Consider the following 138,107-nt stretch of genomic DNA (forward strand, 5'->3'; position numbering starts at 1 on the left):
GCCCCCAGTCCGGACAAAGGCCGGCATTGAGGGCCAGGGCTGGCACTCCAGCCAGGCACCAAGGCTACTAAGGCTGAGTCTGGCATTGCAGGGACTGAGCGCCCTGACCCTCCCATGGGGGCTCTGGGGCCTCCCCTGAGCTGTTCACAAGGAGGAGCTCGCTGGCTGACACCACAGGGGTGGGGCCGGCTGTGTGGCTCTCATTTTTCTGGCTGGAGGAAACCCTGTCCCTTTGTCCCCAGATCCTAGGGGGTGTCTCTCTGAGGGTGGGGAGTGGCAGGGAGCCCCCTGGCCAGAACAGCCGGGGTGGGGTGGGGGGAGAGCACCAGATAGTGGGTCCCTGGCCTCTGGACAGAGGGGACATTGTTGAGGTGGAGGCAGGGCTCCCTTGGCCCGGCCACTATTGACAAAGCTGCCAGCTGTGGTGGAGCCTGGCCACTAGGCCCTTGCCCCCCCCCCCCCCCAAACCTCCCGCCTCCCCCAGGGCCAGTGTGAATGGGGCCAAGCCTCAACTGTCTCCCTCCCACTCAGGGCAATGCCCCCCACAGCAGTCTTGTGCCTGTCACCACTGCCCTGGGGCAGTTGAAGTGACGAGATGTGCTTCCCGCTGCTGCTCCCCTTCTCAACGGTGAGTGTCCGGGTCCCCAGTCCCCAGAGATGTCCCGGGGAGGGGTGGGCCAGGTAAAACAGCAGGCTCCCCAGTGCACCTCCTGGCCACAATCCCTAGCCCGTCACCCACATGCCACGGACACTGCCGCTGATATCCCAGGGCGAGAGGAAACGGCCCTGCCTTTCAGCCAGGCCTGACCTTCCTGTCTGTGTTAGCAAGATAAAAAGCTCTGACGCAGCCACATGCCTGCGAGCCCGGGCGTGCGTCTCTGCTGGCGTCTTTGCTGGCGGGCATGGGACACACTGAGCAACTGTGGGCCTGCCCCTGGCGCGCCCACATGCACGGTTATGCGGGTTCCGGGCTCAGCTTGGGAGCCAGCTCTGTCCCCTTCTCTGTGGCTCTGGGCTTGGGGTCAGGAGGAGGGTGGAGCGAGAGTCCGCCAAGGCCCACAGGCTCTGCCCTGTTGGCATCTCTCTCTGTCTCTCTTGCCTGGCCACCGAGGCAGCCGCTAGGGCTGTTGGGCAGGGGCTGCTGCTAATGGCCCCCCACCGGGAGGCAGGGCTCAGGCTCACGCCCCCACCAGGCCCGTGGGAGCTACTTCCAGTCTGGGGTCCAAATGGCTCCAAATGGGTGAGGAGCTGCGCCTATGGCTTCTCGGTGTGGGGCTCCCTTCAAGCTCTTCGGCCTTCCTCCCCACTACCCTCTCCTCACTCAAGCTCTCTTCCTGGCTGTCTTCTTCTCGCTCCCCCCTTTTCTCTGTCCCCCTCCACATCCACACTCGTGGTGCCAGGCCCCAATGGGCCCTGGCCGCTGGGGCCCATGGAGCAGGGGACAGATCTCCTGTACCCATGTTGTCTCTTGGTGACTTCTCCTCACCTCCCCCAGGCCCAGCTCTCCCCAGCCTCTGCCCTGACCACCCCCTAGCCCTCTGTGGCATGACCCTCTTCTCATTGGCCCTGGCTTGCCCCCCCCTCCTTGCCATCTTTGGGGAGATCTGGGGTGGTGTCTCGGCCTGCATCCCTCCAACTGCCTCAGTTTCTCCCTGGCTCGTTCTCCTCTCTACAGCACTCCCTCTCCGTGCTCGTAAAGGTCCCTCTTTGCCACTGACCCAGGGCCAGTTTCCTGTCCCTGACGGGGTCTCCCTGCTCTTGCCAACCCTCCCACCTCTTGCCCCCATGCCACTTCTCTTGTCTGGATGGTGGGCACAGGATCCCCCACGATGTGGCTTCCACCAGTGTTCCTTCGCCCACATCCTCCTGTCTGTGGGCTCCTGCTCCCTTTCCCCCTCTTCTGGGTGCTCCCACACCTCTGCTTCATGCCTCTCTCCCCATCAACACCCCCTCTGCCCTGTCCTCCTCTCCATGGCCTTTCCTTTCTGTGTCACAGCCCCCTCTGTCACTGTGTCCTATTTGTGGTCTTGTGGCTTTTCAGGATCTGTCCCCCTTCAACAATCTAAACACATACATTTAAAGTAGAAGATGAAAGAATTCTTTCCTTGTGCATGTATGTGACCCCCCCCCCATCTCTTGGATATTCTCTTTGTCACTCTTTCTGTCCTCTCTCTGCCCCCTTTCTGACTCCTTCTCTCTCTGTCTCCATGTCTCTCTCTGCTCTCTCTCTTCTTTTAAAATCTTTTATTGATTTCAGAGAGGAACGGAGATGGAGAGAGAGATAGAAACATCAATGATGAGAGAGCATCGTTGATCGGTTGTCTCCTGCACACCCACACTGGGGATCGAGCCCGCAACCCGGGCATGCGCCCTGACCAGGAATCGAACCGTGACCTCCTGGTTCGTAGGTCGATGCTCAACCACTGAGCCATGCCAACCGGCCTGTCTCTTCTCTTTGCTTCTCTCTGTTCTCTTTCTTTGTCCCTGCTTTATGGCTCCTCCTCTCTGCCTCTGGTGCTCTTTCTCTACCCCCTCTTCCTCTGTCCCCCTCACCGCCCTGACTCATGCCGACCAGGGGTGGGGAGGCAGTGCTCCCTTCCCACTGGGCCTCAGGTGCTCGGCTCTCCCCCAGGCCCCGGTGATGGCTCCCTGGTCTCCCTTCGGCCCCCACCTCCTGCTCGTGCTGTTGCTGCTGTGCCCGCCGCTGCCCCCGACTCAGGCCCATCGCTTCTCCGCACTCAACACTACCTTCAACCACTTGGCACTGGCACCCGGCCGGGGCACAGTCTACGTGGGGGCGGTGAACCGCCTCTTCCAGCTCAGCCCGGAATTACAGCTTGAGGCTGTGGCTGTCACCGGCCCCATCTTCGACAGCCCCGACTGCGTGCCTTTCCGTGACCCGGCTGAGTGCCCGCAGGCCCAGCTCGCTGATAACGCCAACCAGCTGCTACTCGTGAGCAGCCGGGCCCAGGAGCTGGTGGCCTGCGGGCAGGTGCGGCAGGGCGTGTGCGAGAAGCGGCGCCTTGAGGACGTGTCCCAGCTTCTGTATCAGGCCGAGGACCCAGGTGATGGGCAGTTTGTGGCCGCCAATGCCCCAGGAGTGGCCACAGTGGGCCTGGTGGTGCCTGCACCAGGCCGGGACCTCCTGCTGGTGGCCAGAGGCCTGGCGGGCAAGCTGTCAGGAGGGGTACCGCCCCTGACTGTCCGCCAACTGGCTGGGCCGCAGCCCTTCTCCAGCGAGGGCCTGGGCCGTCTCGTGGTGGGAGACTTGTCTGACTACAACAACAGCTACGTGGCGGCCTTTGCCAACACCCGCTCCGCCTACTTCGTCTTCCGCCGTCGTGGGGCCCGGGCACAGGCCGACTATCGCTCCTATGTTGCCCGAGTCTGCCTGGGTGATGCCAATCTTTACTCCTATGTGGAGGTGCCCCTCCACTGCCATGGTCAGGGCCTCATCCAGGCTGCCTTCCTCGCCCCGGGCACCTTGCTGGGGGCCTTTGCCGCAGGCCCAAAGGGGACACAGGCGGCCCTGTGCGCCTTCCCCCTGGCAGAGCTGGACGGCAGCATGGAGCAGGCCCGGCGCCTTTGCTACACAGCAGGCGGCCGGGGCCCCAGCGGCACGGAGGAAGCCACCGTGGAGTATGGCGTCACTTCACGCTGCGTCACCCTGCCCCCTGTAAGTGGCTGGGCCTGGGCCCCACACTTGTCCTCTCACCTCAGGCTTTGCCCACTGTCTTTTGGTGGCGGCTCTGGTCTTCTCTCGCTGCCTCATCTGGCCTCGCCTGCCTCTCTGTCCCTGTCCCTCGTGGTCCTGCGGCATCTCTCAGCCCAGGGCAGGGGCTGCTATATGTAGTCCTGAGCCCCAGGCAGCTGGACACTCTCAAGTGACAATGACCCATGGCCTCTTGGTTAGAGGATGTCATAAAGGGGCCGGCTTGGTCTCCAAGTCTCCCAGCTGGTCTGTCTTTCTCCCTCTCTGCAGCGGGTTTGGTCTTACTATGGGGCTCCCTGGCCCTACCTTCTATCCTGCCTTGCTCTCCTCACTGGCCACCTGGCTATCCTCCTCTGACTAGCTCTGGGCCTGGGGAAGTATCTTCTGCCATTTCTGAGAACTGATTTTGCCCTCCCCGCCTGTCCAGGACTCCCCTGAGTCGTACCCCTGTGGTGATGAGCACACCCCCAGCCCCATCGCTGGCCGCCAGCCCCTGGAGGCCAGGCCTCTGCTGCACCTCGGGCAGCCCATCAGCGCCATCGCAGCCCTCCAGGCAGATGGGCACATGGTAGCCTTCCTGGGGGACACCCAGGGCCAGCTGCATAAGGTGAGGGCCTGTCATCGCCAGCCTCCTGGCCCTACGGTCTTAACACTGCCGGGCCAGGCCCTGCAGCGGCTCAGGGCAGCCCCAGGTACCCTCCGCCTCAGCTTGTGTCCTGGCTGGCCGGGTGCCACCTGCTGGCTGCCTGGCGCCCAGAGACATCACCTAGGATGACGTTCCAGGTGTCTCCTAGGCAACCCCAACTTCTCCAGCCAATAGTGGGAGCTAACAGCCAAGGTGGATGAGGGTGGCATGGAGGCAGGGTGGGCAGTGCCTGGCCCTTAGAGCCAGCCTAGCCCCAGAAGTCTCTCCGAGGCAAACTCTTGCCTTCTTGTGACCTGTTTGCCTCCCCACAGCTGTCTTCCGGCCCCTGGTGCCCAAGGGCCTCACCCAGGGTGGGTCTGCCACCCTAGCTGGGTGATGCTGAATGGAGGAGGCAACATGGGCAGAATGGACGCCCATGGGCCTTCCCCACCCTCTGTGGCCTGGGATCCCCAGTCTGGAAAAGAGCACATGCCCTGAACAGTTGGCCTGGGGCCATCTGAGAGGGGGCCTTGGCTCAGCGGTCTGGCCCAGCCCTGTCCTTGTCATCCCCCAGGTCTTTCTCAATGGCTCCCAAAGCCAGGTGTACCACTCCCAGCAAGTGGGGCCTCCAGGCTCAGCGATCAGCCCCGACCTGCTTGTGGACAACAGCAGCAGCCACCTCTACGTCCTGACTGCCCAGCAGGTGAGGGCTGGCCCAGGGGTCTGGGTACATGAGGCCTGAGTGCCCGCACCCACTGTTTCTATCCCTACTGCCCATCCAGGTAGACCGGGTACCCGTGGCGGCCTGCCCCCAGCTCCCCGACTGCACCAGCTGCCTCCAGGCCCGGGACCCGCTGTGTGGCTGGTGCATCCTCCAGGGCAGGTGAGTGCAGCACCTACGCCCAGGTTTGGGCTGACAGGTGGTGCATGCTGGGAGGCCACACCTGGAAGCAGCTCTGGGCATGCCAGGAGGCCAGTTTGGCTCCCTGTGGTAAAAACTCGGGCTGCGCCCGGTGTGGCTCAGTGTTTGAGCATTGACCAAGGAGGTCACTGTTAGATTCCCTGTCAGGGCACATGCCCGGGTTGTGGGCTCGATCCTCAGTGTGGGGCGTGCAGGAGGCAGCTGATTAATGATTCTCTCTCCTCATCGATGTCTCTAGCTCTCTCTCCCTCTCCCTTCCTCTCTGAAATCAATAAAATATATTAAAAAATAAAAAAGACTCAGGTCGCTGCTGAGTTCCTCCATCCTGTCCCATCCTACCAAACCAAGACTTTGCTCGGCAGCCCCTTCCCACCACGGCCAAACCTGCTCACTTCTCATTCCCCCACCTCTACCCTGGGCCAGGCCTCTGTCCCCTCTCCCAGGTGTCCCCTCCAGCCCATGCTCTGCATGGCAGCCCCAGGAATCCCTACGGCACCCCTAAGCCAGATGCGTGCGCCTTCCCTCTGCAGCACGGCCCCCTCTTACTGTCAAGGCCAAAGCCCATGCATTGACCACCGAGCCCTGGTGCTTGGCCCCTTCCTCTGTGAGCACAGTGATGTTCATCTCCCCTGCTTACTGCGCTCCAGCTGGGCCATCCTTTCAACCCCCTTGTGGCCAATCATCCAAATAGCCTGAGACCCACGCGGTGACCCAGTGGGCCCTGGCCTGCAGGTGTACCCGCAAGGGCCAATGTGCGAGGGCAGCCCAGCCCAACCAGTGGCTGTGGAGCTATGAGGAGGACAGTCGCTGCCTGCATGTCCAGAGCTTGCTGCCGGCCCATCACCCCCGCCAGGAGGAGGGCCAGGTGAGGCTCCTGTACCACCTGCCTGTGAGGGATGCCCCCAGGCTGCACCCACCACCACCCCGTCCTCCTCTCTTACTGCCTCTGCTCCCATTCGCTACACTCTGGCTCCATCTCCCTCGGCGAGTTGCCCCCCCCCCCCCCAAGAAGCCCTTGCCTGCTCTGTTTTCCTTGCACATGCCCCAGGTCACCTTGTCTGTCCCCCGGCTGCCCACCCTGGCTATGGATGAATACTTCCATTGTGCCTTTGGAGACTACGACAGCTTGGCTCAAGTGGAAGGGCCCCACGTGGCCTGTGTCACCCCTCCCCAAGACCAGCTGCCACTTAACCCTCCAGGCACAGGTGAGGGGTCCCTGGGCTGGGTGGTCGGGGCAGGAGCTGGAGGGGGCAGAGCCACATGACCTATTCTGCTACCACCATCCCCTCCTAGACCACATCACCTTGTCCCTGGCCTTGATGTTTGAGGATGTGGCCATAGCTGTCACCAACTTCTCCTTCTATGACTGCAGTGCTGTCCATGCCTTGGAGGTGGCTGCCCCGTGAGTGCTAGGCCTGGCTGCCGGGTAAGGGTGGCGACCGAGATAGTGCCCAGCCTGAGCAGCCCCCTGCCTCTCCAGGTGCCGTGCTTGTGTGAGCAGCCTCTGGCGATGCCACTGGTGCCCCCAGAGCAGCCGCTGTGTGTACGGAGAGCACTGCCCAGAGGGCGAGAGGACCATCTATAGCACCCAGGAGGTAGGTGGGCCCTGCCTGTTGGGCTCTCCTTCGCTGCTCAACCTCTCCCTGCAATGGCTGCAGGGCTGCGTGTGTGGGCCTCGGCCTTTACTGCCACTGCAGACCCACCTCAACCTGTGCCCTGCCCAGGCCCCTGAACTTCGGAAGGGCTGATGGATCTTCTTTCCCCAGGTGGATGTCCAGATGCGTGGCCCAGGGGTTTGTCCTCAGGTTGAGGGCCTAGCAAGTCCCCTCCTGGTGCCTGTGGGCTGGGAGAGCCGCTTGGCCCTGCGAGTTCGGAACCTTCAGCATTTCCGAGTAAGCGGCCCGGTGGGCTGGGAATGGGGACAGAGTGGGAGGTGGCTGACCATGTCCAGGGTCCTGACAGTGTCTACCCCCAGGGCCTGCCTGCCTCCTACCACTGCTGGCTGGAGCTGCCCGGAGAACTACGGAGGCTGCCAGCCTCCCTGGAAGAGATGACTGGCGATGCGGGCCTCGTCTACTGCCAGGCCCAGCAGGTGAGCAGCCGTCCGCAGCCTCGCCTGCCATTGGACGCCTCCTGCAGCCCTCAGATGCCCCAAACTCCCTTCCTCCCAGCTCGCCCCAGCCCTTCAGAGGCTCACGCTCTACATCCCTTTGTCACGAGGCCTGCTCTGTGGAGCAGGAACACCGTGCCCACAGCCTCTGCCCCAGGCTTGCTGTCTGGTGGGAGATGTGGGCACTGAACAATGGCACCCATTCTGGGAGGAGTGTCCCGGAGGAGGCAAGGGCCAGGGGTGTCCTGAGTTGGGCTAGGCCTGACCCACCCTCCACCCACAGTTCCACCCCCCCATGGCCCAGCGGGAGCTCCCGGTGCCCATCTACGTCACCCGGGGCGAGGGCCAGCGGCTGGACAATGCCCGTCCTCTTCATGGTGAGTTTGGGGGCGGCAGGGCAGGCCGGGCAGGGTGTGCGGCAGAGGGGAGGCGTCTCAGTGTGCTGCCTGACCTTCCCCAGTGACTCTCTACGACTGTGCCGTGGGCCACCCCGACTGCAGCCACTGCCAGGCAGCCAACGGGAGCCTGGGCTGCCTGTGGTGCAGCCACGGCCAGCCTGCCTGTCTCTATGGGCCACTGTGCCCACCTGGGGCCGTGGAGCTGCTGTGTCCAACACCCACCATCGACATGGTCAGCCCCCCAGCCCCAGCCCTGATCTCCACCCCCAACTCCTCCCCAATGACCCAGTCCCTCTCCTTCTCCCCCACCCCAGCCCCATCTGCCTTGCCGTGCCCCTCACTGTCCTAGCCTCACCCAGGTCAAAGGAGCTGCCTCCGGCTGGCCAGCTGGTCAGGCACGCCCCACTGCAGAGCAGGTGTGGCTTTGGGGATCCCATGGCCACCTTCCTTGCTGCAGATCGAGCCCCTGACTGGCCCCCCTGAGGGCGGCTTGGCCCTCACCATCCTGGGCTCCAACCTGGGCCGGGACTTTGCGGACGTGCAGGATGCCGTGAGCGTGGCCGGCCAGCCCTGCAACCCTGACCCTGCTCTCTACCGCACCTCTGCCCGGTGAGGCCCTCCGGGACTAGCCACCCAGAGATAAGGGTGGCTTGCAGCCAAGAAATGAGGGTCTGGGTCAGATGTGCCAAGGGAGGGGGCAGCTGGCAGTGAGAGGGGTGGAGGGGGTAGGCCTCAGGGAGTGGCTGGTGGGTGGTTCACAGCTCCCGCCAGGGAAGGGCCCAGCGCATAAGGGCCCTGAGCATCTACCGGGCCTCTGCTCCCCAGGATTGTGTGTGTGACATCTCCGGCCCCCAAAGGCACCACAGGGCCAATCCAAGTGGCCATTAAAAGTCGGCCACCAGGCATCTCCACCCAACACTTCACCTACCAGGTCAGTGCCCAGCCTGAGTTGGTCCCCATGCAGAGGAAGTAGGAGGGAGGGACAGAAAGGCAGGGACACCCAGGTGAGGATTTCAAACTTGACCTCAGGGTAGCCGGGAGTGTTGCCACCTGTCCAGTAGGGAAGCTACATGATCTGAGTGGAGGACGGGCTGGGACAGTGGCGCCACAGTGCGGACACTGCTGGCAGCAGCTGTCCAGGAGAAAGGCGGGCAGCAGAAGCAATTAGAACGGAGGGTGGGTGGGCCAGTGTGGGGCTCAGAGCTGTTGGGACTTGCTGCAGGCCTGGCTGCCTCGGACAGGGGGGTAGGGAGGGCAGGGACGCCCTCAGGTGTTAGCCTGAGCCTTGGGCACCTGCGGGGGCCATTTAGTGAGCCAAGAAGCCCAGGGCAGGGGCAGTGAGGGGCAGGGGCAGGGGCAGGTTAGCATTGGGTTAGCACCTGCTTGGCACATGCAGTATCCAAAGGAGGCAATTGGATCTCAGGGTTTACCGCTCAGGGCGGGCCTGGGTGGTGCAAGCATGGCAGAGGAGGCCTTCTGGGAGGAGCAGACACAATGAGAAAAGACCCCTCCCTCCCCATGGGGCAAGGCGGCTGAGATGAGAGCTATGGGGCTACTGAAGCTGAGCGTAGGGCTTTTCAGGTGGGTGCTGTCGGCTGTAGCCCAGGAGACAGAGCTGAAAAATGGGCCAGCACCTCACAGCCCAAGAGCTCTGGGGACTGGAGCTGAGGCAAGGAAGCGCCAGGACGGGCTGCCATGCCTGCTGGTCTACCATGCCTGCCCCAGCCTGCCCTGTCCCCCAGGACCCCATCCTGCTGAGCCTGAGTCCCCAGAGAGGTCCCCAGGCAGGGGGCACCCAGCTCACCATCCATGGGCAACACCTCCAGACAGGAGGCAACGTCAGTGCCTTTGTGGGCAGCCAATCCTGTCCTATGTGAGTATCTCTCTCCTCCCCATTCTGGCCAGGCTGCTGTCAGCTGGGGACATTCCTTGTGGGCCTCAGTGACCCCTTTTGTACAGCACCGGGGGTGGACTCAGGGCTCCCCAAGACCCCCATGAAAGTTCAAGAGAAGCCTGGCCAGTGTGGCTCAGCAGTTGAGTGTCGACCTATGAACCAGGAGGTCATGGCTGGATTCCAGGTCAGGGCACATGCCCGGATGCGGGCTCGATCCCCAGTGTGGGGTGTGCAGGAGGCAGCCGATCCGTGACTTTCTCATCACTGATGTTTCTATCTCTCTCTCCTTCTCTCTTCCTCTCTGAAATCAATTAAAATATATATATTTTAAAAAGGAAAAAAGGCCGAAACCGGTTTGGCTCAGTGGATAGAGTGTCGGCTTGCGGACTGAAGGGTCCCAGGTTCGATTCCGGTCCAGGGCATGTACCTGGGTTGCGGGCATATCCCCAGTAGGAGATGTGCAGGAGGCAGCTGATCGATGTTTCTTTCTCATCAATGTTTCTAACTCTCTATCTCTCTCCCTTCCTCTCTGTAAAAAATCAATAAAATATATTTTTTAAAAAAAAGGAAAAAAGGAAGTCCAAGAGAATGGTCACTGTGACCACCTTGGTGGGCTCTGCCCTAGAGGGAGGCAAAGCGGGGCTTTTGTGGGGTGGCCAGGCTGAAGCTAGAGTCCAAGATGCCAGACCCCTCCCCCCTGCAGCCAGGAGCCAGTGTGTCCTGAGGCCATTGTGTGCCACACCATGCCCCAGGCCGGCCCAGGAGAAGCTGTGGTTCGTGTGGTCTTTGGCCAGGCCCAGCGCACACTGGGAGCCAGCCCTTTCCGCTACACAGCCAACCCCCAGCTCACGGCTGCAGAGCCCAGCGTCAGCTTCCGAGGGTGAGGACCTGGGCCACCAGGGCAAACTGTGTGTCCTTCCCGGGAGGCCCAGAGGTGGGGAGGCAAGGCTGAGCTGGGCTGCCCGCTGCCCCCACCCCTGCTGACTACTATCCTGGCACAGGGGCGGGCGGCTGATCCGAGTCAGGGGCCAGGATCTGGACGTGGTGCGGCGGCCCCTGCTGTCCGTGTGGCTGGAGTCCACGGCAGAGGCGCAGGCTACAGGGACCCAGCCCCAGGACCTCAGGAGGGGCTGTGGGGCCCCTGCTGAACCCCCGCAGGCTTGTGTCCAGCTTGAGGGGGGTTTGCTGCAGGTGAGCCCCCACCAGCAATCATTGGGGCTGCCAGTGGGGCGGTGCCCAGTGAAGGGGAGCAGGGCAGGTCACCCTGTTCCTGGGAGTGAGCGGGGAAGCCCCAGCTCATTCCACCTTTTCCTGGCCCCACAGTGCTCCACCGTCTGCTCCATCAACTCCTCCAGCCTCCTCCTGTGCCAGAGCCCCGCTGTGCCAGACGATGCACGCCCCCAGCGCGTCTTCTTCTCCCTAGACAACGTGCTCGTGGACTTTGCCAACGCCAGTGGGGGCCAGGACTTTCTGTACCAGCCCAACCCCCGGCTGGCCCCCCTCAGCCGCAAAGGGCCTGCCCGCCTCAAGCCAGGCAACGTCCTAGATGTGGAGGTGAGGGCTTCTGCTACCATTGCTGCACAGGGGGCTGTGGGCGGGGCGGGGAAGCCTGGCTCAGGCCCCTGGTCTGTCTCCCAGGGTGAAGGCCTCAACTTGGGGATCAGCAAGGAGGAGGTGCGCGTGCACATTGGCGATGGCGAGTGCCTGGTCAAGACGCTCACCCTCACCCACCTGTACTGTGAGCCACCCCCGCGGGTCCCACAGCCTGCCAATGGCTCCAGTGCGCTGCCGCAGTTTGTGGTAAGGCTGGGCCCCGGGTGCAGGGGCAGATGGCCAGTGGAGCAATAAAGGCCCACGCTCAGGAGCCTGCCCCCCCACCTCACCGCCACCCCAGGTACAGATGGGCAACCTGCGGCTGGCCCTGGGCCCCGTGCAGTATGAGGCTGAGCCTGCACCGCCTGCCTTCCCCGTGGAGGCCCAGATCGGCTTGGGCATAGGCGCTGCTGTGCTGACGGCCGCTGTGCTACTCCTGACTCTCATGTACAGGTGAGGACTCCCCACCCCCCACCCCGCACCCCCGTGCGCACATGCATGAACTTCCCTCTTCACTTTGTTTTAAATATATTTGTATTGATTTCAGAGAGGAAGGGAGAGGGAGAGATAGAAAAAGAGAGAGAAACATCAATGATGAGAGAATCATTGATCGGCTGCCTCCTGCACGCCCCCACTGGGGATCGAGCCCGCAACCCGGGCATGTGCCCTGACCAGGAATTGTACTGCAACCTCCTGGTTCATAGGTCGATGTTCAACCACTGAGCCACACTGGCCGGGCTCCTTCTTCACTTTGGGAAAGGGCGCCCCATGGCAGGCCTCCCAGCAGGCAGCTCTCCTGGCCTGGTGGCCTCTGTGCAGGCAGGCCTGGGTCTGTGGCTAACACCTGGTCCCTGGACTGCAGGCACAAGAGCAAGCAGGCCCTGCGTGACTATCAGAAGGTTCTGGTGCAGCTGGAGAACCTGGAGATTGGTGTGGGCGACCAGTGCCGCAAGGAATTCACAGGTGAGGAGAGGGCGGTGGGGAGGGGGCAGAGGGCCCACTCGGGCCTGAGCCCACACCTTGGTGGCTCCCGGTCTGCAGACCTGATGACCGAGATGACTGACCTCAGCAGCGACCTGGAGACCAGCGGGATCCCCTTCCTGGACTACCGCACCTACACCGAGCGTGTCTTCTTCCCGGGGCACGGCGGCTGCCCGCTGCAGCCCATGTTCGAAGGGCCTGGGGAAGAGGGCCACCGTGTCCCCGTGCGCCAGGGTCTCACGCAGCTCTCCAATCTGCTCAACAGCAAGCTTTTTCTTCTCACAGTGAGGGCCACGTGGACGGGAAGGGGGTCTCATGGGGGGTGGGGGGCAAGGAGGTGGGAGGGCTGGGCACAGGCTGGGCTGGGTGGCAGGTGCAGGCACAACGGTGGGGGTGGGAGGACGCACGGGGTGAGGGGCTTCGCAGAGTGAGCAGCAGCTTCCCTGCCACCACCCAGCTCATCCACACGCTGGAGGAGCAGCCCAGCTTCTCCCAGCGGGACCGCTGCCACGTGGCTTCGCTGCTGTCCCTGGCGCTGCACGGCAAGCTGGAGTACCTGACTGACATCATGAAGACGCTGCTTGGTGACTTAGCCGCCCATTACGTGCACAAGAACCCCAAGCTCATGCTTCGAAGGTTGGCTTTGGCCTGACCTTGATCCTGGCAGCAGGGATGGTGGCTCCCCGTCCCCTTTCCCCTTTGCTCCGTCCTGGGGTGGGCGGGGCCAGGAACACCCAGGCGGTGGGTGGGGCCAGAGCTGGGCTAGGACCAAAGCCACTGGTAGGGAAGGAGACGGACACAGAGGGTGACAGGTGAAAAGCTTTGCGTTGCCTCCGGTGCCGCCTGAGCCCAGGGACATGGCCCTGCAGCACCGTCTCTAACCCGAGGCCTGCTCCCCGCAGGACGGAGACCATGGTGGAGAAGCTGCTCACTAACTGGCTGTCCATCTGTCTCTACACCTTCCTGAGGGTGAGGGGCGCCCTGGACCGCACCTCTCCCCTTGCTCCACTGAGGGACTGTTGCCTCACTAACCTGCACCCAAATTCCCTCAGGGCCCAATGGGGGGATGGAAAGGGAAGGGCTTTGATCTTTCCCCCACCCCTGCACCCCCCGGGGCTGGATGTGAGGCAGAGGCCAGCTGTCATGATCCGCCCTCACTCTGTGCAGCTGGCTACCCCTCCGCACCCCCAAGCCCTCTGCACTTCCCACAACCCACTGATGCTGGCCCGTCCTAACGGTTGCAGGAGGTGGCTGGTGAGCCGCTGTATATGCTCCTGCGGGCCATCCAGTACCAGGTGGATAAGGGTCCTGTGGACGCCGTGACAGGCAAGGCTAAAAGGACCCTGAATGACAGTCGCCTGCTTCGGGAGGACATGGACTTCCGGCCGCTAACATTGATGGTGCTGGTGGGCCCTGGGGCCGGTGGGGCCTCAGGGAGCAGCTCAGCGCAGCACGTGCCAGCCCGGGTGCTCGACACAGACACCATCACGCAGGTCAAGGAGAAGGTGTTGGAGCAAGTCTACAAGGGTACCCCGTTCTCCCAGAGGCCCTCCGTGCACACCCTAGACCTCGGTGAGAGAGCCCAACTGCCCTCCCCTCCTGGGGCACCCATAGAGGCTCAGCTCTGCCTTGCCCTAAATGGCAGACTTGGGGGACGGGCTGCAGGCTAATTGGCTTCCCTGGATCCCCCCAGAGTGGCGCTCGGGCCTGGCTGGTCACCTAACCCTGTCGGATGAGGACCTGACCTCAGTAACCCAGAATCACTGGAAGAGACTCAACACCCTCCAGCACTACAAGGTCCCAGATGGGGCCACAGTGAGGCTCATCCCCCAGCTGCACAATGGAGGCGCCGTCTCCCAGAGCCTGGCCCAGAGCTGCTCCTCCGGGGAGAGTGAGTCCCGAAACCCAGATGTGCACATCTGTCCCCGGGAGCTTGAGGCGGCCAGGCAGGAGTCCCGGCCATGCTGTCACCTGGGGCTCCCCACCCCTTGCCAGCGGGCCAGCCAAAGCTCCAGGCTGAGCAAAGGGCCTGGGGCAGATGAGGGCAGCGGTGTGTCCCGGTCAGGGAGCTCCAGGGCTATGGGGTGTCGGGCTGAACAAGCCCCTGGGCGGCCACCCTCCTTTCCACATCATTACCCACTGCTTCCATGGGCTCCTCCCAGCCTCTACCACCTTGCCAAGTGGGGTGGGGTGGGCAGCAGGGCATAGGACTGAGGCCGGCACATGCATCCCCAGACACCCCCATGCTGGAGGACGGCGAGGAAGGTGGGGTCCGCCTCTGGCACCTGGTGAAAGGCACCGAGGAGCCAGACGGGAACAAAGTTCGGCGCAGCAGCCTGCGGGAGCGGGATCGGGAGCGGGCACGGGCCAAAGCCATCCCGGAAATCTACCTCACCCGCCTGCTCTCCATGAAGGTCAGTGCAGCTGGGAGCTGGGCTCTGGGGGAGCTGGGCTCCGGGGGAGCCAAGTGACAGGAAGGCTCACCCAGGGGCCCCTGACTGAGGTGGGGAGCACGCATGCTCCTGAGAGGCTGAGGGTCGGCCCCACGCCCACTGATGTAGCCTGCTCCCCTGCCTTCCAGGGCACACTGCAGAAGTTCGTGGATGACACCTTCCAGGCCATCCTGAGCGTGAACCGGCCCGTGCCCATCGCTGTCAAGTACCTATTCGACTTCCTGGATGAGCTGGCAGAGAAGCATGGCATCGAGGACCCAGAGACCTTGCACATCTGGAAGACTAACAGGTACCTGGCCTGCTGCCCCCCATTCCGTGCAGATGGGACATGGCATCCCAGAGGGACAAGGACATCGCCATGATGAGGGCAGTGGGACCTGAACAGGAAGCCAGGCTTGGAGGCATGCGGCTCGATTTCTGGCCACCCCCAGCATGGATTCACGGGACCGCTCCCCAGGGAGCCCAGGGCCGGGCCCAGGCTGGTGAGGTGTGCTGGGCTAGCCACGCCTCACACCCACGGCTGGCCTGTGTCTCCAGCCTGCTGCTACGATTCTGGGTGAACACGCTGAAGAACCCACAGCTCATCTTTGACGTACGGGTGTCAGACAACGTGGATGCCATTCTTGCCGTCATCGCCCAGACCTTCATCGACTCCTGTACAGTCTCAGACCACAAAGTGGGCCGGGTGAGAGCAGAGCCCGCCCATGGCGGGTGGGTGCAGAGCCCTGGGTGGGGCTGGGAGGGATGGCGCATAGTGGGGGACCAGGGGGAGGGGCATTGGTGGTGTGGTCAGGGTGACAGGGCCAGAGTTCCCCCACCTCCCCACTCACCCCCCCTCCCCCCAATCTGGAGCAGGATTCCCCGGTGAACAAACTGCTCTACGCCCGGGAGATCCCTCGCTACAAGCAGATGGTGGAGAGGTAGGTGTCAGGGTGCACGGCTGGGGGTGGAAGCTGCCTGCCCCTAACTGTGTCCCCTCCTCCAGATACTACTCTGACATTCGCCAGAGCTCTCCAGCAAGCTACCAGGAGATGAATTCAGCTCTGGCCGAGCTCTCGGGGGTAAGGCATGGCCCAGGGATGCACCTCTCCACGGTTGGGGGACAGGGTTTAGGGGGAGGCTTGGGGCTGGAGGCCCAGGCTGGGGACTCACACCCTCCCCAATGTGCTGCCCCCAGAACTACACCTCTGCTCCCCACTGTCTGGAAGCCCTGCAAGAACTCTATAACCACATCCACAGGTATTATGACCAGGTGAGGTCAGGGTGCTCTAGGGGGGAGGGGCACACCCCTGGGGGTGGAGGAGGTGTCCAGGCCCACCCCTGCAGGCAGATGGGAGGAAGGGCCCAGGTTGGGAAGGGGCTTGGATTCTGTTTATTTATTTAGTTAGTTTTAATATATTTTTATTGATTTCAGAGATAGAGAGAGAAACATCAATGATGAGAGAGAATCATTGATCAGCTGCTTCCTACACACTCCACACTGGGGATTGAGCCCGCAACCCGAACATGTGCCCTGACCAGGAATCGAACCGTGACCTCCTGGTTCATAGGTTGACGCTCAACCACTGAGCCACACTGGCTGGGCTGGTTTCTGTTTAGATTCCCCAGGGAGGCCCAGGGCAGCCCTGCTGAGATATAAGCAGGGCTGGATAGCACTGGGTCAGTGTGCAGAGGGCTGGGGGCTCATGCGGGGTGCCCTCCTCTGCCCCGGCAGATCATCAATGCCCTGGAGGGGGACCCTGTGGGCCAGAAGATGCAGCTGGCCTGCCGCCTGCAGCAGATCGCTGCCCTGGTGGAGAACAAGGTGACTGACCTGTGAGCTCAGGCCACAGTGGGTGCCTGAGGCCCATCAGCTTGGAGGGAAGCCAGCAGGACCCACCACCACAGTGCCTTTTGACTCCTGGACCAAGCAGAAGAGGGGCTGCAGAGAGTGGGGGGGGGGGGCGGGGGGTCCCTGCAACCTCTCCTCCCCCACCCTTCCTCCCTGCCCCAGGCTTTTTTTCTAATTTATAGCAATCCTTCCCCCTCCTCCTCATTATATTTATTTGCTTGCTGGAAAGTTGCATCTGGAAATAAAGTCTTTTTAGGAAAAGCCCAGTCCCCAGCCCCTTCCTTCCTCTGGAGTCTACATAGCCCTCTCCTCGGCGCCATGGCTGTGACTTCTGTTGCCTGAGGAAAAGAGGGGTCATGGGGCATCCCCAGGCCTTGCTCTCCTCCCTCCCTTCGCCTCTACTGCCTCCTGCAGGAAAAGTGCCCCTGCCCCTACCCCCCCATCTATGCCCACCCCACCCTACTGCTCTTTCCTGGCACAGGGACACAGGATACAGGATCAAGTGTCTCCCATCCTGGGCTAACCATAGTCACTGCTAAGCCCCCATTTCATTCTGAGTCCTCAGCAGTCCCCAGCTGGCCTCCCGACTTCACCTTTAAAATATATATATATATCTCCTATATAATAAAAGCATAGTATGCAAATTTTCCCCTTGACCTGGAGGTCATCTGGGAATTCAACCAGGGGGCAGGGCTGGCTGGAGGAAGGGAGGGAGGCCCCAGCTGGCAACCGGCAGGACTGGGCCTCTAGTATATCTATGATAATAAAAGCATTATATGCTAATTAGACCAGACAGCCGAACCACCTTCCGGACATCATTCTGGACGTCCTTCCGGACGAAGCTGCTGTGGCAGGGGCCGAGGCAGAGGCAGTTAGGGGCAATCAGGCAGGCAGGCGAGTGGTTAGGGGCGATCAGGCAGGCAGGCGAGTGGTTAGGAGCCAGCAGTCCCGGACTGTAAGAAGGATGTCCAACTGCTGGCAATCAGACATCCCCTGAGGGGTCCTGGATTGTGAGAGGGTTCAGGCCGGGCTGAGGGACCCAAACCCTCCCCCTGCCCCCCCGCCCCGCCCTGCACACATTTCGTGCACCGGGCCTCTAGTGTGTGTGTGTGTGTGTGTGTGTGTATTTATATATTATTGATTTCAGAGAGGAAGGGAGACGGAGAGAGAGATAGAAACATCAATGAAGAGAGAGAATCATTGATCGGCTGCCTCCTGCACACCCACACCAGGGGTTGAGCTAGCAACCCAGGCATATGCCCTGACCAGGAATCGAACCATGACCTCCTGGTTTATAGGTTGATGCTCAACCACTAAGCCATGCTGGCCAGGCTGGCTCCACTCTTGCCCCCTCCATTCCATCCTGGGAGCAGCCAGAGTGATCTTTCAAAAGAGCAAAAGTGCCCATCAGTCTGCCAGAAACCCATAATTGGCCACCCAAGGCCTCCCCTCCTCTCTCCCACCCCAGCCACTCTGGCCAGGCCAGCCATGGAGGTCGCCAGCCCAGGAGGTTTCCAGCCCATCCTTTTGACAGCCTTACCCCAACCAGGCCCGTTGTCACCCTGGAGACTTACCCTTTCACTCCCTTTCTGAGGACCCGATTCTTCTTGGTCCCCTTGGATGCAGCTCCAAGATCACAAGATCTGCCTCTGACCTGGACATCCCTTTGTCACCAGCCCACTAGAGCCGTGGGCTTTTTGCTCCCCACTAGAGGAGGACCCCTGAGGGCAGGGCCAGTGTGGACAGCTCCCTGTGCCTCCCACTCGGGCACATGGCACATGTGGGTGGAGACAATGAGCGGGGCCGGGAATGGCAGGCCTGAAACAGAGATGGAAGGAGACTGTACAGGGTCTCGGTGCCAGAGGCCTGGCTGGATAGGTTCCCAGGCTTCCATTCGGCCAGCACCTCGGGTGGGAGGAACCAGTTGCCTTCAGCTCATGCCCCTGACTCTTGCCACGCCAGGGCCCCCAGTGACCCACATTCAGGAAAAGGAGGACACGGGGCTCCCACCTGTCTTAGGGGTCAATGAGACACAGGAAAAGTGGGAACCCGGCTGGGAGTGGGCAGGGAATGTGATGCCCATGGGAATATGAGGGATCGCCTCTGGGAAGGCTCCCACAGGGCCAAGTGGGAAGCCAGAGAATGTCCCCAAAGGGTCAATGGTGCTAGGCATGGGGGTGGAGTGAGGGGGTGGGGAGTAGGGGCTGTTCTTGGCCTGAGGACTAGCTCGCCATTTCCACGGAGCCCTTGCCTGGCTGCTCCTCTCAGCTGGCTCTGGAATTCAAGAACTCAGCCTGGAATCCGGTCGTCATGTCCCCTCATGGGTAACCCCCTTGGTCCTGAGGACTCTGTGGGGCTGCTCAGTATGGAGGCTGGGTCACACCCTGTTCCCGAGATGGCCCCTGTGCCAGCCCTGAGGCAGCAGCACAGGGGCTTAGCCTGGGGGCCGGGCTCTCTCTGGCTGCTGCACTGCCCCCTCCCCGCTGCATACCTTGCCCACAGCTGAGCAGCTGGGAGGCTATTTATAAAGGCGGGTGAGATCAGCGGCCGAGGCTATAAATTCGCAGGCCGAGACCGGCCCCACAGGAGCAGCAGCTCGGGGCGCCAGAGCTGCAGGCCTTAAGGCCGGGATGAGCGCCAGCACAGGCGGCGGCGGCGGGGACAGTGTCGGCAGCAGTAGCAGCAGGTAGGGATCAGCCCGGGCGGCGCCTGAGGGGGGGCGGGGTGGCCGTGGCGCCTCATGTGCTCACTGCTCGCCTGCCCCACTTGCAGCTCACAGGCCTCCTGCGGGCCCGAGTCCTCGGGCTCTGACCTAGCACCCGCTGCGCCCGCGCCTCGGATGCTGCAGGGGCTGTTGGGCTCGGATGACGAGGAGCAGGAGGACCCCAAGGACTACTGCAAGGGTGAGGCCTGGCCTGGGGCACAGGCAGCCAGGGGCTGCCGTAGGGGGCGGGACAACCCAGGAGAAAGAGGGTGCTGGCACCAGCCCACATGAGCCAGGGGGCCACAAGGGTGGTGTCCCGTGTCCCCCCCCCCACCTCCAAAGCTCTATCGGCTCCCTTCCCCAGGTGGCTACTACCCTGTGAAGATTGGTGATCTGTTCAATGGGCGGTACCACGTGGTGCGCAAGCTGGGCTGGGGCCACTTCTCTACCGTCTGGCTCTGCTGGGACATCCAGTGAGTGTCCCCTTTGCCCCCTGGGTCCCAGTGCCAGCTGGGATCCTGCCTCTGGGCTTGCTTGGGGCCACCATGATGTTCCCATGGGTCTGCCTGGGGCTGGCAGCCAATGCGGGTCTCGGCGTTGCAGGCGCAAGCGCTTTGTGGCCCTGAAAGTGGTGAAGAGCGCAGGGCATTACACGGAGACAGCTGTGGATGAGATCAAGCTCCTGAAATGTGTGAGACACCTCCCCTACCAGCTCCCAGCTCCCCGTGAGCTGCCCAGGACCTGGCAATGTGGGTGCAAGGCCTGCTGGGGCTCCTGGGGCAGGGCGGGACTCCCAGAGGGGCAGGCTCCAGCTGGCTCTTACCCTCATGAGAGGACTGTCGAGGGAGGGGCCAGCAGCCTAGAGGGACTGGGAGAGGGGCCGCTGCTGCTGGGAGCAACTGGCGAGGGGCAGGTTGGAGCCATTCATGGCTGCTTGGTTTTTGCTCCAGGTCCGAGACAGTGACCCCAGTGACCCCAAAAGAGAGACCATTGTCCAGCTCATTGATGACTTCAGGATCTCAGGGGTTAATGGAGTCCGTATCCTTTGTAGGCTGAGCAAAGCACTGTGGCAGTGCCTGGGGCCAGCTTGTGCCTTCCCAGCTACAAGGGCCTCAGTCTGCAAATCTGCACAATGGGGGTTTACGCCTTCCAGGGACACTTGTCTTCTAAATACCCTCACTACTTTTTCATGTGGGGGAGTGGGTACCCAGGTGGCTGAGTTATCTCCAAATAGCAGGGGCTGCCTCTGTGGCACACCTGGGCACAGGAGGGGGGCTGGTCTGAGAGGCCTGTGTCTGCTCAAGTGCCCTCTCTCTAGGATGACCACAGAATGTACCATCCCAACTGGCACATCCTAGGGACACTATGACACTGGGACAGCGGTGATCACCAGGACCACCCAGGCCCGGCTCTGCACTGCCTGAACCTCATTGCTCCCCCATCCCAGCTGAGGGTGTGTAGGGCCTGTGATCCAGCTGTGTGCCCGCCAGCTATCCTTCACTCCCAGTCCCAGATGTGTGCATGGTGCTGGAGGTCCTGGGCCACCAGCTCCTCAAGTGGATCATCAAGTCCAACTACCAGGGCCTGCCCGTGCCCTGCGTGAAGAGCATTGTGAGACAGGTGGGCATCCGGGGCCCCGTGTGAACAGCACTGGGCAGCCTGGGCAGGGCTGGTGGCGCTCAGGAGTGGCTCCCCCCAGGTGCTGCATGGCCTGGACTACCTCCATACCAAGTGCAAGATCATCCACACAGACATCAAGCCGGAGAACATCCTGCTGTGTGTGGGTGACACCTACATCAGGCGCCTGGCTGCTGAGGCCACAGAGTGGCAGCAATCAGGGGCACCGCCCCCATCCCGCTCTACAGGTAGGAGCCTGTGTGGGGCTGGGGCTGGGCCTGTGGGCCTCACCCCTGCCTGAGTCTCTGTTCCTTTCTCTCCCACCCCTGTGCCCCTCCTACCCCACAGTGAGCAATGCCCCCCAGGAAGTCACGGTAAGTTGGGGCACCCCTTTTCCTGTGCATCTCCCCAAGTCCTCAAAGCTTGTCTCCTCAGCCTCCCCACCCTCCCCACCCTCCCCAGCACTCCTGCAGTGGCATTTCCAAAAGGCTGTTGGCTCAGATGAGGGTGATACACAGGGTGGGTCATGTGTCCCAAACTGCTTGCCACTGTGCTCAAGGGAAATACCCCACATCTTGGGCCAGGAGGGGCCAAGGCTGCCCCCAGGGGAGGCAGGAACCCAGTCAGAGGCAGACCCATCAGCTCCTCCTCAACCTTGAGCTTTGAGGAGGGAAGGCAGAGATGGGCAAGAGGCTGGTACCAAGGGGTGGGCTGGAGGGGAGTTGTGCCATGTTCTAATGTCCTCAGAAGCCCGGGGGCTGGAAGGTCTTGTCCCCTATGGTGTGTGTGAGCCACAGACAGAGGTCTGGGCTGGTCAAGGGACAGGGGACAGGAACCCTGGGGTGACCCTGGCTCTAACGGCAGCCGGGTAAGCTGTCGAAAAACAAGAAAAAGAAGATGAGACGCAAAAGGAAACAGCAGAAGTGGCTGCTGGAGGAGCGGCTGCGTGACCTGCAGAGGCTGGAGGCCTTGGAGGCAGCCGCCCAAGCTGAGGGTGAGGAGCTAAAGGCACTGGAGGGGCCCGGGGGCTGCCAAGCATGGCCACCAGGTCTTCGGCTCTCATACCACCTCTGCCCATGTCCCCAGACTCTGGCTCAAGACTAGAGGGGGGCAGCGGCTCCACCTCTTCTTCTGGCTGCCACCCTGGGGGGGCCAGGACCGGCCCCTCCCCAGCTTCCTCCTCCCCGGCCCCAGGTGGCAACCGCAGCCTCAGCCCAGGCTCCCAGACGTCAGGCTTCTCCGGCTCTCTTTTCTCTCCTGCCTCGTGCTCCATCCTCTCAGGCTCATCCAATCAGCGGGAGACTGGAGGCCTCCTGTCACCTAGCAGTAAGCTGGGCAGGGTCAGCGGGGAGGTGGGCAGGTAGGGTGGGCAGAGCCAGGCCAGCTCAGCCTGTCTCTTGTCTTTCTTCCTCAGCACCATTTGGTGCCTCGAACCTCCTGGTGAACCCCCTGGAACCTCAAAATGCAGACAAGATCAAGATCAAGATCGCAGACCTGGGCAACGCCTGCTGGGTGGTATGAATGTGCCTTGGAGAGCAGAGCTGGATGCCCTGCCATGAGGGTAGAGGGACAGGCCCACTTCCGGGAGCTCCGACTCAGGCCTGTGGGGCACTTGATCATTTGTTCAGCAAGGGCTCACCCAGCAGCACACTTGACTAGACCCTACGGTCTGCCTGGCACAACAGACCCAGGGCAGAGCCTATAGTCCCACCAGGCAGAACTGGGGCCATGGCAAGGGGTGGGAGTTCCTTGGGTGCGTGGCCCAGAGGTGGGAGATGAGTGGGAGGCCGGTGGGGGCAGGCCAGCTGTGGCCCCAGCTCCTCCCCAGGGCTCCCTTTGCCTCCAGCACAAGCACTTCACTGAGGACATACAGACGCGGCAGTACCGGGCCCTGGAGGTGTTGATTGGTGCCGAGTATGGGCCCCCAGCCGACATCTGGAGCACAGCGTGCATGGTAGGCCTGGGCTGTCCCCACCAGGGGCCAGCCTGCCGGCCAGCAGCCTCAACCTCTCCCCCTTCCAGGCCTTTGAGCTAGCCACCGGCGACTACTTGTTCGAGCCCCACTCTGGAGAAGACTACAGTCGTGATGAGGGTAGGGGAGGCATGCCTGGGCTTGCCTCGGGGCCTTGGAGCCTCGTGGCTGCCTTCCAACCTCATCTCTGTCCACAGACCACATCGCCCACATCGTGGAGCTCCTGGGAGACATTCCCCCGGCCTTTGCCCTCTCCGGCCGCTACTCCCGGGAGTTCTTCAACCGGAGAGGTGGGGCCGCACAGGCTCAAGCTACCTGGGTCTGGGGGGGGAAAGGGGGCAGGAACCTTGGGCTCTGAAAGAGGGGAGACAGGCCCCAGAACAAAGGCTATGCTGGCAGAACCTGACCTGAGTCCTGCGCCCGCCCCAGGAGAGCTGCGGCACATCCACAACCTCAAGCGCTGGGGCCTATATGAGGTGCTCATGGAGAAGTACGAGTGGCCACTGGAGCAGGCCACGCAGTTCAGTGCCTTCCTGCTGCCCATGATGGAGTACATCCCCGAAAAGCGGGCCAGCGCAGCCGACTGCCTCCAGCACCCATGGCTCAATCCCTAGACCCCACCAGCTCCTGCCCCAACCCTCACTTGTCAGTGCCTTTAGGGAAAGTGAGACAACTCCTGCCTCCCTACTAGAGCCGCCCTCGCCTACCCCAAGGGCACAAGCTCTCACAATCCCCCATGGCAGAGCAGACATGCTGGGGCCAGGCCCACCTTTGAGAATGTGTTCTGCCCCTGACCCTCCCAGAGGGCCCTGAGTGCGAAGTGTGCGTGTTTCTTTTCTTAATAAAGTGTGAATTGAAGCACCAGTGTCCTGGAGTGACAGAAGCACAAGGCCGAGGGCTAGGGCAGAAGCCAGTTTATTCTGGGTCTGCCGTATAAGCCAGCCGGGGTGCTGGGGTTGGGAGAGGGACAGCCTAGGCCTCCACAGCCCGGCCGTTGATGATGCGGATATGGCGGATGATGTCCTGGATGGCTTGCGACGTAGTGCCCTGGCCCCCAATGTCTGGGGTGTGCATCTGCGGGATAAGGTAGTGGTACCAGCTAAGGCCCACAAGCCTTACCCTACCTGGTACCACCCTCCACTTGGGGGCAGCAGGAAGTGCCAGGTCACCACCCCCAGCCCCTCAGGCATCACACCAGCTCAACCCAAGCTAGAGGAAGGGTTTTGGGGTGGGAGAAGGCAGGAGAGGGGAGAGGGGGAGCCTCACGTTTTCATTGTCCATGGATGCCAAGACAGCCTTTCGGATGGTGGTGGCGTAGGAGTGGAGCCTAAAGAGGGAGAGCAGCCTTCAGTCCTCAGGACCTAAGGGGCCGGTTGGGAGGCTGATGGCCAGGCATGGAGAAGCAACTTACTTTAGGTGGTCGAGCATCATGCAACTTGCCAGCAGTGTAGCCGTGGGGTTGGCAATATTCTTATTGGCAATACTCTTGCCTGTGTTCCTTGTAGCCTGGAAGAGCCAAGATGACAAAGAGGGTAGCAAATGTGAGACTGTAGAGAGTATGCTTCCATTCGTGGGAAGTATCCAGACGGCAAATCCATAGAGGCAGAAAGCAGATCAGTGGGTGCCAGGGGCCGGGACGGGGAATGAGGAGTGCCTGCTAATGGGGACAGGGTCTCCTTTTGGGGTGATGGAAATGTTCTGGAACTAGACAGAAGTGATGTACAACATTGTGGGTGTCCTTAATAGCCCGGAATTATTTACTTTGAAATGGTTCCACTATGTTATCCGAATTTTATCTCAACTTAAAAAAAAAAAAAAAAGGAAACCACCCTAGCCAGCTTGGCTCAGTGGATAGAGCGTTAGCCTGCGGACTGAAGAGTCCCAGGTTCAATTCCAGCCAGGGGCACATGCCTGGGTTGCAGGCTTGATCCCCGGTGGGGGGTGGGGGGGGAGTGCGGGAGGCAGCCGGTCAGTGATTCTCATCATTGATCTTTCTATCTCTCTCTCATTCTCCCTTCCTCTCTGAAATTAATAAAGAAATATATATTTTTTAAAAGGAAACCAACAAATGGATCAATAAAATGTGGTTTATCTATATAATGAACTATTATTGAGCCATAAAAAGGAATAAAATACTGACAGTCTACAACATAGATCAAACTTGAAAATATTATGCTACAGGAAAGAAACCATTCATAAAGGGCCACATATTGTATGATTCCATTTATAGAAAATGTCTAGAACAGGCAAATCCCTGAGACAGAAATCAGATCAGTGGTTGCCAGTGGCAGGGATGGGGGGGTTGGAAAGCAACAGCTGACAAGTATGGGGTTTCTTTTTGGGGTGATAAAAATGTTCTGGAATTAGCCCAGCTGGTGTGGCTCAGTGGTTGACCATCGACCTATGAACCAAGAGGTCTCCAGTTCGATTCTCAGTCAGGGCACATGCCCGGAGTTGTGGGCTTGCTCCCCAATTCAGGGCATGGAGGAGGCAGCCAATGGATGTGGTGTCTCTCATCATTGTTTCTATCTCTCTCTCTCTCCTTCTCCCTTCCTCTCTCTCTAAAATGGATAAAAACATATTTTTTAAAATGTTCTGGAATTAGATAGTGGTGAACTGTGAATATTCTAAAAACCACTGATTGTATACTTTCAATGGGTGAAGTGGATGGTATATGAGCTATGACTCAATAGGCCAGCAGCCCTGGCAGCACTCACCGTCTCAAACACAGCGTACACATGGCCATAGTTGGCTCCAGCCACAAGGCCAGGGCCCCCGACCAGCCCTGCGCAGACGTTGTTGACGATGTTCCCGTAGAGATTGGGCATCACCATGACATCGAACTGCTGGGGCCGGGACACCAGCTGCAGGGCATGGAGGGGGCAGACAGAACCTTAAGCATGAGAAGCCCAGGGGGCCTAGAGCAGACGGCCCCAGAGCCCAGTGGTCAATTACCTGCATGGTGGTATTGTCCACAATCATATTCTCAAAGGTGATCTGGGGGTAGCGGGCTGCCACCTCCTTGCAGCACTGGAGGAAGAGACCATCGCCCAGTTTCCTGTGGAGGACACAGGACACCAGCTTGGCCACTGCAATGGTCAGCTGGAAGGATGGGGTGTGCAGATGACCACGGAAGGCTGGGTTCTAACCTCTAGCCAGTCCCCCTTCTGCAAAATGGGCAGAATCCTACTCCACCTCCCCCAAGTGTGCACTGAAGTGAGGACATTGGCAACAGGGAACAACCCTGGGCATGGCCCCTTAGTAGGTGGCCCCGAGTCCATGAGAACAGGCTGCTCATTTCAGCTGCTTCAGGACAATTGGCAGAACGGGCAGCGGCATGGCAAGGGCGGGGAGCATACATAATGTTGGCCTTGTGCACGGCTGTCACTTTCTTGCGCCCAGTCTCATGGGCCAGTTTGAAGGCGTATTCAGCAATGCGCAGGGACTTGGTCTTGGTGATGATCTTCAGGCTCTCCACCACTCCTGCCACACTCTGAAAAGGGGCGGAGAGAAGAGACCCAGGTCCTATCGGATCCTGCTCCTAGCACAAGGTCCCATCGGATCCTTCTCCTTGGGCACAGCCTTCCTTACCGCTGACACTCACCGGGCTCGTCCCCATGACCCGAGACGACAAGGGGGCGGCCTGGGACTCACTCACCTCGTGCTCCAGGCTGCTGTACTCGCCTTCTGTGTTTTCCCGGACAATGAGGATATCTATGTCCCTGTGCCGGGTCACCACTCCTGGCAGGCTCTTACAGTGGATGACATTGGCATAGAGGTCTAGGCTGGTGCTGGGGACACAGAGAGAGGCAGCTGGCCAGTGCCACCACTCGCTGCTGGCACAGTCCATACTACCTTTGTGGAGCCCCCACCACATGTACTTGGCTCTCACCGAAGGATGTTGTTGCGGGATTTGTAGGATGGTGGCAGGTTATGGTTTGTTTCAATATTGCCTGCAGGACAGAAACAAGACAGCCAGTCTGAAGAGGGGATCCCCAGGCTCAGTTGTGCCACCATATTCCCCATCCTGACCCAGGGGACGCACACCAAAGGCAGCTCCAACCAGAGAAGATGGCTTTCAGCAACAAAGACTTCACAGAAAACTAGAGTGTAACTGCCTACATGAGCCCCATAAGGGCAGAGGGGAGTGTGTGTGTGTTCACTTGGCTGATGGGTTCTGCGGACCTAGAGGAGCACCCGGCCCATACCAGATACTCAGTAAGTACTTACTGAGTGAATAAACGAACAAGGCTTAGCAGCTAACCAGGTCTTTCCAGACCCTAAGAGGAAAATGGCAAGACCAGGACCCGTCTGGATAGAAAGTGACCACTCCTGCTTACTAACAGGCTAGTGGGCCAGGCTGGTGCCAGCAAGGTGACCTTGGCCAAGGTTACTGCTGGGTCCTGCATCAAGGTGCCACAAAAGCCCCACCTCCGGGGCAGGAAGGAGCTGCCTGGAAAAGACCGTGGCTTGGCCATGGCTGGACTGGGGGCACCCAGAGCAGCGGGGGCAGCAGCCACTGGCAAAAGGCAGTTGGAGGGTGCCAAGTAGAAGAGGCCTTTCTCAGGGCCCACGAAGCCCACAGGCCCCTCTGAGTCATGCTCTGCCTGTACTACCTTCACCCAGAGTGCCTCGGGCACCCTGTGGCTGGCATGTTAGCCCCTTCATTTAACTGCCAGGGCCTTGGCCTCTACTCTGGTTCACCTTTGCTCACACACTCCTCACACCAAGCAGTGATGGATTAAAAGTTTGGACCAAACCAAGGCAAACTCAGGAGGGCTGGAATTCGTGTCTGTAACATCCATAGCTGTGCCAGCTGGAGCCAAGGTGGCAGGCAGAGGTTGAGAAATGCATCTCTGTGACATTTGGTTTATAAAGACAGACTCTGAGGGTCAAACCTGACCAGAAGAGAGAAGGTTGCCTCAAAAGGGAAGCAGTCAGCCCAGCCGGTATGGTTCAGTGATTCAGCATCAACCCAGGAACCATGAGGTCCCTGGTTTGATTCCTGGTGAGGGCGCATGCCCAGGTCGTGGGCATGATCCCCAGTAGGGGGTGTGCAGGAGGCAGCCGATTGATGATGTTTCTCTCTCATCATTGATGTTTCTATCTCTCTATCCCTCTCCCTTCCTCTCTCTCTCAAAATCAATGAAAACATATTTTTTTAAAAAGAGAGAAGAAGTGGGTGGGAAGCAGCCCATTACCCGCACAAACTAGGGCCACTAAGATCTCAGAATCGTGGCACGGAAAGGTCCCCAGAAACTTCCATCCACTCTCCAAGCACAAGGGTCCCCTCTAGCCAGAAAAGCCCGGAAGTCAGAGCTATGGGGCCCCAGGGACAAGTATCAGCTCAGAGGTTAAATAATCACGCACAGCACCCCACCCTGGCCCCCAAGCTCACCCTTCAGGGCCACGCGGTTTCGGCGGATGGCCATGATGGCGTTGCGGACGTCCTCTTCGTCAGCATTGGAGCTCACGTGCACTTCTTCAAAGTCCACCGGCACACACGCATGCCTGGGGCAAAACAGGGTCAGGGCAGCTGGCCTGGGCCCCTCCACACCTCTTCTAAGAAGCCTGCCTGGACCCCTGGCTGCAGAGGCCTCTCGCCTGCTGCCGCCCACCCTGACCTGGCTCTGGCTGACAGGAGACCGGGTCCACTGGCCACAACTGATGGGGACTTGCTTGAACTCCACAACAGTTAGCAGAACCGGTGCTACCTTCCCCAGCCCAGACCGGCCTGGTGGGATCGCCAGCACCGGGATGAAAGGCCTTGGCCTACAGCCCTCCTGCCACTGGTGCACTGTTTGGGCAAAGTCCCAGCCAGTAGGGCTTCTGGGCTTACAGCCCCACTGGCACAATGTTGTCAGCGTACCCCCAGGCTGGGCCTGAGGCACAACCTTCCCTAAGGGGACAGGTCATGGGGAGGGGCCTGAGGGCTCCATACCTGAACACAGACTTGACGTGCAACATGAGCTCTGGTCCAATGCCATCCCCTGGGATCATGGTCACCGTGTGCCGCCCGCCATACTTAGCAGATGGAGGCTGGAAGGAGAGGGAGGGTGAAGGCAGGCCCTTGGTTCCCTTCCTCCTACCAGCACGGACCTGGTGGGCCAGCCAATTGTGAGGGGCCAGCTTGGCATACCTTAGCACTGCACCCCACCCCATCCCAGACAGGGCTGCTCGTGGGGACTCCTGGGTCAGGAGGAAGCAGGGGGAAGGAGTCCCTGCCCCCACCTGGGCTTTGGTCAACCCCAAAGCAACTAAAAGCCCCAAATCTAATAGGCACATGATAAGAATACTCACAATTGTTTGTTGCTAGAGGGGAGACAGAAGGAAGAAGACTCAGATTAGCCAAGGTTGGAGGAACAAGGCTCTATCTTTTCCCTGGGGATGCTGTCTAACTAGCACAGCGCAGGTAAGGAGGTAAGGAGGAGGATGGGGGAACCTCTGGAGACCATGCCTCAGAGGGAAGGACAGGAGGGAGCAAAGAAGCACAACACGAACAGGAGCACATGCACACATCTACACATACACACACACATGAACACAAATCTACATACGTGCAAGCGTACACATACTATGCACGTGCACACACACCCAAGCAAGTACTTACTGAGATGCTCCTCCGGGGGGCCTCGTTGGCACCCAGAACCTGGCAAAGAGAAACCAGATGCTAGTCGTTGTTGTCCAGCCCAGAAAGTCAATTTGGCATGGGAGAGCGACTTAACCCATGTACACTGTCCGGTGAACAACAGCACACAGCACATGCCCAAATGGCTCCAGAGCCATTTCCCAGGGACCAGCCTGCTGAAGCACCATGGAGGGTGGTCCTAATCCTTTATGCCTCCTTCAGCTGCATGGTCGGTTTTTCTTTTTTTGTTGTTGTTCATCCTCACCTGAGGATATTTTTCCATTGATTTTTAGAGAGAGTGGAAGGGAGGGGGGGAGAGAGAGAGAGAGAGAGAGAGAGAGAGAGAGAGAGAGACATCGATGTGACAGAGACACATTGATTGGCTGTCTCCTGCACATGCCCTGGCCAGGGCTAGGATGGAGCCTGCAACCAAGATAAGTGCCCTTGACCGGGAACTGAACCCACGACCCTCCAGTCCGCAGGCTGACGCTCTATCCACTGAGCCAAACCAGCTAGGTCTGCATGGTCAGTTTTGAAAAAAAAGTCTGTCTCCTTTCCCCTCTTAGGTTGTTTCTGATTCCTTTTTGGACAATTATTACTGTTCAGTGATGTCTGTAACATGGAAAAGTTGGCACACTAAACATGGTACAATAAGGAAATCACTATAATAAAACAGAGGGCCACCAGGACGATCATTTGATCTTTTTTCCTTATTACAAAAGTAGAACATGGAGAAAATCTAGAACGTGGAGACATGGAGATCAGAAGAAAAAGACAGCTCCCAGCACCCCCTCTAGAGACAGGCACTGCTGGGAATTGCCCTCCAGAATCAGAAATCCAAAGCAACCGTACAGAAAACAAATTCAACCATATTTATATGTCTGTGTGTGTGTGCTTTTAATTTTCATCCAAGGATATTTTTTCCATTGATTTTTTCAGAGAGAGTGGAAGGGACAGGGAGAGCAGAGAGAGACACATCGATTGTTTGCTTCCCGCATGCACCCTGACCAGGGCTGGGGATTGAACCTGCAATCGAGGTACGTGCCCCTTGACTGGAATTGAACCTGCGACCCTTCAGTCTGCGGGATGATGCTCTAACCACTGAGAAACCAGGTAGGGCTCAACCACTTATAGAAGAATAACAGACACCAATCTTTTGGAAGGCTTTCGTAAAGGATTGCAAAACTGCTTCACGGCTTACATGGATGGCAAATGTCCCCAACTCTGACTCAGAGGAGCCATGTGTGGCCACATCAGTGCCATGCTTGACAGCTCCAGAGCAAAAGCCACCAAGCCAAATAGGACAGGTGCTGAGAAGTGACCAATCTGGAGTCCCCACATTGACCTGGAGGAAGAAACCCTCATCCAAGGTCCCACTGCAGGGTGGCTACAGGCCCCCACACTTTCCTCCTGCTGTGCCCCACCTGGGAACACACCTGGGTGTCCCTCAATCCAAAGTGGCAGGGGCAGAGCCAAGGTCCTCCTTGTCACTTGGGGATGCCCTGCCGCTTGCCTGTGGAGCAGCAGCAGAGCATTCCAGTCAACAGCAGAGTCACCGTGGCCATTTCTCAAAGAGCCGTGCTTTCCTGCTAGAAATCTAGAAAGCTCAAGCAGAGGCTGACCATCCCCACCTGAGTCTCCTGGCCAGTATTCACAAGGCATCCACATGCACGAGCTCTGAAAGCAAGGGTGTGCCACTCACCCCACCCAAGCCAGGGGTTAAGAGAGGGGTGACTGCTAGGACAAGATGCTCTGGGGGTATCTGCTGATCCATGTGGCCCCTGGATCTGTAGCCACAGACACACTCAGGGCATTTCTGTTTTCCTTCTCGTACTTGTCAGTATTTGGATTCATTTGGCTTACAGGCTCTCACACAGCCTTGTGGAAGGACACTTAGATTGCTCCTCCTCCAGGAAGCCTTCGCTAATGCTCTGAGGGTGCTGAGCTATTGGTACCCACCCCCACCCTGGGCCTCCCAAAGCCCTACCTCAATTCCTCCCCCTCCAAGTACAATCTTCTAGAGCAGTGGTTCTCAACCTTCCTAATGCCGACCCTTTCATACAGTTGCTCATGTTGTGGTGACCCCCAACCATAAAATTATTTTCGTTGCTACTTCATAACTGTAATGTTGCTACTGTTATGAATCGTCATGTAAATATCTGATATGCAAGATGTATTTTCATTGTTACACATTGAACATCATTAAAGCGTAGTGACTAATCACAAAAACAATATGTAATTATATATGTGTTTTCCGATGGTCTTAGGCGACCCCTGTGAAAGGGTCCTTCGACTCCCAAAGGGGTCGCAACCCACAGGTTGAGAAACCGCTGTCCTAGAAGGTTGTCGCTGCCTTGCTCCTTCCCCAACCCCTAAGCCCCTGAAAGTGGAGGCCAAGTCTGTCCTGTCCCCTACTGTCACCCGAAGACCCAGCAGAATGCCAAGCCCAGAGCTCGAACACAGAAACATTTCCTGAATGAATGAGCACATCAGAAAATGAAGGAAGAGATGGAGGGCTCTGGGGGCTAGGGAGACCTCAGTTCAAATCCACATCCACTACTCTCGGCAGCAAACAGCTGAACCTTGCTCAGCTTCCTGTCCTCGCCTGAAACCCACAGAACAGAGGTGCCTGCTTTATGTGACTATTGAAGGACTGAGCAGGAGGAGGTATGCGAGCTGTTCAGTCCTTAGCAAGGCACACAGAGCTGTGCAAAAGCATACCTGCCCCTTTACCCCAACAGCCCCTCGGGCCAGTGGTCAAGGCTGGTGTCCAATGGGGGGATGATGACCCCTGCAGCTCCTGACAGTAATTCCTCCTGGCCTTCAATCCTCTGAAGTCCACTGGACAGGTAACGCAGGTGTGGTGGTGAGCCAGCCCTTGCACCAAGCCTGGCTCTGCTTCTGTGCAACTCCCCTCCCCCACCTTGATCACATCACCACCATCAGGGTTGAACCTCTTCCTCACCTGGGTCCTATGCTAGATGTTCCTTCAGCTTTGGCCAAAGACCCAGGGGGCTCTCAGGAGAGAGACTTCCCTAACCTTGCTCTGACAGATGCAGGCACCTTCCTTCAGGGTTAAGGAGGTTCTGCCTCACACCCAGGTCCAGTGAAGCTGCCCATCAAAGGAGCTTGGTATGCGGCAGGATGGGATATACGCACAGGCTTCCTGCTGATTCCTCGAGTGGGGGGGGGGGTGGATTGTCAGCCCTCATTCATCTTTTTAAAAAATATGTATTTTTATTGATTTTAGAGAGGAAGCAAGAAAGAGAAACATCAATGATGAAAGAGAATCATTGATCGGCGGCCTCCTGCACGCCCCACACTGGGGATCGAACCCACAATCTGGGTATGTGGAATCGAACCATGACCTCCTGGTTCATAGGTTGACACTCAACCACTGAGCCACACCGGGCCAGGCTCAGCCTTCGTTCTTTAATGGTGCTATGAAAAGAAAGGAGTCCAGGGTGATATGTGTTCCCACCAAAGGGCCCCCACACTCCACAGCTTACTGAGGCTTCTCTCGTCAACATGTTTGTTGGATTTAGTATCAATGGTGGCTACATGTTTTCCCACAAGGGTCCCATTAGTGGGAGCAAAACTCTGGGGTTCATTTCTAAAGGTTCCCATACCCAGGACAACCAGTCTCAGGGCAACGCACTGCCCAGATTGTTCACAGCCCCCCCCCCCCATGCCCACCCCAATATGGACACAAGCACACACACACAAAGGAGGTCAGGGAGGAGACAAATGTCTTCCCCAAGACCCTGTGGGAGCCTAGCTGCCAGAATCGTGAGGGCCTCTGGAAAGTCTCTCATCAGCAAGGTGGGAGGAGTCAGCTTTTTAAACAGAATTTCATAAAGGGTATGCTGTTACAGGGCCGTCTTCCCCAGGGGCCAGAGAGGGAAAGCATGGCAGGGGATGTGTCCACAAGGAGTGTCAGCAAAGTCGCAGCGTTCTGGAAGGTCAAAGTTGGCTGGATCCTTTGAGATCCTTTGAGACAGAGGCGAAATTGAAGCCCAGATAGAGGAGGGGCCTGGCCTAAGGCCACGCAGTGGGTCAGTGGGGTAGCCAGGCCTAAAGATCATAACTTTTGTCCTCCAGGCCAATCCTGGCTCGCTGATGCTTCACGCAGGGACTAAATTATCCTCATTTACGTGTGTAAAGAAAGAGAAGTCGGACCAGAATCCTAAACGAAGCCCCAGGGGCCTCCCACCCGACCAGCCTCACAAACCCTAGCTCTTTCCTATTCCAAGCATCTGCAGTGGGGACAACTGGGGCTATAAGAATGTCATGAGGAGAGCTGGGGGTACTGGCAAGTCCATTTCTCCATCTCCACTAGAACATGTGGCAAAATAGTCCATGAGAAGAGAAACCCGGAAAACGTTGGCAGCTAACGGGATCCCAAAGCGGCAACAACAAGGCAGGCCAAGATACGTGACTGTCTCATGAGGGGTCCCACAAGGGCACTGTGGAGGTGATACTCGGGCCAAGGCCCACTCTTCCCACCTGTCTGGAGCACCCCCACCACAAGACGCAGAAACCAGGGGAAGCCGGACCAACGTCATTGACAACGGAGGCGGCCAATCAACTCCGGCGCACAGCCCTCTCCCCGCCCCCAGATCCCAGATCCCGTCCCACCGAGGGGCAAAGCACCCCCAGCGAGCGCTGCAGCGACTGTCCCTGCGGCCCGCTCCCCCCTCTCACCTCCCAAGGACGGCAGAGGAGGGCCGGCCTGAGCACTGCCTTCGCTGGGCCGCCAACAGCCATGGCCACCTTCAGCGCCATGACGGAAAATGAGAGCAACAGCAGGTCCCCACAAGCAGACACCGCTCTCACGAGAGTTCGGAGGGTTGCAAATCCGCGGAGTGGGCGTGCCCTGATGGCGCATGCGCGTGACTTGCCGGTTCCCACGCCCTTTTCCGGTGCCGAGAGCGCAGCCGCCGCCGCCGCCATCTTTGGGGGGCACCCAGCTGGGCCACAGGTCCTGTGAGGGGACACGTCAGTGCCGCCAGCGACGTCACAGGCCCGCCCAGCCTGCCGGCGTCTGATTGGCTGCCGCGTCCTCTTACGTGTCGCGCTTCCTTGTCTGCCCCTCGTGCTCAGTGGAGTCGCTCTCTTTTTACCTCGGCACAGAAGAGGCGATGGTGGCGCTGGCATCTCTCGGCGCCCTGGCGCTCCTCCTGCTGTCGGGCCTCTCCTGCTGCTCAGGTAGCGGCATGGCAGGAGCTCGTTTCTAGCGAGCTTCTCTTCCACTACTGGTGGTGTGTGGCGGGGAGGAGGGGTGCGGGGGAAGCGGGGTACTGGGCCTTCTTCCTCCAAGAGGCAGGTCGCCTCGGGGCGCGACGACCGAGGCCACCAAGCGCTCCTGCACCACACATGTTTACCCAGCGGCCAGGCTGCCGGAAGAAACAAACAAATCTTTCTCCCTTCTGCTCCTGCAAGGGAGAGTTTCAGAGGCTCTCCCGTGCACCCGGCCCCCTCTCCAGCGGGGAAAGTGACACACGTCTCTGCTCCCTCTCCCAGAGTTCCTGGTCTCGGAGGAGGGTTGTACAGGAGCAAAGCTCTACAGCGCAGGGTGATCAGGGGGAGGAAATGGGCTGGAGAAGAGGAGCCACCTACTGGGCGCGGTGGGGCCAGGCCTCCCCGGGAAGGGAGCTCTTAAAGTGAAGAGGGAGAAGGGACTGAGCAGGCAGAGTGGCCATGAACGTGGGCGAGTTAGATCTGAGTTGAAGAGGTTAAGGTAAGCGGGGAGCTGGGGTGTCAGGCCAGACTGTTGACTTTTGAGTTTTTACCCGAGGCCCTAATCTAACTTTAAAGGGCTTTTCAGCAGAGCAGAACCACAGTCAGATCAATTGACGTTCTTGAGAGATGAACTCCTAGCGGCAGGGTTGAGCTGAGTCTAGAGTCCGGAAGTGTGCTGAGGAGGATGTCCTTGCAGGAGCCAGAGCCGCCTGGGGGCTGGACTGGGAAGGGGTCGCTTTCTGTGCATTCACTTTACCTGCCCTACTTCAGGCCAGCGTCCTTGGTGTCTGCACCAGCCTAACTGGCCTCCTGCCTCCACCCTTCTCACTTATCTCAGGAATTCCCCATGTTGTAGCCAGAGAGGTCTGGAAAGGACATACCTGGCTGTAAAACCTTTTGGTGCCAAGCTTAGCAGGGCACAGAAGGATCTTCGGGATGTGGCTCCTAAGAACTGCCCCACCAGTATTCCCAGGCATCTTCCCGGTGTCCAGACCCAAAGTCTTCCCTGATTGCCTCAACCTAAGGCAGGGACACCACATTCAGAGAGCAGTTGGCTGAGAACTTTATCATTGGTAGCATTTACCTTGCTCCCTGTGACTTCGGTGGCACCCTTCTTTCTCTAGCCTCTAGCAGCGCGGAGATGGCTAAGGCAGCATTCTTTCTCAGGGCAGCCCTGTTCAAGGGGACCAGATGTGCATCTGGATCCAGAACCTCTCCCATTTCCTTCCCTTGGGAAACACTGGGGCTAGTCTTGGCCTTCTGTCCACAGTAGCTGGAGGCAGAGACCCTTCCCTCCATCTCAAAAGCCCACGTGCTTTGCCAGCAGCACCACGTTTGGTGTCTGGAGGACACTTTGAATAAACTGTCCAGGGTTCTTCATGGCTCTGAATTGAAGTCAGCTTAGCCCGCTGGGCTTCTGGAGTATTATAGGCCAGGGGCAGGCTATAGCCCCAAACCTTTGCATGGCTTCCCTGTCCATAGATACGCGTTGTGCAGTGAATCCACCCAGCCCCCTCCCCCGACTCATCTCTTTTGCCCTTACATTGAGGTTCCGCCTGTACAAAGCCTTCCCATTCCCCACCCACTTTGCCATTGCACTTCTGACGTATTTAGATCTGTTTCCCATATCCTACCTTGCAGGGTCCAAAGGATTCCATGTGTCCTTAGCTGATGAGGTGTGGGAATTGGGATCAGGGTGGTCCCTCTGTCCTCTAGCCCAGCATGCACAAGCTAGGCCTTACCCAGGCATTCTCTGCCTTCTCCCCACAGCAGAGGCCTGCATGGAGCCCCAAATCACCCCTTCCTACTACACAACCTCTGATGCCGTCATTTCCACTGAGACTGTCTTCATTGTGGAGATTTCCTTGACATGCAAGAACAGGGTCCAGGTAAGGGAGGGGGTTCAGCCAGGAGGGTACTGGGGTGAGAAGCGGGTAGTGAGCATGGGACCTTGGGCATTAGCTACTCAACTTGCAGACCCAGGGACCCATATGGATTTCGATGCACTAAGATCAAATTCTAGCAGTTGTTCAAAGAACATTCTCCTAAGCTTCCTGGGTTTTTTTGCCTAGGTGCAGTAATGTAGGTAGACACTTTGCTGTGTCTTAAAGAGAATGTATGTGGCCCGGCCAGTGTGCCTCTGGCTGAGCATCAACCCATGAACCAGAAGATCATGGTCAGGGCACATGCCCGATTTTCGGGCTCAATCCCCAGTGTGGGGCGTGCAAGAGGCAGCTGATCAATGATTCTCATCATTGATAAAAGAATGTACGTGGAAGTGAGAAACAGCCAGGGGTCAGTCCCCAGGTTCCTCCATTCCTTTTCTGGTTGCTCTTTGCCAAGGTGTATGTCCATGTGGGTATGTCATAATTTTAAGACTGAACAGACCTGACCTTAACCAGCATCCCAAAGGCCCAAAGAAGGAAGTTGGGCCTTTTTGGATACAACATTTCTTGGACAGTTCATTAGGTACCCCTTGGCCCCAGCACCCCCTTACAGGCTCAGAAATAATGACATGTCAATCATCCCATGCTGTTCACAGTTAACAGGCTTGCTGTGGGTTAGGGGGGCCGGGCCAAAAAAGGAATGTACCCTCCCCCCAAAGTTGAGCCAGAGAAATAGTGACAGTGGGTGTTGGCTTCCTGGCAAGGCTCTGGGTTGTGCCAGGCCTACCTCCATGATTCTCGCATGGTGTCCCCTGTCCACAGGCCACAGGTGCCGCTGGGAGCAGCACAGTGGGGCCTCTGCCAACAGCCATATAGGGGAGAAAATGACTCGCCCCTTGTCTTCTCCCCAGAACATGGCTCTTTATGCTGACGTCAGTGGAAAACAATTTCCTGTCACCCGGGGTCAGGACGTGGGACGTTACCAGGTAAGGGATACTATGGTTGTCATTTTGGGGGAAGGCCACCTGCTCTTGGGTGTGACTGGAAGCCCTAGAGGTGGTCTGGTCGAGCAGGGTCAGGGTTCTTTGTCTTGGGCCACTGGCAGTGGTGCTGTTAGCACTGGCAGCGGGACCCTGATGTGTTCATTGCGCCTATCCTGTGCCAAACACCCAACCCAGGTGTCCTGGAGCCTAGATCACAAAAATGCCCACGCAGGTACCTATGAGGTCAGATTCTTCGATGAGGAGTCCTACAGCCTCCTGAGGAAGGTGAGTGCCACCTGCAGCTCCTCCCCAGCCTGCAGGAGGGAGGGCACACCCTGCCTCCACAGCCCTTCCACCCTCCAGCCCCTCTTCCTGGAGCTCTGGGCCACTAGGGGCCTTGCTTACAGGGACCAGGGTGGCTGGGTGGGTGCCTTCCTATACACCTGCCCCGCCTGTGCTTGGACCTTATGTTTTTCCCTTACCCATCTCTCTCCTCCCCTCTTCCCTGACTCAAGCCAGTGCTCTTGTCTCTCCTACCCCACCCCACCCGGCAGCACCCCTAACCCCAGCACCTCCCTTGCAGGCTCAGAGAAACAACGAAGACATTTCTATCATCGCACCCCTGTTCACAGTCAGCGTAGACCATCGGGTGAGTGGGCTGAAGAGGCTGGCCTGGGCTTGGGAAACGGCAAGCACTCAGCAAGCTTCATACTTTCCGGGGGGCAGGGGCTGGCCCGCTCACCCATCCCTCCCCTGAGCTTGCTTTGCTCTCCTCTCTTGCAGGGCACCTGGAACGGGCCCTGGGTTTCCACCGAGGTATTGGCCGCAGTCATCGGAATAGTGATCTACTACCTGGCCTTCAACGCCAAGAGCCACATCCAGGCCTGAGGGCGGTGCCCCCAGCCCCTGTGCTTCTTTCAATAAACAGTTAGAGGCCCCTCATTTGCGTCACTGCACCTTGCCTTCCACACAGGTCAGGGCTGGGCAGCCAGCATCCCCTGGTCCACATGATAATGCAACACTGAGCCGGGACTGGGCTGAATCTCCCGTCTCATGGGTTTGCTTTGCTCCTTGGTGTTGCAGGCTTGCCTACCCCAGCCCCCAGCTAAGCCTTCCCTGCCTCGGGCCCCCGGCGACCAGCATCTACCTGCTGTCTCCTGGTTGCCTACATGGGTTTGCCCCTCCTCCCAGCACATGTGGTCTGGCAGAGGACTGCCTTGTTTTCTCCTGCCCCTCAGTCCCTCAGGCTTGCCCAGGGTAGGGCCTCTGACCGCCTACCATTGGGACGGCAACTGCCTGGCTTCCCCCAAACCCAGCAGTCAGCAACACATGTAGACAGCCCTACACGGCCTGCAGTGGTTCCTGTGTGTGCAGCCCTGGGCATGAGCCACATACTGAAGTACTCTTGTGCTTACATCATGAGTGGCCATTTCACTAATACAGTTGAAGCCGATCAACCTGGCAGCTGTCTGGGGTGTAGTCATTCTAAGTGCTACACCCCACCCCCTCCACGTTGCCTCTCAATGTGCTCCCACTCCCTGGTGTCAGGTGGGACACATAGAAGGCACAGAAAGAAGCAATGGCCTGAACCCCTACTTCTGAGGAGCCATTGCCAGCTCTCCCAGTTTGGCCTTTCACTTACCGCTCCCCTGAACACCCAGTGCCATCAGACACCAGACACACGTGCCTGTGCCTGCATCATGCTCCAGGTCAACCTTCAGCCCTGGTGCCATCCATGGCTGCAGAAGTGCCCAGAGCCCTGGGGTCCAAAGGGGCTAGATGGCAAGTCCTAGGGGAGTCCTTCCCACATACATGTTCCAAGGCAGTTTGCTCAGATCTGATGTGACTGCCTCCTAGGGGGTCGTGGCGAGGGGTCATTGAGCCCATATGGCAAACCCTTGGCACCCTGGTGCTTGATCACCATTGCCTGTTCCAGGAAAGGAACCGGGCAACAGTGCAAGGAAGGTAGGCCCCAAACCTCCCTGAAGGGGCAGGGCTCAGTGCCTCGGCTGTCCTTCATAACAGTAGGAAGGGCTGGGGGCATGGAGGGCAAGTGATTTGTGACCTGGAACTGCCTGGGGACCTCCTCCAGGGTACAGGACAAATGGGGAGGCTCTCAAGAAGAGCTGGGTCCTCACTCCCAAAAGCAGTACAGCTGAGTCCCTTCAGGGCCAAGCCAGGCTAGGGTTGCTGGCTGCTAGGGTTTCTGGATTCCATAGAAAGACCAGCAGAGGGAGCTTAAGGGGCACCTGCTGGAGGTGGTAGGTGCTGGCGAGGCAGGCAAGGTACAGTGGCAGCTGTGTGCCACCCAGGGGCACTTTTTGATCCTGGCTCCACTACCCTGCCTGATGGCAATAGGACCCAGATGTGAAGTCACTATTCCAGGGTGTCAGAAGCCAAGGGCTGCCAACCCTCCTGGCACCACCTCCAAGAATCAGCTGAGCCACGGCGCTGGCTTTCAGGGACTCCAGGTCCCAGGTGACTTGGCCCACATCCCCTGAGCACTAGGCCTCCACGTAAATCCTGGCTGGAACAAGAATGGGGAACCTCTGGAGCCATTAAAGTCGCCTCCCAATAGCTGGAGAGCTGTGCCCAGGGAATGGTTGGCTTCTGTCTCCCACTCCCTCCACCCCCATTTTCTGTGGCAGGAGAGCCCCATCCTCCTCTATGGGGTCATGTTCCCTCTAGAGGAACGGGGGGTCACAAGAGTCTACGTACCTAGTCTTCAGCAATAGGTCGTGGAGGGCTGAGCTGTGAAGGGGACATCGCACGCCCCTACACCTCTGCTACCTTCACCGCTTTTCACCAACCAGCCCTGTACTCCTTCCAGTCTGCAGTGTGATGTTGGGCCTTCCCGCCCAGCTGCTCAACACAGTAGCTGGACAGATGTGGCCTGCTTGGGAACCTGCCTTCCCAGCATGGCACTGGGCTTCTGGGAACGTGGACTCAGATTCCTCACACTCATGCCCATCTCAGCCAATTGGCCGAGTTAATGAGAGGTCTACATCATTTTTTTAAGAGAATTTAAGTGTGTCCTTGCCCATTTCAGCTGCTGGCAGCATCCAGTCTGTTCAGAAGCTCCCTTCATGGCCACACTGCCCACTCCAGGGAGCGTCACGCACAGAGCAGGCCACACCTGGAGATAGCCTTCAGGGCCCTGGCTCTCACCCAGCATGTAGCATGGGTCCTGGCTCTTAGCCGATACTAGTGGTTTGCTGCACTGAATAGAACCGCATCTGGCTGCATCCCTGCGAATCCATGAGCCAGAAGGGCCCTGTGGCCACCCAAGTATTCATCCACCTCATGGCCTAGAGCAGTGGTCGGCAAACTCATTAGTCAACAGAGCCAAATATCAACAGTACAACAACTGAAATTTCTTTTGAGAGCCAAATTTTTTAAACTTAAACTATATAGGTAGGTACATTGTTATTAATTAGGGTACTCCTAAGGCTTAGGAAGAGCCACACTCAAGGGGCCAAAGAGCCGCATGTGGCTCGCGAGCCGCAGTTTGCCGACCACTGGCCTAGACTTTTACTCAGCATCATCTACGTGCTACGTACCGGGGTCCCCAAATAGGGAAGGTAACTTGTGCCTTTGAGAAACTCCCAGCTCCTTACCCCTGCTCTGGTTCTTCCGGAGCAGGGGGAGGGGGTGGGACCCAGTTCTCTCAGGCTCCTGCGGTGAAGGAGTATTGGCCTCATTCAGTGGCAGGCCCCACGGCCATTCCTGAGCCAAGCCTCTGTCATCCTGCATCTGTGCATCCAACCCTGAGGCCATGTCACACCCTTGAAATGATTCAAGTGACCCTGTCTTAGCTCCTGTCAGGTACAGGACACTGACATCAAAAGATCTTGCTGTTGCCCAGAGTGGCTTAGTGGTTGAGCGATGACCTATGAACCAGGAGGTCAGTTCTATTCCCAGTCAGGGCACATGCCTGGGTTGTGGGCTTGATCAAGGTGGGGTGTGTGTAGGAGGCATCTCATCATTGATGTCTCTCTCTCTCTCTCTCTCTTCCTCCCTCCCTCCCTCTCTGAAATAATGGAAAAGAAAAAACTTGGAGGCGGGGTGGGTAGGGGCTGGGAAGAGGGGGGTAAAGGGAGGGAAATGGGAGATATCTGTAATACTATCAACAATAAAAAATATATTAAAAAAATAACAAAACCTTGCTGTTCCTCAGTGACATGCCAAGAAAGCCAAGAGACAGCTTTCGATTGGCCCCAGTCCTCACCTGCCCTGCCCTTCACGACCTCCCCCCCCCGCAACACACGGCACGCATGCACGCACGCACGCACACATGCGCGCCCCTCTCCCACCGCAAACTGACAGGTCTTCTCCCAGCTCCGATCGATCGATGAGAATAAACACAGGGAAGCCAGGAATCACCATAAAAAGGCAGCTTGCTTTATTGTGATGCCAGTGGGGGGCAGGGATGGGCAATCTGCCTCCAATCTGAGGCTCTCAGAGGCTGAGGGGCCTTGGAGAACTGCCCAGTCCACACCTGCAAAGTGGGGGTGCAGGACATCTCCCTAGTCAGCCCAGCTGGCCTGGCATGGCTCTCACTGGGGTTCAGGCAGCTCCCTCAACTCCATGTGGGTCTTGTCACAAAGCTCTTTTGCTACTACACATGGGCCTTGGCTTCTGGACCCCTCACGACCCTCAGAAGAGAAGCCACACTCCACATGGAGTCAAGCACAGCCCTGGGCTCAGGTATTTCTTCTTGGATGGATACTGCCCCCTCAGGCCCCAGTCTCGGCTCTACCTTGGTCACAGAGGAGGTAGTCTCCAGGGTGAGCCTTGAAAGCCCTTGTCCCCACACCTCAGCCGGAGGCCAGCAGGAAAGCTGCTTCCCATTCTTCCCTTCCTTCCCATCCCTTCCCTCCCACCCCTACCCTCCCTTCTCTTACTCCCCCTCCCACCCCCTCCTTCCCAGCCCTCACTAGGGGGTTTCCACCTTTGTCAGGCTGCCTGAAGGAGCTGCTAGCCCCCAGGGCAGGTGCACAAAACAGAAAAACAATTGGCAAGCACAGAAAGGGAGAAAAACCACAAAAACAGGGTCGCCTTTGTCTACAAATAGTGGAGGCTCCCAGCAGGGGGGAGAGTCGGCTCAGCTTGGGAGCTGGACATTCTCTTGTGCTTAGGACAATCCTCTTTACCTCTCCTTTTCAGCTCAACACACTGAGAGAGCTGGGGGGGTGGGGGTGAGTGTGTGCACATGCATGTGCCTGGGCTAGTGTTGCACACGCGCACACACAGGCGCGCACACACAGGCGCGCACACACAGGCGCGCGCGCACACACACACACACAATGGAAGGGGTGCCCATTCTCCTTGGGGGCTTCTTTCTGGTAACAAAGTCCTGTGCACAAATACAAAGACAGGTGTGTGCACACCTGTGCACAAAGACACACACTAGATTCTAAGGGAGAGGAGGGGGTGGGATTCCTGGAGGCTCACTGGACCTGGGCAAGGGCAGAGGGCCCGCCCTATAGTGCAGCTGGCTCCCATCTGGGCGGCTCAGACGGTGGTGACAGAGAGCAGAGGATTATAGACTCGCTTGCCGTCAGCTGAGCGAGTGCCATGGGCCAGCATCTCCTGGATGGTGATCCAGTTGTCTAGAATCTTCTTATTCCGCTTCTTCATGGTCTTGCGGTGGCTCAAGGCGATGATGTTGAGCTCAGCCTTGCTGTCGCCATTCTGCTGTTCCCTCAGGCACTCCAACCGGCTCTGCATCATGAACTCACGCCGCTTGCGCTGCTCCCGAGCCCGGATCAGGTGCTGCTTCCGCTCCTCCTTGCTCCAGTAGCGGCCCATCTTCATCTCGCTGACCGCGTCGTCGTCCGTGGTCATGCCACTGCGCTCCTCACGGATCTTCAGGGCCCGGGCTTTTAGGAGGCGATCACGCACAGGCCGCTTGGCCACATAGCGGGTTCCATCGCTACGCACCTTGACCTTCCACTCCATGCGGGGCCCTTCACTGGCTGCGGCCACAGCTCCGCCCACCCGAGAGCCACCAGCCAAACTCAAGGGGACGTGGCCCAGATCCTCCAGGCAGCGCGGAGGGGCCAGCTGCAGACAGCTTTGGTAGTGCTCGCCCTCCTGGCCCTGGCCTCGGTGGCGCCTGGAAAGGTAAGGGCTGCCCTCGGGACCCACGCGCTCCAGGGTGACCCCCATCTTGGGGCTGCGGCGGACGCGCTCCTCTGAGTGCTGTCTCCGGCCCACCTCGGGATCCCGGGAGAGGGATCGGAACTTGCCAGGGCTCCCCTGTGGAGGAGCTGCCTTGGGGTGGGTGGCGACAGGGGGGCCCGAGGGGGTCCGATTCAAGTTGGAGTTGCCAGCAGCGGCCCGCCTCAGGGGGCTCTCCTGCAGCGGCTCGGTGAGCAGAGGGGTGCTGCGGCAGCTCTCCCCCGTGTTGTAGGCACTGGTGCTGTCCTTGTCAGACTTCTCGGGCAGCTCGGAGATGTCGGGCAGCTCGCGCTTCTTGGGCTCGCTGGCGCCCAGCTCGTAGACGCTCTCCTCCTCTAGCAGCCAGGCCTTCATGCAGCGCTCCCGCAGCTGCTGCATCTTCTGCGCCCGCAGGATGTTGCGGCACTTGAATTCCAGGTGCCGCAGCTCCTCCTCCAGCATGGCCATCTCGTGGCCCAGGCTCTCGTTGCGGTTGACGTCCAGGGCGCTGTTGCCACCGGAGGCGCGGGCGAAGAGGAGGCCCAGCTGGTTGCCATTCTCCAGGTGGCACTTGATCTCCAGCAGCTCCCGGTAGCGCTCATACTCCTCATCGGTGAGGCCCGGGACCTCGGCACCCCCCAGCCCAGCCCCCTCAGCCAGCAGGGAGTCCATGCTGAAGTGGAAGTCGCGGCTCTGCAGGGCGTCCCCTTGCAGGCCAAACTTGCGCAGGGTGCCGGGCGTGTTGGTGGTGCTCAGGGGCTCATCCCCCAGCAGGTCGTGCTCAGAGCTCTCCTCGTTGCGGGTGCTCTCGTCAGTCCGACCCACCCCACTGTCCAGCTCCTGGCTGTTGCTCAGGCCCGGGCCCACATCCGGGGCCCCTGGCTCCTCTTCTTTTCCGGGCTGGGGTAGAAAGATGAACCCTACTCAGTCTGGGTCCCATTAGCAGGTGCGCCAAAAGAGGATGGGGTGATCAGAAGGGCTTTGGGGTCCAGCCCACCTCCTACACACGCCCAGCCCCTCCTCACCCTCCCTTCCTGCTGGCCCTCCCCACCACCTGCCCTTCTTCCTTCCTCACCTGCTGGGCAGGGGGGGATTTCAACTTCCCCTCATTCTCTGAGCCCAAGACATCCAGGAAGTCATCGCGGTCACTGTCCTTCATTCGCTTTGCCAGCTGCAGAGACAGGCCCGTGATGTCCCACTGTCTTAAGAACCTCCCCAGCCACCCCTCCAGTTGCCTCAAGGTTCCATACCCAACAGAGTTAAAAACCTCGGAGAGGGGGTGGTCCCGGCCAGCATAGGCCAAAGGGGGAAACAGGCCCTGGGACACTGCCAGCTCTCTATCAGTGCCAGGTTGTTGGCATGTCTGTGCCCCTGACACAGATGAGCAGATTCTAAGACAGAAAGCCTGATGGGAGGGGACCCAGAACACCCTGCTAGACACACACCTGGCTCTCAGGCCGGGCCACCAGCAGGGAGATGTTGGTGTTCTCCTCCTGGCTCAGGATGGCCACCGCCTCTTCCCGGTTCTGGACGTCCACACCGTTTATCTGTGGCAGGTGAGGAACAATCAGCAGGGATGCCAGAGCTGGCTGAGGGGCGGGCCCTGGGTGAGCACCCTGGGCTGGAACAGGCTCCCCAAGCTTTGGCAGGATGGAGAGAAGTGGGAGGTGCCTCGGGAGAGGACAGCCTGGCCTGTGCAAAGGCATATATGCTCAGAGGACAACATGGGACAGATGTGCTCACATCTGGGGGACAGAGGGAGAGGCTAGTAAGGTGCCAGAGCAGATCCCATGGGCACACGGGAGCCACCCAGAGCAGCTCTGCAGAGAGGAGACCCAGCCTGATTTTAGGCTGCCTGGCACCAAGCTAAGCTCTTAGCAGGACTGAGCTGGGTTCAGCTAAGAAGTGGTAGGGCAGCCCGGCCGGTGTGGCTCAGTGGTTGAGTGACGACCTATGAACCAGGAGGTTGTGGTTCAATTCCCGGTCAGGGCACATGCCCAGGTGGCTGGCTCGATCCCCCAATAAGGGGCATGCGTGCAGGAAGCAGCCAATCAATGATTCTCTCTCATCATGGATGTTTCTATCTCTCTCCCTCTCTCTTCCTCTCTGAAATCAATAAAAATATTTTTTTAAAAAGAAGAAGTGGAGGGGCAGCTGGCACAGTGGAGCCTGGAGTCAGGCATGCTTGCCCCGCTCACCTGGACGATTCGGTCTCCCTCTCGGATCCGGCCGTCTTTGGCTGCAATGCTGTTGGGATTCACCTGCAAGGTACACACATCCTGGGTGGGCACTTGGCACCTCTGCTAAGGTGCCCTCTGAGTAGAACAGGTCAGCCTCACTTTGGGAGTCCCCAAAGCCAACCAAAAGCTCCTCGCTCACTCCCTCTTCAGCTCAGACCAGGAGCTCCCAAGCTCCAGGAGGCAGGGACAGAACAGTGGGCCTGGGGCTAGTCGCCTCTCCCTAGCACAAGCCACCAACTTACTGACCCGAACCTTCCAGCCCCTTCCAACACCCCCTCATGCCCATGCGCTGGCTGGCAACCCTACACTCCTTTTTGCATGAAAGCCTGTTCTTTTTTGTGTCAGAGGCTAGGATACTTTCCCATACTCAAAAAATAGCAGTGGGATAGTCCTGTGAAGGTTAACTTGATTAGGATACTGCTAGACTGTGGATGGCAGCAGGGGAGTCATCCCCCCTCCTGCGGATACACAGACAGGTGGAGGAGTGCCAGGAGGGCGGCTGCAAGATGTGCGAGGAATAACAAAGCCTGGCCGGGACCTTAGCCTGCCTCAGCCTTGCCCACTGTCCCACCCTGGCCATGTACGCTGGGGGAGGGCTGTCAGGCTGGGCATACACTGACTACTGATGCTAAGCAGGCCTTATCCCTGGCAACTGGGTCCTTGTGGGCAGCCTGAGCACCCTGGGCAGTGTGCAAAGGCCAAGGGGTTGGATGCTATGGAAATTCCCTATGCCAGGCCCTGCCTCACTACCCACCACCATGGTGTCCGTTCACCTCGCTGGTGCAGTACAGATGGGCATTATCAAAGTCCAGCTTTGAGGTCCCAGTACACCAAAGACAGCATGAGGCTCTGCTGCCTTCTAGAAGACTCCACTGCCATATTCCCCACCTTCATACCTCTCCAACGTAGATGCCCAGGTCCTCCTCATCATCGGTGCGGTAGCAAACCATCAGGCCCAGCTTGTCCCGGTGGCTGGCTTTATACAGCTCCACCTCCTGCCACAAGGGGGCGTGGGGGAAGCAGAGGAAGAAAGCCCCGGAAATACGTGAGCAAGGACCCACGCGGTGGTGGTGGGCACGGCCCAGCCTGGTCCCCCAGCAGCACTTCACCTGAGCTGAGCCTCCAGATTTGGAGGATTTTCTTACCATCCCCAAATGGCGCATGTGTTTCTTACCAGGAAATGCCCGAGACATAACGCACGAGACGCACAGGACGCATAGGACACAGACATGTGCGGGACACAGACTCACCAACATAAACCGACTGTGACCTCACCCGTGCCCTCCCCAACTCAGCCAGACTTGGTGGGTGAGCCTGAGTAACCAGCCACACCCCGGGAAGGACCACAAGGCCCAGCCGCCTGGAAGCAGCAGGAGCCAGGCCTGAGATGGGCTGTAGACAGTCATCCTGGGACTGGCTCCTGAGGCTGGCTGCGGGCCCTGCCCTGGCCGCCTGGCTCACCTCATACTCCAGCTCGTCCACACGGTCTGCCTCCTGCGGGCCGCCCTCCATGAACTCCGCTGGGTCATAATACTCATGGCTGATGGGGGGGCTGCCCAGGAGAAGGGGGGGATCAGGCTGGCCATCTGCTCCTCTCATGACCTTGCCCCAGCCCCAGCTCCCGGGCTGGCCAGTCCCACTGCACTCAGCATGGAGCCCTGCTCTGGGTACACCCTCAGGGAAGATGGGGTCAGGCTCTTCTTCCAGAACCCCCTCCTTCTGAGCTACATGCATCCATGCATAGACCAGGAGTGTGCGGGGGTTCACACTGAGGATGCAGGCATGCCTAGACCCCTAAGCCTGTCCCGCACCGTCCCCCAGCTCAGACTCCTCAAACCATGCCAGCGGGCAGTGACTTCTCCAAACTGTGGGTATCCTTCCCGCCCAGCACTGACCCCACTCATGCAACGCCCCCAGGAGTTATCCAGGCCCCGGAGGACTGCTGGGGGGCAGAGAAGGGCCCACTCTACCTCCAAGGGTGGCCCTCGTTGCCCCGAAGCTAAGCTTGGCAGCCGGCAGCCCTGGGCCTACCTCTCTGTGGAGGGGATCCCGGGACCACCTCCCTGCAGACGGGGTTTAGACTAGCAGAATGAGTCAGCGCTCACACAGTCATGAGCCACCAGACCTGGGTGAGAGGCCCTTCTTCTGAGTGGGCCAAAGCCAAAGAAAGAAGTCGAAGAGATGGAAGAAGTTCAGAGCAGGGAGAGAGATGGGACAGACAAGGATGCAAGAAGATTCAAGGGGTGATGCTTGTGAGGCAGAAGACGATGGGACGGCAGAGGAGAGAGGATGGAGGAGGAGGAGCTGAGGACCTCAACCTTCCAGCAGCAAGATCCCAGGATGGTCCTCCCTTGGCCCTGGGGGTAGATACAATGAGGAGCCTGCTTGTCAACCTCCCCTGGCCCCTTCCCCGGCTGGTGTTCAGCCTGAGGCTAGAGGCCTGGAGATTTCTGAGCCCTTGGGTGCCACAGTCAACTCTGGAGGCCAAGGAGCCTGCTTCCTGCCTGAGAGGGCAAGCCAGCCGGGGTCTCCCCGCCATGCCCAGAGCTGAGCAACACAGCCTCTGGGTGGGGTGGGGATGGCTGCCCCTGGTGGCGTGCCCTCTCTGGAGGCAGGGCCCGGGGCCCTCCTGAGGGCGACTCACAGCTCAGATAGGACGTACGGCTCCAGGATGACCATGGGTGGGGTGGGCGGGCGCAGCTTGCCCAGCGCCATGATATGCTCGAAGGTGATGTCAGTCTGAGTGCCACTGTCCACCAGCTGCAGGTCATGACAGGAGTTGTCCCCCCGGAGGCGGGGGCTGCGTCTCAACACCTGTATCACCAGGGGCTCCTTGGAGGAACGCAGGGCCTCCAGGGTTTGCTCCTGAGACAGCTTGGAGAGCTCCTTCCCGTTCACCTGCGGCAGAGACACGCCCCCATGAGAACCCACTGACCAGTGCCCCAATGTGCGCAACCAAGAAATCTTCTGCCCGGCCTGCGTGGCTCAACCTATGAACCAGGAGGTCACAGTTCAATTCCCGGTCAGGGCACATGCCTGGGTTGCAGGCTCGATCCCCAGTGTGGGGCGTGCAGGAGGCAGCCGATCAATGATTCTCTCTCATCATGGATGTTTCTCTCTCTCTCTCCCTCTCCCTTCCTTTCTGAAATCAATAAAAATATATATATTTTAAAAAGAAATCTGTTCTGCTTACTCATAGCGCCCCATTTCCAGGTGAACCCCACTTCTCAGCCCTGTCCCCACAGAGTGCTGTCTGGGGATTGCTGGGCCATGCCCTGGAGGCCGGGGAGCCCCAGTGTCTATGCACTAGAACATCTTTCAGCCCTCCCCCGGGAGCCACTCAACTCTTCAGGCAGCAGAGGCCGGAGTGAGCAACTCAAAGACTGCGGAGTCCCCCTTGGCAATAAGTGAACATTGTTGTAGAGAGGAGGCTTCCTCTCATAATGGGTTCAGGCGGGAGGGTCAGGGAAGAGTAAGAAGATGCAAAGGACAGGATCTCTGTCCTCAAGGTAGCGAGGGACTCACCAAAGAGAAAAGGCCCACACACATGGCCTGGTGGCATCTCAAGGCAGCCTAAGGCCAAGGAAATGGCCCTTATCCAACTACCGCCGTTTCTTGGGCGCCTGATGTGCCCAAATCTGATGATGATCTATTTGGCAGATGAGGAACCAAGGCTCAGCAAGACGAAGGGGGTGAGTCAAGGTCATGAGCCAGACCAGGATGCGCGCAGTGGTAGGAGTGGGGTGAGCAGGGAAGGAGGAGGCCGTGGCAGGCTCTGGGGCCAAGGAGAAGGTGGGGCTGGAGTCGGCTCTGGGGAAAAGCAGGCTGATACTGGCTGGGGGACAGAGGGCCTTCCGGGAGATGGAGATCCAGGGCGGGTCTCAGCTGGGTAGAGCAAGTTGCCCTAAAGGTAACTTGGGGGGTAGAAGACTGGCCCCAGCACAGTCCCTAATTTTCGCAGCAGCCTGTGTGCCTTGGGCTCTGGGATGGTCACTTTCCAGCTAGTGAAGCCCGCAGCCCACGCTGTAGCCTCACGGCCCTGCTCGGCAGGGAGGGAAGAAGACTAATGACCAAACAAACAGCCAGCACCTGCCACGGGGCCAGGCCCTGGAGCAAGGGGGTGGCAGGGTCTTCAATTTACTCAGCAGCTTGTGGAAGGGCTGTTCTGGGCCACCCACTAGCAGTGACGCCCCAAATGGCTACAGCCAGCAGGGAAGTGCAAAGGCAGACCACTGGGGGCTGCTATGGAAGCTCGGGGCCAGCCTAGGCAGGGGTGGGGGGTGTAAAGGAAGGCTCCCTGAGCAGGTGCCACCTGCCCTGAATCAGGGGAAGAGATGGGGAGGCCTGTTTGCAGGTAGAAGCCAAGTCCCTGACAGCCAGCATAGAGAGTGCGGGTCCCAGGAACCCAGTGTGCACCCATGGACAGGGCCCCACATGGGCCAAAGCACCCGGCTTCTCTGCTTGGCTCTGCTGTCCTGTCTTCTCATTCTCACGCACAGTGCCACCTTCCTCCTGAATGTCTCAGGGGGATGGGGTTCCTCAGAGAGATGCCCCCCCCCAACCATAACATCATGTCTTCCCAGCTGCAACGCGACAGACCAGCCCCTGGTGTCCTAGGAAAGCTCGGGAGTCAGGGACCCCTGGCCGCCCGTGGCTCCTGGGTACTTCATTCCCTTTCTGCTAGGACCTCTGTGGTCAGCAAACTGCGGCTCGCGAGCCACATGCGGCTCTTTGGCCCTTTGAGTGTGGCTCTTCCTAAGCCTTAGGAGTACCCTAATTAATAACAATGTACCTACCTATATAGTTTAAGTTTAAAAAATTTGGCTCTCAAAAGAAATTTCAATCGTTGTCCTGTTGATATTTGGCTCTGTTGACTAATGAGCTTGCCGACCACTGTGCTAGGTGATTATGTCCTTGTAGATTTGAAAAATATAGAAAACCGTCAGATGCCTAGGGAGTTCAGAGTTCCTGAGTTTTGGAAGAACAGTTGGAGGGGCAGCGTGGGGCTGGGGGCTCAGGGAACGGGGAGTGGGCTCAGTGGGACAGCTGGGAGAAGCCCCCTCTTGCTTTATGTAGTGGGCGGTATAGGAGGTGGGTCACTGGCAGTGGGACAGAGGTGAGTGGGGGTGGGAATAGGGTGTGGGGATATAGGTGGGGTTCTGGCTGAGATGTGGAGGCCTAGGGGCAGGTGCGTGGGTAGGTAGAGGGTGTGCAGGGGTGGTTGTTTATGGATTGGGTGGGTGTGGTCTGGGTAGGGGGTGTGAGTGGGGGTGTGGGGGTCTGGGTGCGAATGGATTGTGTGGGTGAGGGGTAAGGCTTGGTGGCTGTGCGGGTGGGTGTATGACCCTGTGTTGAACCCTCTTCTCCTCCAGAAGCTCTTTGCTCCCCCCTCCCCCACCCCCTCCTGCCACCTCCCCACTCAGCACTAAGTGTCAGCCTGTGTCATTATCCTCCTTTGTCTCCATCTTAACCTTTTGGTAAATTATTCATCTGGGGGGTGGGGGGGTGGGGTTGGGGGGGGGGCCTCTCCATTGCCTTTTTACCCCAGATCGCACAGCTGCCACTCTTTCCTGTCCCTTCACACATCCTTCTTTCTGGGGACTAGAGCAATAGGAGTGGGTGTCCTGTCTCATAGCCACTCCAGGCCAGGTACCTGTGTGTCCATCTGATGGAAGAACCACACTCGCTGGTAAGCAGACCCTCGCTGAGGCTCTGCCCAAACACCTGTGCACCGGGAGCCATGAAAGGCCCGGCAAACACCCAGGGAGGCTGCTGAGCATGCTAAGCGCGTGGCACAGGCTGGACCCTGGGAGACCTAACACGTGGGTGAGGCTTCACAGCTGCGCGACTTGGTTCCTCGGGAACTCACAGAATACACTCCCAACACACCTCGATTTCTGACCTGAGAGGGCCCACCGGGAGTCAAAGGCTAGGATGAGCATGGGGAGGCCAGGCTAGGCCAGAGCAGACAGTCCTCAGATCAGAGCGGAAGCCAGGCCCCAAGGAGCCCCACGCAGCCTTCCCAGGAGTTTCCCACGTGGACCCGGGGTGGTCAGCTGCGCCAGAAGCCCTTCCGGTTGAAGAACAGCGATACTCGCTGGATGAGCCCATTGTCAGCAAACTCACGACCTGCCTCTTTTGGAACAAGAAATCCACTTTACCTTCCAACACTTCGCATGCCTGAAAGCCCATGTGTATGCCCCACATACCCCCTTCACCCAGTCCCCAGTGGCTCTCATCTTCTGTAGCTCTCCAGGTGGGCTGTGCCAGCCTTGCCACGTGCCGGGCATTATTTCTTGCCTTAGCTAGAAACTGCCCTTTGGCAGCGAGTCCTGCCGGTTTCCTTGCCCGAGACTTCATGCTCTCTCCTCAGGGCCTCTCCGCACACGGCTGATTCCTGCTGCTGGGGTGGGCCCAAGTGGGTTGGTCCATGGACCACAGCTCAACCCAATCCCAGCTGGGCTGGAAATCACTTCACTTCCACCAGGAAGAGGGGACTCGAGCCTTAGAGGCACCCCTTTGCCCAAATGTGACCCAGGTGGCCGTCACGGCTATCAGACAGCCTGGTTCCCCCTGACACACCTACAGAGCGCGCGCTGCCCAGTCACCACAGGTCCCAAGGGCAGAAGCCACCTCCAGGCCCTCAGTGCCCCTCCTCCTGGCTGAGCCCATCACCCGATCACACACTCAGTCTGGTCCTTACCCCAGCGTGTAAAATGGTTATCTTCCTGAGGGAATTTGTCAGTAAGTTTGAAAATGTTCGTCATACCCCTGATCCAGTAAATTTGCTCTAAAGAATAGATCCTAAAATGATGACAAATAGCATGCGAATTGCAAGGCTGTTAAGAGCAGCATTATTTTTTTTACTGTGGTAAATATACCTAACACAACATTTACCATCTTAACCATTTTAAAATGTACAATTCGGTGGCATTTAGTGTATTCCATTGTGCAGCCATCACCTCGATCTAATTCCAGAACATCATCAGCGGGGACGAAGGAGAGCAACTCAGGACGCTCAGGGGGCAGTCGCGATTGGGCAGGGGCCTGGTGCAGGCGAGGGAGGACAGCCACAGCAGCTGCAGCTGCCCCCAACCCCCCCCCACCCCGCCCCTTGGCGGTGCCAGAGCGGCCAGTGGCGGAGGGCGGGGCCCTAGGCGCGCTCGCCCCGCCCCCTCCCAGCCCAGAGCCTCAGACAAAGAGCCTGTCTCTCCCGTCTGTCTCTACTCTGTCTCTTCCTTCCGTCTCTCCCATCTCTCCCTCGCCATACTTCCCAAATGCTCTGATGAGGAATCTGGACAGGACAGGAGGAGGGAAAAGGAGGCCAGGTTTTCCGGGGGTCCCACGGGGACTCCCTGGGAAGCCCCGGGAAGGCCCTTTCACTGTCAGTAAGGCCTCAGGGATGTGTTTAATTACATAATTGCTATTATGACTCAACTAACTCCTCTCTGATTAGGAAACTGGGGCTAGGAGAAAATAGAAACCAGAACTGCCCTCTGCTCTGGCGCAGGGAGCTCTGATGGACCAGCTGGCTCTCAGTTCTGCAGTCCGGAGTGTCCAGAGGACACCGGACACAGCTGTGTCTCTGGCTTCCCCAGCCCAGACAAGTGCTTACGGGGACTTCCAAGGCAACAGACCACTGGCCTAGACAGAAGCCTCTGCAGGGAATGGCCATCTGAGCCAAGGATAGGTTCTCTGCATTTTTAAAAAATATATACATACATTTTTTTTATCATGTTCCTTCTTATATGTATCAAAACTCATACTGAGCAATGAGTTCTGGGTTGCAAAAGAGGCTTTATTTTTAGCACCTGTATGTAGTTTTTTAAAAAAAATATTTTTATTGCCCTGACCGGTTTGGCTCAGTGGATAGAGCGTCGGCCTGCGGACTGAAGGGTCCCCAGTTCAATTCCGGTCAAGGGCATGTACCTTGGTTGCGGGCACATCCCCAGTTGGGGATGTGCAGGAGGCAGCTGATCGATGTTTCTCTCTCATTGTTGTTTCTGACTCTCTATCCCTCTCCCTTCCTCTCTGTGAAAAATCAATAAAAATATATTTAAAAAAAAAGAAACATCGATGAGAGAGAAACATCGATCAGCTGCCTCCTGCACACCCCCAACTGGGGATGTGCCCGCAACCAAGGTACATGGCCCTGGCCGGAATCGAACCCGGGACCCCTGAGTCTGCAGGCCGGCGCTCTATCCACTGAGCCAAACCGGTCAGGGCTATCTCATCGATGTTTCTAACTCTCTAACCCTTTCCCTTCCTCTCTGTAAAAAAATCAATAAAATATTTAAAAAATATATATATATATTTTATTGATTTCAGAAAGGAAGGGAGAGGGAGAGATAGACACATCAATGATGAGAGAGAATTATTGATCAGCTGCCTCCTGCACGCCCCCACACTGGGGATTGAGCCCACAGCCTGGGCATGTGCCCTGATCGGTAATCAAACTGTGACCTCCTGGGTCATAGGTCAATGCTCAACCACTGAACCACACTGGCCAGGCTGCACTTGTCTTTTCAGTGGCCCAACAGAAGTCCTCCTTCAGGTCTTCCCAACTCTGGATTTTGAAAATTTGTCAATCCATAGGGACATTGGAACATCTGATAGTGGACATCTGCTGCCCCTGATCCCTCCCTTTTCTGCACATACACTTTCCACAGTAAGATGCTGAAACACACCCTGCCATTCCCCGGAGAAACCACAACACCCTTAACATGCTCGCGGATTTAGCTCTGATACAGCCACCTCCACATCTCTCCAACTATTCCACTAATGCCCTCACAAGCTTGCTTTTTTTTTGGAGCCAGGATTCAATCAAGGACCACACACACATTCCATTGGTTTATGTCTCTAGTCTCCTCTGATCTAGAACAATTTACCCTCTTTTTAAATTTTCATGACATTGACTTCTTGGAAGAGTCCAGGGCAGCTGCCTTATAAAAATGTCCCAGAGCCCTAGCCAGTTTGGCTCTGTGGATAGAGTGTCAGCCTGCAGACTGAGGGGTCCCAGGTTTGATTCCGGTCAAGGGCACATGCCCAGGTTGCAGGCTTGATCCCATTGTGGGGTGTGTAGGAGGCAGCCAATCAATGATTTTCTCTCATCACTGATTGATGTTTCCATCTCTCTTTCCCTCTCCCTTCCTCTGTGAAATCAATATATTTTAAAAAATAAAAATAAAATGTCCCAGAGTCTGGAATTGCCCTCATTAGATTCAGCTTAAGCACTGTGACAAGTTGCTGTATCCTTATCCTTTAAAAAAAAAATGTTTATTGATTTTAGAGAGGGAGAGGGAGATAGAAACATCAATGATGAGAATCATTGATCGCCTGCCTTCTGCATGCCCCCTACTGGGGATGGAGCCAGCAACCCAGGCACGTGCCCTTGACCAGAATCAAACCTGGGACCCTTCAGTCCACAGGCCAACACTCCATCCACTGAGCCACACCGGCCTTGATGTATCCTTATCCTTGCCCCCACCCCCCAACTCCGACAATCCGGAGGCACTGGGTTCAGGTTGTCCCACTACTGGGGAGCCTTGGTTGGTTTGATCTCGTAGTCATGGTGGAGGCTGCCAGGGCTCTTGGTGGCAAAGTTGCATTTTCCCTGCCTAATTCACAAGAAATTTGAGGTAATGCCTGGAGACCCTGTGAAGATCCTGTTCTCCACCAACCTTTATCTAATGGTTTTACCATCCAAGAATGATTCTTGCCTGAATAAATTGTATTGTGGCTACACAATGCCTTAATTTGTGTGTTTTTTTTTAAATTTTTTTAATTGATTTCAGAGAGGAAGGGAGAGGGAGAGATAGAAGCGTCAATGATGAGAGAGAATCATTGATTGGTTGCCTCCTGCACGCCCTACACTGGAAATTGAGCCCACAACCTGGACATGTGCCCTGACCGGGAATCACAACGTGACCTCCCAGTTCATAGGTCGATGCTCAACCACTGAACCACATCGGCCAGGCCAAGATGCCTTAATTTGTAAAAATTCTAGCAAGGCCCTAGCCGGTTTGGCTCAGTGGACAGAGCATCGGCCTGCGGACTGAAGGGTCCCAGGTTCGATTCCGGTCAAAGGCACATGCCCAGGTTGCGGGTTTGATCCCCAGTAGGGGGTGTGCAGGAAGGCAGCCAATCAATGATTCTCTCTCATCATTGATGTTTCTATCTTTCTCTCCCTCTTCCTTCCTCTCTGAAATCAATAAAAAAATATTCAAAAAAAAATTCTAGCAAGGACACAGCAGTACACTCCAATCACATGTAACTGGCCCAATAAATGGTGTGCTCCCAGCTGAGCCTCCCTGGATAAGCCGTACCATCCCACCACCATAACACCCCCAAGACCTATCTGCCCTGGGACAACTGCACAAAAAGGGAAGCATGAGAGGCCTTCACCTCCACGGTCTTTTTAGTAGTCTGAGCGTGGTGTGTGCACCTGGGTGCCCATGTGAGCTGCCTGTATGTTGGTAAGGCTGTTGGGTGATGGGAAAGGGGGGGTCAGTTCTCACACCTGACTTGGAAAAATAGATTAGTCCTTTGGGACCCAACTTGGGCAATGACCCCTGGAAATTGATTCGATAGGTCTGAGGTGAAGCCTCGATTCTTATTTGTAACAAACTCACGTGCTAAGCGATGTTGGTGTGGTTTGGGGCTTCATTGATTTAATCCAAGTTCCTATCTAAGGTTCTCACTGCTCAGCGTGTGGTCCAAGGACCAGCAGCATGGACATCGCCTGGGGGTTTGTGAGAAAATCCGAATCCCAGGCCCCACCCTGGACCTGTTCATTCAAATCCAAAATTTTAACAAAGGCCCCAGGTTGGAATCAGCTGTCCCAGAGCGCCCTCTTGAGGAACCAGGAGGGACTTGCACACACCTGAACAGAGTTCAGGCACTGATCAAGTGCCTGATCAAGTGCCTCCTCTCTCCTCTCCTCTCCTCCTCCTCCCTCCCCAAAGCTGCTGAGTGGGTGGGTGGTGCTCACACGTGCTGGGCTGAAACCTAACCCATCTGCCCTGCCATGCTTTCCCAGGGAAAGCAGGCCTCTCAGGAACCTCTGAAATCCTGCTTGAAAAAGAGCAGCAGGGACGACAACTGAAAATACCCTCCCACCCACCCACCTCTGGACTAATTAACCTGGCTGGCCCACGTCTAGCAGTAATCAAAATGGTATTCTCTATGGAGTCCTTTTCATTTCCACTGTTCAAAGCAAGCATGAGGAAGAGGCAGATCCCACTCTTAAGAGGAGGGATGCCTGTGACACCCCAAAGCCAACCCCAAGCCCCAGCTTCTCAGTCTTTCCTCCTTCGGCTTGACTCCTGAGCAAAGGGACCAAATCTGTCCATTTCTTTTACGTCAGGAGACGCTCCGAATCATATTGGACCTTCTTCTGTCACTGGATATTAACTGTGACATGTCCAGGAGGAGTAAGGCCTTCTCCAGACAATTTCAACATGTTAACAACCGACCTAATGGCTTGATGGCAGCAACTCCGCCCTCCACCCCCACCCAAATGAGATCCCAGGGGATCCAGTGCCAAGGCAACGACCCCGGGAGGCAGGCACTGTTTATTCCCATTTACCAGCCGAGGAAAGGCACTGAGCAGGTATCAGCACACCACACTGTCTTACCCGCCAGGGACCTGAGAGAGAAGGAAGGAAAGACCCACTCAGCCCCGGGCCCGGCTAAGTGCGCTCACCTGCTTTTTGTCCTTTGGGGGGTGTGTGTGTGTGTACACATGCATTTCTTGTTTTTATTTATTTTCTATGTATTTTTAATTGATTTCAGAGATGAAGGGAGAAGGAGAGAGAAAGAGAAACTATCAACGACAAGAATCATTGATCGGCTGCCTCCGGCACGCCCCGCACTGGGGATCGAGTCCACAACCCAGGCACGTGCCCTGACCAGGGATGGAACTGTGATCTCCTGGTTCATAGGCTGATGCTCAACCACTGAGCCATGCTGGCCAGGCTATTTTTTTTGTTTTTAAAGCTTTACTGAGAAATAACTGCCATACAATCAACTGTACATATTTACAGCATATAATTTACAAAGTTTTGATGTTATACACACACACACACACACACACACACGCACGCACGCACGCAAACATCACCACAATTAAGATAGTGAGCACTACCATCATTGCCAAGTGCCTCATGCCCTTTGTAAGCCCTCCCTTCCAACCATCCCTGTAAATGCTGCTCTTCTGTCACTATAGATTTGCATTTTCTAGAATTTTCTATCAATGGCTCAGACAGTCCTCAGAAATGAGGTAAGGAAGAAAGGACATTTTAAAATCTTGGGTCAAGCCCAGCTGGTGTGGCTCAGTGCTTGAATATCAATCTATGATCCGATCCAGGAGGTCCAGTTGGATTCCCAGTCAGGGCACATGGCCAGGTTGGGGGCTTAATCGCCAGTAGGAGGTGTACAGGAGGCAGTCGATCCATGATTCTCTCTCATCATTGATATTTCTATCTCTCTCTCCTTCTCCCTTCCTCTCTCTGAAGTCAATAAAAATTTTAAAATAAAATAAAATCTTGGGTCAATGGTAAAGCAAGGGGAGCCCATGCACATGATGGTTATTGGGATTCAGTGCCCCATTCATGTGATCCACATGATTTCCCCATTCATGTGATCCACATGATTTTCTTTTCTGTGAAGAAGGGGTCCTACTTCACAGGGACAGAACTAAAGCTCTGCTCAAGTGGGGCCAGGGGGACGGGGAGCATGTCAAGTGGGGAGAGGTGCCATGGAAGATAAATATGTCACCCAGCTGTCCTCTGCTTCATGCTTGGTCACAGTTCGATTCCCAGTCAGGGCACATGCATGGGTTGCAGGCTCGATCCCCAGTAGGGGGCTTGATGGAGGCAGCCAATTGATGATTCTCTCTCATCACTGATATTTCTCTCTCCCCCCCTTTCTCTCTGAAATCAATAAAAATATATATGTTTCAAAAAGATGAATATGGCCGAAACCGGTTTGGCTCAGTGGATGGAGCGTTGGCCTGCGGACTGAGGGGTCCCAGGTTCGATTCCGGTCAAGGGCATGTACCTGGGCTGCGGGCACATCCCCAGTGGGAGATGTGCAGGAGGCGGCTGATCGATGTTTCTCTCTCATCGATGTTTCTAGCTCTCTATCTCTCTCCCTTCCTCTCTGTGGAAGATCAATAAAATATATTTAAAAAAAAAAAAAAGATGAATATGTCTTGGAGAGAGGGGTCAGGCATGGGCCCACTGCCCTGCACCCTACTCTCAGCAGCAGATTAGCCCTTCTCTCCCCCACCATTGAACATCTCTGTTCATGCTCAGTACCCCTTCCCATTGTAAAAAGGCCCCAGGTGGGGGTGGGGGGTGTGGGGGTGGTGGTGTTCCAAGCTGAATGAATCCCTAGCACACAGAATGGTGGCTGGCACAGCGGGGGCTCAGCAAGCAGGTGCTGGACAAAAGGCGGCCTGGGAGGCTACCACAAGAACTGGAAGTTGTCCTTTGGCCTCTCCTGATGTGGCCAGCGGGGAGAAGACGTGGTGGACTCACTGGTCCTAGATGCTGAAAGAAGAACAGAGGTGGCTGGACCCTTCAGAGAACGGGTGGAATGGGCCGGCGTTTCCTTTATCACCTAAGCCTACTCTGCCAGGCCTGCCAACCAGCCAGCACATGATGGTGTCTGAGAAGGAGTAAAGAGACAAGCTCAACAGAGTGGAGTGTGAATCGATCCGCTGGAGAGGAGGACACAGGACCAGTAAGCAGGGGCACATGGTAGGCATTTTGTGCCTGGGCTCTAGATGGTGCTAGGTGATGCCGCTTCCTCCCTTTCCACCCTTTGTAGCCTGGCTCCTTCGGATTCTAACTCAACAAACATTCCAACACACACACACACACACACACACACACACACACACACACCAGTCCCTGCTCAGGGCCCTTTCTAGATGTTTCAAGCTCGCCTCCTCACCACCCACCCTTGGAGGACATGACTTGGATAACAGAAATAGAGCTGGAATTCTGACATGCTGCATTTAAAGTACTGCGATAGCCCAGCCAGTGTGGCTCAGGGGTTGAGCGTCAACCTATGAGATCACAGTTCGATTCCCGGACAGGGCACATACCCGGGTTGTGGGGTCGATCCCCAGTGTGGGGTGTGCAGGAGGTGGCTGATCAATGATTCTCTATCATCATTGATGTTTCTATCTCTCTCCCTCTCTCTTCCTCTCTGAAATCAATATATTTAAAAAGTACTGCAATAGCTCAGCCAGCATGGTTCAGTGGTTGAGCTTCGACGAGGAGGTCACCGTTCAATTCCCGGTCAGGGCACATGTAGGTTGTGGGCTCGATCCCCAGCCGATCAATGATTCTCTCTCATCATCATCGATGTTTCTATCTCTCTCTCTGTCTCCTTTCCTCTCTGAAATCAATAAAAATATATATTTTTAAAAGTACTGCAATAGACCATATCAGTAGAATAAAGGGCCAAAGTTACATCAACATCAACAGCCACAGGAAAGGCATTTGACAAAATCGAATGACCCTTCATGACAAGAACACTCAAACTAGGAATAGAAGGGAACTTGACCCGATAAGGATCCTCTATGAGAAATCCACCGCCAACCTCACACTCATTGGTGAAAGACTGGCAGCTTCCCCTTAGATCAGAAACAAAGCAAGGATGCCCACTTCTATTCAACACTATCCTGGAGGCTCTAACCAAAGCAAATAGGTGAGAAAAAGAAATAAAAAGGCTGTGACTGGTTTGGCTAAGTGGATAGAGCGTCGGCCTGCAGACTGAAGGGTCCCGGGTTCAGTTCCAGTCAAGGGCACATGCCCAGGTTGTGGGCTTGATCCCCAGTAGAGGGCATGCAGGAGGCACCCGATCAGTTATTCTCATCACTGATGTTTCTATCTCTTTCCCCCTCTCCCTTCCTCTCTGACATCAATAAAAATATATGCTTTTTAAAAAAGAAAGAAATAAAAGGCATCCATGTTGGAAAGAAAGTAAAACTATATCTATTTGCCCATGACATGACCCCATACAATCCTGAAGAATTCACTAAAAACTATAAAAGCTAATAAATGAAGTTTAGTAAGGTTGCAAGATACAGGATCAATATACAAAAATCTGTTATATTTCAATACAATGACAATGAGAAAGATGAAAAGGAAATTGAGAAAATCATTTCACTTACAATAGCATCATAAAAAATAAAATGTGCAGGAATAAATTTAAGAAAAGTACGAAACACCGGTGAAGGAAATTCAAGACCCAAATGTAAAGACATCTGGCCAGGTAGCTCAGTTGGTTAGAGTCCAATATACCAGGATTTCGGGTTTGATCCCCTATCGGGGCACATACAAGAGTCAAACAATGAATGCATAAATAAGCGGAACAACAAATCAATGTTTCTCTTATCTCTCCTTTCTCTCTAAAAGTAAATAAATAAATTTACAAACAGACATCCCATGTTCGTGGGTAATAACTACTCACCCAAGCTGATCTACAGATTCAATGCAATTCCCATAAAATCAGTTGGTTTCTTTTCAGACGTTGACAAGTCGATCCTAAAATTCCTATGGAAACTCAAGGGACCCAGAATAGCAAAAACAATCTTGAAGAGTCCAAAGTTTGAGGACTCACACTTGCCGATTTCAAATGTTACTTGCAAAGCTAAAATAAAAGCTATGTGATATGGGCATAAAGAGAAATTTCTCCAAAAGGATATGCAAATGACCAATAAATAGCACAAGAAAAGATGCTCAACATCATTAGCCATCAAGAAATGCAAATCAAAACCACAATGAGCTACCACCTCACACACAGTAGGATGACTATTACCAAAAACCTGTGTTGGGCCCTGGGCATCGTCCAGTGCACTGAGGTGTTGCCAGTTGGGATTGCAGGTTAGGGCACTTGCCTGGGTTGTGGGCGCCTGGGTTGTGGGCTTGATCCCTGGTGGGAAGCGTGCAGGAGTCTGGAGGCCAGCAGGGGGCGGGAGGGGTGCAGGGGGCGGGAGGGGTGCAGGGGGCGGGAGGGGTGCAGGGGGCGGGAAGAGAGCAGGGGGCTGGAGGTAAGCAGGGGGCGGGAAGTGAGCAGGGGGCGGGAAGTGCACAGGGGGCGGGAGGTGCACAGGGGGCGGGAGGTGCACAGGCGGCGTGAGGAGTGCAGGGGGTGGGAGGCACGCAGGCGGCGGGAAAAGTGCAGGGGGTAGGAGGAGCGCAGGCGGTGGGAGGAGCGCAGGGGGTGGGAGGAGCGCAGGGGGCGGGAGGAGCGCAGGGGGCGGGAGGCGAGCAGGGGGCGGGAGGCGAGCAGGGGGCGGGAGGCGAGCAGGGGGCGGGAGGCGAGAGGGAGGAGGGAGGCGTGCCTGAGTCCCAAGGCGTGCAGGAACCGGGAGGCGTGTAGCAGGCAGGAGGCGTGCAGGAGATGGTAGGCTAGCTGGAGGCGAGAAGCGTGCAGGATACATGTCTCTCTCTCCCTGTCCCTTCCTCTCTCTCTAAGAAAGAAAAAAAGAAAGAAAAATCCATTAAAAACCTTTTAACAACTTAATCAATTTAAAAATTTACAAACCGTGTTGGGGAAGATGTGCAGAAATTGAACCCTCTTACATTGTTGGTGGGAATGTAAAATGGTTAAGCCCCGCTGGAAAAAGTTAAGCAGCTCCTCAAAAAAGTCAAACAGAATTGCCCTATGATCCAGCAATTCCATTTCTGGGCATACACCTAATAAAACTGAAAGTAAGTAGGAACTCAGACATTTGTACAGCCACGGCAGCATGATTCACAATAGTCAAAAGATGGAAGCGACCCAAACAGCCATCAACAGATGAATGGATGACTATTATGTGGTATAGCCGTACAAGGGATTATTACTCAGCAATAAAAAAAAAATTAGTAGTAAAAAAGAAAATTAGTACTAATCATGCTACAAGATGATAAATGAATGAAGCCAGCCACAAAGGGTCGCATATTGTATGGTTCCATTAAAAACCATTTAGAAAAGTCTGGATAGGGCAAATCTACGAAGATAGAAAGTAAATTAGTGGGTGCCAGGGGCTGGGAGGTATGGAGGGAAATGGGTACGGGGTTTCTTTTTAAGGTGACGAAAATGTTCTGGAATTAGACAGAGGCCATAGTTGCACAACTCTCTGAATAGACTAAAACCCTCTAATTTGTACACTTTAAGGGTATACGAATTCTCTCAATAAAGCTGTAGTGTTGTTTTTAAGTGCCTAAATCATCAGGCGGAAAGGGCCTGGAACTCAAGGCTAGCCGAGACTCAAGGCTCCCTTAACCTGGGGGTCAGAGACCTCTAGAGATCTAGGAAGAGGCTCCAGGGAGCCCTTGAACAAGGAAGTCATGTGGCAAGTGATGTAGGTGGGCATGTGCCTTTCTCTGGGCTGCACTGTGTCTCAGTGGTGTCCTTTACCCTGGGGTAAGGTGCAGGGGTCACAGGCAGGTAGGGAGGAGGCAGGGAGAAGTGCCACTGAAGCTGGGAGAACATCAGTGTTTCGGAAGCACTGGGGCCAGAGGCAAGGGGTCCCAGAAACTGGCTGGTCTTTTGGGACAAAAGCTTCCTTGCTTGAGAAGAGGCTCCAGGCAAAAGTTCTCCCTTCTCTGCCTGGGACTCCAGCCCCCAGAAATAGGCTCATCTGAGATAGCGAATGGCTTTCTCTGCTTTCCAGATTTTACAAATTCAATCCTCTTTTGTCTTCCCTTAATTCAAAGGATGGTTCCTTTTAAAACTGCATCCAGTCCCCGTTGCTTCTGTCCAAACTTTTGCAGGAGCCGTAAAAGGGAGCAGCGTTCCCAGGGACTCGGGTCAGGGAGGGCTGTAGCCCAGACTAGGAAAGGGGGGGGGCGGGGGGAGACTAGCCTTTGCAGGATCCCCATGCTGAGGGCTTATTTGTCCAGGCCTTGGGGCTCTCTCTCAAGGTGGAAAGCCTGGCCAGGGAATTGATTCAAACCCTCCTCAGACATGGAGATTCCTGAAGGCAGTCCCAGCCCAACCAGTGGCGCCTCCTCCCACTGCCATGGGGATCCCCCCCTCAAAGGGTTATCACAGTGTCTCCTCCCAACCATGACTCATTTCAGGCCTGTAATGCAGTGCAGGTTGCCCTCCGCTTTCCACACATCCCCGAGGCTGGCCTGAAATGAAGCACTACACCAATGCCTCCCCAGCAAAGTCCAGAGCCCACCACTTTGGAACCGCTTGCCTTTTTAAAAAAATTTATTTTTATTGAATTGATTGGGGTGACATTGGTTCGCAAAACCGTACAGGTTTCAAGTATAGAACTCAATAAAACATCACCTGCACACTGAATAGTGCGCCCATCGCCCCAAGCAAAGTCGCTAGGGAAGCGCTAGCTTTCTGATAAAATGATTCCAAGAAAGGAAGCAGTGAGGATGGGATTCCTCGGCCTCATGGACCAACCAGCGCAGCCCACCTCCCTACAGTAGCCTGGGTGCCCATCACTGGGATTCCAGGGGACTACCTGTAGGTCCCAACCTGGGTCATTTCCGAATCCGATCCCAGGAGGAGGCAAAAGCAATGAATGGCCAGGAACGGGGTGGGGGTTGGGGGAGTGGGGAGCGTGAAAAGCGGAGGGCTTGTGGGCCCCGAGACCTGCGGGGAGAAAGCGGAGGAGTGCCTCCAGGCTAGGGCTAGATTGCCCTCCTGCCCGCTCGCCCCCCCTTTATGGGGGCCAGAAGAACTGGGCTCCCCACACAAATGTTGGGCTTCCTGGGCCTCCCCAACCCCCTGATGCACTGATTCTTCCCCACTTCCCGTGACCCCGCTGATACCTGTAGGGGTTTCCCCTCTTCTTCTAAGGAGACCCCATTTCCCCCAGCCAGCACTGCTCCTGCCTGCACTTATTCCCCAGTCCTGACCAACAAACACGGAGTTGAAGAGCATATCTATCGGTGTCGGTTTGCCCCTGGGTCTCGACTCCCTCTGACCTTGAACTCACTCCACTTGGCCCTGGGGGGCGTCTCAGGCCACAGCATCTGGGACATTTCTCTAAGACAGCTCTCAGGGCGCACACAGAAAATACACACACGCGGGGGCCACAGGAGCCCCCACGCACATATAGATGGGGCACAGGTACGCACTCACGAAATAACGCCACGCACAGGCAAGGAAGCCCCGCTCCCAGCACTGGAGCTGGAGTCCGGGCCGGAGCGCGCAGCTCGGTGTCTTCCAGCCACGCACCGCCCGGTCCACACCCCTCGAGGCCCAGAGAGAGAGAGAGAGAGAGAGAGCGAGGGAGAGAGAGAGAGAGAGAGCAGGCCGGGCACTGCGGCCCGCCGACAGCCCTCTCCGCTGAACCCTACGGCGGACACTTTCTGGAAGCACCCAAGGTCTGGGAGCCCACCGTTGGGGCAGGGCCGGAGCGGAGAGTGGGTGCTGGGATAGGCATCCCCGACCGGGCCAAGCATCTGCGGGGCCCCGGGTTGCCCGCGCGCTCCTGCGCCCCTGTCCCGACGAGACCTGGATTTGGTGGTCCTCCGAGCCGCGGGCACCAACCTCCCTGTCCTGCTCTGGGTCCAGCACCGCAAGCGTGTGCTGGGTAAAGAGCTCGTTGCTATGCAACCTCTACCCAGCGCCGGCGCCCTCAGCATCGTGACTCCCAGCTCCCAAACGCACTGGACTCGGACCGACCCCAACTTCCCGACCTGGTCCGACCTGAACCCAATGTTCGCGTCCCAATCTACAACCAAAGAGCCCAAAGGATGCGCCCCGCACCCCCTCCCCACGCGGCTTCCCCCCCCGTCTGTGACTGGTTCCCATGAGTGCCAACACCCAGCAGCTGCAGAAATTGAGGGCGAGGATGGCTCCCTACCTCTTCCTCTAGAACCCTCCAGCCTCCCTCCCACATCTGCCGCCCCGGCTCCACCAGGCCTCACCCCCGGGCCCGCTTCCTCCCCAGGTGGCGCCCACGCCTCCCCATCCCAGCGGCCCAGCCACCCTACCTGAAGCATTACTTTGTACTGCTCCTCCGGTTTCTGGACCACGCACATATTACATCCCATGGTGCTGGCCGGCGAGGGAGGGCAGAATCAGGTAAACGCCTTTCACTGGCCCTTGCGCGGGACCTCGGGTCCCGGGCCAGGGCCGGGAGCCATACCCTAGAGCAGGGGGCGGGCCGCCTAGCGGGGGAGGGGGGCACGCCCCCGAGGGGGGCGCAGCTCCACGCCCCTCGGGTTAACTCTTGGCTGGCTGAGGCCAGGGACCAGCATGCTCCCCCGCACCCGGCCAGGAAAAAAAGGGAAGCGGGGGATGGGCGGGCGCGCCGGGCGTTGCTTGGCTACAGCCCCCCAGGAGGCGCGGGGGCGCGCCGGGCCGCCGGGGGCGTCAGGGGCCGTGGGCCACGCGCCTCCCCACCCGCGGGGCCCGCCGCTGCCGCTGCCGCTGCCTCCTCCGGCTCCCGCCCATGGCCGCCGGCCCCGGGAGCCTGGCCCTCGCGCTCAGCGCCGCGGCCCGGCCCGCCGACTGGGGGGCGGCGGCGCGGCAGCGACCCCCGCTCGCGGCCAGACCCGCGCCCCAGCTCCTGCCTCGCCCGGCCGCGCTCCCCGCGCTCCTGGAGCCCGTTCTCCGGACCCCAGCTGGCCCCGCTATCTCCAGCTCCCGCCCGAGACGACGGGCACGCGCGCGCGGCCGCGGTGGCGGCGGGGGAGGGGCGCGGGGACGGGGCGCACGCGCGCGGGGGAGGAGAGCGGGACTGGGTGGGAGCGCGAGCGGCGGGAGGCCTCGGGAGCTGGCGCGGGAAGCCAGGGGCGGGGCCTAGACACGAACCCTGAAGGGGGGCGACCCCTGGCTCCCCGCCACCCCAGGCGTCGGGCCCCGGGGCGCCTGGCATTGGACGTACCGCCTGTGCGGTGCCGGCCTGGGAGACGGGGATCCTGTTTGGAGAAACGCCTCCCGGGATCCCTAAGAGGGCTTAGGGCCTTGGAGGGGGGCGCAATTTCAGCCCCTTTGCCGGGTCCTTCACGCAGCAGCCCGAATGCCTCTACCCCTCCCTCCGTTTTCCCTTTAATGAGGGCCTCTCTCCTTTAACCCGGCCTTTCGTTCGCTGTTGTTGAAATGGACACCTTTGTGTATTTTTTAAGAATAAAAAGGAAAAAAGCTTGAGATGGCGTGGATCCCAAGCGGCTTGGGATGCCCTGGAGCCCTCGCGTGAGCACAGGTCGGCCTGGCGGCCTGGGTCTGCTGCCTACCTACCCGTCTCTCTAATCCCCAGCTCGCGCTCAGGCACAGAGCTTTAACGTTCCCTCCATCTCTTCCTCTTCTCTCCCACAGCCTGTCCTTTCTTCTCGGACAAGCCTAGAGTGAGAGAAGGCCTTTGCCTGGAAAGCTCATCTCTTGGGTGCCGGGCAGAGCTGCTGAGCTCAAGCTCCCTGGCTGCACGCCTGATTTCCAGGATTTGGCAAGTGACAAAATCATTAACCACACAGGGCCCTTTAATTACACCCCCGCGGTGTGGGAAGGACCTCCCAAAGCCCTCTTTCCTCCCTGACTCCTGATTTATAGGAGAAAGGATGTGAGTGTCCCCAAAAGCAGACCTTGAGACAAGGTCTGGTGGGCAGATTGCGTTGGAAAGTCACCTCAGGATGAAAGCCAGGGTGCCCTCTCAAGTTGGTGGGCACTGGGAGCTGCTGGGACTTGACCTTTCTAGGAGCTAGATAGAGTGTATCTCAGAACTGTCTGTGCCAGACCTGGAGAGGGGACTCCCAAACCTGGTGGCTTAAAACCGCAGAAATGTATTCTGTTACCGTTCTGGAGGCTCCACGGCCAAAATGAAGGTGTTGGCAGGGCTGTGCTCCCTCCTATGGCTCTAAGAGAGGGTCCTTCTTTGTCTCTTCCTAGCTTCTTGGGGTCTCCCAGCAATCTTTGTTGTTCCTTCCCTTGTGGCTGCATCACTCTAGTTTTTTAAAATATATTTTTATTGAGAGGAAGAGAGTGGGAGAGAGAGATAGAAACATCAATGATGAGAGAGGATCATTGCTCACCTGCCTCCTGAACGCCCCACACTGGGGATCGAGCCTGCAACCTGGGCATGTGCCCTGACTGGGAATCTAACTGTGACCTCCTGGTTCATAGGTCAATGCTCAACCACTGAGCCACACCAGCGGGGCCATCACTCTATTTTTCACCTCGGTCTTTATACAACCTCTTCCCTGAGTGGGACTGTAGTGAGGCTATAGTGAGATGACCGCCCATGATCCAGGTCAGAGTGTTTCCCCCTCATCAGTCAGTCAGAGGGAACCTCCTGCTATGAGTCTACAGGTGTGAGCTGAGGGGAAGTACCATTGTGATGGAGGCAAGGGATCTGGTGTCATCTCCACTGGATTGCTGCTCTGCCTGCTTGGCCACGATTCCGTGGGTCTGCTGGTACTCAGCTCATGACAGGCAGCTCCAGTCAATAGGCACTTGATGGCCCACGGTCAGGCTCTAAGTCTGTACCACAGCCCAGGAGCATGATAGCAGCTGCATTCTGGGTGGTGAGTAGCTCTGCCACAGAAGATATGGCCTTGCTCCCAGCCTTTATGAATCAGTACTGAGATCCTTCTATTGAGGCTTTCCGCAGACTGCACAGCACAGTGTCTACCATGGACAGATCCCTCTAATTGCACCTTTGGTGGGTTGTGGTTGCATCATGGCTCTAGCGGCAGAGCAGCTTGCACTGCAGGCCAGGCCTTCATAGGTCATACCTGTGCATCCCAAGACCTGTTTGATCAGACATTCCACCAGTTTGGTGATCTATCCAGCATCATGCCAAATAAATCTATTTTCTTGCTTTTTTCTTCCTTCGATCAGAAAATCCTAATCAATTTGAAGACCTCTGAGAGTGTGGGAAGGCAGGAGCTGAGAAACAGTTGATCCAGGGGCAGCTACCTGGAGGAAGAGGGTGGAGGGACATCCCAGCATGGCAGGAGGGTGACAGGTATGGTGGGCAGCCTGTCTGGAGCCGAGTGAGGTGTTCAAGAGATAGAATGGCCTGGCTGGCATGGCTCAGTGGTTGAGTGTCGACCTGTGTACCAGGAGGTCACTGGTTCAATTCCCGGTCAGGGCATGTGCCCGGGTTGCCTAGCTCGATCCCCAGTGTGGGGTGTGCAGGAGGCAGCCGATCAATGATTCTCTCTCATCATTGATGCTTCTATCCCTTATCCCTCTCTCCCTCTCCCTTCCTCTCTAAAATCAATAACAATATTTTTTTATTAGTTTTTAGTTTTTTTATCCTCACCCGAGGATATTTTTCCATTGATTTTTAAAGAGAGGGAAAGACAGAGAGAAATATCAATGTGAGAGAAACACATCAATTGGTTGCCTCTTACACGCGCCCTGACCAGGGCCTGGGCCAGGAGGAGCCAGCAACCCAACAGAGGTACATGCCCTTGACCGGACTCGAACCCAGGACCCTTTGTTCCACAGGCCGATGTTCTATCCACTGAGCCAAACCATCTAGGGCAAAATATTTTTTCAAAAAAAAGAGAGACAGACATAGTGAGGGCTGTCAGCACTGTGACCCTGTGACCATTGTAGCATTCTTTAATATGAAGACCAAATGCCAAGGTGAGCCTGGCCCGGTTTCTTCTGAACTTTTCCTGTTATGATGCCCTAAAGCTTGGATCTGCTGAGGGCATTAGGTCACCTCACAGAATGTTTCTACTCCAACCCATCCCTGATTGCTGCAAAGGGGCCGGGAGCCCATTCTCTTATTTTTCCATTGAATATGAGGTCTCTGGTCACCATTGTAGCCCTGCCAGATGTGGGAGTGGGGAGCCCTGCTTCCCAGTACTTGCTTGTGACCTTGCCCACTGGCTCCCCCACAAGGGAACTGCCCAGGGATACTGAGGCCAGACCATGACCCGAAAACTCTGTCCAGCTTCTCTTCTCTGGGGAACCTTGACTCTTCATCTTCTGTCATCCAGAGTGGCAAGGCTGCCCACTCCTCATGTGCTCAAAGCCTTGTGCGTGCTATTCCATCTTCCATGGGGTGTGCCTTTGGCATTATATCCAAAGCCGTCATCACCAAACCCAAGGTTTCTCCTAGGTCCTCATGTTCTGGGATTTTATAGTTTTGCATTTTACATTTAGGTCTATAATCCATTTTGAGTTAATATTTTGTTTAAGTTTGCTCTGAAAGAAGCAAAGCTCCCCCCCCCCCCCCTTTATATATTTTTATTGATTTCAGAGAGGAAGGGAGAGGGAGAGAAAGATAGAAACATCAATGATGAGAGAGAATCATTGATCAGCTGCCTCCTGCACACCCTACACTGGGGATCAAGACCGCAACTCAGGCACGTGCCCTGACTGGGAATCAATCCATGACCTTCTGGTTCATGGCTCGACACTCAACCACTGAGTCATGCCTGCCAGGCTTTGAGTTAATTTTTGTGTGAAGGATATAAGGTCTGACTAGATTCTTTTTTTTTGCATATGGACATCCAGTTGTTCCAGCACCATTTGTTTTTTTGGGGTCTTTTTTATTATATATTTTTTATTATTTCTTAAAATATTACAAAGAGTATTACACATGTCTCCTTTCCCGCCCCCCCTTGACATTCCCCCTGCCTCCCCCACCCCCAGTGTCTTGTGTCCATTGGTTATTCTCATATGCATGCATACAAGTCCTTCGGTTGATCTCCTGCCCCCCCCCCAACCCTCCCCAGGCTTCCCACTGTAGTTTGACAGTCTGCTCAATGCTGCTCTGCCTCTGTATCCATTTTTGTTCATCAGTCTATAATGGTCCTTATTATCCATAAATGAGTGAGTTCATGTGGTATTTTTCTCAGCTTCCCAGGGGCTGTCTCAGTCTCACAGGGGCCGTCTCAGCCTCACAGGGGCCGTTTCAACCTCACTGGGGTCGTTTCAACCTCAACGGGGCCATTGCAACCTCACCGGGGCCATCTCAACCTCTCTGGGGCCGTCTCAGCCTCACTGGGGCCGTCCGAGCCTCACAGGGGCCGTCTCAACCTCACCGGGGCCGTCTCAACCTCACCGGGGCTGTCTCAACCTCACCGGGGCTGTCACAACCTCACCGGGGCCGATTCAACCTCACCGGGGCCTTCTCAACCTCACCAGGGCCGATTCAACCTCATCGAGCCGTCTTGGCCTCACCAGGGCCGTCTCAGCCTCACCGGGGCCGTCCCAGCCTCACGGGGGCCGCCTCGGCCTCACAGGGGCCATCTCAGCAACACGAAGTTTGGCATTCTGTCCTTTGTTGGGCGGCTCCTTGCTGGACAAAATCTCCAGGCGATCCTGGTGGCTGGGATGCTTGCTTGGATTTTGTTTTCTACCAAGTGCACAGACTGCCTGTCTGCCGTCACCCAGCGTCCCATGTGAGACTGGATCTGGTGGACCTGCCTGTGCGTTTGCTGGTACAGCGGTTCCATGTCGCCAGCCCAGCCGGGTCCAGCTCCGGCTTCCTCCGAACCTGATTCTGCTTCTTGAGTGTGTCCCTTATGTATGCGAGGAGTTGAAATTTGCATTCTGCTGGGCTGGGCTGCAAAGCACAGGTTGTTCCCTTTGTGCAACTGGCCAAGCTTGGGTGGGGATGTAAATTGAGTAGGGCGGGGTCCCCGGGAATCACCAGGGCAGAGCAAGGGGCAATGGCGTCTCCGCGACTCCTCGCCTCTCCGTGACTCCCCCCCCTCCCCCCCCCCCCCCCCCCCGTCCCCAAGCGCTGGTGGGCAGCTCCACGAGACAGCCACTCTCGCTCTCCGGCCCATTGCAAGGCCATCCCGCCTCTCCCCGTAGGGGTCTGGGACCTCAGAATCCCACCCCAAACAAGCTCAGTGGACTCAAGAGTCTGCAGCCCCTTCCAATTGAAAAAAAACACGCATCCAGTTGCAGCCCGCCTGGCGCACGACTCCGCACCTCCGTTCTTAGAGCCTCTGCACAACCTACTCAGTCTCAATGCTCTTCTTTCTTTCCTTCCAGTTGTAGAGCTTCCCCTGGGCCAGCTTTCCCATGGTTCTGAATGATAGCTGTTTGTCTTATAGTTGGTAGTCTCAATGTTGTTGTGGGAGGCAGCACGCACAGGTCTGTACCTTACGCCGCCATCTTGGTTCTCCTCCCCAGCACCATTTGTTGAAAAGATTATCCTTTCTCCATTGAGATCAGTTGACAGTATTGTAAGGGTCTATTTCTGCTACTCTATTTTGCAAAACTGAAAAGAAACCCTGTTTATGGCAGAGAATAAGCAAATGGGAGGCCCAGGGGACTTCTCATGTTCTATATGAGAACACGTTCTGACTCATGGGAACATGGGTATTTGCTTTTCTAGCGTGTATTTTTTTTTTAATTCAGATGCACAGAATCAGATTACTCACTATCCATCCAATTAGTCCATTCAAGGCCTGCTTTCATTTTGTTTATGTGAAAAATAAGCCCATTAACACCTGTGAAGCAACGACCCAACCCTGGCACAGTACGATTACCAGTAACTTACATATACTTTCCTGACCCCCTACTTCCTCCAAACCCCACAGTGACCAATAGCCTGCATTTGGCTTTATCATTTTCTTGCTTTTAAAACTGGTGGTAGAATATGTATAACCCAAAATCTGCTGTTCTAACTATTTTTAAGTACAATTCAGAGGTATTCGTTACAGTCACACTATTCAACCATCACCACCATTTCCAAAAACCTTTAATCACCCCAAACAGAAACTCTGTACCCATTAAGCAATAGCTCCCTATTCCCCTCCCTCGGGCCCTGGTAACCTCTATTTTCTGTCTATGGATTTTCCCACTTTAGATATTTTATATAAGTGAAATTGTATAATATTTGTCATTTTATGACTGGCTTATATCACTTAGCATAATGTTTTCAAGGTTCATCCATGTGATAACGTGTGTCAGAATTTTATTACTTTTTAAAAATATATTTTTTAATGTATACCCAAACATTTTTTAAAAATATATTTTTTATTGATTTCAGAGAGGAAGGGAGAGGGAGAGAGAGATAGAAACATCAATGATAACAGAGAATCATTGATCAGCTGCCTCCTGCATGCCGCCTACTGGGGACTGAGCCCCCTACCTGAGCATATGCCCTTGACCAGAATCTAACAGGGGACCCTTCAGTCTTAAGGCTGACGCTCTATTCACAGAGCCAAACCAGCTAGAGCTAAAATATATTTTTATTTATCTCATTCAGAGAGGAAGCGCGCGTGAGAGAAAGAGAAACATCAATGATGAGAGATAATCATTATCGGCTGCCTCCTGCACACCCCACACTGTGGATGGAGCCTGCAACCCCAGGCATGTGCCCTGACTGAGAATCGAACTGTGACCTCCTGGTTCATAGGTAGATGCTCAACTACTGAGCCATGCCAGCTTGGCAGAATTTTATTTCTTTTTATGGCTGAAAAGCATTCCATGGTATGAATAGGCCATATTTGTTTATTCAGCCATCTGTCAATGGACACTTGGGTGGCTTCCCCCTTTTTTAATATAGCTTTATTATATATTTATGTATGTCTAAAATTATGTGGTTTTGGAGTAGCATATTTTTAACTTTATGTAAAAAAGATCCTGTCTGCAGACTTCTGGGACTTGCTTTTCTCTCCTCAACATTATATAACTGTTTTTTTTCCCCATGATGTCATTTCCATGAAGGGCATTTTGGTTGATTCCAGTTTATTGTTATGAACTTTTGTGTGCATGCCTCCCAGTGCAACATATGGAAGTTCCTCTTGCCCTGCTGGCGTGACTCAGTGGTTGAGCATCGACCTATGAACCAGGGGGTCACGGTTCGATTCCCGGTCAGGGCACATACCCAGGTTGCAGGCTCCAGCCCTGGTGTGGGGTGTGCAGGAGGCAGCCGATCAATGATTCTCTCTTATCATGGATGTTTCTATCTCTCTCTCCCTCCCCCTTCCTCTCTGAAATCAATAAAAAATATATATATTTTTAAGAAATTCCTCTCGTCTATGTGCCCAAGAGTGGAAGATACACATGTGTTCACCTTGACAGGGGAAAGGCCTAATTGTTGCCGAAAATGGTCCTACCAATTTAACTCCCACTCGCAATATAAGAGCCCCTTCAGTACTACCCCACAGGTTTAGTCATCCACTGGGGGGTCTTGGAACATATCCCCTGCAGATAAGGGGGGGCTACTGGATATTTCCTTCTCCACTTATTGAATAATTCCCTCTTTCTTTCCTCATCTGCCCCGTGTCACATATTAAAGGAACAGCTTGTCTTTGAGAAGTCTGTTTCGGGCTCTCTGTTCCATCCCACCGGCCAGTTTGTCTACCCTTGTACTGATGTCAGGCTTTGTTCATTGTTATAGCTTTATAACAAGTCTTGTTATCTGCTAGACAAGCCCCTGCTCATTCATCTCCTTCAAGGGTGTGTTACTTGATCTTGACCTTTACTCTTTCAGAAAGCCAACAATAAAACTAATACCTAAACCTACTAAAGAGATCACAGAACAAAATCTATGGACGACTCTCACTTTTTCTTAAATTCTTTATTGTTGAAAGTATTACATATGTCTTCTTCCCCCCGCCCATTAACCTCTCCCTGCCCACTCCCACCCCCACCCCCAGCACAAGCTCTCGACTCTCACTTTTTAAAAATGATTTTAAAAATTGATTTCAGAGAGGAAGGGAGAGATAGAAACATCAATGATGAGAGAGAATCATTCATCGGCTGCCTCCTGCACGCCCCATGCTGGGAAATCAAGCCCACAACCCGGGCATGTGCCCTGACCTGGGAATTGAACCGTGACCTCCTGGTTCATAGATCATAGGCCAGTGATGGCGAACCTTTTGAGCTCGGCGTGTCAGCATTTTGAAAAACCCTAACTTAACTCTGGTGCCGTGTCACATATAGAAATTTTTTGATATTTGCAACCATAGTAAAACAAAGACTTATATTTTTGATATTTATTTTATATATTTAAATGCCATTTAACAAAGAAAAATCAACCAAAAAAATGAGTTCGCGTGTCACCTCTGACACGTGTGTCAGAGGTTCGCCATCACTGTCATAGGTCAACGCTCAACCACTGAGCCATGCCAGCTGGGCGGCTCTCACTTTTGAATAAAAGTGCAATCATTCTAAAGAAAAGATAAACGAGTGGATTCCAGCGACATAACAAAAGAATAAAACAATATGTCTGACCAAGTAGGATCTAGTCCCGAAATACAAGAGTGTTTCAACATCAGGAAATCTTTTCACGGAAGTTATTACTCAGCAAATTACAAGAAACTGCTTGATCACATCAGTAAGGTTTGTAAGGCATTTGATAGAATTCAATATTCATTCTTTTAGAAGAGTCTGGACATAGGAGTCTGGCGCTTTGACTGTTCTGCTGAGCTCACCAAAGCAAGGTGTGGGGGCTTCCCCAGGCAGTAGGATTCTCAAGGAAGCTGCAGGGGAAGGGCGGGCGCGTGCAGAGTAAATAGTGACCTGCCCCACTCTCTCATATCCCAAATAAGAGCAGTGCACGTTGTCTAAGTATGGGGTTTATTCTAAAGTGGGACACCTGCCTGGCGGTGTTGCTCAGTGATTGAGCATGGACCTATGAACCAGGAGGTCACAGTTCGATTCCCGGTCAGGGCACATGCCCAGGTTGCAGACTTGATCTCCAGTGGGGGCGTGCAGGAGGCAGCCGGTCAGTGATTCTCATCATTAATGTTTCCGTCCCTCTCCCCTCTCCCTTCCTCTCTCTGAAATCAATAAAAACATATTTTTTAAAAAATATATTTTATTGATCTTTCACAGAGAGGAAGGGAGAGAGATAGAGAGTTAGAAACATCGATGAGAGAGAAACATTGATCAGCTGCCTCCTGCACATCTCCCACTGGGGATGTGCCCGCAACCCAGGTACAAGCCCTTGACCAGAATCGAACCTGGGACCTTTCAGTCCGCAGGCCGACGCTCTATCCACTGAGCCAAACCGGTTTCGGCTAATAAAAACATATTTTAAAATAATAATAAAGTGGGCCACCTATATCCCTGTGCACAGCAAGAGCTACAGGACCTGGGGAACATGGGGAGGGGATATGTGCAATTAAAAGGCAGCAAGCATAGCACAGCAGCCAAGGGGCAGCACATCTCAGAAAACACTGGAAACCAAGTACAGTTCCGGAGGTAAGGGACCCATCCTGAAGTAGTAATCCTACATGCTTTGCATAAAACAGGAGCTTAGAGATCAGGGTGAAGACAATGGAGACAGAGCAGGAGCCACACTGTGGGGGTGGGCCGGGGAGGGGCGGTGAAGATAGGTGAGGAACAACAGATTGGCTTAGCAATGGCAGAGCTCAGGAAACACCAAGTTGTCAATATTTCCCCTATGGTTAGTGCTTTTTTGCGTCCTGTTTAAGAAATCCCTCCCCAGTACAAAAGAATACTGAACGTCAACTGTAATTGAACAATAAAAAAAAGGTAATAATAAAATAAAATTGAAAAGGAAAAGAAGTCTTTCCCAACTCCGAGATCATGAAGATGTCCTCCTGTTGGCTGTTTTGATTTGCTTTTATTTTTAGATTTATACTACAGCTGGAATTGATTTTTGTGTACAGCGTCAAGCACGGTCAAGATTTTTTTTCCTCTAAAAAAAAGACTCTTCCAGGTTGAAGGTGCTCAGGAATGCTTTCTAGGATCTTATTACAAGGTCCAGGTTGGTTTTTTTGAGTGCTGCTTTTAACAATGCCAGGAAGCCTACCAAAGTACAGTGGGGCCTTGACTTACGAGTATCCTGACTAACGAGTTTTTCGAGCTAAGAGCCGTCTCTCGGCCGATTTTTTTGCTTTGAGTTGCGAGCTAAAATTCGGGTTACCAGCCAGCTTCAGATACCCCACCGCTAGTTGGCGCAGCGAACGTCACAGTGAACACCACAACATCAGCCTGTCTCACTCGTTCACTTTTGATTTGACATACGAGTAATTTGAGTTATGAGCTCCGTCATGGAATGAATTAAACTCGTAAGTCAAGGCCCCACTGTACTCCCTTCCTTTAAAAAGTACATTGCGCCCTGACCGGTTTGGCTCAGTGGATAGAGCCTCGGCCTGGGGACTGAAGGGTCCCAGGTTTGATTCTGGTCAAGGGCATGTACCTTAGTTGCAGGCACATCCCCAGTGGGGGGTGTGCAGGAGGCAGCTGATCGATGCTTCTCTCTCACTGATGTTTCTGACTCTCTATCCCTCTCCCTTCCTCTCTGTAAAAAATCAATACAATATATTTTTTTTTAAAAAAATAAAAAGTACATTGCATTGAGGTGCAAGTCCCTTTGGGGGCGGGGTATTGGCTTATACTTTTAGGTTGTAAAAAAATAATAATATAAACAGAGCCACTCTAAAATGTAGCTGGAGCTGCCATGCCAGAGGAACTGCCTTGTAAATTAGGTCTTACTCCTCAAACCTTTAGAATATTAAAACAAGACAAAATAGCCCAGCCAGCGTGGCTCAGGGGTTGAGCATCAACCTATGAATCAGGAGGTCATGGTTCAATTCCCGGTCAGGGCACATGCCTAGGTTTCAAGCTCGATCCCCCCGTGTGGGGCGTTCAGGAGGCAGTCGATCAATGATTCTCTTTCATCATTGATGTTTCTGTCTCTTTCTCCCTCTCTCTTCCTCTCTGAAACCAATAAAAAATATTTCTTTTAAAAAATAGGACAAAATAACCTCTAGACTGGGCCTAAGACAACCTTGTGTTCCAAAGAACTGTTTGCAAACATAACAAGAAAGCAGATAGTATGATCACTGGACTGAAAATTTCAAACACTGTTTAGAATTAACGTCACTATATTATGTCATCTGCATCAACAGACATGCCTTCCTTCTGTGGATGTAACTGTCCCCCTTCCCAGTCTCATAAATACTCATCGCCTTTGTCGCCTCATCAATCGGAACACTATTTGGGTTTCTGCCTGAATCCGTGAGTCCCGAATTCACGCTTGTTGCCTCTCACTCTGGCCTTTTGATTTTTAGGTTAACAGGGTCTTGGGCACTTTTAAATTTTAAGGGAAGCCCTTGGAAATTCTTAGGATCAAATCACAACTGCTTCCAGGAGTAAATGCAAACTGAGTTTTGGGGGAGGGGATATTATCAGCATTGTCACGTTTACAACTGTTTTCTTCTCTACCAACTAAGGCACATCGAAATTCAAGTCTCTTTGAGGGCAGAGGGGCCTGCCACTTTTATCTATCTATCTGTCTATCATCTATCTATCTGTCTATCATCTATCTATCTGTCTATCACCTATCTGTCTATCATCTATCAGTCTATCATCTATCTATCTGTCTATCATCTATCTGTCTATCATCTATCTATCTGTCTATCATCTATCTGTCTATCATCTATCTATCTGTCTATCATCTATCTATCTGTCTATCATCTATCTACCTGTCTATCATCTATCTATCTGTCTATCATGAATCTGTCTATCATCTATCTATCTACCATTTGCCACTTTTAAATTGTAAGAGGACCATTGGAAATCTTTGGAGCCTGGTCACAATTCCCAAGTGAATTAATCTGTGATTTCCTGGGGAGGGAATTGACCACTCCTCTCCTTTCTGCCTTGAATCCCACCATCTCCGGCACTGCTCTGGGCTGTAGTCTCCAACTGTCTGTCTTTGGTTTCTGTTTGTCCCCCACTCCCACTCCCCCACCCCACCCGGGCGGCTTTTGCAAATGGATCTCTCTGTCCTTGGGAAGGGGTGTAGGGGGAATAATTTTCTATCTTCTTTGGGTCTCTCAATGGCTGGGCCTACGAATTAATCTGACATAAGACATATTAACCGGAAGAAAGCAGGCACATGTTAGTCAATGTTCACATGTCCATGACAGCCTTCAGAAGAGAATGGAGACCCAAAGGTGTGAGCAGAGCTGGAAGTTTTAGACAAAGAAATGGTGCATTTGTGAAGAATTGACAAGACAAAGGGATCTGGGCTAGGGGTAGTCCACGGTGAAGTGACTAGGGGCATAAGGCTGAGTTTAACAAGGTTTGTTTGTCCAGACAGGGAGCGCACCCTTCACTGGAGAGTTTTAGCTCCTGCTTTCAGGGAGACAACAGGGAGTCAGAGGGCCCTTCTTGCACCTGCTACTTCTTATGTGCCTTTGCTTCAAAATAATCATTACGGCAAGATGGCCAATATGGGGTGACAGGCTCTTTGCTTCTGGGGCTTGCTGGGTGTTGCCTTGGGTTCTTGGTTACATGGATGTGTCCACTTTATGAGTATCCGTCAAGCTGTATATTTATGGTTTGGGGCTTTTCTGTCTGTGTGCTATACTTGTGTTAAGAGTTCGCTTGGATCTTTTCCCTCCATCTGGGTATTCAGTTGATAATAGCTCCAATGAATGAAAAGTTGCCCTTGCCCTGACCGGTTTGGCTCAGTGGATAGAGCGTCGGCCTGCGGACTGAAGGGTCCTGGGTTCGATTCCGGTCAAGGGCATGTACCTTGGTTGTGGGCGCATCCCCAGTGGGGGATGTGCAGGAGGCAGCTGATAGATGTTTCTCTCTCATCGATGTTTCTAATTCTCTATCCCTTTCCCTTCCTCTCTGTAAAAAATCAATAAAATATATTTTTTTAAAAAGTTGCCCTTTCCCCATTGCTGTGAAGTATGTGGGGGAAATATGATGGAAAACAAAAACCTCCCAACCCAGAACAAAAGCAGAAAAGACAAGAAGCAGCCAATGGATGCATCAATCAGTGGAACAACAAATCGATGTTTCTCTTGCTCTCTCTCTAAAATCAATCCAAATTTTCAAAAATAAAATAAAAGCAAGCAAGCAAGAAACAATTGTCGCATTGAATAAGCAGGAAAACAGAACCTCGTGCGCATGGCAGGCCACCCCCTGCAGGGGTGCAGACAGAAGAAATTCTCACCCTCCACAGAGGGGGGGGCGGGGTACTTGTCATTCCAATAGGGATGTTTTGCTATTTGGAGCCCGGCGTCAGCTGGACTCAAACCCATCTCCTCCCAGGAAACTGGGCGTCCCAGAGGTACCTTCCTTGATTACATTTCAAAAGATGGTCCCAGGCCTTGAGGGGAAGGAACATTCCTGAGTCCTGAGAATGGCCCAAAGCTTATTTACCGCTTATTTACCTTTTAAAAGATTTACATACATTTGAAAAGACAAGGAAAGAAATTCTGAATGAAAAGATTGGGGGGGGGGGGTGGCCTCCAGCCTTCTTTTCTTTTCTCCCCCGCGCCCCCCCCCCCAGCCTTATTTTCTACAGGGAGAATTAAGGCTCTCATTTTTAATGTATATTTGCTTTTCCGATCACTGCCCCTGTATCCCTATGAAACAGTCCCTTTACAATATGAATTCTCTCCTTTGTTGCTGTCACCTTTTTTCTGGGCAAGTTGCAGCCGCTTAAATCGCCAGCAAGTAAACTACAAAGCAAAACAACTAGCAGAATTACAATAAGATGAATCTTCAAATTCAGTATATTTGCCTTGGGAGAATAATAACCTTTAAATATAGATGCCTATGTTGAGGCTTAAATCAGATTCTTGGTAAGCAACTTGTGAACATTTTTCTTCGTCAGACATGAAATTTACTATCTGTTGTGACATTCCTCAAGCTTTCAAGCGCTTAACTGTTATTTTTAAGTTCCATCCAATCCAAATCTAAAGAGTAGCTTAACTCTGAAGTGGTGTAATTAAAATTTTCAAGAGTTTTTCTTGGAAGGCCCAATACAGTTTCTGAGTTTTCATCAAATATGTAAGTAGCATCATCTTTACATGATCATTTAGGCCCTTCGGTAATTGTTCCATTTACTCAAATAATGTGTCTCTGATTTGAAATACAAAGACACTTAAAGAGGAAACCATGAGCCCCAACAGGCGTCCCTCATGCTAAAAGCCCACGATACCAAACCTAGTTTTGATACTTGATCTAATTGCAGTTTCAGCCTCTCCAGAAAAATAATCTTTTTTTTTTTATTTTTAAAATATATATTTTATTGATTTTTTACAGAGAGGAAGGGAGAGAGATAGAGAGTTAGAAACATCGATGAGAGGGAAACATCGATCAGCTGCCTCCTGCACATCTCCCACTGGGGATATGCCCGCAACCCAGGTACATACCCTTGACGGGAATCGAACCTGCGACCCTTCAGTCCGCAGGCTGATGCTCCATCCACTGAGCCAAACCGGTTTTGGCCAGAAAAATAATCTTAATCAAGCAGTCTGGAATTTACTGATCAAGCACCAGTTGGGTAGTATTTTCACGTGGGCTCTCCACTCCCCATAGAAGAGGACCTAGAGGGCAATATGCTAAGTGACATAAGTCAGAGATGACAAATACCATCTGACCTCATTTATATGTGGAAGCTAAAAAAATAAATGAACAAAACAAAACAGATCCAAAGGCATAGAGATCAAGTTGACGGTTGCCAAAGGGGAGGGGATGGGGGATGGAAGTTTTCTTTAAATTAAAACAAATGAGTAAATAAGAAAAGTAAAAGAAAGCTAAAACAACCTGAAGTAAGTAATAAATATAGAGTAACACATTTATTATCTATCCATCCATATAGCAACGAAATAAGATGCAGTAGTTTCTCATTTTAAATGGAATCCCAGGAAACCACCTATTAAAATTTACTAGTCATCATATTAGCTTAAAAGGAAAAACTCAAATATATGCTCTTTAGAAGAAGCTCACTTAAAAAGAAAGAGGGAAAATAAAAGCAATGGGTAAACTCAACACATGCAAACCTAAGGACACAAGAGAGGTCATATTCATATCTGATATTAGTATCAAGTACTGTGGAATTTAGAATTTAAAAAAAAAAAACACACCACACAGAATAAAGGGAGGTACTCCGTAATGATAAAATACACAACCGATGAAAAAGGATGGTCAGAAAGGTATGTGCACCAAACTTCCTATCAGCTACAGTCATAAATCCAAAACAAAATAAAAGGAAAATTTTATTAAAAAAAAAAAGAAGAAGAAGAAGGGGAAAGAAGAGCCCATCTGCATGATAAAAACCCTTGCCTTTCCTTTCCCCCCCAAAAAAGAACATATCCGGGCCCCCAAATAATCCCTTCTTTTCTTTTGTTAATAGCCCCTAGCCCCAACCTCCTTCCTACAACATCCTTCCATTTTGTACCCCCCAGAGTGCCCTAATAGTCGCTGAGTAGGATGCTGCCTGATTCCAGAATTGCTTAAGGAAGCCATTAGATCTTCATGTTTACTCCGTTGAATTTTTTAAAAACAAAACCAGTAGCCATCATCTAGTCTTATCAGGAGGCGCTGATAGAACTTCCATGGTCATATTTGTCTTTAGTCTCGGGACAAACCCGTCCTATGGGCCATTCCTTTTCTTGCATCACTCCAAATCCATAGTCATATCATTATAACGTTAAGTCAATTGCATCTCTCTGAACAACAGCCAATCTTTGTTTATCCATTTATATTGGGATGAGGGAAACCTGTGTCCTAAAGTTAATCAAGGGACATTAGACCTGTCGCCCGCAGTATCAATCTGTAAATGTCAGATTTCTGCTTGTCTGTTCATGAGATGCTTTTCTTATCTACCCCCTCCTTTAATCTCTTCCGGAAGTCATGGCTGCAATACCTAATTGTTTCCTTAAATGTGAACAGTCCTGTAACTTTAAACTAGTAATGATATCTTACAGCTCTTACAGCTGATGGATGCTGGACTCAGAGGGCCCCTGAGAGCTTGGTGGAGTGACTTTTTCTCAGCATTAAACTATCTCAAGCAGTCCAATTTCAATTTTCAACCAAGTACATATTTGTTAGTAAATGCAATTCTTTTTTTTTTTTTTTAAATTGATTTCATGCCGAAACCAGTCTGGCTCGGTGGATGGAGCGTCAGCTTGCGGACTGAAGGGTCCCAGGTTCGATTCCGGTCAAGGGCATGTGCCTGGGTTGCGGGCACATCCCCAGTGGGAGATGTGCAGGAGGCAGCTGATCGATGTTCCTCTCTCATCGATGTTTCTAACTCTCTATCTCACTCCCTTCCTCTCTGTAAAAAATCAATAAAAAATATATATATATATAAAAAAATTGATTTCAGAGAGGAAGGGAAAGGGAGAGAGAGATAGAAACATCAATGATGAGAATCATTGATCGGCTGCCTCTTGCACGCCCCATACAGGGGATCGAGCCTGCAACCCAGGCATGTGCCCAGACCGGGACTCGAACCATGATCTCCTGGTTCATAGGTGGACACTCAACCACTGAGCCACAATGCGAAGAATACTTTTATATCACTAAAAAATATGTATATGCAATTCTTAAAGTGACTCAAATACCCGGCTACTGTGAATAGGGCAGTCTGCCCCACTATGAGAACAGGACTAAGATGAGTGCCAAGATCAGGTACTCTATGTTAGGGTCACCGAAGGAGGAACGTACCAGTACATGGTCGAAAGTGGTAAAGAATTATAAATTTATTAAATCATCTGGAAACCAGATGGGCTGAGCCCCCAAATGATGCCAGCACACAGGAACAGGGAGTCAAAGATTTTATTATTTATTTACTTACTTACTTACTTACTTACTTACTTATCTATTCCAGTGGTTCTCAACCTTCCTAATGCCATGACCCTTTAGTACAGTTCCTCATGTTGTGGTGACCCCCAACCATAAAATTATTTTCGTTGCTACTTCATAACTGTAATTTTGCTACTGTTATGAATCATAATGTAAATATCTGATAGGCTATATGTGTTTTCCGATGGTCGCGACCCACAGGTTCGTTCATTCATTCATTTTTATAGCAAAGGTGGAAATTTATTGAAGAACAAGTACAGACTCCCACGTGGGGAGAGGGAAAGAGTCCCTGAGTCAAAGACTTGAAAGGCCTCTAGACAGGCCTTTTCTGGGGAATTCTCTGGGAGGATCTGGATCCTGGGCAGGCCCAGGGGGAAAGTTACTGGTCTTTGCAAATTGAATGTGGTCTAAGTGAAAGGGAATGTCGGTTGAGAAAGGATAGAAAGGTCTGTTTCCCAGGGGAGGGGATATCAATTTGATTACTTGCTCACACCTAACATTCTAGAAAAGTCCTCCGTGGGAACCACAGTCCAGTCCTGCTGGAGGGCTAGCTTTACGTGGGCAGCGTGGACCCAGCTGGGTGTTTCTTTCACTCTGGTGGTCCTAGGAATGATCAGCAACACTTAGAAGGGTCCCTCCCAGGGCAGTGACAGGCCTCCTTCCCTCTGGGAAGGCCTATAATTACGTAGCCGAAATGTCTCGATCAATTGGGATTGCAGATTTCTTTGGAGTGATCCTTCCGGGTCCTTCTAACTTTATTTATTTATTTTTTTAAAATATATTTTGATTTTTTTACAGAGAGGAAGGGAGAGGGACAGAGAGTTAGAAACATCGATGAGAGAGAAACATCGACCAGCCGCCTCCTGCACACCCCCCACTGGAGATGTGCCCGCAACCAAGGTACATGCCCTTGACCGGAATCGAACCTGGGACCTTTCAGTCCGCAGGCCGACGCTCCATCCACTGAGCCAAACCGATTACGGCCTAACTTTATTTTTAAAAAATATATTTTTATTGATTTCAGAGAGGATGGGCGAGGGAGAGAGAAACAGAAACATCAATGAGAATCAATGACCGGCTGCCTCCTGCACATCCCCTACTGAGATTGGAGGCCACAACCTGGGTATGTGCCCTGACCTGGACTCTCGACCCCATGACCTCCTATGTTCATAGGTCGATGCTCAACCATGAAGCCACATCAGCCAGGCTCACTCTAATTTTTCACAAGGTGTGCGGCCAAGCTGAAAGCCATCTTAACACAGTAGGTTGTAGAACTTTGGCCAATGAGTATTTTAGAGTTTGAGTGGTTAAATCCGGGAAGAAAGTAGGAATACAAATATTTTTTCTTTCTGATTCAAATGCTCTGGGATGCCATAAGTCGTGTTTATTATGAGAATCTACGATTGCATGAGCAGGGGCTTTTATTTATTTATTTTTAAATAGATTTTTATTGATTTCAGAGAGGAAGGGAGAGGGAGAGAGAGACAGAAACATCAATGATGAGAGAGAATCATGGATTGGCTGCCTCCTGCACGGCCCCTGTTGGGGATCAAGCCCGCAACCTGGCATGTGCCTTTGACTGGAATTGAACCCGGGACCTTTCAGTCCGCAGGTGGATGCTCTATCCACTGAGCATAACCAGCGAGGGCATGAGCAGTGAATTTTAAAGAGAGCAAGACTTCAGGCCATAACGGTGCAACACACACCACTGCTAGACAAAATCTCTTCGCTTTTACAAGCATTATTATTAGTTCTGTGAAATTTTGCTGCCACCGGGTTCCCAGTAAAGTTGGTCAGGGAAAATGTCCTGTACTTCCCTTGGCAGTGGCCTACAGAGAATTCTGTGGGTAAATGGCACACCTCTTTGTTATGTTTTGAATAATTTCATTTATTTAATGGGTGTCTAGTAAGAATCTAGTGTCTTTAAAATTCCTCTCACCCTAGCTGGTTTTGCTCAGTGGATAGAGTGTCGGCCTGCGGACCAAAGGGTCCTGGGTTCGATTCCGGTCAAGGGCATGTACCTTGTTTGCAGGCTCCTCCCTGGCCCAGGCCCTGATGTGTGTGTGTGTGGGGGAGGACATGCCAAAGACAACCAATCGATGTGTTTCTCTCACATCCATGTTTCTCTCTGTCTTTCCCTCTCCCTACAAATCAATGGGAAAATATCCTCAGGTGAGGATTAAAAAATAATAATAATAAATAAAAATAAAATTAATTCCTCTCTTACTCAGATGATTTTTACACAACAATATTAACCAGTGTTGTAGGCAGCAGGGAACAGCGCCAGGTGTCTGACCAGTGGAGTCAAACCAAACCTGGGTTCAGCAACTTCGGTTCTTGGGTTTTGGCTAGGGAGGAATTCAGAGCAAGACCCAACTGTAACCCTGACTGGTTAGGCTCAGTGGATAGAGCGTCAGCCTGCGGACTGAAAGGTCCCAGGTTCGATTCTGGTCAAGGGCATGTACCTTGGTTGCGGGCACATCCCCAGTGGGAGGTGTGCAGGAGGCAGCTGATCAGTGTTTCTCTCTCATCAATGTTTCTAACTCTCTATCCCTCTCCCTTCCTCTCTGTGGAAAATCAGTAAAATATATTTCAAAAAAAAAAAAGACCCAACTGTAAGAGAACATTTATTGAGTAAATCACAGAGGGAGAAGAAGACCTTGTTAGAAGAAATGGGCTTAGGAAACAAGTTATAGAGGTAAAGGAAGGGCCCTTGGAGCTTGGGAGTGGGAAGCTAATGGTAACGTGCCTACATGCCTGGTGGGAGGGTGGGTAGGCACGGGCATCCCAGGAGGGAGAGCGCACTGGGTCCTCCATCCTAAGGGTCTAAGGGTGGAGAGTTTAGGGGAGGTCCCAGAGGAAGACCTCCATAGAATATTCAGCAGCTTTCCAGGTGTGTCCTTGCAGGGTTGTGGTCCCCACCAGGCAGGGTCCCATCATTCCATGCAGCTGATTCTGAGGTCAGCCTGTGACTGGTTTGGGTGCTTTTCTGGGCCTGGAGCCGAAATTCAACTGAGGCCTGATGTCCTCTCTAGGGAGGAAAGGCCAGGGGCTCCAAACCTCATGACCAGGATCTGCTACGGGAGGGAAGGTCACCCTGGGGGCGAGGTCCCACCCCACCATTGATTGTTCATTGTCTATGAACCAGGAGGTCACAGTTCAATTCCCAATCAGGGCACATGCCTGGGTTGCAGGCTCAATCCCCATTGATTGGCGTGCAGGAGGCAGCCAATCAATGATTCTCTCTCATCATTGATGTTTCTATTTCTCTTTCCTCCCTTCATCTCTGAAATCAATAGAAATATCCTATCTAGCCGAAACCGGTTTGGCTCAGTGGATAGAGCGTCAGCCTGCGGACTGAAAGGTCCCAGGTTCGATTCCGGTCAAGGGCATGTACCTGGGTTGCGGGCACATCCCCAGTAGGAGATGTGCAGGAGGCAGCTGATTGATGTTTCTCTCTCATCGATGTTTCTAGCTCTCTATCTCTCTCCCTTCCTCCCTGTAAAAAATCAATAAAATATATTTAAAAAGAAAGAAAGAAATATCCTATCTAATAATAGACAAACATGGTAATTGAATGTACCTTCGCTATGCCTCCCACTGGTTAATCAGCGAGATATGCAAATTAACCACCAACAAAGATGGCAGTTAATTTGCATACGTGGGCACGAAGCTAAGGAGCAAAGACTGAAGGCGGCTCCGGCCAGAGCGAAGGCCTGGGTCCCGGGTGCCGGAGGAAAACCGGTGCCAGCAGCCAGGGGAAGGGAAGGCCTATTGCATGAATCTTTTTGTGCAACAGGCCTCTAGTATATTATAATGCAATATCATTTACAAGAGCTCAAAGAAATGAAACACTTAGGTGCAAATCTAACAAAACATGTATAGAAGCTCATGAGAGAGCAAATAAAAGGAGAGACATACCTGTTCATGGATTGGAAGACTCAACATAGCAAAGATATAAATTCTCCCAAAATTGACATGCAGATGTAATGCAATTCCTACAAAAATCCCAGCAAGATTTCTTATAGATATAGACAATATTATTCTAAAGTTTATATTGAAAGACAAAGGAATTAGAATAGCTACAACAAACTATATATATCAAAGGCTAATATGCTAAGTGTCTGACCATCCAGCCCATCACTATGATGCACACTGACCACCAGGGGGCAGATCCTTAACACAGGAGCTGCCGTAATGTGCATTGGCCATTTACAGAGAAACAGCACCTCGGGCCTGGTGCCCTCAAAGCAACACTCAACTTCCCCCAAGTGGAACACAGGCCCCGCCACCATCCTGGAGTGACAGCCCACCAAATCTTAGCCAACAGTGCCAAGACCCCATGGCGCAAAATGCGGCCCACAGCCCAGCCCAGCTCAGAAAAAGTGGCTGTGGGCACCAGGTAATGATGTCACGTAGCACTGCCCAGCTTCCTCTCCCTAGCGATGACTAGCCTCCTTGGAGTTTCTTCAGCCCAGGAACACGGCTTGCTTTATAGCCAGGTGCAAACATTTTACACTTTAACCAAATGTCTGTGAAGCGTTTTCCCGTGCCTCATCTCATTTGATCCTCACAGAAGTCCTGGAGTAGGTAAATAGGAGACTCAGTGTAATCCTATTTTCTTTTCATTAGCCAGAAAACAGAGACTAAGAAAGCTTAGAAACTTGACCCAACTAAAAAGAAATAAGAAATGGTGGACCTTGAAAATGACTTCAGGTTTTCTCACTGTGCAGAATATACTCAAAAACTGCTGCAGTAGAATATTTTACCTGTTGTTCTCCCTGCGTGATCCACAATAATAATCTGCTTCATGTTGATATTTACTGCTGTGTTGCTGACAATTACCTGAAAGAGAAGTTGGGGTGCTTCACTGGGCTGGAAAAAGTTCAGCTAAATCAGAAAGCAGGTCTAATTAATCAAGTTTGTTCTATATACTAGTATATAAAAGGCTAAGTTGACTAACACATGTGCGATACATATAAAGCTCTTGCTGGCACCAATTGCATGCATGTGTTTCAATCTGTCATGGTCAATCATGAATTTGGTTGACACTTCTATTATAGAGAAAGGGCGAATAGCAATATTGAAATATTTTTTCTAATTAATTTCCTTTCAGTGTGCACAAATCTGTGCACCAGGCCACTAGTGTCTCTCTCTATATAAAAAGCCAGTGACCAGAACCCAGTAATAACCAGAGACCAGAACACCATGCCCCTCGCCCAGGCTGGCCCTGTCCTCCAGGGAGTTAGGGGTGCCCCTAGGCAATGCAATAGGGTGCAAGTTTGATGGGGGAAAGTTGAAGAAATAGGGGGGAAGGTCTTAAGGGTCTGTGGGGTTGAGGTGGTCGGCCTGGAGGAGGTCTGGAGTGTGCTGGGGAAGGAAGAGGAAGATCCAATTGGAAAACGGCTCAGCACAGTACCTTTCTCATTGCAAACCGGGAAGGCGCCAGCTGTGGACTGAATGGGCGGTTGTTTCACGAGTGTGCTTGGGATCGACAAGTTCATGGCAGCGGCAGGACTCCCGAAACTTCACTGATTCCAAATAGTAAACAGCTATCAACGCCAAAACAGAAAAATCCTCTCCAACTAGAGGCCCTAGCCATTGCAACGCGACTGAAGGAAACACCACTTAAGGAGGAGCTAGAGAAACCGGAAGTGTGCGACCAGAGGATTGTGGGATTGAGGAGGACGCCTGGGCGCCTAGAGGATTGTGGGATGGTGGAGGACGCCTGGGCCACCAGAGGATTGTGGGATTGAGGAGGACGCCTGGGCGCCTAGGATTGTGGGATGGTGGAGGACGCCTGGGCCACCAGAGGATTGTGGGATTGAGGAGGACGCCTGGGCGCCTAGGATTGTGGGATGGTGGAGGACGCCTGGGCCACCAGAGGATTGTGGGATTGAGGAGGATGCCTGGGTGCCTACCGCTAGAACGTGAGCCTGTTATTGCGCATGTACATAGTCAGCCCTATAGGCCTCAGTCTCACAGTATTTGGACGTGATTTCTGGCAGGAAATTATTTTGCTTGAGGTTTGCGAGGAAGGTCAGAATTAAAGGTTTCGTTTGTTACCTTGGTTTGAAGCGGAGGAAAATGGGATAGTGACAAATAAGAAACTTTGGAGTCAGTGAAGGGCAGTTTGTCCAGACTGTTGAGAGCTAAGAATTGGAGTTTAATTGGGATAGACATCCTGCGAATAGCACCTGATGCCTGAAATCTGAGCACTCTACTTTTACGTTTTCCAGTTCAAGTTTTTGGAGACTGCCTTTTAAACATTCCTGGTTGGAAAGTGTTTGTCTAGAAGCCCGTAAGTATTAAGTATTTGCTGTGTTTACCATGCTTAGCTCTCTGTAAGGAATGTGGAATAATGTTAAATGCCTTATGTTCTCAAGGAGCTTGAATTTTTAAATAAAAAATAAAGAAGAAATATAAATATTAAAAATTAAAAAAAGAAGCTTGAGTTTTAGGGGTGAAATCAGGCAGGGAGGCAAGCGGTTAGGAGCCAGTGGTCCCGGATTGTGAGAGGGATGTCCCAAAGGTCCCAGATTGCAAGAGGGTGCAGGCCGGGCTGAGGCTCCTCCCCCCCCCCCCCCCCCCCCGCCTGAATTTCATGCATGGGGCCTCTAGTACATATTTTTTTGTATTGATTTTTTTTTTTTTTTTTTTTTTAGTGATAGAGAGGGAGTAAGTGAGAGAGATAGAAACAACAGTGATGAGAAAGGAACATTGTGGATTGGCTGCCTTCTGCATGTGCCTTACTGGGAATCAAGCCCACAACCTGGGCATGTGCCCTGACCGGGAATTGAACCAGTGAATTCCTGGTTCATAGGTTGACACTCAACCACTGAGCGACACCAACCAAGCTCTGTTTCTTCTTTCTTCCATATCTTTGCCTTGTAATGCTTCATTACCTGTTATCACTTGGACATTTTCTTTTTTTTTTTTTAATATATTTTATTGATTTCTTACAGAGAGGAAGGGAGAGAGATAGAGAGTCAGAAACATCGATCAGCTGCCTCCTGCACACCCCCTGGGGACGTGCCCGCAACCCAGGCACATGCCCCCGACCGGAATCGAACCTGGGACCACTCAGTCCGCAGGCCGACGCTCCATCCACTGAGCCAAACCGGCTTTGGCTATCACTTGGACATTTTCAAGCAAATGTTTTTCATAGTTTGTTGAGCTCATCTAGTTGTTCTTAATGAGTACTATGGTTCAGATTACTTTGTCATTACTGGCCACAGAAGTCATTCAGCATCATGCTTATAGGCTCTCTTTATTTTATTATTATTTTTTTTAAAATATATTTTTATTGATTTTTTAAAGAGAGGAAGGGAGAGGGATAGCGAGTTAGAAACATCGATGTGAGAGGAACATCGATCAGCTGCCTCCCGCACACCCCCCACTGGGGATGTGCCTGCAACCAAGGTACGTGCCCTTGACCGGAATCGAACCTGGGACCCTTCAGTCCGCAGGCCGACGCTCTATCCACTGAGCCAAACCGGTTTTGGCTCTTTATTTTATTATTATTTTTTTTTTTGATTGATGAGACAGAGAGAAATGCCGATCTGTTGTTCCACTCATTCATGCATTCATTGGTTGGTTCTTGTATGTGCCCTCACTGGGGATCAAACCCACAACCTTGGCATATGGGTACGATGTTCTGAAACCAATGGAGCTACCTTGCCAGGGCTGGGCCCTCTTTATATTGCTGGGTATATATACATATTTTTAATTCTCACCCGAAGCTATGTCTTTTATTGATTTTAGAGAAAGAGGAAGAGAGAGAAAGAAGCATCAATGTGAGAGAGAAACATCAATCGGTTGCCTCCCCTATGGATCCTGACCAGGGATCAAACTGGAAACTTTTTGGTGCACAGGACAGCACTCCAACCAACTGAGGCACCTGGCCAGAGCTCTACATATAATCTTGCTGGCAAATACTGCACAGTTTTCCCTAATGTTTTATCTGCTTCCTCGGTGATGAATGTCCAGATTCCCTGTACTGCCAGTCACTGCAAATAAAGCTGTAATAAGCTTTGTCGCATATGCCACCTTACTCCTTGCATAAGATTTTCTCTGTGATGTATGCCTAAAAGCAGAATTACAAGGACGAGGCTAGGTGTATATTTAATTAAACTAGATACTGAAGCCTAGCCAGTTTGGCTCAGTGGGTAAAGCAGCGGCCTGTGGACCAAAGGGTCCCCGGTTCTATTCTGGTCAAGGGCAAGTACCTTGGTTGCAGGCTCCTCCCTGGCCGGGGCCCTGGTTGAGGCTGGTGCAGGAGGCAACAATCGATGTGTTTCTCTCACATCGATGTTTCTCTCTGTCTTTCCCTCTCTCTTCCACTCTCTCTAAAAATCAATGAAAAAAAATGTCATCGAGTGAGGATTAAAACAATAAATAAATAAGAGAGACACAATAATAAAGTCAGTTAAAAAAACAACTAGATACTGACACACTGTTCTCCAGAATGGCTGTGCCTATATTCCCAGAAGCATACACAGGGGTCCTATGTCCCCATATCCCTACATCGGTATCAGCATTTGGTATTACCTGTGTTTCTAAGCGTGTGTGGCCGTGTGTGTATGTGTTTGCTGATCTAATGGGTGTAAAGTGATATGTCATTTTAATTTGCTTTTCTCTGATAATCAATGGGTTTGAACATCCTTTTATGCCTCTTAGCATATTGGGTTTTCTTCTATGAACTCCCCATTCATATGCTTTGCCCACTTTTCTTATTTTTATTTTTCCAGCTTTATTGAGATATAATGACAAATAACCATTTAAGGACACTAGAAGTGAGAATCCCGCTGGGAAAACAAACTACACAAAGTATGTCAGCAGAGAGGATTGCATAGAGAGAATTGATTAAGCAGGTAGTGGAAGGAAGGCGGTGGAGGAACTGAGATAGCACAGAGGTAATAACTGCAGGAAGCAGCTCCCAGTTACAGGGCTGGGAGAAGAGGAAGAGGTGGAGTTAATGAATTTATTCTTATCTTTTTAAATATATTTTTTTATTGATTTCAGGGAGGAAAGGAGAGGGAGAGAGAAAGAAACATCAGTGATGAGAGAGAATCATTGATCGGCTGCCTTCTGCATGCCCTACACTGGGGATTGAGCCCGCAACCCAGGCATGTGCCCTTGACAGGAATTGAACCTTGGGACCTTTCAGTCTGCAGGCTGACGCTCTATCCACTGAGCAAAACCGGCCAGGGCTAATGAATTTATTTTTTACAAAATATTTTTAGTGCCCTAGCCAGTTTGGTTCAGTGGATAGAGTTGGCCCATGGACTAAAGGGTCTCCGGTTCACCTCCGGTCAAGGGCACATACCTTGGTTGTAGGCTTGATCCCCGACCCTGGTCGGGGGTATGCAAGAGGCAACCAATTGATGTGTCTCTCTCACATCAATGTTTCTCTACCCTCACCCCCCATTCTACTCTCTCTAAAAATCAATGGAAAAATATCCTTGGGTGAGGATTAACAACAACAACAATAATAATAAAATATTTTTATTGATTTTTAGAGAGAGAGGAAGGGGAGAGAGAGAAACATCAATGGGAGAGTGAAACATTGACTGACTGCCTCCTACACACCCCCAAACAGGAATCAAGCCCAGAACCCAGGCACTGGAGGACATCCAACCAACTGAGCCACAAAGGCCAGGGCACGAATTTCTAAACTCAGAGGAGAGGCCCTGCAGAGCTGGAAATCAGACTCTGAGGAGTGGGTGCTAAAAGGCTATGGACAAAACTACTAAGGCTTAGGAGGGAGACCACATAGATCCGGACTCCGTCTTCTGAAGGGGGTGTTCCCTGACTGGTTCTGAGCTGGAGATGGAAATCAGTTGATTGACGTTGGCAGGCTGAGGGCCCAGGCTGGGTGATAGCAATAGGAACAGAAAGCAAACAGCAAGGAGCAAGACCCTTGTTCCCTTCTCCAGCCTTGCAGACTTTCCCTAGCGTCGCTCCTGGGGGAACCTAACAGAGAGCCAGAAGACAAAGAAGAAATGTGGCTGTGGAGTCCCCACTTGCCAGCATCACAAAGCCAGATGTGGCACAATCCCCTCCCCCACACCCCACCGCTTTGGCTTTGCAGCATCAATACAAACCCTTCTACATGCATTTGAACTTCCATCAGCAATGCTGACACCTTGATGTTTCTGACAAAATGCCAGCATCCTTCAGAAAAATATGCTCCCACCTGCTCCCCAAAGGGGAGAGACACAAAGTCCCAACAGCCTTTGTAATCTCCAAATGACAGCCACAGTATTAAGGAGGTTAGTTTCTCCTCTAAATAAGTCATAATCCCACTTGAATATTCTGTGACTCAAAGACCAAATTGTAAAGTTTCTTGTTAAAACAATTGCTGTAGCCTGGCCAGCATGGCTCAGTGGTTGAGCATCGACCTATGAAGCAGGAGGTCACAGTTCGATTCCCAATCAGGGCACATGCCTGGGTTACAGGCTTGATCCTTTGTGTGAGGCGTGTAAGAGGCAGCCAATCAATGATTCTCTCTCATCATTGATGTTTCCATCTCTCTCTCCCTGTCCCTTCCTCTCTGAAATCAATAAAAATATATTTTAAAAAACATACAATTGCTATGTAAAGGAATAAGGGGAAAGGAGAAAAAGCAGAAAAGAAAATAGTAATATATATCCTATATAATAAAAGGCTAATATGCAAATTGTCCCCTCAACCAGGAGTTCGAACAGGGGCTGGCAGGCCAACTGCCCACAGCCCCTCACCCCAGCCTGCCGGCCCTAATTGGGGCAGGCTGGCCAGACCCCACCCATGGATGAATTCATACACCAGGCCTCTAATATATATATATATATATATATATATATATATATATATTCAACTAATATATTTACGGAAGAAATTGTACATGGCTCTGTAACACTCATTTCTATACCTGGTCAAGAGACCAAAATTTCTTTTTATAATTTCATTTTATTATCTATCTATATATATAAAAGCCTAATACACGAAGTGTCCCCTCAGGAGTTTGACAGACCGGGAGTTTGATCGCTCACTATGATGTGCACGAACCACCGGGGGTGGGGTGGGGGGGGTGGTGCGGAACAAAGGAAGGTCCCGGCCGGCAGTCAGCAGCCACTACAGACCCTACCCATGCAAGAATTTTGTGCACTGGGCCTCTAGTCTTTTCTGTATTTCTCTTGCTCTCAGCTGGCATCCTGGCTGGTTGGGATTCTATACCTGCTGGAGTTTCTCAAACTTTCACTCCTGGAGGGTGTGGGTCCTCAGTGGTACACCTTTCACCATGCTGCCTCCACCGGAGGCTGGCTGCGCCCAGGGGAGTGGTGCCATGTCTGCAGCAGCAGGATACTCTGCTGTTGGCTGATTTGGTCCTTAGAGGCACCCAGGGCCAGGTTGGCAGTGGTGAGAGGAAGTCTATGCTGCTGAGCCCATGCATAGCCCACCTGTGCCACCATGGCTACTTTGTTCATGGCCCCATTAAGCAAGCACTGGGGTGGCTGGGAAAGAGGCTGACTGGCATCCACAAGGCACAGCATTTTGTCCACCTGGATACCGAGTTTCCTCTGCAGTGGCTGCCTTCTGGGATGCCCATCCACATCCCTCTTCCCCAAACCTCTGTAACCCCAACCCTGTCCTTTCCCAAGTCATGACCATTCAGCCAAATCACTAGCAGTTTCCTATGAAGCAACATAGATCCATACTCCTGGCCATCTCTCAGGCCTATCATAATGGGCAATAATGACCTACATCACTTTATTTATTTTTATTTTTAAAAATATGTTTTTATTGATTTCAGAGAGGAAAGGAGGAGAGAGAGATAGAAACATAAAAAACAACAACATAAAAACATCAATGAGACACATGATTGGCTGCCTCCTGCATGCCCCCTACTGGGGATCAAACCCACAACCCGGGCATGTGATCTAACTGGGAATGAAACCCAAGACCTCTTGGTCCATGGGACGATGCTCAATCCACTGAGCTACATGAGCTGGGCAAACTGTATCTTTAAATAGCTTCTGCACAGCCAAGGAAACCATTGACACAATGAAAATGCAACTTACTGAATGGGAGAATATATTTGTAAACCAGATATCAGACAAGGGGTTAATATGCAAGTTATATAAGGCACTTCTACAATTCAATAGCAAACTAAACAAAACAAAACCCTCCAAATAATCCAATTAAAATGTGTAAAGGACCTGAATAGACATTTTCCCAAAGAAGATATATGAAGGGTCAACAGGTGCATGCAAAGGTGCTCAACATCACTAATCACCAGGGAAATGCAAGTCAAAACCACAAGGAGGTATCACTTTCCATCTGTTAAAATGATTATCATAAAAAAGACAAGAGATACATGTTGGTGAGGATATGGAGAAGGGAACCCTTGTTCACTGTTGGTGGGAATGTAAATTGGTGCAGCCACTGTGGAAAACAGTATGGAGGACACTCAAAAAATTCGAAATTGAACTATCATGATCCAGCAATCCCACTTCTGAGAATGTATCCAAAGGAAATGAAAACAGTATATTTAAAAGATATCTGCACCCCCATGTTCATTGCAGCATTATTTATTTACAACTAGAGGCCTGGTGCACGAAATTCGTGCTCAGGTAGGTTCCCTAGGCATGGCCGGCAATCAGGGCCCATCGGGTTCCCCACCTCCCCGCCTCCTCCTTCCCTTTCTCCCTCAGGGCCCTGCCGCTGTCGCTGGTCTCTTGCCATGTTCTGCACCACCCCCTGGTGGTCAGCCCACATCATAGCAAGTGATCAAATTGCTGTTCTCCTGGTCGAACTCCTGAGGGGACACTTTGCATATTAGCCTTTTATATATATAGACTAGTGCAGTGATGTCAAACCTTTTGAGCTTGGTGTGTCAGCATTTTGAAAAACGCTAACTTAACTCTGGTGCCGTGTCACATATAGAAATTTTTTGATATTTGCAACCATAGTAAAACAAAGATGTATATTTTTGATATTTATTGTATATATTTAAATTCCATTTAACAAAGAAAAATCAACCAAAAAAATGAGTTCGTGTGTCACCTCTGACATGCGTGTCATAGGTTCGCCATCACTGGACTAGTGGCCCGGTGCAGAAAATTCATGCACATTAAAAGGGAATTAATTAGAGGAAACATTTTAATATTGCTATTTGCCCTTTCTCGATAATAGAAGTGTCAGAAATGAAAGAAAATTAGTAAAACGTATAAGAAAATCTTCCTCCTGTCAGAGTCTGGGGCACACTGAGGGACCCAGAGACAAGTCCCGCCCATCCACGTGCACCTCGAAATCACACAAGACCCAGACCCAGCCAGCCCCACCCCCATCAAACCCCGCCAGGAGGGGGCGCATCCTCAGGTCCCCCGGCCTGGCACAGGGCAGAGGGCTCAGCCTCAGGTCCCCCATCAAGCCCTGCTGGATGGGGGGTGCAGACTCAGGTCCCCCAGTGCACCCTCAGGTCCCCTGGCCCGGTGCCGGAGCAGGGGGTGTGGCCTGAGGTTCCCCAGCCCAGCGCCGGGGTGGGAGGTGTGGCCTCAGGTCCCCCAGCCCGGGGCATGGGGCGTGGTCTGAGGTCCCTTGTCAAGCCCTGCCAGGTGGGGGGCGCGACCTCAGGTCCCCCACCCCGGCCTGGCACCACGCAGTCTCAAGTCCCTGCTGATTGCTCCTTATGGCTCATTACAGGAACCCTGCCTCCGCTGTGGGTGCAGCCATCTTGTGACAGCGTGATGGAGTGAGGGTCAATTTGCATATTATCTCTTTATTATATAGGATGGCCAAGACATGGAAATACCTAAGTGCCTGTGAGTGGATGAATGGATAAAAGAAATGTACATGTATACAATGGAATGTTATTCCACCATAAAAAGATGGAAATCCGACCACTTGTGACAATATGGATACACTTTGAGGGCACTGTGCTACTAAGCAAAATAAGTCAGTCAGAGAAAGACAAATGTTGCAATGATCTCACTTATATATGAAACCTAAAAACATTGAACTTGACCTAGCTGGTTTTGCTCAGTGGATAGAGTGTCAGCCTGTGGACTGAAGGGTCCCAGGTTAGATTCTGGTCAAGTGCATATGCCTGAGTTGTGGGCTCCATCCCCAGTGTGGGGCATGCAGGAGGCAGCCAATCAATGATTCTCTCTCATCATTGATGTTTCTGAATCTCTCTCCCTCTCCTTCCCTCTCTGAAATCAATAAAAATATATTTTTAAAAAACACCAAAAAACCCCCGGAGAGAGTTTCCATCTCTCAAATCCCATTTCCATTCATTGTGATGCACTGCAGCACGTGCTCAACCTATGGCTTCACGGGGTCAGACAAACACCCAGTCCCTGTTGGACAACTGAGGTCACATGGTCACCATTAGTCCTAAGAGTTCAGTCTCTACCAGGACCTGATAGCAAGCCAAAGAATGGTTATTGACAGAAGAGGGTATGGATTTTCTACAAAACCCTAGAGGTCTGCACAGTGCTTCTCCTATTGTTCTTGCCAGAGACTCCACACCATATCAGTATTTTCCCAGACACTTTAGTTACTACAGCGGTTCTCAACCTGTGGGTCGTGTTGGGCGGTCGAACGACCCTTTCACAGGGGTCGCCTGAGACCATCCTGCATATCAGATATTTACATGACGATGCATAACAGGAGCAACATGACAGTTGTGAAGTAGCCACGAAAATAATTTTATGGTTGGGTCACAACATGAGGAACTGTATTTAAAAGGCCAGAAGGTTGAGAACCACTGCTAGTATTATTGGATCTGCTGGGTCAAAAGACCGGAAGAGTAGCTTGCACTGCCACCTCGACTCACTGCACAGTTCTCACTTGCTCTGATCCCCACACAAAATGGGCAGCCTTAAGTTATACAGTAAATAGGTCAACATAACACACTCACATGTGGTATAAGTTTCAGAATCCAAAAGAGTCCACCAAACATTCTTTTTGTTTTGTTTTGTTAATCCTCACCTGAGGATATATATATTTTAGAGAGAGAGAGTGGAAAAGAGAGGGAAGAGACAGAGAAACATCAGTGTGAGAGAAACACATCAATTGGTTGCCTTCTGCACACGCCCTGACCAGGGGCCGGGCTGGGGAGAAGCCTGCAACCAAGGTGCGTGCCCTTGACTGGAATCGAACCTGGGACCTTTAAGTCTGCAGGCCAATGCTCTACCCACTGAACCAAACCAGCTAGCAGTGGTCGGCAAACTCATTAGTCAACAGAGCCAAATATCAACAGTACAACGATTGAAATTTCTTTTGAGAGCCAAATTTTTTAAACTTAAACTATATAGGTAGGTACATTGTTATTAACTTAATTAGGGGACTCCTAAGGCTTAGGAAGAGCCACACTCAAGGCATGTGGCTCTCGAGCCACAGTTTGCCAACCACGGGGCTAGGGCAAACATTGTTTTTTAGAGGTAGTTTGTGCAAGGTGCAGCATGAGGTCGTTTACCTCGAAGAGGATATCTTTACATGCTTTAGAGCATTGAGTTTCTAGAAACTTCCCTGAGATTTACATGGGGTTTATCTCCTGCCTTCTGGTTTGCATATGTCTTACTAAGGCATTTATAGTACTTTCTGCTTCTAACTCATCAGATTCGATCAGGATGATGGCATCAGTGTAGTGGAGCCGTGGATGCTGTGAGGAATGGTAAGATAAAGTTTCTAAGCACTATATTATGTCAAAGAGAAGGAGAGATGACATGGCCCATAGTCAAGACTGTAAAGGTATACTGTTGGCCGTTCCAGGTAAAAAGAAAGTGCTTCTGGTGGACTCTGCAAATCGCTATAGAGTAGAAGACTGGATAGGGCAATAGCTGCTCTGCTTCAGCAAAGAGAGATCACATCTGGAACAGCAGCTGCAGTTGGAGTCATTGTCAGATTAAGCTTATATCAACCCCCAGTCATTCTCCAAGGTCACAGTAAATAGACAAATTGGGATAGGAGAGATATCACCATGACTGCAACTCTCAAGTTCAAGACACTGATCGCTGCACTTCCTCCTAGGACTTACACCTGTGGGTCCTTTCCCAGAGTAAGGGTTGATCTAGCATTTTGATATCTTCGAATTTAGGCCACAGGTGAGTTCACATGGAAGTCAACAAACCAAGTAGGCTGTTCAAGTCCCTTCCAGCTGCATGGACCCAGCTTAATTGTGCCCAACCCACTGTTACATGCCATTCTCCTTGGTATAACATCCTTAGAAGCCACTCCCACACATATTCCTCCAGGTTTCTGCCAGTTTTTACTAGCAAAAAAAAATCTTGCTATTCTTTTGTTGTCAACAAAAGTGCCTGTAGCACTAAACCATATTGAGAATGGACCTCAGTGTGGGTCCATTTACAGGGATGGTTGTGGTGGGTTTTGAGGAGAATGGCTGTTCCCTTGCAAGGCAGCAGAGAGCTCCATGTCAGCCTTAAAAATTCTCTTACTTTTTGTAGCTGTAGGGCAGACAGTGCTGAAAATCAAGCACCACGTTGAATTGTGTGCATCACAGAATCCCATGTCAGTCGAATTTTCAGCTTCTCCACATTTCTTTTTTTTAAAATTATATCTTTATTGGTTTCAGAGATGAAAGGAGAGAGAGACACACAGCAAAGATGAGAGTCATGGATCGGCTGCCTCCTGCACGCCCCACATTGGGGATCGAGCCTGCAACCCGGGCATGTGTCCTGACCGGGAATGGAACCATAACCGAGCATGAAGCAGAGGACAGCAAAGTGAGTTGGGACCCAAGAGACAATACAGTAACTTAATAACTGCCATACCCACTCTCTGGCCCAATAACTCTCTTTCTAGCAGGTATACCCTCTCTCCACCCCCACCCCCAAAGACTGCATATATCCACTGCTTTTTAAATTATTGATTTGAGAGAGAGGAAGAAAGAAACATCGATTTGTTGTTCCACTTATTTATGCATTCATTGGTTGCTGCTTTATGTGCTCTGACTGGGGGTCAAACCCACAACCTTGGCGTATCGGGATGATGTTTCAACCCAGCTACCAGGCCAAGGCTATCTTCAGCTCTTGTTACATAAGAACAAGAAGATCTATATTTTTTAAAAAAATATACTTTATTGATTTTTTACAGAGAGGAAGGGAGAGAGATAGAGAGTCAGAAACATCAATGAGAGAGAAACATTGATCAGCTGCCTCCTGCACATTCCCACTGGGGATGTGCCCGAAACCCAGGTACATGCCCTTGACCGGGATCGAACCTGGGACCCTTCAGTCCGCAGGCCGACGCTCTATCCACTGAGCCAAACCGGTTCCGGCAGGAAGATCTATATTGAGGACAACAAGTAGTTGCTGCTACAGGTGGAGATTAAGCAGGGATGAGTGCAGATAAGTGTTGAAGGTGTTTGTTCTAAGTAGCAGAGAAATGGGGCAAAATCTGGTAGGGCGTGCAGTGAGGAGCATTTTTAGTGATAGAAGCTATTACGGCACATTACGGGACTGACCAGCAGGTACCGAAAATGAGAGGTGTAGGAAAGAGAAGGGCCCTAGCCGGTTTGGCTCAGTGGATAGAGCGTCGGCCTGGGGACTGAAGGGTCTCGGGTTCGATTCTGGTCAAGGGCACATGCCTGGGTTGTGGGCTCGGTCCCCAGTAGGGGGCGTGCAGGAGGCAGCCAATCAATGATTCTCTCTCATCTTTGATGTTTCTCTCTCTTTCCCTCTCCCTTCTCTGAAATCAATAAAAATATATTTTAAAAAAGAAACAGAAGACACAACAGAACAATTCTTGAGTGGGCCACAGGGGCGGGACCTGGTGCCTGGGGTTGGGGGCTGACCTCAGTGGACTGGGCTTCACCCATGGGGGCCAGGAGAGGGCGGAGTGTTTGGGGTAGGGCTTCAGGGACAGATTTCATGGTGGGGAAATGATCCTCTGAAGCTTTCTGCTCACTAGGTTAAAGATGAAGCAAAGGCCTGAGGAGGCCAGGGGTGGGGAACGGTGTGGGGCCCTCATCTGGGAAAGCCATGGAACAAACAGACTCACAAGTTCCCAAGACAGTGTTTGTCGCTGTGGGGCCGCGTGAGGTTTACATGTGGTCATTCATTTAAAGCATGTACTGGTTTCGCCTGGCTGGGGTGACTTAGTTGTTGAGCGTGGACCGATGAACCAGGAGGTCAGGGCACATGCCCAGGGTTGTGGGCTTGATCCCCAGTGGGGAACTTGCAGGAGGCAGCCAACCATCGATCCTCTCTCATCATTGATGTTTCTGACTCTCTCTCCCTCTCTGAAATCAATAGAAATATACTTTCAATAAATGTAATCACCCTAGCCGAAACTGGTTTGGCTCGGTGGATAGAGCATCAGCCTGCAGACTGAAAGGTCCCAGGTTCGATTCCGGTCAAGGGCATGTACCTAGGTTGCGGGCTCCTCCCCTGCCGGGACCCTGGTCAGGGCTCGGTCAGGAGGCAACAAATCAATGTGTCTCTCCCATAGATGTTTCTCTCTGTCATTCCCTCTCTCTTCCATTCTCTCTTAAAAAATCAATGGAAAAATATCCTTGGGTGAGGATTTTAAAAAATGAAATCAATAAAAGCATATAAAATAAATAAATCAAGTGTGTACTGGTTTCAAGGGCTGGGCACCAAGGGCGGGCACTCATTAGACAAGGAAGAGGCTCCTGAGACCTGGCCCCGCTCTGCTCCCTCCCCTGCCCCGCTGCAAGAATGAGGGGTCCAATGGTGGGGGTAGCCCACAGCTGCCTCCAAGGCCCACCAGGGGCAAGAGGGGCAGGCAGGCAGCCAGGCCTGGAAGGGGAGGTAGGACTGGCCTACCGCAGGCACTGAGGGGTTGGAGGGAAGTTGTGCTCGGCAAAATAACAACAGTTCCTCTTCGTTTCCAGGTTTTTATTTGCCTGTTATAATTCTGATATTTATATACATATATATATAGACTTTTTTGTACTGGGCTTATCAACAGACCAAGCAAAGGCAGACAGGGAGATGGGGCTGCCGGCAGGAGCACAGCAGAGCTGGGAGAACCCATCTTTCCTGTTTGTTGGCTGTTTGAATTTTTCCTGGGATGGGATCAAAGCTAATTGCTAGAAAACCTAGAAACCACCTAGAGACTCAGACATCTGCCTACACACTAGTGGCATATGGGGAAAGGGCAAGGCTAGGAATTTTCAAAGTCACGGTGTATTTACATTCCCAAGGTGGGCAGAGGGAAAGGCCGAGGGGGGGAAGTGTTCAGACTGGGGGTGCGGGGCTGCTAAGGGGTCCTAGAGTGTGGTAGCGGCTGGGAGAGGCAGGGGCCACGGGGAGTGGGGAGGAGCTGTACCCGCCCCGCACCCTGGCAGTGATGGAGGCCACTTGGATGTTGTCTGGTGGGTACTGAAGGCAGCGTGTGTAATGGAGCTCCTGAAAGCCAGCCACAGGGTGGGGTGGGCGGCGGGAGGAGGGTGATACTGGCGCGTGGGGACTCTGGGCCCCCCTGATGGCCTCCTCTGCACCCAGAGCCAGTTTACCTAGCCCCCACCCTGGTTGGAGCAGAGATGGCAAAGAAAAGGGAGCAGATGGTGGGGACACCGAATTCCATCCTCAGTCCCAGCCAAGCTGGCCAAGGAGTGGCTGGGGATGAGTGTCAATCGTGGTCCTGAGGAGGTCCCACCAGGCAGCATCTGGGAGACCCCTCCGGGACCGTCCCCGCTTCCCCTCCCGGGCCAGCTCAGCCTCCGTCTGCCCAAGGCTGGCGAGGCAGCACCTGAAGGCTCCTGACGTGCGAGTGATCAGCCGGCCCCCCGAGCTGGAACAAAGCAGTGTGTGTCCAGCAAGGAGTGCAGCTGGGTTTTGGCAATAAAGTGGGGTGCGGGTAATCAAAAGGGGGTCAGGCAGTGAACTCTCTCGTGCTCCCAACTCAAGCCTCCCACAGGCTCAGGGCCAGAGAGTGGGGCGAGGCCTGGTGGAGACAGGGAGGGGCCTCGGTCCAGAGGTCAGGGACCCAGAACGGGCATCGGGCCGGGAGTCTTGGCCTCCGACTCCCCTGCGGCCCGGCCCTGGGCTGCACCCCACCTGCCTCGCCGGGCTGGACCCCACTACTCCAGGGTCCCTGTGGGGTTGATGGGGGAGGCAGCCCCCGAGCTGTCATTGCCTCCTGCTGCCTCCTTCTCCTTCTTGCCGCTGTACTGGCCAATGAAGGAGCCGTCCTCGTTGAACTGGACATCCACGCTGCCCCCATAGTCAGCCAGGCTGTCATCACTGCCCAGGGGCTTGATGTCTCCATTGAGGGATGGCTGGCTGCTGAAGGCCTTCTCCTCGTTGTCGCTGCAGGGGCAGAAGGTAGTGGGGGAGGGGGGGAGTGGGAGGCTGCCCAGGAGGGGCCCAGGCTCTGTCTGCTTTCCATTTGCTCTGAATACAATGGGGACAGGTTCGTATGGAGGTTCGCATCCTTGACATACATCCGTGAGGGCTAGGCGTGAGATACCCGGAATCCTGGCAGATGCGTTTAGCCTGGGGGCTCATGGGGCCTGGCTCCTTGTCTGTAGATGAGCCAGACCCCTAGGCAGCTGTCAGCCCTTGCACAGCCCAGAGGGAGGGAGCTGGGAAGGTGACGGCCAGGCCTGGAAGCTGTGTGTGTGTGTGGAAGAGGAGCTGGAGGGGTTGGCTTGTCCCCGAAGCCGGGAGCTGCCAGGTCAGACAGGCCCCTGGCTCTTCTCAGCACATACTGTCCACGGGGGGGGGAGGGGGGGGGTCCCTGCCATCAGGGTCTGGTAGTATCTTCCCACCACCCCTGCCTTACCTCTCCAGGGACCTGATGTCACCCAGCAGCACAGAGAAGAGAGAGAGACAGTGTCAGATACAAAAGCGAGGGCGGTGCTGGGCAGCTGGCCGGCAGTGCTCCCACCCCAGCTCACCTGTACTCGCCAAAGGTCTCGTCCTTCATCGGCCGGGCCTCAGAGTCCACCTGGGTGTCCTCTTTGTCTTTTACTGAAGACACAGATTGGAGCTGACTGCTTCTCCAGCCCCAGCCTCTCCCTGGACAATGGACCCCACCCCCAGGCGGGAGTCACAGGCCAGGCCCCCTCTCTGTGCTCTGAGCGCCCCCAGCACTGTCTCAGCAGCTCTCAGGAGCCAGGAAACTTTTAAGGGTGTACCCGTCACCCCACATGGCTGCCTTTGCTCTGGGCCCCTGCCTGCCCCCCAACATGCCCATGCTGTCCTGCCAGGGGCTCAGGGACCCAGGGGGACTTGTGAAAGGGACACAGGGTGGCCCAGGGTCAGGGTTACCTGAGTACTTGCCACCCTTGCTGCGCTTGATAAAGCAGAGGATGAGCAAGATGAGGAGCAAGAGGATGATGGCGCTGACAAAACCGATGAACCAGCCCTCAGTGGTAAAGCCGGGGGGAGGGAGTCTCACTCGGCCTGAGGGGGAGGGCCCGGTCCCAGGTGAGACAGAGCCCCAGGCGCTGCAGCCCGGCAGCCCAAGCCAATGCCCCCAGGTTCATGGCCTTGTGTGCGGCCTCACTATTGTCACAACCCCTCTGCCCTCAAGGAATGGGTAGGGGCAGCAGCAGGCCTGGCCCACAGACACCAGAGGACCAGGTGGGGGCTGAGGGCCCTACAGCTCCTAGCCTGTAATTTATTGATTTCAGAAAGGAAGGGAGAGAGGGATAGACACATCAAAATCAATGATGAGAGAGAATCATTGATCGGCTGCCTCCTGTATGCCTCCTACGTGGGATCGAGCCCACAACCAGGGCATGTGCCCTGACCGGGAATCGAACCGTGACCTCCTGCTTCATAGGTCGACGCTCAACCACTGAGCCACACCAGCCAGACGAGGGGTGCATGTAATTGACGCGAGAGGGGGGACCCTCTGGAGAGCAGGGGGCAAGGAGGAAAACCTTCTGAGAAAATGACTGCCTTAGAAACAGTTAAAACAGAAGGATACTAAAATGGGCTGTTTCAGGGGCCTGGACTTCTCCGTCATGGGTCAAGGGGCACCCAGATTCTGGGAGGAGAGAGGAGCCATGAGGCCTAAGGTGGTGGTGGCTGAGCTGGGGACAGAGGGTAGCTAACTGCGTGGTGCCCCGAGCTCCCTGGGGCCTCACCAGTGCCGTTGGTCTTCACAGTTGTTTCCTGCAAGAGCACCGTCTCCTTGAGCAGTCGGATCTGGTAGTTAGTACCCGGCTGCAAGTCCCACTGTGTGTAGGACCTCTGGTTGTAGTTGACATACTGCGGCGGGATAGCATCCATTTTCTCATCTGTAGGAGCGAGAGGGCAGCAGGGATGAGTGGGAGTCCCGGGCAGCACCTTGCTCCACACCATCCCCAGCCCCTCTGGGCCCAGAGTTCCTTCTCCCCCCAGAGGCCTCATGCGTGCTCACCACCCAGGGGTTTGAACAATATCTGGAACCCGAAGTTGCACTGGCCCTCCTTGGGGAACCAGGAGACCACGCTGTAATTCTCGCCGACTGTGGTCGAGATGTTGCCAAAATCTGCGACCCCTGGGGAGCAAGAAGAGGGTGTGGGACCTCGAGGCAGCTCAAGGTCCGCCCTCCTGGGCCTGGCTGCCTGACGGGGCCTCCTCAGCGCTCCACCTTACCAGTTAAGGTCCTGGTGCCTCCTTCCCGCGTAATGGCCTCGCCAGGGCCCTGCTTCGTGGTGGCCTGCAGCTGGAAGCGGTACTGCAGGTGCGGGTTAAGGTTGGTCAGGTTGTACACCCGCAGCTCGGGGTCCGAGAGGTTGAAGGACAATTGCTCCTCGCCCCCGTCACCCACTGCAAGGACAGGCAGGGAGGGGAGTGAGCCCTGGCAGACAGCTCTACCCGCACCCCAGTTCCCCTCCGGCTCCCGCTCAGGCTGGGCTGAGGCTCTGAGCCCCCGACATCCATACGTGGCAGGCAGGACAGCACGTAGCCAGTGAGCACGCCGTTGTGGCTGAACGGAGGCTGCCAGTGCAGCAGGAGGCTGGTGTTGGACTGGCACTCCAGGTGCAATGCCTCCGGGGGGCCGGGCACTGCAGGGCACAGAGATGAGTAGCAGGTTCTCGCCCAGGCTCGCCCTGGGACAGCAAGGAGGGGCCGGGACCGGGGCACGGAGTGCAAACCTCACCTCCCTCTGGGGTGCTGAAGGTTGTCTCGCTGGGGGGCCCCAAGCCCCGGCTGTTAAAAGCCCGCAACTCCAGGTGATAGGAGCTGTAGGGCCGCAGGCCCTCCAGGACGGTGCTGGTGGTGTTGGCGGGCACCACCACGTGGGTCTCATGGATGTGCCTCTTGCTGTGCCTCCTCTGACTGCCCATCCACTGGTACGTCAACTGTAGGTGGACAGGAGATCCCACAGTGACCCCCGGGTAACATACTACCCACTGCCCTCAACGGGGACCCTTTCCTCACAACCCAAGGACTTCCAGAAGAGCAGCTGGCAGGTGGCAGGGGCCCGCCTCCAATCTTCTCTCACTCTTGGTGGCCTCACCCCTCACCCCGGGGATCGCCCCACCTCCCACACCTCAGCCCCTTACATTGTATCCGCGGAGGTGGCCCTTGACCTGGGCTGGATCCACAGGCCACCACTTGACCAGCACGGTGCTCGCGTTGAGAATTTTGATGTCTTCCAGCTTAGGTTTTGCCTGGGGATCTGGAAGCAGCCAGTAATGTGGATGAGGGCCTGTGGCATCCTGAGGCCAGTCCAGAATCCTCCCTCGGGGTGGGGGGTGGGATAGATTTGGAAGCTCTATGGGGGGCAGGCAGTTGAGGGGCAACAGGGCATTTACATGGCCTCAGGGTCTGTCTCTCTCTCTCTCTGCAGACTGTTTATTAGTTGAAAACAGTAACTACAGGGAGGAGTAACCAGAGAAGATCTTGAGGGGATGATCAAAGCGAGTATCTCATGTTTCAATTCAAGGGAAGGAAAGCAGCAGGACCCCGTATGGGATCCTGGACTGCATCCTGGACTGGATCCTGACTGGACCCTGGACTGGATCCTAACTGGACCTGGACTTGATGCTGACTGGACCCTGGACTGGATCCTGAACTGGACCCTGGACTGGATCTTGACTAGACCCTGGACTGGATCCTGGACTGGACCCTGGACTGGATCCTGAACTGGACCCTGGACTGGATCTTGACTAGACCCTGGACTGGATCCTGGACTGGACCCTGGACTGGATCCTGAACTGGACCCTGGACTGGATCTTGACTAGACCCTGGACTGGACCCTGGACTGGATCCTGGAGTGGACTCTGGACTAGACCCTGGACTGAACCCTGGGCAGGGGGAAAGACAGCACTGACCAGTACAATTGGAATATTGACTGCCAACTAGAGAAATGTATTGTGTTGATGGTAAATCTCTGGACTTTCGCAATGGCACTTTGGTTACGTAAGACAACAGAATATTCTTACTCCTATGAAATGCGCTATTGAGAGGTAGGGGCTGGGAGGGAGTGGGCTGTGAAGGCACACGCGGGCTCCACACCCGCTACTCACAGTCTTCCCCAGAGTAGCCAATGGTGACCTGGGGCTCGGGGCCCTTGCCCTGGCTGTTGATCGTCTGGACCTTGATCTCATAGGGCACAAAGGTGGAGGTGTTGGACACCACCAAGAAGGGGTCGCTCACGATCTGTTCCTGCCAGGCCCCTCGCGTCCCCTGAGGGCGCCACTGGACACGGTACTGAACCTGGGGGGCGTTCCAGTCCATCCACCTGAGTGGCTGTAAGGGGCGAGCAGAACAGGAGCTGGTCAGCCAAGAGCAGTCCCCTCCTGTGACACACCCTCACCTGTGACCCAGCCTCACATCCCGTCATCCTCTGGTCCTTAGCACAGCCAGGGGATCGGCAAACATGTGGGTCCTGGCATGATGTCCCGGGGCGAGCTCAGCCCAGGCCCCCTCACCTTCCAAGTGATGACCATATTGTTGGTCTCGTTCCCTTCCCCCTTCACGTCCACAGGGTTCTTCTCTGGGGCTGGAAAGTAATGTGTTGTTAATACATCAATGCTGGGGCCCAGCTGACATGGCTCAGGGGTTGAGCATCGACCCAAGAACCAGGAAGTCACAGTTCGATTCCCTGTCAGGGCACATGCCCAGGTTGCAAGCTCAATCCCCAGTGTGGGTCATGTAGGAGGCAGCCAATCAATGATTCTCTTTCATCATTGATGTTTCTATCTCTCTCTCTCCCTCTCCCTTCCTCTCTCTGAAATCAATACGACATAGTTTTTAAAAAAGCTTTAAAAAAGACATCAATGCTGTGGGGTCCTGCCAAGGCAGAGAAGGTCAGAGGACCAAGGAAGGAATGGCCCATTCTGGCCATTAGCCCCCGAGGGAACCCCACCCCCCAGCTCCCTCTGAAAACCAGAAAGCAGAGGATTTGGGTACAATCCCCTCTGTGGGCCCTGCTTGCAGAGCCTGGGGACCCTGCATCTGAGACCCCTCCCAAGTGGCTCACCTGCCTCGGGTGTGACCACAGTCTCAGAGGCCGGGCTGGGCTCCCCAGGGCCATATTTGTTGATGGCGGTAACTCTAAAGGTGTAGTGGACATAGGGTGACAACTTGAGGGTGGTGGAGGTCTGGTTTCCAGGCACCTTGCCCAGACTGTACCATTTCTCAGGAGCCATCTCCTTGTCTTCAAATTCAATGTCATACTCTGCAAAAAGGAGTGAATCGCAGTGGAGTTATCAGCGTGTGGCATGGGGACGGGTAATGAGGGTCCAAGTCTGGCTTGGGCCGAGGGAGGGAGTGCCCAAGGCCACTGGCATTCTGGGACTTGCATGAGGAACCCTGAGCCCCAGTGAGGTGCAGTCATGGAGCCAGGTACCCGGGAGGAGGGAGGGCTAGCGGGGGTGGCAGTGGGGGCGGGGGTGAGTGGCATCATGCTCAGGCCTCTTACTCTCAATGGGGGCGTTGTGGTCGTCAGCGGGGCTCCAGGACAGGCGCACCTGGCTTTGCTTCAGCAGGTGACGATCGGACAGCTCCAGCTGTGGCACTGGCCCGGGGCTCCCTGAGGGCCACGGAGGGTGGGTTTTCCGGCCCATGCTCGAGCCCAAAGATCAGACCCCCAGCTCAAAAGGGCCCTGCCATGTGAACCTGGGCCCCTGTGCTCCAAGGCCTGGTGCCCCCCAGGCCTCCAGGCCACGAGCCTGCTGAACCCTCCCCCCCAGGACTCACCCACCACCTGGAGCTCCGCCCTGCTTTCCACCACATCCAGCTTCGTGCTGGCCACGCAGCTGTAGTTGCCCTGGTCGCTGTAGTCCAGGCTGTGGATGACCAGGTGCCCGTCCTCTATGAAGTACCTGGGAAGGTGAGGGAGGGATGCCTGTCCTTATGCTCCCAATGGACCCACCCCTCTCTCCACCATCTGTGCTCTGCTCTCTTCCTCCCCCCTCCTGCCAGAACCTTCTCCCTCAAAGTAGGGGTGCTCCCCCCCTGGATGAGGCCAGGTCTGGACATTCTGCTTTTCCCACACTGCCCCCTTCCACTGGGCCCGCACTTGTCACTGTCCCCAGGCTCCTGGAGGCTGCGACCATCTCTACGCCAGGTGATGCTCTGCTGCAAGGAGGGGTCAAAGGTGGCCTGGCAGGTGAATGTCACCCTTGAGCCTTTCTTCTTGATTGTGCTCTGGGGCCCCTGTGTGATCCGAGTGGCATCTGAGGGCAATGATGGGAAGGGAGGGTCACTCTGGTGTTCTCCAGAGACCCTGACCATCCCTCCTGGAGGTGCTAATCACATGGGGAGGGGGGTCACCTGACCTTTGACCTGCAGGTTCGCCACGATGGTTACATTGTTTTGGTCATTGGCAGCCTGGCAGAAATAGTGTCCTGTGTCGTTGGCCTGGAGGTCTCGAATACCCAGGGTCCCGTTGGTGTAGGGGAAGAAGCGCTCGTCTTGTAGCACCGTCTTTCCTTCTTTGTCCAGCCTGGCACAAGCCGGGAGTGGGGGACCTGGCTCAGACCCCAGCCATGCGCTCCCTGCCCTCCTTGGCTCCCTAAGCCAGAAGATGGCTCAGACCACCCCTGCTGAGTGGGAGCACTTACCACTGGACGCTGGGCACAGGGGCTCCAAAGACCTTGCACAGAAGGTAGGCAGTGCTGCCCTCGACTGCCAAGTAGGTCTCATTGTCTGGGGTCAGGATCTTGGCCGGCAGCTCTGGGAGACAGTGCGGGGGTGGGGGTGGGGGCAGATTCAGGGCTCCGCAGGGGAGCTCTACCCATCAGGCTTCCCTGTGTCCAACTCAGGCCCCTGCCAGGCTGAGCCTCTCTCGGCCTTAGATGTGTCTCCCTATCCCAGCCGCCCAAGTTTTACCAATCATTCGAGGCCCCACTGACAGTCCACCCCTTCCTGCCCTAGCCCCCATCTTCCCTGAGGCTCCAGGAGAGGAGCCACCATGCTGGCCTTGGGCATGTCCTGGCCAGGGTGACATGGGATGAGCCAGAACACTCTCTGAGGCTGCTTCCTCATCTGCCCTTCCTCCGTCTCCCTGCCCTGCTGTTGTGAGGATAAGCGAGAGATGGGCTGAAGGGCCCCAAGAGAAGGAAGGCAGCGGTGGTACACAAACCAGCTGCTGGCTGTCAGCCTGGTGGGCTACAAGGACAGACTGGCGGTTATGAGGCACAGAGGGGAGGGGAGGGGGCCTAGCTTGCTGGCACTCACGGACAACATAGATGTAGGCATTGGCCAGCAGGAGCCCGTGCCGGTTGCGGGCCTCGCACTGGGTCACCATCGTGTCGCTGGGCTGCACATTGCTCAGGATGAGGGCTCCATGCTGGATTCGGTACTTCTGGTCCTTGGCTGGCAGCTCTGTGCGTGTGACAGGTGGGTCCACAGGCCAGGGCAGGGCAGTGAGCCACGCTGAGTCCCCTCCCGTCCCTCCTCTTCCTCCCCCATCCCCCAGGGCTCCCCATGCTCTCACCCTCCACGGGGATGCCATTGATTCTCCAGGTGACCTCTGGTTCGGGCCTACCCTGCACTTGGCAGTCCAGGCGGGCAGTCTCCCCTGGCCCATACAAACGGCTCTGGGGCTTATGCAGCCAGTATGGGGCAGCTGCGGGGAAGGGGAGAGCCGCCCTGAGCCCGCAGCCTCAGCCAGCTCACCCCCTGCCTCCCCTCCACCCCCGCCTCCGTGACAGTGACATCACAAACTTTGGTCCCCAGAGGTCATTCTTTATTTTTCCTTCAAAATTTTCTTATTCTTCCTTTTTGAAATTGATTTGAGAGAGAGAGAGAGAGAGAGAGAGAGAGAGAGAGAGAGAGAGAGATGTTGTTCTACCTATTTTATGCATTCATTGTTGATTCTTGTATGTGTACTGACTAGGGATCGAACCCGCAACCTTGGCATAACAGGACGATACTCTAACCAACTGAGCTACCTCAATGGAGCCCCATTCTTGGGAGCCTTGCAACCGGGCAGGGGTTAAGCCTGGCAGAGGCACCATACCTTCCACGGTGACATAGTAGGCGTGCCGGTCACTGCCTAGGGAGTTCTCAGCCAGGCAACGGTACTCGCCATCGTCCTCCTCGCCCACGTTCAGCAGGTGCAGAGTCTTGTTGTGGTTCTGGTAGGTGACTCGGTCGGCTGGCATGGGGCCGCTTGGACGCAGCCACTTGATGGTGGGCGTGGGGCTGCCCAGGGCACAGTGCAGGGAGGCCAAGGAGGAGAGTGGAGGGGAGAGAGGACAGGGCTGCTGAGCCCCACCCCTCAGCAGAGACCCTGCCCAACCCCACCCCGGGCTCCTAGACTCACAAGCCCTCGGCGATGCACTCCAGGACCAGTGGCTGCCCCTGCAAGGCCACCAGGTGGCTGCTGGCGTTGGTAGGGAAGAGCAGGCGCGGCTTCCGGTCGATCATGCTGTTGGCTGTGAGGAAGGAGCAAGGGAGTGGGTGACTCTGGACACCGGGATGAGCCCCCGGGATCTGTTTCATTCTGTGCTGAAGGGAGACCCCATCTCTGCTCTTGCCACCCAGGAAGGGGTCTGGGGAGGGTTGAGGTGGAGCCAAGCTGTCCTCGAGGAAGATTGAGGTCTTCCGATCTAGCAAACGGGCCAGGCCTGAGGATCACAGAGGAGTGTGGGCATGTCAGAGCCTTTGGGACTCACTGGCTTTGACCCGGAGGTCAATGGGTTCCTTCTGAATGATTGTCCGAGTGCCAGGGAAGTGGGCATGGCAGATGTAGTCTGAGTGGTTGTCCGAGGTGAGCACGTTGGCGAAGTAGAGGTTGCCATTCTGACCCATTGTCACCCTCTCATCCTGTTTGATGTGCATGATCTCTGCGGGGGTGGGGGTTGAGGAGGCAGAGGTCAGGACCTCCGTCCAGGAAGACGTGACCACTGGCACACCCACCCCAGGCGGCGGCCCCTTGTGGGCACCCACTGCTGTTCATCCAGTAGATCCGTAGAGGCTCTGCACTGGGTGGAGGGTGGCAAGGCAGAATCACCGACTCCCCTTCCTCTACCTCGACAGGTTTCACTGTCTCCTTTGGCCACTTGGGAGCACCTAGAAGGGACAGAGAGGCTGGCACGATGGGTCCCCACTCTTCTCCTGGTCAAGGCAGGTCAGGGTGGGGGAAAGGCGGAGGGATAGCTGAGGGTGTGAGAGGGCCAGACCATGAGCAAGGTCATATAAAAGGAGGCAGAGACTTTGGGTCCTTTCTGGGCTCAGGGCTGAGACCGGCACTCCATGCAGGAGAGGATGGGCTGGCCAGATGGCTGTAAAGGGTTAACCCTCCACAATTCTCAGTTCCCACCCCCAGGACAGGACAAGGATGGGTGGGGGGAGCCTGAGGTGCAGCAGTGGGGGAGGGGAGCTGTGGAGGGATGCGGGAATCACAGACCCTTCCATCATCCTGACACAGAAACCATGGCAACGGTTCCCAAGGTAACCGGAGGGGCAGAGAGAGGAGAAGCCAGCTTGGGAGGCAGAAAGCTCAGGGAGGACGGAATGCAGAGGGAAAACCCCAGGGAAAGGGCGACACAGATAAAGGCAGAGCCAGAGAGGCCAGGTTGGAGGTGGGGAGAAGGAGCAGGGGAGAGGGAGGAGGGGAAGCAGAGGGAAGGAGACAGGGGTGAGGGAAGTGAAAGAGATGACCCAAGAGTGGTGGAGAAACAAATGGAACTGCAGACATGGAGAGGGGACAGAAGCTCAAGCCCAGGCAATGACTCAGACAGACAGGGCAGGCAGAGGGAGGGACAATGCAGGCAGAGCATGAACCCTCCACCCACCCAGCCAACAAGCCAACAAGCTCCCACAAAAGGTCCCTGAGACTTGGTCAGGGACCCTGTCGTGTGTCCCAGGCCTTTGCCCTGTCCCTGCAGTGCCTCGCACCCTCAGCCATGAGCTGGATCTCGTGGGACATGGCGGTGCCCAGGTCATTGCTGGCGAAGCAACGATAGGTGCCCTGGAACCTCTGGGCAAAGTTGCTGTTGTTGCCAGCGATGGTGAAGGAGCCCGAGTGGGGTGCCTGTTTCACCGTCACATCCAGTTCCTCGTTGGGTTTGAAGTGGATGCCATCCCGGGTCCAGCGGAACCTGTGGACAGAAAAGGGCTCAGGGGACCGAGGCCCTGGAACCTGTGTCAGGAGCTGGAGGCAAGGGCAGTAGCAACCAGGGGCCCCTGGGATAGGCTGGGATAAGGCCAGGCCCAAGGGTGATGCGGGAGATCTGGGGCTTTGGGGTTCAGAAGTTGGGAGGCCTGAGGACTCGAAGTTGAAGTCAGCCCGGCCAGCATGGCTCAGTGGTTGAGCATCGACCTGTGAACCAGGAGGTCACAGTTCAATTCCAGGTCGGGACACATGCCCGCGTTGTGGGCTTCATCCCCAATGTGGGGTGGGGCGTGCAGGAGGCAGCCAATCAATGATTCTCTCACCATTCTCTCTCTCCATCTCTGAAATCAATAGAAATATATTTTTTTTAAAAAAATCAGAAGTTGAGGTCAATGGTCAACAACAGGGCTTAGAGGGTGAAGGTCACTCACAGCACTTCGGGTTTGCCACTGGCCTCACACTTCAGGCTGATCTCGTCTGTGGGGAAGACAACCAGGCGCCGTGGAGACTGCTCTGTGATGACAGGTGGCTCCATCACTGGGGACAGGATGGGGAGAGTGGTGGTAAGGATGACATCATGGCCTCAACCCCCATCCCATCATGAGAGAGGCAGGGTCTGGAGCCCCTAGAGGCCCCAGGGCCATGGGGGCGGGGGAAGAGTTAGGACAGGCTAGAGAGACCAAATAGCTTGGCCATAGGCTTGTGGGACATGAAAAAAGAGAAAGGGGCACAGAACAAATGTAGAAAGAGACAGAACAGAGAGAAAACAGCAACAAAGGTTACAAAGTAAGACGCCCCAAAGAGAGAGATGAAGCCAGAGAGAGTGGAAGAAACAGACAGAACAAAACCAAGGACACAGAAACCAAGAAGGGAAAACCCCTCACAGGGAGAGAGAGGATCACAGAGAACAGAGCACCAGAAAAAAAACGGCAAGAGTGATGGAGAAAAGCCAGGCCAGGGCAGTGACAGAACAAAGACAGCCGACACCGGTGAGAGACAGGGAGAGGGAGAGGCTGAGGTGGGCCTCCAGCCTGAGTCAGTGGGACAAGAACCCAAGGGCCAGAAAAGACAGCAACCAGCCTGGCCGGCGTGGCTCAGTGGTTGAGTATCAACCTATGAACCAGGAGGTCATGGTTTGATTCCTGGTCAGGGCACATGACCAGGTTGCGGCCTCCATCCCCAGTGGGGGGCGTGCAGGAGGCAGCCGATTGATGTTTATCTCTCTCGTCACTGTTCCTATCTCTCTATCCCTCTCTCTTCCTCTCTGAAAATTGAAAAAAAAGAAAAGAAAAGAAAAGGAAAAAATATATATAAAAGACAGTAACCAGCACAGGGCACATGGCACACAGGGAGAGGAGGAAGGAGAGGGGGACAAGCTGGCACCCCTCTTTCCCTCTCTCCCTGGCCTTCTGGCAAACACTCTCACCCTTCCCCAACTTACCGTGTTGTCCTTCATCTGAGAAATCCAGGCAGCAAGGGAGAAAGCGGAGAGAAATGCTGACACACAGTCCCAGCAGGGGGCTCGATGGCATGGGGAGAAATAAGCATGGGCAGACCCCCTGGGCAAGGGGAGGGTGGGAGAGGCAGCGTAACATGACGGAGGAGGCACATCCTGGGCTGGAGCTGTGGCAGGTCAAGACCCAGGACAGGACAGAGCCCAGATCACTGCTTTAGGGGTGGGGCGATGCCCAGGCCTCAATGCCAGAGGGCAGGGGGAGAGAAATCCGTGCCTTTAAAAGGAATGCCCTTTGGATGGATGCTTGCATCTGCCTGACAGGGCCTGCAGAACTGACTCCCACCCCACCCAGGATGCCTTGGGAGTCTGGGAGACAGACAGCCCAGGGCCAATGCACCCTCCCCTGCTCCAGCCCACTTCCCTCCTAATCCAATTAGCAGGGCTCAGTGTTTTCAATTACCCAGGCCCAGCCTTCAGAGCCCAGCTTCCCCCTCCCTGCGAAGCCCTCCCAAAGGCCCTGCAGTTTCCATCTGAGTTTCCATCGCCTGCAGGGCTGACATAGCCCTCGTTTTCTCCCCTTCCTTCCTGCCAGTCTGCCACCAAGCTCCCTGAGGCCGAGGCCAGAGTCGCTGCCCAGCTGCAGGACTCAGCCCAGCACTGGCCAGGGTGGCTGTGAAGAAGGAGGAGAAAGAGAGAGAGAGGGCAGGCAGGGCGGGGAAGGGAGCAGTTGGCTGCTTCTGAAAGCTTTGTGTCTGCAGAAGACCTCAGCGTGAGGGTCCCCAGGAGAGAGGAGGGGGCTCCCTGGGGACACTGCAGAGAGCCCTGAGCTGGGGAGGGGCAAGTGCAGGCAGCCCAAGAGCAACAGACAATGACAGGGACAACAGGATAGGGAAAATGGACTGGGTGGGGAAAGCTTCAGCTGGAGGCCATATTGTATCGAGGTTAATACCAAGTGCAGACCAATGGCCAGGGCAGCCTCGGACCTGCCATGGTCTTTGGCCTACTTCTCTTTCCTTGCTCCTGCCTTTCTCCAAATTCTCCTTGCCTCTCCACACACAGATGCACCTGGCCAGATGGCCCAGCCCATGTGGTAGTAGGGTGGGCAGATACACAGGGTAAGGCCTGAAAAGCCACTGAGAGGAGATGGAGAAGGAAGGAGGATGAGTATGTGTGTAAATGTGCAAAAGTGTGAGACCAGCACATGTGGATGCCCTGGGGTGTACTGCAGTATGTTTGTGTCCACCAGTATATCTGTATAGGGGTGTGTCTTGCCGGAGTACATCTGGAGGCCGTGTGTGTACATGCTTGCCTTCAGTGCACAATTTTGTGTTGTATGCCTGCCTCTGTGTCTGTGTGGATGACTGTTCCTTTGTGTCTAAACCCCTCATTTTTGTGTGTGTGCACATGTATGCAAGTCTGTGTGCCTCTTATGTGTCCTCTCGGGGTCTCTGCCTCTTCTGTATCTCTGTGCCTGGCTGGGTTCAGGTGGCTTGTCTGTGTCTGCCCATGTGTGAGTCCATGTGCATCTGTAGCTGGGGGAGTCTGCACAGGTGTGACTGCATGGACCTCCATGTGTGTATCTAAGGGGGCATCCCCAATCTTTGTTCTGTCAGCCCCTCTCCACCTCCTCTAAACCCTTGCTGCTCCCTAATGCCAGGTGCCTTCTAAGCCCACCCCCTTTGGCCCCTGCCCCATTCCTGGCATGGCCACTCTTTCTCACTCTTAGCTCCCAGCTCATCTCTCAGGGACACTGGCCTCCCGCAGGTCCAGGTTCAGAGACAAAGGTGGCAAAGTAAAGGGCAAAGGGATTGGAGCTATGGAAGGAGCAGGCTCAAGATACACAAATGCTACCCTGTGAAATGCCCTTCACTAAAGCCCAACAGCCACTTACAGCAGTGTTTACAACTCCTGCTCACACTCAGGAGAAAAGATCATCACAGTAACATACCCCCTCACACACAAACAGGTACTCACATGCAGCCCCACTCACACACACACATGATTCACTACAATCAAATGTTAACAGGCAAATACGTACAGACCTTCACATACCTGACCAATAAATAACAGTTCTGGTGACTCACAAACTTACCCATATAGGAAATCAAAACCACACTCAGGAATCACACTCAAGAACCACACTTAGTCAATCATAGTCACGCACATCCACACATACAAATATACAGCCTGTCCAACTCACAGGCACACAAAAATACTCATGTTCAGTCACAACCCTCTAGTTCCAATCCCAAACACCCCCGCCCCTACCTGTGATCCCCCACAAATGTAATGTTCCAGCAGCCCCACCTCCCAGACCCACCAAATAACTATGCATTAAATCGTTAGCACCAGAAGCCTGCTGGGCCTTTACAAGGTGTCTTTTCCTGTCTAAGTTCATAGGGCTACATGGTTCCAAGATGAGAATCCCCAAATTAGAAGTGGGGTCAAGATTTGAATCCAGGCCTTTGCACAAGCTAGTTGAGCCCCATTTTCCCACCTGCCTGCCACACCCCTGGGGGAGGGGGACGTGGAGAGGTGGGGTGGATCCAGGGATGGCACAGAGGAGGCCCAGCGCCGAACCCTCTGTCCGTGGTGCTGAAATTTCCCCAGACCCGCCCGCGCCTCTGCTCCCTGTCCATGGTGCTGACACACCCTGTGCCTTCCATTCTGTTCTCTCCAAAGGTACCCAACGTCCTGAGTACCTCCTGCCCATTCCATGCCCAAGAAAGGAGGGATGAGGGGGTAAAGGGTAAGGGTCCGGAACTGGGAGAAGGTGAGGAATTAGAAAATAAAGAGGAGTCAAGCGTGGTGGTGAAGGGAGGCGCCAAGGCTCTCTCTAGCTACTCACATTCATCAGGGATCTGGATGAACAGGCAGGGGCTGCAAAGGAGGAGAGGCCACAAGTACCGCAGCGCCACGGCCATCTTCCAGGCGGCGCCGGCGGCACGGCACAGCCGCCGGACTCGGCTCAGGCTCGGCCTGGTGGGGAAGAGGGCTAGTGGACGGCTCGGGGCGGGAACTGGGGGTGGGGTCACTGGGAGAGGGGAGGATGGAAGGAAAGGTGGGGGAGGAGAGAAGAGAAAACGGATGGTTGTTAGTTACAAACATCTGGGCGAGCCAGGGATCTTGGCCCCGCCCCTAGCCCCGCCCGCTGCTGGTCGACTTCCCCCATCCCTTCCTCCCCCAGCCCCCAACTTCGAAGAGACCAAGCACTGGCTGGGCCTCCAGGTTGCTTTTCATTCCCTGCTCCTCAGGCCCCCTCCCCGCTCCTATTTGCCTTTCCCATTAACTGCCTCTCCATCACCAACTTGTTGCCCCAATCAGCTCCCCTGGGCATGCCACAGGCTGCTCTGTGCATGTTGTTATCATGTATGACTTCATGTGCCAGCAAGCAGGTGCCCCTGGGCATGAGTGTGGGTGTGGATCTGCATGTAGCCAAATGTGCACATCAGTATTTATGTGGCTGTGTGTGTGCATACAGAACATTTGTCTTTTTTCTGGGAGGGGGCTGCACTCAGGAGCATGTGCTTGTTTTCTTGTGTGTCTGTGTCTGTGGGGGATATATTCTCATGTCTGCTATTTTTGTGTGCACACACAAGCATGGGTGCACACATATGTAGAGAAGAACTCGTTGCAGTCTCATTGGTATGGGTTTCAGAGCCTACTGATCACTGAATGCTGTTCCGGCCTGGGGGGCTTGGAAAGTGGAAACAGGGAAGGAAGGAAAGGGGCCCAAAGAAGCTGCATTGCACAGAATAGGTTGAGGGAAATGAACAAAGGGGGAAGAAAGCCTGACCTCAGGAAGTGACAGGAGGGAGGGAGGGGAGGAGGAAAGCACCTCTCCGCTGTCCCTCAGGCCCCCAGGGGGCAATAGAGGAGACTGTGGCCTCCCCACTTCCAGATGCTCCAAGCCAGGGTCAGGTCAGGGGTCAGGGAAAGCTCTGGGACAGTGCTTCTGACACCTCTTCAGTGCCTGGCAGGCCCAGCTTCTTAAGAGGAAACAGACTCCCAAGAAGACAGACCACTTTGACTCCAAACAGGAAAAGGTGCGAGAGAGGCAAGTGATGGAAGCGCAAGCGGGCGAGAGCAGGACGCTGGGTGGCTGAGAGGTTGGAGACTGGAGTCTGAATTCTGGATGCCTCGCCAAACTCATATTGGGTACCCTCCTTGTGCCAGTTAGGACCTTACCAAGGGTGAGACCAAGCTTCATCCAGGATGCCAGAGGGGTAGGTGGGGAGGCCTGGAATGCTGTGCTAAGATATCTAGACTTTGTCAGGAGGCTACCAGGAGCCACAAATTGGTTTTGTGTAAGGTGACCCACGAAGAGTAACAAATGCAACAGACTTTGGGGAATGGGCAGGGAAAATAGAGGGCGGTGAATAGCAGTCAGCTTGGTGCTCTCAGACTCCCCCACCCAATGCTGCAGGGGGAGCGGGAGGGGGAGAAGCACCAGAGTGGGTCAATGTGGATGGGCTGAAGGCCAAGGGAATGACTTGGAGAGGAAATGGCAAACACACAGCCAATTCCCAACTTGCAAGAGCTGAGCTGGGGCCCAGAAGGGAGGAGCAAGAGCAGACCTGATCCACCCCCTCCTTCCCCAAGAAAACCAGTGCAAGCAGGGTGGGCCCCAGGCCTCAACTTCAAGGCCTGTAGGAAGCAGTAGGAGACTCAGATCAGAGGGCAGGCGATCAAACAGCAGCCTTGGGAGCTCTGAGCGCTCTGGTCTTAGGAGGGGGAGGGAAGGGAGAAGCGAGAAAAAACAATCAAAGAAGGACCTTCCTGCACTCAGTGGCCCAAGTGCTCCATTTGCTGGAATGACATTCCCCATCATGCCAGCCCCTCCATTTGTCCTCCAAATCTAGGCTCCCACAATGGGTGTGACATATACACCCCAGGCGTATACACAGGGGAAATTCCATCCCCCCCCCAAATCCCTGTCATGCCCCACAGTCTCACACCCAACCCCTTTTAGTCTCCTGGTATTTGCCAACCAACTCGCCACCTTCCCAGGCGCTCAGAGCCAGGCAGGAGCCAGGTTGAGGCTCCCTGACAGCTGGCAGCTCTGCCTCCTCTCCTCCCACTGCTGCTGGGTCTCTGATCTCTCACCATTCCTCTGGCAATTACAGAGCAAGCAGCTCAGGTTGTCAGCTCAGCGGGCCCCCCACCCCCCATCAGCACCTCCAGGGGTAGGGGAGGGGGGGAGTATTCCACAAGCTGGTGTACAGATGGAGCCAAGGCCATGTCTGTGAAGGTGGGGCAGACTGGGGAAGACTGAAGGGTGACAGACAGGGCGAGAAAGAGGCAGGAGGGAGCTGGAGAGGCTGAGATGTGGGGCTGGGGGAGGGAATGGAAGACAAAGACAGATGCTGGACCACCCCGGTTTCCAAGATGAAGAAATGGAGAAATAGAGACCCAGGCAGCAGGGAAAGGAAGAGGAGAGGGGAAAGGAGTACAAAGAGTGGCCAGCAAGGAGTGAGAGGGGTGTGTGTGTGTGTGTGTGTGTGTGTGTGTGTGTGTGTGTGAAAGAGAGAGAGAGAGAGAGAGAGAGAGAGAGAGAGAGAGAGAGAGAGAGAACAGGCCTAGTGGTCCAAGTCCTGGACCCTGGGGGATGCACCAGGCAAGGGGCGGGGAAGGAGGAGAGGAGATGAACCTGAGTCAGAGGAGGGGCCTTTTGGGGCTTGGATGTCAGGCCGGACTGATGGGCAGGGTGGAGCAGAGAAGCTGTGAGCCAGCATCAGAGACAAACAAAGCCCACAACGACAACAGACAGAGCAGCAGGTCCCGGCCACTTGTGACACTGGAGCAAGGGTGTGGTAGTAAGACGAGATGAATGAGCCACTGGCGGTCGGCCCTCAGGGAGCAGGTGGGCCCCCTGAAGAGGGGGAGGAAGAAGCACCCGGAGGACCACAGTGGATTCTTCCGAGATTGCGGCTAAGCCAGAATGAGTAGCCACCTGGCTGGGGGGAGGGGGGGTGCCCAGGAGTCCACAGGCACAACAGTGAGTGTTCGTGTGTACACCCGGATGTGCACCCACTGCATGAACCCATCACTGTGCTGGGGGAGGGCACAACAAAGGCAGGCTGCTCCCCAGTGGGTCCAGCTGGGAACCCATCCTCCCCTGGGGCCTCACGCACCTCTCACAGGCAGGCAGAGGGAAAGGGTGTGGCAGGAACTGAAGTGGATGAGGTTGGCAAGGTCAAGGCCCACTGGAGCCTGCAGGGAGGGGCCCGGCCCCTGGCCATACCCTGGCCCCATGGGGCCTCTGGAACTGCTTTCCTCTGGCCTCTGCCCACTGGCTGGGGGAGACTTGAGAGGACACGGAGCCAGGCTGAGCCCTGGGGTGGCTTGCCCCCCGCCAGAACCTTTAAGGGTGCCCTGCATGCCTGGTCCTCTCTGCCCCTCCCATCTGATGGAAATGCACCTGCCCAAGGGATAAGTAACACAAAAGTCCTCCAGCCCAGTGTCTGTTGAGAACGGCAGTGCCCTATGACCTGGCAGACCTGAACGGGGGCAGGGCTGGGGGCTCAGTGCCCCAGGTGTGTGAGACGGTCAAAGTGTGGGTACCACGCCTGCATATTTGTAGGTCTGGGGGGCCTGTGTGGTGACATGCATGCCTGGGTTGTCACCTCAACAGGACTGGAGGGGGCCTTGGAGCCTGTCGGCACGTACATGAGGATACGGGTGTCACCTACATCCCATGCACTGTGTTCCTTTAAGTCTCCTTCTCGCCCTCCCCCCCAGGCTGTGGCTGGCGGGTTTCCATGGAGATGGAGCCCAGCTCCCTCCGCTGGCAGAGATGGGGGAAGCCTAGAGGAAAGCTTACTGCAGCCTAATGGGTTATTTAGATAATATATAAAGGAGGCTGACGGGTGGGAGCCCCCGCAGGTTCCTGGGGGCCTGGAAGTCTTAAAGAACGGCTGTTTCCTCTTCTGTGCCCCCCTGTCTCGCCCCTCCCAAAGGACACCCCCACCAGAGTACACCCTCAGCCCCTACAAGGCTGAGGTCTCCAAGGCAACCACAGCTTACCTGTAAAGGACCATTCTCCTTAAAGGATGAGGAAGGGGTGGGACAGAGCTTAACCCTTTGTGGAGGAGCAGAGAGAACAGTCTACACTGGGGGAGGAAGGCGGAATCTCACCATCAGTGGCAGGGACAGCTTTTCTCTATATCCCCTGCCCCCACCCCCATGTCAGAGTCAGCTGCCCCATTTTATTGAGTAAATTCATGGACGGCGCTTACGACATGTCAGGGACTCTTTTACACACAGGGACACTTTCACACACATCGCTCATTTAACCCTTAAAATCGCCGTGTGGGACGGATGTGCTATCATCCCCATTTTACAGATGAGGAAACTGAGGCGCAGAGAACCAGAGTACCATGTCCAAGGTCACTGATGCTCAGCAGGGGTGGGGTTCTCGATGGGGCAGAGGCTCTCTCTGGGTGCCAGCTCATCTCTCGGGGCCTCCGCTTCCCAGCATGTGTTCCCAGGGGGCCAGGAGCCTGGAGGAGAATGGCCTCCAAGCCATCCCGCACCCTGGAGAAGGGCCTAATTTGCTAGGCAGATGGCAAGCAAATGTGGGAAGCCGGGAGGGAAATCTCAGGAGGAAGCCACGCGTAAGTAGGATGTGACCCTCGGCACAGAGCAGGAACCATCCCATCCCTCGGCCTTGGGTTTTACCTGACCGCCCATCCCAGGAGGCCGCCCATCCACAAGAAGGCAAATTCCTTTCCCCTTTCAACTCAGGGCAGCCTGGGTGCCTTGTGCCCCTCCCGTTATCCAAAATGCTGGGTTGCTCTGGCCCTTTTCTTGACACCAAAGGTCCCAAGGCCTCTTCACAAAGAGGCTTTGACTACCAGTCAGGGCTTCGGGACAGCATGGACGCCCTGTGCAGAAGGGGAAATTGAGGCCCAGTGCAGCCAAGTATCCCATGCGCAGTTGGGGAAACTGGCACCCACAGACTAAAAGCTGCATCTCCACCCTCTCCAAGCCCTCTCTGGCTCTGGACTCTGAGCCAGACCAGAAACCCCCTGACCTGAGAAATGAACTTGGGCCTTGGGGACTAGGCCAGAGGGGGGGATGTACATCCTGTTCCTATCGAGAGCAGGGCCTGCCTCCAGGACTAGAGGGGAGAGAAGGCTGCAGAGCAGGCAGGCCATGTGGGAAGGTGCTAAGCAAAGTGGAGAGGCAAGGGGGGCCCAGCCGGCAGCAAGAGGCACCAGCCCGTGCCTCCTGCTCAGACCCACCAGCCCTGGGATGCCTGGGGCGGAGGGGGGGTGGGGAATCGGGTGCCTAGAAACGGCTCAGACACTGCCAGGCCCGTCCAGCCCCCTCAGGGCTCCCCACTCCCGATGGGTTAAAGGGCAGAGGGGGCACAGGAAGACTGGGGGCGGACAATGGAGCCTCTGTCGTCCCAGGCATTCCTAAGGCATGAAGGCAGGAGGCTAGGGGAGGGGCCAGAGGGCACCCCAAACGGGAAACCCCACATCATGGCAGCCTCTGCAGCCACCATCATCAGGCCCGCCCCTTACTAGCACAGGCCCAGTAGGGGCATCTGAGGGGACTCATGTGGGCAGAGGAGGATCTGTGTGCGCATGCTCTTTCTCACACACATACATACACACACACACGAATGCACACATGCAACCAGATATATGATCCGCACACATGCAAATAGGAATAAGCACACACTCGCACGCCCAAAGCTACCCTCCTATACAAACCTCCAGCCCTGCTGCCCTGCCCTAGTGTGTCCGCCTCTCAATGTTTTAGCCCAGAGAGCTGAGGGGAGGAGGCTCCTTGGGACTCATAACCTCACTTCAAGAGGAACAGCCCAGCAGGACTGCATGGCCGAGTGTGCAAAGCCCAGGATGCTCTTAGCCTCCTGCTTCACCCCTTCCAAGGCCAGCACGGCTGTCCTTACTGGGTTTAGGGCCAAAAATTGTCAGAACGGTGGCTGGGTGCTCCCTCCGTGGCTTCTGGAAAGACCAGCAGTCCAGACCCAGACCCTGCCCCTGCCCCTGCTGAGGAACTCCCCCGCCCTCCAGGCTCCTCCCTCTCTGCAGCCTTTAGGAAGCCACAAAGATCCTGTTGATATCGGGGGAGAAAGCAGGCCGGCCCTGCTAACCTTCCACCCCCCCCCCCCCCCCGTCCCCTGCCCTCTGGGTGGAGGTGACCAGGTGCCTGCCCCTGTCCATCCTCCAGGTCAAACAAGGCCCCCAAGGGAGGTCTGAGCCCAACCTGAAGCCGTGGCTCAGAGTTCAGAGGGGCCAAGTTTAATCAAGAGCAAGACATGGGAGAGGAGGTGAGGCAGGAGGGGAGAGGAGCAGAGGGAGAAGCTAGACAAAAGGAGAAGCTGAGAGGTGGAACCCAGGGCACCTAGGGGGGGGGGGCGAGGGGCGTGGAGGAAGGCAGAGGCAAGTAGGGGGAGAAGGGGGTAGTGCACTCCCCACAGTGAAACTCCAACTGAGCTGGGAGCGGAAAGGTGATGTGGGGCGGGGAGGGGCGGGAGTGGAAAGGTGGGTGACTGAGAGCTGGGGGGTGGGGAAGCAGAAGGGGGAGCCCAGGATTGGCCCAGGACCCCACCCAGGGACCTAAACCCTCCCTTTCCAATAAAGGGAGGAGGAGACAGGGCAAATGCAGCAGCCAGCTTGGGAACCCTAGAGGGGGGATCCAGATACCTGGTCTCCCCCATTGTCTGAATCACAGGATAGGGCGGGGCCCGGGGCTCAGAAGGGGCCTGGTGGGCAGGGCAGTTGGCTGGGATGCCCATCTCTGCACAGGACCCCACCTCTATTCCGTTCTTCCCCAGAGCAGGTTCCTCCTAGGCTCAGGGCTCCCACATCCCTCCTGGCCCCCCAAGCTGTTTCGACCTTTAGCCCAGGAAGGAGATCCAGAAAACGCTTCTATCACACCTTTGCCTTGGCTCTCCTGGAGGCTGGGCGGCTCTGCAGGACCCCATGACCCTCGCTGCCCAGAAGGGTGACCCAGAGGCCTTCTTTCCAGCTGTTGTCATTCAAAGTGGCACCAGGGACAGTTTGCCTTGAAAGGGACCTTAGAGATTAAGGAGCCCGTGCCCTCCTGTGATAGCCAAGAAGGCTGACACTCAAAGCCAGGAAGGGCCTGAGGATCTGGAGCCACTCGGCTGGGGAGTGGCAGGTATGGCACGGGGGCCGCCTCCTCCACCCTCCCCAGCCAGTCTTGCCGAAGCATGTGGCATGGAAGGCACCCTCCCCAGCGGCAGGAAGAGGCCGATGGGAGCGCAGCCTGGGTGCTCCTGTCTGCTGGAGCGGGCCCTTCCCTACTCCGCGCCTCCCTTTCCCCTTCAGATAGTCACAAAGAAAAAAGGAAAGCCAATTTGTGCCCCCGAGGACGAAGACAGTGTCAGTCTGGTTCATTACTGGCTTTTCCATGGGCAGCCGTGAGCACTTGGCAGTGAGCAGCCCAGCCCATGGGCCACGGAGTGGTCGGGCAGGGAGGAGCTCATTACTGCACAGGGAGGGGCCCGCCGCCTCAGGTTGCTGTGTGCCCACTCGGTGCTCTGCATGGGTCTGGCCACTGGTGGAGTAACCTCCCAGAAGCAGGTTGTAGCGAACCAACGAGATTGAGGCTGGGGTGTGCCGAGCGGGTTTCTCTCTGGGTGATCAGATCCCCAGTGAGTCTTAATTTCTTTTGTTCTTTTCTGTATAATTCAAGTGCACCACCACAACGAGATGTACCACCTTTGGGATCGCGCACGCACAGACAGAAATAAGTATGGAAAGCGACTAGGACGCAGCATAGAAAAATGGCCAGGAGCTGAGGGTCCCAGCCCTGACCTGAGCTCCCCATGTGGTCACAAACACCTAAGAGCCCCGAAGGCTCAGGAGCCCATGGGTGCACGTGCTTGCGCCAGGTGAGAGGCAGGCCCGGCTCAGTCCCATTGCCTACAGTCAGAAGCTGGCCACAGGCGAGAGGCCCCAGGCAGGCCCCTGCCCGAGCCACCCGACAGGGGACAAGAAAGATGAGGCTCAGAGACACTTTATGAGAAGAAAGGCTGATTGGATTATTCACATGAGTCAGCAGAGATGGCACTGGGCTGCCCAGAAGCCCCTGCCTTCTGGGTGGAGTTAACTGGAAGGAGGGCACCTAGTGGAGGGGGATGCCAAGCCTCCCCTTCTTGAGGGGGCAGATGGCCCTAGGCCTGCCACCGAGAGACAGGCAGTGATGGGCGGGGCTCCAGATATCCTGTAGGGGGCAGCAGGTTGTGCTAGGTGTTCTTTGCCATCCCTGCCAACCAAGAGACTCCCAAAATCTGCCTGAGGAAGGGGGTGATAGGAATTGTGGACCCTCCCATAAGCAAACAGGGGCAGGAAGACTTTGCAACGGGCAAAAGACCTGCCGTGGGTAGGGATAGGGCCTGAGCCGAGCATCTCCCTTTCTAGAACCCCTGGCCCTGAGCCAGTGATGCCCTCCCTCCCACGCCTCTACCTGGTGGACCCACATCCTACAACCATGTGCACAGGCGCACCGGTGGGCACCCAGGCCCATCTCACTGAGGCTCCAGGCGCACCCTGTGCCTCTGGGGAGGAGACCCCGATCCTGGTGCAGTCTCGGAGGGGAGTTCCGAGGAGTCCAGACTGGGGTTTGGAAAGAAGAGTGAGAAGAACAAAGCCCCCCACCCCTACCTTGGGGCGGAGGGCCAGGCAGCGCCCAGCCCGGCTCCTTCCCCTCCCCCCATTGCAGGGGCAGCCTACCCCAACCTCCCCTCCCACCACGCTGGCCACCGAATTTTCAGTGGAACTGGGACCTCGACTGGGAAAGGGCCAGCCACGCCCAGGGCCACACCCCACGGCAGCCTATGGGGGGGGGGGCGTCATCAGGCCCCATCGCGCTCCCTTTCTCACACACGCACACACCCATAGGGACGTGCCAACTTCAGCCCCCACCTGCCTGCACAGACCTTGTCTGACTCCCCCCACCCACCCGGAGAGTCCCTCCTCGGATCCGCATTTTGGGCGCAACCCAGGTACCCCTCACCTGTCGGGCTCTGGCCCTGGTCCTCTGCCCTCGCCCCACTCCTGTCCGCACGGCCGAATGGGTGGAGGGGGGGCACCTGGGTGGGGCTCCGGCCGCCCCACCCGTGACCGCGAGCCCAGCGGAGCGGCGCTCACGCTCTCGCCCCCGGGCAGGGCTGGGACCGGGGACCGGGGACGTTGCAGCCGCGGCCGGTCCCAAGGGCAGGCCTGCCCGCCTTACCTGCACTACGGCCGCCACTCAGGCTGCCCGCCCAGCCTCCGCGCACGCCGGCCTCGGACCCGCCGCCCGAGTGCGTCTGCGAAGCCTGGAGATGCTGCGTCGGAGGCGGCAGGGCGGGGGCGGGGCGGGGCGGGCGTGCGCGCGGGAGGAAGGGGAGGGGAGCGCAGGGGGGAGGGAGGGGGGAGTGAGATCACCTCCCCCGCTGCCCGCTCCGCCCCCCGCGCCCTCACCCCTCGTCCCGGAGGAGCCTGGCTGCGGAGCCTCGCGCGCCTGGGAACCCCTGCTGGCCCGTTCGGGGAGCTCAGTGGGACCGTTGCCCGCAGCCCCGGAGTGCCTCGGACCCCGGACCCCGCACCGCAGTGGAGGCTCGGGACAGGAATCGCGGGGCGGGAGTGTTTCCAGGGTTCGGGGCTGGGCCTTGGAGAGAGGAGTCGAGTAGGAAACAGACACCCATCTCCCCTCCCCCAGCCCTCTCTGCCCTCCAGGGTGCTGGCGACCTATGGGCACTCACAGGCAACGCCGTCCCAGCCGTGTCCCCGTCTTGAGGTGTTTGGACGCCTCCCCACCCAAGGCAGGATTCCTGAGTCTCTGGGCTCTCCCCACGAGTGCCCCCTAATCCTAGGCGCCCAGCCCAGGCGGGGTGCGCGGGCCTCGATCTCCGGCAGCCAGGAGCGCGCAGATGGAGCGCGCAGATGAGCACGAGCTCCTGGGCAGTCCAGAGCCTGGGGGCCAGGAGGTGGCCGAGAAGGCGCCCCTCTAACTGCCACTCCCAGTTCCCAGATATTCCTCTGACTCCCTGCCAGCTTTCCCAAGCTCCATGTCTTATTTCTTTGTCGCGGGGATTAGCCCCATCCCGACCTTCCCCGGTGGCCCCACTCTCAGCAGCCTTGCCCCGGACGCCTGGGTAAGGAGCTCCTCCCCAGCGCCCCCCCTAGGCTCGTGTCGGTCACGCTGAGGGCGCAGGAATTCCGGAGTGAGCCTAGCCGGCCGCAGGGCAAGGAAGGCCTAGGGCCCAGATGGCAGATTGCAGCCCTGGTGGCCACGGTATTTTTATGGGCATGCCTGTTGCCCAGTGAAGCATTCCCGGGGCCTTCAGCACAGCCTCCTGAGACCCTCCAAGCCGTGCAGGAGGCCTAGCTGGGAGCGGTCCTGGCCTGTTGTCCCCACCCCATCCAACCATCTCCTTGCCGGCTCCAGGAAGGGGAGGCTGGGAATGGCCCCACCTTCCGTCAGGGAGGGTCTGGATGCCATGTTTCTGGCTGTCTTCAGAAAGAGCAAGCACAAGACTAGACACCTGAGCCCAGCCGGCATGGCTCCGTGCTTGAGCGTCGACCTATGAACCAGGAGGTCACAGTTCCATTCCCCGTCAGGGCACATGCCCAGGTTGCAGGCTCCAGCCCCAGTGTGGGGTGTGCAGGAGGCAGCCGATCCATGATTCTCTCTCGTCACTGATGTTTCTATCTATCCCTCTCCCTTTCTTTCTGAGATCAATAAAAATATATTTTTTAAAAAAGACTAGATACCTGATGAAGGTGGAGGGTCTTTCAGCTCAGGCCTACCCCCAGGGCTGCCAGTGGCCAGGCTCTTGGTGCCAGGAGACCAAGAGTGGGAATGCTGGCAGGACTCTTGTGCCCCTGGTCCAGCCCCTTCAGGAGCCACGAGGAGGCTGAGCTGGGGCACAAGGTCAGTAGGCCTGAAGCTGGCTGCGAAGGGCAGGCCTGAGCAACCGAGATGGGGGTATTTTCCATGATGCACTTTTCTGCGCTCCGCTTCCTGCCTGCTCTGATCTGACCACTGATAGGCCTGGCCTCCCTTCTCTCCAGCCACTCCTGCTTCCACTCACCCCCTCTACTTTCCAAGGCCTCTTCCCCAGCACCAACTTCCGCAAATCCTTTATAAAAGCTCGTATACTAGTCCCCATCGCCATTATTACACTAAGTCACATTTATGGAGCCTGCCACTGTTCCAAGCACGTTTCGTGGATTAGCACGTTTATTTTGCACACCGACCCAGGGAGGCCCACCATTAGTCCATATGACAGATGAGGAACCTGAAGCCCAAAGAGGCCAAGGAGCGTGTCCCGGGAGCACAGCCAGGGAGTCTTTCTCTTCACTTGCTCATTGTATCTGAACATGAACCTGTGATGAAGATTCTGTTATTGTCTTCGCCCTCCAAATGAGGAGCCCCAGGTCACACAGTCACTCAGCCAGGTGGTGCTGTGCCCGGCATTCCCTGCGCCTCTGCTCACTGACTCCTCAGCCCGTCACTATGAAGTAAGCACCACGATTGCCCCCATTTCACAGATGAGGAAACGGAGGTTCAGACAGGCCAAGTGACTTACCCAAGATCGCCCAGAAGGTAAATGGCAGACCTGGGCTTTGAACTTGCTTCTGGGTGACCGCAAAGCCCATTTTCCCACTGCTGTTTGCCCAGATGGAGGGGTCAATGGGAGCAGGAGCAGGAGGAACAAAAGAGGAACTGGGGCAGAGCAAATCCCAAGAGAAGCAGGAGGGACTGGCTTTGAACAAGAGGTGAGCCATTGCTCCATGGCCACGTGTTCCCTGTGAAGGTCGGGGGAGTCCTAGACAGACAGAGGGCTGGGTCTTGCCCATTCACACCCCCTTCAATGGCAAGTGCTCCTCACAGCTCCCTGTGACCCACCTCTCTTGGGCAGTCAGCTGATTGAGGGCAGTCCCCTAGAGTCTGGCCAGACTCCCCCCAGACAGCCATGTGATGAGGGGTGTGAGTCACAGAAGCCCTTAGAGCAGGAAGAACATCCCAGCGGGCTACCAGGCTGGGCTTATGAGCCTGGCATATCTTTCTGTACTCGTCCCCTTTCCATCTATGTCTGTGTCTTAGGTGTATCTCTTGAAACAGCATATAGTTTAGCTTTGGTTTAGTTTGATACCGTCTACAAGTCCTTACCGTTTTTTTTATTTAGGGGCACCAAAAAAATGGACTTTTTTTTGTAAGTCCTTATCTTTTTTTAAACCACCTTTATTGAAGTATAATTTACATACAGTAATATTCACCCTTTTGAAATGTACAGTTCAATGAATTTTGATAAATGTCGCATAACCACCATCGAAATCAAGATATAGCCCGGCCGGCGTGGTTCAGTGGTTTGAGCATCAACCTATGAACCAGAGGTCCCAGTATGATTCCTGGTCAGGGCACATTCCTGGGTTGCAGGCTTGATCCCCAGTGTGGGGCGTGCAGGAGGCAACTGATCAAGGATTCTGTCTCATCATTGCTGTTTCTATCCCTCTCTCCATCACCCTTCCTCTCTGAAATAAGTAAAAATATATATTTTTTTAAAGATATAGAACACTTCCATCACTTCTACAAATTCCCTCCAGCCCCAGCCCCTGGCCCCTGACTCGCACTGGGCTACCTTCTGTTTTTGCTAGAATTTATTACAGACACAATTGTACAGTATGTACTCTTTCATCTGGCTTCTTTTGCTTAGTGTAGTTTTGGGGATTGTCAGTGGTGTGTGCATGTGTGTGTATATGTGTGCGCATGTGTGTGTGCGTGTGAGCAGTTTTTCCGTTTTATCACTGAGTAGCGTGCCAGCGTTTGTTTTGCCGTAAACCCGCTGAAGAACATCTGGGTTGTTTGCAGCTTTGGGCGATGATGAATAGAGCTGCTCAAAACATTCACTGCAGAGGACTTTGGGTGAGCAGCTTTCATTTCAGTGAGGTAACCACCAAGGAGTAGACTGCTGGGTCACACGGTGACTTTGTCTGCCTGTCTGTCTTCTACCTGTAGGGTTTTGTTGATTTCGTTGGTAGTGGTTGCTGTATGTTTAGATTTACTATTCTTGCCCGCTTACTAAGTGCTTTCTATTTATCTTCCTTTCCAAATTTCTCTGCCTTCACCCCCACTTTCTTTCCTCTCCTCTTTCTTTTTTTTAAAAAACATATTTTTATTGCCGAAACTGGTTTGGCTCAGTGGATAGAGCGTCGGCTTGCAGACTGAAGGGTCCCGGGTTCGATTCTGGTCAAGGGCATGTACCTGGGTTGCAGGCACATCCCCAGTGGGAGATGTGCAGGAGGCAGCTGATCGATGTTTCTCTCTCATCGATGTTTCTGACTATCTATCTCTCTCCCTTCCTCTCTGTAAAAAATCAATAAAGTATATTAAAAAATAAATTAAAAAAATAAAAAAACATATTTTTATTGATTTCAGAGAGGAAGGGAGAGGGAGAGAGAGATGGAAACACCAATGGTGAGAGAGAATCATTGATCGGCTGCCTCCTGCACACCTCCCACTGGGGATCGAGCCCGCAACCCAGGCATGTGCCCTTGACCAGAATCAAACCTGGGACCCTTCAGTCCAGAGGCCAATGCTCTATCCACTGAGCCAAACCAGCTAGGGCTTTCCTCTCCTCATTCTATCAGTGAAGTTTCGGGGCAGGAAGCAGAAATTGCTGCAGCTATCTTACACAGAAAGGGATTTTGTACAAGGAATTGGAACCATACAACCATCAGAGGGGCCAGAGGGGTGTGTTCTGGGTGGGATCCCCAAGACAACTAGCTCTACCTCTGCCACCATCAGCAAGGTGGGGGAACAGGCAGTCAGCAGTGTAACTACTGAGTTCAAGAAGATACCACCAGCCCGGCTGGTGTTCCTCAATGGTTGCACATCAACCTATGAACCAGGAGACCATGGTTTGATTCCAGGTCAGGGGACATGCCCGGGTTGCGGGCTCAATCCCCAGTGTGGGGTGTGCAGGAGGCAGCCGATCAATGATTCCATCTCATCATTGATAGTTTCTTTCCCTCTCTCTTCCTCTCAATAAAAATATTTTTTAGCCGAAACCGGTTTGGCTCAGTGGATAGAGCGTCGGCCTGCGGACTGAGAGGTCCCAGGTTCGATTCCGGTCAAGGGCATGTACCTGGGTTGCGGGCATATCCCCAGTGGGAGATGTGCAGGAGACAGCTGATCGATGATTCTCTCTCATCGATGTTTCTAACTCTCTATCTCTCTCCCTTCCTCTCTGTAAAAAATCAATAAAATATATTTAAAAATATATATTTTTTAACCATCAACAGAACAACAACAAAGCCCACTGCATGGGAGGACATGTTTGCCAATGTTATCTCTGATAAGGGTCTAATCTCCAAAATTTACAGGGAACTCATACAACTTAACAAAAGGACGATAAACGATCCAATCAAAAAATGGTCAAAGGACCTAAACAGACACTTTTCGAAAGAGGACATAAGGAAGGCCCAGAGACATATGAAAACATGCTCAAAGTCACTAATAATCTGAGAGATATAAATCAAAACAACAATGAGGTACCATCTCACACCTGTCAGAATGGCTATCATCAACAAATCAACAAACGACAAGTGCTGGAAAGGATGTGGAGAAAAAGGAGCCCTCATGCATGCTGGTTCATGGGAATGCAGACTGGTGCAGCCACTGTGGAGAACAGTATGGAGTTTCCTCAGAAAGTTAAAAATGTAACTCCTATTTGACCCAGTGATCCTAGTCCTAGGACTATATCCCAAGAAACCAAAAATACCAATCAGAAAAGATATGTGCACCCCTAAGTTCATAGTAGCACAATTTACAATAGCTAAGATTTGGAAACAGCCTAAGTGCCCATCAGCAGATGAGTGGATTAAAAATCTGTGGTACATCTACACAATGGAATACTATGCTGCCGTAAAAAAGGAGTTCTTACCATTTGCAACAACATAGATGGAACTGGAGAGCATTATGCAAGCGAAATAAGTCAGTCGGAGAAAGATAAATATCACACAATCTCACTCATATTTGGGATATAATGATCAACATAGTTTGATGAACAATAATAGATCGATCTAGAGAGAAATGGTAGGGGAGCGGGGGTAGAGAGCAACCAAAGGACTTGTATGCATGCATATTAGCGTAACCAATGGACTAGACACTGGGGCAGTGGGGGCTTGCCCGGGGTGGGAATGGCTGGGAGATGGGGGTGTCAATTGGGGAAAAAGGAGACATATGTAAAACTACAGACAATAAAAGAAAAAAAATATTTTTATTTTTTTTATTATTATTTTTTTAAAATATATTTTATTGATTTTTCACAGAGAGGAAGGGAGAGAGATAGAGAGTCAGAAACATCGATGAGAGAGAAACATCGATCAGCTGCCTCCTGCACATCTCCTACTGGGGATGTGCCCGCAACCCAGGTACATGCCCTTGACCGGAATCGAACCTGGGACCTTTCAGTCCGCAGGCCGACGCTCTATCCACTGAGCCAAACCAGTTTCGGCAGAAAAAAAAATATTTTTTAAAAAGAAGATACCATAACAGCCTCAATACTGAGAAGAAAATGGAAGAAACCAGGTATTTAGGATGACCCAGATCTTTCCATTCAATAAATGTGGCTAACCGTGCTGAGAAAAAATAAAAATAAAAAGACTCCACCAGAGTCATGAGCCAGGGATCAGCAAGCTGGGACCTGGGATGCCATCGTTGCCACAAGAAGCAAAGGCTGGACACGGGAGCATTGCTGCTGAAGCCCTACTCCCCCTTGACCTTGACATCCAGCTGAGAAAGAGCTCCACACAGTAAAAAGATGGTCCCCCCCCCCCCCGCTTTCTCCAGCCTTCCAAATCTTGTGCAAGTGCACCTGAGTGGCAAAAGCTAATTTGCATCCCAGAGCCCGGCTGCACACAGTCTGGGTCTGGGAAACACACAACCTCAGCAGTAAGTACAAAGGCACATTTAAAGGAGGTGGGGCCCTAACTGGTTTGGCTCAGTGGATAGATCATTGGCCTGGTCCCAGGTTCGATTCCGGTCAAGGGCATGTACCTTGGTTGCAGGCACATCCCCAGTAGGAGGTGTGCAGGAGGCAGCTGATCAATGTTTCTCTCTCATGGATGTTTCTAACTCTCTATCCCTCTCCCTTCCTCTCTGTAAAAAATCAATAATATATATATTTTTTAAAAAGGTATTCTTGCTGTTAGTGATGGCAGCTCATGTGTTTAAAGAAAGAAAGGAGGTGAGAGAAAGTCTGAGCCCACGCAGCCATCCCAGTGGTTCCCTCCATTCTTAGTCATCTTTTAGGTGGGTCGAACTTGTTTTCTTTCATTTTCCTTTCTATTTATTTAGAAGCACTATATGAATTTTTTAGTAGTTACTCTAGCTATTTTAACGTGCATTCTTAACAAAGTCTAAAGTTAATCAATATCTCTGCTCTGGTGGTTTTAACCTATGGCCACAATTTTAAAAATATATATATTTGTATTGATTTCAGAGAGGAAGGGAGAGGGAGGGAGAGAGAGAAACATCAATGATGAGAGGGAATCATTGATCGGCTGCCTTCTGCACGCCCCCTACTGGGGATTGAGCCCACAACCCGGGTATGTGCCCTTGACTGGAATTGAACCCGGGACCCTTCAGTCCGCAGGCTGACGCTCCATCCACTGAGCCAAACCGGTCAGGGCCACAATTTTTTTTAAAAATTTTTTTAAAAATATATTTTATTGATTTTTTACAGAGAGGAAGGGAGAGAAACAGAGATCTAGAAACATCGATGAGAGAGAAACATCGATCAGCTGCCTCCTGCACATCTCCTACTGGGGATGTGCCCGCAACCCAGGTACATGCCCTTGACTGGGATCGAACCCAGGACCTTTCAGTCCGCAGGCTGACGCTCCATCCACTGAGCCAAACCGGTCAGGGCCACAATTTTTTTTTTTAATTTTTTTTAAAATATATTTTATTGATTTTTTACAGAGAGGAAGGGAGAGAAACAGAGAGCTAGAAACATCGATGAGAGAGAAACATCGATCAGCTGCCTCCTGCACATCTCCTACTGGGGATGTGCCCGCAACCCAGGTGCATGCCCTTGACTGGGATCGAACCCAGGACCTTTCAGTCCGCAGGCTGATGCTCTATCGACTGGGCCACAATTTTTTTGATGTTCCTTCAAGAGGTGGTAGCTACTTCCCTTCCTCTTCAGTGAGGGCTGGACTTGGTGATTCAATTTTAAATAATTTTTATTGATTGATTGGAGAGAGAAGAAGCAGGAGAAAGAGAAACATTGATTTGTTGTTCCACTTGGTTCTGCATTCATTGGTTGCTTCTTTTTTTTATTTTAATATATTTTATTGATTTTTTACAGAGAGGAAGGGAGAGAGAGATAGTTAGAAACATCGATGGGAGAGAAACATCGATCAGCCGCCTCCTGCACATCTCCTACTGGGGATGTGCCCGCAACCCAGGTACATGCCCTTGACCAGAATCGAACCCGGGACCCCCCAGTCCGCAGGCCGACGCTCTATCCACTGAGCCAAACCTGTTTTGGCCATTGGTTGCTTCTTGTATGTGGCCTGACCAGAGATCGAACCCACAACCTTAGCCTATTGAAACAATGCTCTAACCAACTAAACTACCCTGCCAAGGTGGTGAATCATTTTTAATGAACAGAGTGAAGCAGAAATGACAGCTTTCCTGGATTGCTCCGGCTGGAAGAAGTCAGCCGCCATGTTGTGAGGGCACTCACAGCCCTGACATGAGACTCCTTGAGGCTCTTCTCATTCTTATGCTATCACTCTGCATATTCACCCATGACTCCCAGCCCTCCACTCACCCACACAACATCCCAACCTCTCAGTACCTTTTAAAAAAAGATTTTAAAATTGCTTTTAGAGCCCTGACTGGTTTGGCTCAGTGGATAGAGCGTCGGCCTGCGGACTCAAGGGTCCCAGGTTCGATTCCGGTCAGGGGCATGTACCTGGGTTGCGGGCACATCCCCAGTGGGGGGTGTGCAGGAGGCAGCTGATCGATGTTTCTCTCTCATCGATGTTTCTAACTCTCTATCCCTCTCCCTTCCTCTCTGTAAAAAATCAATAAAATACATATATTTAGAAAGAGAGAAAGGGAGAAGGCAAGAGTGAGAGAAACATCGATATGAGAGCAGAACATATATCAGCTGCCTCCTGCACACCCCCTACTGGGGATCAAGCCTGCAACCCGGGCATGTGCTCTGATTGGGAATGGAACCAGCAACCTTTCAATGCACGGGTCAGTGCCCAACCATCTGAGCCAACACTGGCCAGGGCCCAACCTCTCAGTTTCTTGACCTTACCTTCAACCACCTTGATCTCGCCTCAGCCCCCCCTTCTCACTGTTGTGCCTTCCAGACCTCTTCATCATCCACAGAGTTGCTCTGACATGTTAAGATCTAAATGCCAAGTCTCTGAGCATGACCTTCAATCTGTTCCTTCTCATTTTCCAACTTTCTTCTTTCTTTTTAAAAATATATTTTGATTTTTTACAGAGAGGAAGGGAGACAGATAGAGAGTTAGAAACATCCATGAGACAGAAACATCAATCAGCTGCCTCCTGCACACCCCCTACTGGGGATGTGCCTGCAACCAAGGTACATGCCCTTGACCGGAATCGAACCTGGGACTCTTCAGTCCACAGGCTGACGCTCTGTCCACTGAGCCAAACTGGTCAGGGCCCAACTTCCTTCTTTCTACCACCTCTGCATTTTGACCTCATAGAACTTTCTAGTCCCTAGACCCTGCACCAAAGCTGTTAGATCTCACTTGGCCTTTCTCTCTTCCATAGCCCACCTAGGCCCTATAGCAGGGGTGGGCAAACTTTTTGACTCGAGGGCCACAATGGGTTCTTAAACTGGACCGGAGGGCCGGAACAAAAGCATGGATGGAGTGTTTGTGTGAACTCATATAAATTCAAAGTAAACATCATTACATAAAAGGGTACGGTCTTTTTTTTTTTTTAGTTTTATTCATTTCAAATGGGCCGGATCCAGCCCGTGGGCCATAGTTTGCCCACGGCTGCCCTATAGTGTATCTCTTCAACATGCTCAAGTTTCCCCATTAATGGAGGATTCATGTAGGAATGAGGAAGACAGTTGCATTCATCAGGGTTCTCCAGAGAAAAAGAGCCAATAGGATGTGTGTGTATGTATGTGTAAAGAGATTTGTTATAAGGAACTAGAGGACCGATGCATGAAATTCTTGCAAAAGTAGGCCTTCCTTCTCCTGGCTGCCAGCACCGGCTTCCCTCTGGCTGCAGGCAGGCACCTGGGACCTGGGCTTCCCTTGCAGACCCGGCTTGGCTTCGTCCGGAAGGTCATCCGGAAGGATGTGCGGTCTAATTAGCATATTATACTTTTATTATTATAGATTGGCTCATGTGACTATGGAGCCTGAGAAGTCCCAAGATCTACAGTCAGCAAGCTGGATTCCTGGGAGAACTGATGGTGTAAGTTCCAGCCCAAGGGCAGGAAAAAGGCCAATGTCCCAGTTTAAGTAGTCAGGCGGGAGAGTTCCCTCTTACTCCGCCTCTTTTTTAAAAAAAAATATCTTTATTGATTGCAGAGAGAAAGATAGAAACATCAATGATGAGAGAGAATCATTGATCGGCTGCCTACTGCAGGCCCCACACTGGGGACTGAGCCCACCACCCAGGCATGTGCCCTTGACTGGAATCGAGCCCAGGACCCTTCAGTCT

The 138,107-nt window shown here is 54.2% G+C and overlaps 6 protein-coding genes and 1 pseudogene across 13 annotated transcripts in view; 4 read left to right on the plus strand and 3 right to left on the minus strand.

Annotated features, from left to right (window-relative positions):
- The first annotated feature begins 2,635 nt into the window (after positions 1–2,635).
- Positions 2,636–16,784, plus strand: PLXNB3 (plexin B3). The gene is made up of 33 exons (XM_081081447.1): positions 2,636–3,676; positions 4,140–4,319; positions 4,912–5,040; positions 5,120–5,220; positions 5,992–6,124; positions 6,308–6,464; positions 6,553–6,661; positions 6,740–6,854; positions 7,026–7,151; positions 7,235–7,351; positions 7,653–7,746; positions 7,830–7,999; positions 8,225–8,376; positions 8,593–8,698; positions 9,510–9,640; positions 10,365–10,541; positions 10,663–10,852; positions 10,985–11,215; positions 11,300–11,461; positions 11,556–11,707; positions 12,117–12,217; positions 12,296–12,519; positions 12,693–12,871; positions 13,138–13,204; positions 13,480–13,807; positions 13,929–14,126; positions 14,471–14,649; positions 14,817–14,977; positions 15,226–15,373; positions 15,544–15,608; positions 15,674–15,749; positions 15,866–15,940; positions 16,403–16,784. The coding sequence occupies exons 1-33, from the start codon at positions 2,642–2,644 to the stop codon at positions 16,505–16,507; spliced, it is 5,673 nt and encodes a 1,890-aa protein (XP_080937573.1). The 5' UTR covers positions 2,636–2,641; the 3' UTR covers positions 16,508–16,784.
- A 1,947-nt stretch (positions 16,785–18,731) lies between these two features.
- SRPK3 (SRSF protein kinase 3) lies at positions 18,732–23,670 on the plus strand. Of its 4 annotated transcripts, none has more exons than XM_081081427.1 (15): positions 18,732–19,205; positions 19,292–19,422; positions 19,588–19,696; positions 19,827–19,914; positions 20,174–20,261; positions 20,737–20,843; positions 20,923–21,088; positions 21,189–21,214; positions 21,705–21,834; positions 21,927–22,166; positions 22,255–22,355; positions 22,687–22,794; positions 22,863–22,932; positions 23,010–23,102; positions 23,212–23,670. In XM_081081427.1, the coding sequence occupies exons 1-15, from the start codon at positions 19,150–19,152 to the stop codon at positions 23,424–23,426; spliced, it is 1,728 nt and encodes a 575-aa protein (XP_080937553.1). In that variant the 5' UTR covers positions 18,732–19,149; the 3' UTR covers positions 23,427–23,670. The 4 variants fall into 4 exon arrangements, with proteins under 4 accessions (XP_080937553.1, XP_080937555.1, XP_080937554.1 ...); XM_081081429.1 differs by having other exon boundaries at positions 23,242–23,670; XM_081081428.1 differs by having other exon boundaries at positions 22,863–23,102; positions 23,242–23,670.
- A 28-nt stretch (positions 23,671–23,698) lies between these two features.
- IDH3G (isocitrate dehydrogenase (NAD(+)) 3 non-catalytic subunit gamma) lies at positions 23,699–34,302 on the minus strand. Its single transcript, XM_081081444.1, has 12 exons — positions 34,145–34,302; positions 29,423–29,461; positions 28,754–28,851; positions 28,211–28,323; positions 26,705–26,765; positions 26,471–26,603; positions 26,172–26,305; positions 25,768–25,870; positions 25,530–25,676; positions 24,224–24,318; positions 24,079–24,139; positions 23,699–23,886 (listed from the first exon to the last, which is right to left on the minus strand). The coding sequence occupies exons 1-12, from the start codon at positions 34,223–34,225 to the stop codon at positions 23,785–23,787; spliced, it is 1,167 nt and encodes a 388-aa protein (XP_080937570.1). The 5' UTR covers positions 34,226–34,302; the 3' UTR covers positions 23,699–23,784.
- A 208-nt stretch (positions 34,303–34,510) lies between these two features.
- SSR4 (signal sequence receptor subunit 4) lies at positions 34,511–38,492 on the plus strand. 2 transcript variants are annotated; one of them, XM_081081150.1, is made up of 6 exons: positions 34,511–34,648; positions 36,452–36,570; positions 37,479–37,553; positions 37,746–37,835; positions 38,134–38,199; positions 38,334–38,492. In XM_081081150.1, the coding sequence occupies exons 1-6, from the start codon at positions 34,582–34,584 to the stop codon at positions 38,436–38,438; spliced, it is 522 nt and encodes a 173-aa protein (XP_080937276.1). In that variant the 5' UTR covers positions 34,511–34,581; the 3' UTR covers positions 38,439–38,492. The 2 variants fall into 2 exon arrangements, with proteins under 2 accessions (XP_080937276.1, XP_080937277.1); XM_081081151.1 differs by having other exon boundaries at positions 36,455–36,570.
- A 3,437-nt stretch (positions 38,493–41,929) lies between these two features.
- Positions 41,930–66,080, minus strand: PDZD4 (PDZ domain containing 4). 3 transcript variants are annotated; one of them, XM_081081424.1, is made up of 9 exons: positions 65,920–66,079; positions 48,597–48,850; positions 48,265–48,309; positions 47,414–47,504; positions 46,849–46,947; positions 45,911–45,973; positions 45,158–45,259; positions 44,788–44,883; positions 41,931–44,612 (listed from the first exon to the last, which is right to left on the minus strand). In XM_081081424.1, exons 1-9 carry the CDS (start codon positions 65,977–65,979, stop codon positions 43,065–43,067), a joined length of 2,358 nt encoding a protein of 785 aa, XP_080937550.1. In that variant the 5' UTR covers positions 65,980–66,079; the 3' UTR covers positions 41,931–43,064. The 3 variants fall into 3 exon arrangements, with proteins under 3 accessions (XP_080937548.1, XP_080937550.1, XP_080937549.1); XM_081081423.1 differs by lacking the exon at positions 48,265–48,309 and having other exon boundaries at positions 47,414–47,615; positions 65,920–66,080; XM_081081422.1 differs by lacking the exons at positions 47,414–47,504; positions 48,265–48,309; positions 48,597–48,850 and having other exon boundaries at positions 41,930–44,612; positions 65,920–66,071.
- A 36,217-nt stretch (positions 66,081–102,297) lies between these two features.
- Positions 102,298–118,303, minus strand: L1CAM (L1 cell adhesion molecule; the record flags this gene model as incomplete). The annotated part of the gene is made up of 27 exons (XM_081081977.1): positions 102,298–103,722; positions 104,313–104,385; positions 104,686–104,820; positions 105,510–105,662; positions 105,785–105,904; positions 106,003–106,176; positions 106,293–106,415; positions 106,511–106,712; positions 106,917–107,032; positions 107,883–108,105; positions 108,288–108,358; positions 108,839–109,036; positions 109,280–109,390; positions 109,558–109,682; positions 109,880–110,036; positions 110,139–110,305; positions 110,424–110,535; positions 111,040–111,186; positions 111,299–111,430; positions 111,824–112,008; positions 112,130–112,241; positions 112,482–112,652; positions 112,756–112,878; positions 113,707–113,909; positions 114,355–114,460; positions 115,365–115,379; positions 118,228–118,303. The coding sequence occupies 27 exons, from the start codon at positions 118,301–118,303 to the stop codon at positions 103,494–103,496; spliced, it is 3,759 nt and encodes a 1,252-aa protein (XP_080938103.1). The 3' UTR covers positions 102,298–103,493.
- A 9,992-nt stretch (positions 118,304–128,295) lies between these two features.
- LOC308511907 (mitotic spindle assembly checkpoint protein MAD2A-like) overlaps positions 128,296–138,107 on the plus strand; it is a 25,040-nt pseudogene continuing 15,228 nt past the window's right edge. The window contains exon 1 of the transcript in view: positions 128,296–128,364. The product of the transcript in view is annotated as a mitotic spindle assembly checkpoint protein MAD2A-like (transcript). The remainder of the gene's footprint in view (positions 128,365–138,107) is intronic.

This window comes from Myotis nattereri (assembly GCF_964212035.1).
Source record: "Myotis nattereri genome assembly, chromosome: X".
Taxonomy (NCBI): domain Eukaryota; kingdom Metazoa; phylum Chordata; class Mammalia; order Chiroptera; family Vespertilionidae; genus Myotis; species Myotis nattereri.

Coding starts and splice junctions, on each gene's coding strand:
- PLXNB3 (XM_081081447.1), top strand. CDS start 2,642: ATGGCTCCCTGGTCTCCCTTCGGCCCCCACCTCCTGCTCGTGCTGTTG. Junction 6,125..6,307: donor CCCGCCAGGAGGAGGGCCAG/GTGAGGCTCCTG, acceptor CACATGCCCCAG/GTCACCTTGTCTGTCCCCCG. Junction 8,699..9,509: donor CCCAACACTTCACCTACCAG/GTCAGTGCCCAG, acceptor CCTGTCCCCCAG/GACCCCATCCTGCTGAGCCT.
- IDH3G (XM_081081444.1), bottom strand. CDS start 34,225: ATGGCGCTGAAGGTGGCCATGGCTGTTGGCGGCCCAGCGAAGGCAGTG. Junction 26,766..28,210: donor AAACCGCGTGGCCCTGAAGG/GTGAGCTTGGGG, acceptor TCTGTCCTGCAG/GCAATATTGAAACAAACCAT. Junction 24,140..24,223: donor ATGATGCTCGACCACCTAAA/GTAAGTTGCTTC, acceptor CTCCCTCTTTAG/GCTCCACTCCTACGCCACCA.
- SRPK3 (XM_081081427.1), top strand. CDS start 19,150: ATGAGCGCCAGCACAGGCGGCGGCGGCGGGGACAGTGTCGGCAGCAGT. Junction 20,262..20,736: donor CTCAGGGGTTAATGGAGTCC/GTATCCTTTGTA, acceptor TCCCAGTCCCAG/ATGTGTGCATGGTGCTGGAG. Junction 20,844..20,922: donor TGAAGAGCATTGTGAGACAG/GTGGGCATCCGG, acceptor GGCTCCCCCCAG/GTGCTGCATGGCCTGGACTA.
- PDZD4 (XM_081081423.1), bottom strand. CDS start 65,979: ATGGGATGTAATATGTGCGTGGTCCAGAAACCGGAGGAGCAGTACAAA. Junction 46,948..47,413: donor TGGACGAGCTGGAGTATGAG/GTGAGCCAGGCG, acceptor CCCTTGTGGCAG/GAGGTGGAGCTGTATAAAGC. Junction 44,613..44,787: donor AATCCCCCCCTGCCCAGCAG/GTGAGGAAGGAA, acceptor TTTCTACCCCAG/CCCGGAAAAGAAGAGGAGCC.
- SSR4 (XM_081081150.1), top strand. CDS start 34,582: ATGGTGGCGCTGGCATCTCTCGGCGCCCTGGCGCTCCTCCTGCTGTCG. Junction 34,649..36,451: donor GGGCCTCTCCTGCTGCTCAG/GTAGCGGCATGG, acceptor TTCTCCCCACAG/CAGAGGCCTGCATGGAGCCC. Junction 38,200..38,333: donor CAGTCAGCGTAGACCATCGG/GTGAGTGGGCTG, acceptor CCTCTCTTGCAG/GGCACCTGGAACGGGCCCTG.